The following is a 144,179-nucleotide window of genomic DNA, read 5'->3' as shown; positions in this document are numbered from 1 at the left end:
CTATTTCACTCTGCAATTCTTTAAAAAGGACCCATTCAAAATCCGTTGACTATTCTTCGTCAACCCCTAGGTTATCACTCCAATTTAAGTAAGTACTCAAAAGTGGACAGAAGAGTTCCACTGGGATCTTGTCCTATCCTAGCATTTGGGATCATGACATAACATGCACTTGACTTTTAGAAAGGATGCACAACCCGTAATGCATGTGACATGTACTTGGGGTAAAGTTATTTTGTTCTCATGTATGACCTGAATATGCATGCTATGGACAATGAGGTTTTCAAGTCACAAAGCACATAGTCATTAATCACATGTCAAAGTGCACAATCTTTACGGGTTGAAGATATTATAACATACGTTAATCTTATCACAAAGCAAGGAACAAGAGCTCAAACACCATATAACAACTCGGTTTATGACATGTTATATCTAAGGAAATAAATAATTTATAAATCCGGTTATCAACAAGCATGACTGAGCATTACAAGCAATGATTTCCAACCATTAAAGGCATTTATTCAATTGCAAGAATGTACTTAGCCGATTACAAAGCATGTGACAAACAACCAATTCATATTCAAATTTAATCAAGGACATGCAAAGTTCACTTGCTACATACAAACATTATCCAAAAGTAGGTTAAGAACTAACTTAAAAATATCCAAAGAAATGAAATATCAACGACAAGCAAGCTATAAATATACTGCACAAATGGTTAGATTAAGTGAAATAATGAAACTCTAATTCGACAGTGAGTGTGTGTCATGCTTAAGGTTCATCCAACTCACTTCTATGCATTCTTCTTCTCTCTATATGACCTTTCATGGATTTGGACCTAAAGGGAAAACCCTAGGCCGAATGGTGTTTGTGCCTCCTCATAGTGGTTCAGTCCTTGGAACCCTAATAGTAACTCGTGTGTGTGATGTACGTGTGAAATACACTTCATATGTGGCAATCTATGTTCATGGCTGAAAGCTTCATTAGAAGGAATACCCTTCTTCAAAACCCTAGTGATGTCCATGTGTCATCTATCCTTCAAGGTTCTTTTACTTCAAATCTTGCTAGTTGTGGTTCGGTTTGCTTGAGAGAAAACCTTCTACTCTCACACTTTATAAGATCTAACGTGGTTGAATGGACATTCATGAATCAAGACGAAGGGATGTTACACACCTTGCACTCACCCAAGGCAAAACCCCTTAGACCAGCAAAACCCATGTGAGTGCGTGTGTGATTTAAAGAAAAGAAGTGGAGTAGAAGCGTGAAGGTTTCTCACTGTGCAAATCCTTTGAGCATGGTCTTCTTGCTTCTCTTCTTACCCTTGTGGTTGGATGGCAGGGAATGCTATGGGTGTAGGAGGTGTGTCGCTGGTGAGAAAGTGAGCTTTTCCCTAGGGTGGTCATGCGAGAGAGAGAGAGAGAGAGAGAGAGAGAGAGAGAGAGGGAGTGAAGTTCTGATCCAAAAAAGCAAGATGGTCAAATGACTCTTGGGTATCCCCTTTGGGTTCTGGGCCCATAAAGCTCCCTTTATATACCTCTTCGTTTTCCCTCACAATTCCCTCATAGAGAATCCAAAAGTCTCCATGCATGGGCACCATACCTCTTATTTGGCTGAAACCATTCCCTTATCTTCTTCATCATTACCTTACGTTGGGAATTCCAAAAATCCCTCTGTATGTAGGATGATCCTTATGTGGTCTAGGTTCATCAAACCTCGAAGGGCGTGTAGGTCTTTTGTGACTGAAACAATAGTGTGACTCTTCAAAACTTAAGCCTTCTTGTCCCTAGGCATGTGCATGCTTGCCATTTGGCATTGGTGTGTGGGTGTTTCTTGTCCTAGTCGATCCTCTCTCTTCTGTTCTTGTCTTCATCTCCCACTAAGATTCTTCCAGAATCCTCAAAATACGTGTGCCATTTCTCAAAGGCATCTCTTCCTCTTTCTCATGATTGCATATCTTCTAAAAACTCTCATACCTCATGCATGCATGAAAAGTGGCAAAGTGGTGGTTGGCCTTCTTGGTTAGGCGTGTCGCTCCCTTGGCCGAAACTCTAGAGTGTCTTTGAGACTTGTTCTCCAGATTTTGAAGCCTCCCTAGGTGCCTATTCTCATTCCTCATCTTTCCATATCTTCTAGGAACTCACGAGATTTCTTGGGTGGGCATGTGCTCCTTTTCTCTCTCCTCTTTCTTCCTCTTTCATATCTAGATTCATAATATTTTGGAGGTAGGTTTGTATGTGAGCCATGTGATATGTGGGTAGGTGAGATGGGCGTGTGCCCTATGTGGGCCTAGACTCTTCCCTCATCCAATTTGGCTCATTCTACAAGCCTCCATGCATGCTTGCCAAGTGGCAACTATGTGCTAGCCAAAAGTGCTTCTTCCCTAGGGTTCAAATGATGGGATTTCTAGGGAAAGCCAAAGACCTTTCCCCTTCCAAGTGGGCACCTCTCATGCCTAGGGTTTTTCCTAATCGTTGGGCCCTTAGTGGCCAACTCTCACTAGCCCAAGATGGGCCTCCTAGTGTGCTTGGGTGCCTCTTCTCTAAGATGGACAAGGTCCTTCCTACAACTCCTTTCATGCGAAAATCTGGGCAATATCTAAGTAGGCTAAGATTAAGATATTGAAAATGACAAGTAAGGACTTGGCAAAAGTTTTAGTTGTCACAAACAAACAAAAAATTAAACTCAAAACACTTACCAAATGAAAAGTAGTATCTACTATGGAAATTTCACACCCAACAGCTATAACTCCATCAATGCTAGAAGACCAACAACGCAAGCACCCCAACGAGAGCATTGACTAGAACTTGCCTTTGTAAACCGATTGCGAATATCTTGTTATAGAACTTTCCATGTATAGTTTACTTTCTTTCCAACAGTAATATACATCTTGTATAATTGTAAGCCATGGTATAAATATGAATAGAGACTCTCAATATTCTCGTGGTCATTGAGAATCTTCATTAAACACTTTGTTTTTGCTGTCTTTATGTGATACGCCATATGATAAGGATAATAGTGAGTGATGTATAGGATCCCACATTGCTTGGAAAGAATAAGTTCTTGTTCTTTATAAGATTCCAATGATGCTCCAATTATATCATTGACTATTCCTTTTAGAGTATAGGCCATGTGGTTTGGATCTTCTACTGAGACGTTACACTTTATCTGTAAGAAATATGCATAGCAAGAGGCTAATTTTATTATTACGTGGTCATATGAATGCCAAATAAAAAGTTATTAAATAACTTTCATTATGAAGGGAATTCCATCATAGTGATTGAAAAAAAAAAAAACAGAAAAAAAAAAAAGAAGAACGTAAGAGAGGAGTGTGCATTTCAGAAACAGTGACAAATAGTTATATAGTTTTTTATTTTTATTTAGTCAACATATTAACAATATATGTATTGATTTGTTGTTATCCGCGTACATCACAAGCGCAAGAGGCTAATTTTATTATTCACTAGTTGTATGCAGGCCAAATAAATAACGGCAAATTAGTATACGTAAATCGTGACTATAAATGCATGGCTGCAAAGTGTTTTTCTTGACAATGTCCGCGCATTACTCCAAGCTGTCACCCAAATCTCGCCCAGAGCACTAGCATCAGCTTGGCTATCAAATTACCTAAAATTGGTCTCATATCACTCTTTTTGTCTATCTTACTCATCCATGTCTAATTCCACAATATTGGATTATTCATATAAACTATATAATAATAAAATATTATTTAACTAGTATTCCTAGTTTTCCAATAATACTATTTTTGAATCAAATAAATATATATTTCTACTGCCACTGAAATAAAGTCATACCAATAAAAGTCATACTTATCTTTATAACAATAAAACTTAAAACTTTAAGATTCTAAAAAATAGGTAGCCACCCACCAAATATTGCCTATGTTTTGTGCTCTGCATTTGTGTGTGTGTTTGGAAAGAAGAGCGAGTGAAAATAAAAGACGCTGGGAGAGAAAAGCAAATGAAAATAAAAAGACAAATAGTTTAGTCAAGGGCGATTGATCTAGATGTCACGAGTGACCGTAATCCAAAATGCCGGAATATATCTCTCTATTTTACTTCAAATGGATAGTACTCAATTAGTTTTAACACATTAAATGCTTTGGTGATAATGTCTTTAACCGAGAGTTTTGGTCATTATGTTCTTACTTGCATGTGAAATAATAAGAGATTTAAGGCTCAAAGTCAAGCCTGCCAGATTTCTATTTTCTTTTTAAAGAATAAAGGGAAGCACCAGACGGTTGTGACTTTGTGGGTTTAAGCACCAATCGCCGAAAAAGGCCACTTCCAATACAAATTGACGGAGAAACCCCTAATTCCAATTTCCCATCTACACCACGCCTTACTTTTCCCCATCTACCTCCATACTTCTCTCTTCTCTGTGAAATTTTGTTATGGGTCGAGCAGGGGCTAGTGGAAATTAAGGGGGGAAGGCGACTGTTAAGCCTGGATTATACGGTGTCGTTTTTAGTTAGTTGAATGGTGTCGACTAATTGGGTGTATGTAGTGTGTGTTGAATTGGCAATTAGTAGAGTGGCGTCGTTTAGAATCAGTGATTGGTTCGATAATAAATGAATTTAGTAACATCGTTTCAATATGTTGATTGTTGTAAATGAAATACGACGTGGTGTAGTTTTAAGAGGAAGAGAGAGAAAATTATGAAAAACATCTCCTAAAGTTGATTCAATATGATCTCTCTCTCTCTCTCTTCTTGAAGATTGGCTATCTTGAATTCAGTCTTTACAAGGGCTAATTACAATAGGTATCAATTGTCATGATGAAGGGTACTTGATCCTATGCTTAGATTGTGGACACCATAGCTATTTTGGTACAGCAGAAGGTAGGGATGAGATTCGTCCAAATCGGAAAAACCGACTAGACCGGACTGATCCGGAACTGGGTCTAGTCAGTCTCCGTCCAAATTTTATAGGACCGAATGTTTTCGGCTCGGTCCCAATTCAGGAGTTTTTCACCCCGGACCAGAACGAATGAAAATAAAATATATAGATATTTTATTATTTATATATATTATTTATATAATAATTGTATATAATTAATTATATAATTTTTATCTAACTTAATCGTATCACTAACTCACCATTAAGTAATTATTAACTAATACTAAAATTTATAATTTTATACTAATACTAATATTTTTACTAATACTAATAGTCTAATATAGATTATAGTTATAGTTATACTAATATAGTTATTTAAAAAAATAGTTATACTAAATCACTATAATTAATACTAATAGTCTACATTTAATACTATTATATAGTTATACTAATCACTATAATTAATATTAATTATATTAATATTAATTAATATTAATATTAATAAATTTTATTACTAATACTAATATTTTTACTAATACTAATAGTCTAATATAGATTATAGTTATAGTTATACTAATATAGTTATTTAAAAAAATAGTTATACTAAATCACTATAATTAATACTAATAGTCTACATTTAATACTATTATATAGTTATACTAATCACTATAATTAATATTAATATATAGCTATAAAGTATACTTATACAGTTGTACTAATACTATTAGTCTATTATATAGTCTAAATTCTAATATAGGTTATATAGATATAACTAATACTAATATTTATATTAATACTAATACTCTAGTCTCTAATATAATAATTTAGAATATAGTTATATTAAATCGCTAATTCACCATAACTAATATTATTAATATATAGCTATAATAATTGTCTAATACTAATACCATTATATAGTTATGCTAATCATAGTAACTTAATCACTATAAGTCTATAACTTTATATATTTAGTATCAATGTATTATTATATTCTTTAATGTATAACTATAATATATAGTACTAAGATATATTAATATATTAAGATATTATAAGAGTTATAGTATAAATTATAATATATGTATAAATTTATAAAAGTATTAGTATATTACTGATATATATATATCATAGTACTTTTTTTATTTTGAAATAGACCTCATTTCATTCAATGAAACCGAAGTTACATCTATGACTAATCAATACAAGAAAAAATCAGATTACCAGCCAAACTACTAATCTGTTAGGGGCTCCCCAGCCAACAAATTTCTTTGTGACGGATATTGTCTTAACTTCTATAAATTTTCTCATGACAAAAGTCAATAGAGAAAGCGCTCTGTTAAAACAGAGCTAAACGACCTCTCTTCCAAAAGAAGAAAGGTACAACCACGCTCTTTCCTCCTACGGAGGAAGAGTACAACCACACTCCCTCTTCCCAAGGAGGAGAAGTACAATCACCCACCTTCCTCCAAATGAAGAGTGGGACATTACTGCTATGGACATCAAGTCCAATTGCCTATTTCTTTTTATTTTTAAACTAACAAAATAACAGTCCTGCAAATACATAAAAATACAAACACAAAAAAATTGACAAAATGGCTGTTAAAATATATGGGCCCAGTCTAAACCAAAAAAAGCCTAGACTATATGCAAGTGGATCTCTCCCGTTAGGGCTTCATCGTAAACTTTTAGCCGCCGCGACCTTCTTCTTTCTTTTTTCTTCTTGCATCTTCCTCCGTGTCTCCTCCACCATCGTTGCCAGACGCCGCCCTTAATCGGATCACCACTGCATAGGAAAGGCCATCCATTCCAGTCGACGTGCATTCTCCTTGGTCCACTACACAGGCAGCTCGTCTTGTTTTGGTAGCCCCTCGGTTTGACTCCACCGATTTGCTCTGCATGCGGCTCGTAAACGTGAACTAGCCTCTCTGTTTTCTGAAACCCAGTCCACTGCAACCTAGTCTGCACCCCACATTGTCCTGCTCCTCCACGTCCGCTGCAACCCAGTCCTTTGCATCACCGAAGAGACAATCCTCCTCATCTCACGACGTGACTCCACTTCATGGCTTGACACCAAGCCCTACAATAAACCACGAGTCCCACCACCTTCCACGACTGCATCGTTCGCCAAGCTCATGGCTAGTGACGCCAACCGTTGTGGTTACCCCACTGTGAGTTAGCCTGAAGTGGCCTGTACCCCAGCTCGGTGATCTCTGTTTTCCTAGCTAAAAGCAGAGCTCTTCCATCTCAGCTCTGAAGTTTGGCTCCGAGGATGACTTTGCCGAGGGGCTAAGTCCGAGCTCTGGTGCTCTCCTCTACCAACCGACTACATCGCTTACCTTCGTGCACTTTATCCCCATGAGATCGCCCAAGGCTTGCGACAGCTTGTGATGCAGGAGCGATTGCTCAAGACAAACCCATCTCCATGAAAACCAGAGCTGGTTTCCGAAGCAGAGATGGTTGCTTGAGCCCTTAAGCCACCATGAAACAACCTCTGAAAGCCTTATTTTAAGCACCTAAACACACATAAACAACAAACGAAAAACAAAATGAAAATATACGAGGGAGGGAGGGAGGAGCCGAGGCTCCTACCTCCGAAGACCTACCTCCATCTTCTGAGGTTTTTGTTTTTGTTCTCTAGAGAGATTGGGGACTTTCTCTCACTAGGGAGGATATATCATAGTACTATACTATATGTATATTAATATAATTTAATATATCACAATATAATTACAAGTATTGAATAAAATGCATTTGGATAATATATATATATATATATATATATATATATATATATATATATATATGAAATAGGCCAAACAAATGCCCTTGGACAAAATGCTCATTATGCATTAACTATCATAATATATTGACATATTTTAAGTTAGTAACAAAGTAGCATTAACATTCTCAATATAATTTTAATTAATTATAAGACATTCTTGGGAAGCTTAACGGTTACTTGTGCGCTGTCGGTTATCATTCTTAAAAATGAAAAGTGAAAGAGCGGGAACAGTTATGGACACATGTCAAAACCTGGCGCTTGCAGGGATTTCACCACTTACATGAGGTGTCACTTTAGTTGGTATAAAGCTAGCAGGGTAAATCCTAGACTCACCACATGTCCAAATCCAATAGGGTAATTAAAAAGACATGAAGTGTTTAATTTCCCAAGTATGCCACGAAGAAAATTAACGGAATAACTGGAATGGATATTTGATATTCACAAGCCTGTCATAATAAAAGCCCAATACCAAAAAAAAAAATAAGATGATAAGTCTTATAGATAATGACTTGGTCTCGAATGTGCTTCCAAGTGTAGAAGTGTCAAGTTGTATCAATGATAAGTCTATGATCTTATTTCGTACGGACAAAGGGTTATCAAACCAGCCTTGAAAAATGCTATGTAAATTCTTTTTGGGGCTTTTTATGGTTGTATAAAATCTGAGTATATGTAAGGATTTGGGTATCAAATTACCAAAGCAAACTGTAAAGAGTCTTGAAAATAAGGTAAACAAATTAAGAAAATGAATGCGGCAAAAATGTAGTCAAAAAATACTTAGGATTTCAAAGAGGGAATTCTAAGAAATAATTTATCAAACACTTAAGCTTCAGGTTTCACCCATTCATGAATCAAAGTTGAGTATTTATCACATTCCTTTTTAGTCAATCGTTTACTCATTCAAAGAGATGATGATTGGAAGATAAAACAATTCAATTCCAGTTTATAGTTTATCCAAAATTTCCTACTGAGTTGCAAAACAAGTTTGGCCAATATAAGATGAAAAACCTATGGAGTCTTATATTATAATCAAGCATCAAGATCAACAAGAAGAACTCCAAGCTTTCACAAATATAACATATTTCACAAAGCAATAGATTTGAAAAAGAAATCAATGAATGAAATATGAGAAATCAACTCTAATCCAAATCTGGGTTACTCCCCAAAACTTAGGCTTAGAAATTTAGCCTAACATCATCTTTTCAGAAATGAAAATGAAATCAATAGAGAACATCCGAAATGAAAACCAACAAACGCTATGCAGAAAATGAAAACTGAAACTCACCTGCGTCCGCCCAGTACACGAAAAAGAAAAACTGAAAGAAAATAAAAGTCAAGGGAAGAAAGTGAAAACTGGAAAAAAATGAAGAAGAAGCCGCCGCCCAGCAAAACTAAAAAATTAAAACTAATAAAAACAAGAAGTCAACTAACGAAATGAAAAGCTCTACCTAGAAACGAAAAATGAAAGCAAGAAGAATAAAAAAGAGAAAATGAAGCCGCCTAAAAAGTAAAACTGCGGAAAAACAAATGAAGAACAAGCCCCCCAGTTGCGTATTTTTTTTTTCGTTTTATATACCCTCCAGCCCTCGGTTTTGCGCCAGCACTTGAAGCCATCGTGCCCCTTCATTTCAAGCGTCCATGTCCTGCACGTCCCAGTGCATTCCCCATCCAAGAGCAGCTCGCATCAGAGCCAGCGTCCAGTCCAAACTTGCTCTACCTCTCTTTCTTTTCATTCCCCTACACTTCCATCCAAGAACAAGCCACAATTCCTCACATGCCCTTGTTCTTCTCCCAGACGTGCTCCACTTCTTTTACTTAGCTCACTTTTGGGCCTCCTCCTGCAAGGGGCCATGGTATAAACTTTAAGTGAACTCAAATGCTAGCCTGCCTAATAGCAATATTAATCAGACCATGTAATTGTTAATTGCCTAACAACATAAAGTATATATATCCACTTAGAAGATAAAACGTCATTTCACAAGCTAGGAAGAACTAATACATATTGTTTGATTAATACTCTTATTTTAACAACTAACGTTCAATTGACTCACTATATTAAAAGTATTAAAAACAACATAATTATCCATTTATCAGATACACATTAAAGAGGTTAGATAACGCCTCCGACTTATCAGGAAGATGATCACTTTAATTAATATAGAGAGCCGTCAAGATATATCAAGAAAGTTGGTTATCTTCACTACTTCACGCTCCTATAAATAACACTTAAAGGTAATACATTTAACACATTCATTCATATACTTATATTGAGATCACTTCTCTAACTTAGGCATTAGAGTTCCACTAGGTATCCTGTACCACCATCTTATTTCATTGCAGGTATCCGTGCAGTTGGTGGTGTAAAAGACGGCCTTAATAGAATATTATTTATTAGAATAATGATAGGCTTACTATCATACTACCACTCTTTTACTACTCTTTTTATTTATTTATTTATTTTTTATTTTTTACTTAAAGGTTAAGGAAGTGACTATTAGTGAAGTTGTATATTTTTTTTCTTTTTTTTTAAATGATTAAGGATGTTATAAAAATACTTAAAAGAAAATAATAAAAAACAAAATTTTTAAATACACTATAAAGTAGTAAATGAGTAGTAAGAGAGCAGTAAGGGCATCATTACCCTAAAGCTAGCCAACCACCAACACGTATACTTTAAGCTAGCCAACCACCAAAACCCAAAGTCTGAAATCCAACTTGCCTATTACGAAATTCCACGTTAATACACCTGTGATATCCTATATTTTGGTGTAATTTAATTAAACAATTATTTTATTTATCATTATTATGGGTTTTCTTATTTTAAATTTTATATGATTTTCGTTGTACTATTTTATGATTTCTAACTGTGAAATTTAATTCAATGTGTTTTTTTAATTAATTATTATTCATTATTTAAATTGCTCTTTATTTTAAATTATTTTGTTGTTAGATTTTACTATTTTATTTTACTTAGTTATGGTGTTTAAATTATTTTATTTAAATTACCATTTTAAAATTATTTTCGTTGGATCAATTTTAAGACCTCAAGATGAAAGGTCTGGATCTATTTTCCCTTCCTTTTCATATTTCCTTTTTCCTTTCTATTTTTCCCTTTTCCCTTTTCTTTTTCTTTTTTTCTTCATCTTTTTTTTTCTTCCCTTCCTTGATCCCCCAGCCCGGAGCGAGCTCCCCTCCCTTTTCTCTCCCCATGCGTTCAGCCTTCTTCCCCACCCCCGCCGCGCACTACCACCATTTGTCACCACCCCGCCCATCGCCTTCCCCACCTATCGGCGACCCACCCTCTCCAATCCCAACCCCTACCTCTCTGCCACCTTCCCCCATGCCCACCTCCAAACCATGGCCCATTTTTGTTCCAACGCCGCCGTGGCACCACCTCTCGCCGCCAACTCTTCACCTCACTACCAGTGACCCTCTAGCTGCCTAACCCAACCACCCTCTGCCTGATCTGTACCCCTTGAAGCCTCACTCTCTCTCTCTTTTGGATTTCTCCTATTTGGCCTCCAACTGCCACCCACATTGCCACCCAGGGCCACTAGCCACCATTTTTAGCTCCTTCAGCCTCCCTTAGCTCTTCCATGACCAGCCTAAGCTCCCATTCAATTTTTACCCATTTTGAGACCCATGATTATAATTTGAAAAACATTGTTTCGTCGCTGTGCTGCCACCTCTAGCACCACCTATGATCTTTCAAAGTTGCCTTTCGTCGTTGTAAGTAATTTTTCAAAGAATTTCTTGAGATTTAAATATATTTTTACACTAACATATTTGCTGCAGTCTGTTTGGTTGTGCTGGGCCTTGTATCCGAGAAGCTTGGATTTTTGGATCGGATTGGAGGATAGGTATATTTGTGGAGTTGAGCTATGATTGTGTATTTTTATCTATTGTGCATTGTGTCATGACATTCATTACACTGTTACATGCATTTTCATGTGTTATGAATGAAAACTAGATTTTAGTGTTAAAAAATGATTTTGGGTACATGTGTATTGAATGGATTGAAAACAATAAAAGAAAGGAAAATAAACTGTAGGGATGGTGGTAAGTAGGGCTAGTGGTAGAGTCCTGCCTAATGATTCCCGCCTACGGTGCACACAGTAGGGATAGTAGTAACTCCCACCTGTGATTCTTGCCTACGATGCATGTAGTAAGGATGGTGGTAAGTCTCGCCTGTGATTCCCATCTATAGTACTAGCAATAGGGATGGTGGTAAGCAGTGATAATGGTAAGTCCTACTTGCGATTCCCGACTACAGTGATTGAATGATTGGATATATTGGGCTATTTTCTAGGAAAATAGCAGTTTATGTTTAGCCCATTTATGGAAAAATGGCAGATGGTATTTAATGGTGTGTTTGGGTCAAGTGGGATTTTTGACGTATATTGGAAAAATGGTCATTTTTGGGGAAAATGATGGTTTTGGTCTCATGCATATTTCAGCATATGCATGCATACGTGTTGGTTGTTTAAATGTGTATTTATCTCTTGGGTTGTTTGGTGGGTTACTTACTGAGACTCATAATCTGACATGGTATTCTTCCCTACGATTCTGTTTTATGGAATTATAGATTTTGATGCAAAGGATGATGTTGAGCCTAAGTGTGGAGGAGTGGCATGTGGTCGCTTTTTGGATCATGGGATTTGTTTCCCTTTTGGTCTATGTATTTGGCTTTTTACTTTATTTTCATGGATAACTGTATAACTTTTTGAAAAGCTTTTATTTTTGGTAATCTATATGTATTTAAAATTCTGGTACTTAGATGACTACTTTTATTTATCCGCTGCGATTATTATTGTACACTTTTTGCATGTACACACACATAGTACTAGCATTTGAGGTGTGTGGCCCGTGTTGTCATTATCTCGGTGTTATGATTCTCACATTTCCGTACGTGAGAGTCGGGGGTGGCATAACACTAGCTACTGCAAGAAAACTACTTATTTGAGATTAGTTATTTCCCACGAAATTTATTATTTCCTATTAAAATAACTTTGTTTTCGTTAGGGATGAAAATCTAAACTAGAAAACTAGAGAACCGGCCCAAACTGGACCCGTTGGTCCGGTTTTCAACTGGTTCGGTCTAGGACCGGTTCTTATATTTTAAAAACCGATTAATTCTAGTCCAGTTTTAGTTCTTGGCTTCCCATGATCGGACTGGACAGGACTAGTTTATAAAATATATATAAAAAATTAATTTTTAATATTATATATAATTTTTATATATACTATATATATATATATTTATATATCAAAATATTTTATATTATAATTTATAACATAAAATCTTAATCTTAAATATGAATATTTGTTTGATCATATGTTATTAATATAAAATATATATTAATTACATTTTATGGTCTAATAAATTTTCAATATATTTTTTTTGATAAATACATAATACATTAGTATAATTAATATATTAATTACATTTTACTTTAATTAATTAGTACATATTGGAAAATTATATTTTTTTTATGTTACTGGCACTTGATTAAAGTTGAAAAACCAGACCGAAACTGGTAAAATCGAAAGTACTAGATTAGAAGGGTAACTTGTATAGGACCGGTTCTTGAAAATGAAAAACCGGTGTATACCGGTTCGATTCCAAAATTCGTACAAAACCGGACCAGATTGAACCCGTTATACCCCTAATTTTCGTTACAAATGCTCATTTTTCTTATAGTACTTATCAAAATCTAAAATCTTCTGGATACGATTTGATAAGAACAAGAGAGAATCGATGGCATGAAGTTGTTCTCAATTTTGGTTGTTGATATTTTGACGTGGAATTTTTTACCCAAAATGGTTGTTCATGTTTGTTGGGATAACTTTGTTGTTTAATAGTTTATGCATCTACTAGTTGTCATATTGGAATTAAAACATTTATAAAGTGTCCAGTTGGTGACAAAACAGATTTTGTGACAATCTTATTTCTTCTAAACCAATTTTCATGGGAAAAAGTATACTGCCCACTAAATCAATACGTAGAAAAAGTTAAACCAAAAGAGCAAATGGACTACCACAAATATTTCAGACGAGTTTTAGGCTTGTCATGGCGAAAAGTATTTTCCACCAACACCACTGATGTGATCGAGAACTTGTTGCCACCATATTAATTCACAACAAATAATAGTTTCCCACCAAATCATATCAAGAGAGGGGCTTATTTCCACCACTTTTCAACGCAGCATAAAACCAATTGTCATAAAGAAACAGATTTCTTAAATCTTTTGTCACAAACATCCCAAATGGATAAACCTCTTTTGCCACGATTACGTGTCACAGGGATAGTAAAAAGTGAGAATAGTAAACCATATAATTTGTCACCAAAACTCCTCATCCCAAAACCAACTATAGCCAAGAAGTATTGGATGTAGAAAAGCTTTAAGCCACTAAAATTTCCACAAAATGATGCATGGCTAAAACCTTTTTTCCGACTACTAATTTCATGGGTAAATACATTTTTGTCACCAAAAGTTGTAATCCCAAATTTAACTATTGCCAAGAAGTATTGAATGGGGAAAACCTATATGGCACTAAAGTTTCCACATAATAATCCATGGATAAAAAATTTTACCGACTATTGCTTCCATGGATAAATACTCTATTTGCACCATAATAGTCTAGTTGGCAACATAGTTTGCCACGTTAGAAAATAGGTATTGCTACTATAAATTTTTGTGGAAAAAAGACCTCATTCGCCATAAAATGGTGTTCTAATAGGTAACATATCTTTGGTCACGAATTATATGCCACGAAGGAGCCACCAAAAGTGTTGGTGGAAAAACTTTTTATTCGATGAATACATTACTTATTCCGACTACTGACTTTCACGGTAAAAACTGCAATATGCTGTAATGAATTTGACTCTCCTATCACTTACACCCCCTCCCCCTCTTTTACTCTTAATCTTAAATCAAGAAAAATTTTAAAATTATTTTTTTTCCTTGTAAACTCAAAATATACAAACGACCCATATATATTTCAAATCCAAATTTAGTACTTCAACGCACAATATTCCAGTACTCGCAAAATACCCGGAATTCTACAACCCTAATATCCCAATATTATTCTACATCTACCGCTACGATTTAAATATAGTTCATGTTCCCATATGCATGCTTTGATGGAGAAATCGTGCATATCCTTTTCCGAATTGAATGATAATTAAACGTCATTGCATCCAACAACTCTGATCATGTCCGACAGATAACCATCTTCATCAAGATGCTACAAATAACCTGCACCTTCATAACTGCGTAGTAGTTGGGACAGCAGGAATCTTCTTGTTTTGGCCATAATGCATGCATGCATGTTAATTTACTGATCGATAGATAGAAGACTTTGACTTTACAAAGGTTGACGATCAATTTCATTCTGTGAAAATTTATTTATAAATGTTCACTTCGAGATGCTGATCATTTGAATAATCTTGACAAAAATTATTTCACGGTTCACCTACATATATAGGAATCATTTTATAAAACTTATTACATATTAATTATTTGATAAATAGATTTTTCATATTCAACATTGATTATGAGAATATAAAAAAATATTTTTAATATCTTAATTATAATTTGCCCTTTAAAGTCCTAAACAGTGCCTGCCCGAATGCAAATTTTAAAGATTCAGGCCTTAGGTGATCCACGCGTCACCCCACCAATATTCATTATGAGACCTGAGGGCCCGAATCTGTTTAATCGACCTCAATCTAGCAAAAGCCCACCAATTAAGAGCCTGGACCAATAGGAGGGCGTAGACTTTTCAGTCCCCTCACTCAACGAATAACTGAAAATTGCAAAGATGCAATTTGCTTACAGCTGGGTAGCCTGATGAACCCAAATAATCGATGCAAGATTCATTATTAACACTAATGATAAAATATGTAATATATATCACTTTATATAAAAAGAGTATTGATATTTGACTCCTTTTATGAATATTATAGATACTGTATAATTTTTATATGGGACATTCAAGTCGTATATAAATTCTTTTAATATTGGTCACCAACATATCTCACAAAAATAAATTTATAAACTAATATAACATCAATTTTTATTATAAAATAGATTTAACGTATTATATAAAATCATGTCAATTTGTGGACTCATCCATCCATGTTAGTTGATGAAGAGTGAGAAATAATTAAAATGAATCCATAATAACTACTTTAATTGTTTGATTGCAAAAGGGTTGTTTATTGATAGAATTATCAAGAGATCAAAATATATTTGAAAGTCCATGTTGAAAAGTATCAAGTGAAGATGATCTGTGAAATTTCATCTCAAAAAGGAAAATGTACAAATAAGGAAAAAAACAGAAAAATTTAAGGAAGTCATATTAATCTGATGTCAAAATATCATTTCATTAATCGTTATTATTCTCGTTTAACTTTCATTTTCTTTTCTTTTCTAAAAATATCTAAATAAGAAAGACTCAATTGATTTCCATTATACTTATTCCATTAACTTCTTAATTTCCAATTTCTCGTTTTCCATTTTTTCCTATTCAATCTATTAGAAAATATAAATGCAATGTGGATGTGATTGTTAGATTATCATTTATCTAAAAAGTTTAAATTGATAGCATAAGTCGTAAATTAATATGGTATCAAAATAGGGGTCTTAAGTTCTTATAATCCCAATTTACATGGCACTCCATTAATTAAATATTTCACGTCCAGTTGTTAAGTAAGAATCTGACCATACATAAAGGATGTTAAAGATAAAATATAAATAATTAAATCTATTTACCTTTTGAGGCACACTACAAAATCTTTTGAGGCACACTACAAAAAAAAGTAGTAGATTAGGCTATTTTTATTTCCGGCGACACTAATATAGCAGGAAATACACATATTTTTATTGCAGTCAGAATTTTGTGGCTATGCGGGAAACTAGCCGGAATTAAAGACTTTTTTCCCGCGACTTTTTTTTTTCGCCAGAAATAGTATGGTCAAATCTACCTCAATTTCCTATTTATCAATCGTCTTAATAACTTATTACAGCGACAAAAAATTTACCACAATTTCGTCACCTTAAAATTGACTTATTACCGCGACTTCTAGTCGCTGTAATAAGAAGTCATGGTAGTAATTCTTTTAAATTTCCTTCTTCTCCCCGCGCGCGCATCACTTTCCTCACTTCCCTCTCTCTCTCTCTCTCTCTCTCTCTCTCTCTCTCTCTCTCTCTCTCGCTCGCTCGGATTCAAGAGCAACATTTCTCTGTCACTATACGTCACAGAGTCCACCATTTCTTTCCCTTTTCTCTTTGATTTTCTTTCCGTTGGCTACCAAAAAAATCTGAGAGCAACATTTCGCATGAAAGCAAGCCACTCCAGTCATTACCCGTCGACGCAGTACCACTCAAGCCATCTGGTAAGTATGTGATTTGAGATTTTGTGATTGTACCATCTTTGTGACGATTTTGACAAGGGATTTTCAGAATATGGGACTGATTTGTTTTATTGTGATTGTATTAAAGGGGTTCTCTATTTTAGGGTTCGAATATAGATCAAGTCTAACAAACATTTTTTCATGTTGGTTTTGAAAGGATTTTATTAGCTTTTAGTTTAAATATATAGAGCTAAAATTTTCTTGAATTGAAGTAAAAATTCTGGCTACTAGTGTTATTTATTTGAAGTATTATGGCTGCTGTTGTTGTTATTTGAAGTATTGTAAACTTCAATGTAAATTAGGGGCCATTTGATTCTCGGAAGGGAATGGTGAAATGGAAACAAAACAGAGGTGCCTTCTTTTCATTTTTTTCTCTGTTTCTGAACCACTTGGTTTTAGGGTCGACAATTTATACGGACAGAGCACATAAGTCAATAGATAGCTTTCCTTAACAAGCTTAGGGAACAATACTCCAGTATTTGCAACAAGAGTGTCAATAGATTTTTGGTTTAGCAGTAAGCATCATTTAGGTATCCATTAATTCATTAGAATTCATTTTTGGTCATCTGTTGCCCATAAACTGGTCAGTTCAATTTCTCTTCGTTTATACTGAGAGATTGTAACTAGCATAATTAATATATACTTGCTGCATTTTGAAGGACAGTATGTAAAACAAAACAAGTAGTGGTCCCAAATAGAAGGCCTTATATTTTATAGACAACACTAGACCTTGACGTGACTTGCACTAGTATATGTTTTTCATCCTAATAAATTAATAATTATGACTAATTGCCCATTTGAAATCATGGGTAAACTAGGGAGGAAATTATCTATTACTTTGTCATACAACTTGTGTGTGCGTATAAATCACGAAGAAGAATCCAACCAGAAAGCCACAAACAACTTGTGGAGGGTACAATACAGCAGTTATTTGAAGGGCACCATATGAATTATATTGAGTGCATCAATGTGGACTATAAATCAACAAGAAAAGAATCATTTTATGGTACATATTTAAGGTTATTGTGGTTTACTTTACATCAGATATGGATTTATGGGCTTACGAAATTTATATATGTATAGATCTTCAGCTTGATGTAAAAGGCTGTCGTGATGTATATGCTTCTTTTGACAAATATGTGGAGGTGGAACGTCTTGAGGGTGACAATAAGTATCATGCCGAACAATATGGTTTACAGGTAAATTCCTCTTACACGAGTGGACCAAGATTGTTATAGATATTATCTTTCTTCTTTATGTCCCCTTGGATTTCTCTAAATGTACCCAGTATTTTTGCTTGAATGTCCACTTCTTTAGTATGGTTTTAAAGAAACTTTTCTACATTTGACCTTTCAGGATGTTAGGAAAGGTGTTTTGTTCATTGATTTTCCACCTGTCCTCCAACTACCGCTAAAAAGATTTGAGTATGACTTTATGCGAGATACCATGGTAAAGGTGAGTTGCAGAGTGGATCCATTATTTTTTTTGACCATCATTGCATATTTGAAGAATTTCTATGTATGCTTACTTTGCATCTTCAATTTTGGTAGATCGGCAGAGCTTTTGACTTTATTTGAAATATGCCTAGGATAATTGACACCTTATAATTTTGGATTCCATATATGGTTTTTCTTTCATCTGGTATTTTCCTTTAAGGGCCTGTTTTTATAATCATCTGTTACATTGATTTTTTTGACAAGTATCATCTGTTCCACTGATTGCCAACAGATAAATGACCGATATGAGTTCCTGTTGCAACTTGATCTCGATAGAGAGAATGGTAAATACCTATCGCCTGATGCAGACAGTAGTGTTCGCAACCTTTACACTCTTCACAGGTATTAATAATCTTATGTTGGATGCCATCAACTGGTAACATAGGTTGTATGTACTGCATTTTGTATCTAGGTAACTGTAAATAGTGAGGAGTGGGGCGCTGCTTAAGCTTGGAAATATTTGTATGGAGCGCAGACAGAAATGAGACATGGTGACAGGGCAAATTCTGAAAATATAGGAACACAGAAGGGACATGTGTATATGTCAATTCAGTTTCACTCTAATTTAAAATTTAAAATTTTGAAAGACTGGAGTGAAGGCATATTATTTAGTAAAAACCATTCCACAGGCCCTAATTTTTCATACAAAAATGGAAATGTAATTAATACTTTTACCAATTCTTAATATTTATCTAGAACACTAAAATGAAAACAAGAGTCAATGCATAAACAATGTGGAGGTGGTCAACCACTTTTTCAAAGCAAACGAAATAGAAATGACTAGAGCTTTGAAGATTGGGAGCAGTCTGCAGATGAGTTTAGAAATTTCTTTTTTCAGTTCAGAAAATAACTCACTGGTATATGGTTGACCGTTGTCAAATACTTTGTTTTAATCTTTAGGGTAACAACTTTCTTCCACTTGTCAAATACTTTGTTTTAATCTAATCATTCTGATTATTATCAGGTGGATGGCTATGTTAAGATATTCCCGAAAGTTGCACATGGTTGGATGGTTATATATGACGTAAAAGACAAGCCAGCTGTGAAGCCTGCTGAGGAGGCCCATCAGAACCTGTTGGAGTGGCTTGCTAAGAATGTTAAGTGAGAATTGGGGAGTCAGTTTCTCTTTTGTTCAGTCTTGGTTTCATATTATTATGAGACAAGAGTGTTGTCTTAGACAGAATCATGGCATTTCCAGATGGTTGGGACTACCTATTATTGAGTCTGTATTACTAGTAACGTCTAAATTCCAACAAAATGAATAATGGGTATTAGTTTATAATTCTTTATCCGAAAGCATGGCTGTTTGAAAGCAAAAGTCATTGGATGGATCTAGTTATTATGTGTCCCAGACACTCGCATTTCCAACCTATAATTTTCTAAAATTTGAGAGATTTTTTCATTAATGTTCAATAGTCATCATGTTATCTTTCACCCATGTATGTAGAATACAGTACTTTTTCAAACATAAGCTACTACTGCTCCTTATTTTTAGTTGTTCCCAAATTTCATTGAGATTTAAAACACTTTACATTTTTTTTCTCTCTTTTTCTAAGTAATGCTATGAAGAAGGAAAAGAATCTCATTTGATTTGAGTGGATAAAAATCGATATAATTTATAAAATAAAATAAAAATTAAAAAACAAACAAACAAACAAACAACAACAACAATAAAAAAAAAAAATTTGAGTAGCGGCAGCAGAGCTTCTGTGGCGAAATTTTGCACTTTTTGCGGCGACTATTAGTCTCCGGAAATAGTCGAATGTTTCTACTATTTCCCATAGCTGGGAAAAGTCAATCTTGGCTCAAAATTTGTGGCGGGTATGGGGCAGATAGTGAATAGCCGGGAATGTGTATTTGCGGCGAAAATAGACTATTTGCAGAGAGAATTCGTTGCCGGAAATAGCCTTATTTGTTGTCGTGTCTACATCCAATACTTCTTGGCTATAGTTGGTTTTGGGATGAGGAGTTTTGGTGACAAATTATATGGTTTACTATTCTCACTTTTTACTATCCCTGTGACACGTAATCGTGGCAAAAGAGGTTTATCCATTTGGGATGTTTGTGACAAAAGATTTAAGAAATCTGTTTCTTTATGACAATTGGTTTTATGCTGCGTTGAAAAGTGGTGGAAATAAGCCCCTCTCTTGATATGATTTGGTGGGAAACTATTATTTGTTGTGAATTAATATGGTGGCAACAAGTTCTCGATCACATCAGTGGTGTTGGTGGAAAATACTTTTCGCCATGACAAGCCTAAAACTCGTCTGAAATATTTGTGGTAGTCCATTTGCTCTTTTGGTTTAACTTTTTCTACGTATTGATTTAGTGGGCAGTATACTTTTTCCCATGAAAATTGGTTTAGAAGAAATAAGATTGTCACAAAATCTGTTTTGTCACCAACTGGACACTTTATAAATGTTTTAATTCCAATATGACAACTAGTAGATGCATAAACTATTAAACAACAAAGTTATCCCAACAAACATGAACAACCATTTTGGGTAAAAAATTCCACGTCAAAATATCAACAACCAAAATTGAGAACAATTTCATAATAACCTGTCAACTTACATATATAACCACCATTATCTATACAAATCTACCAACATCGTTGTTACACCATGATATATACAAATATGCCAACATTCATTGAAAAGATTTAGTACTTCAAGGCCATGAACTTAAGAAACACATTTGCAACTGAAATCTAAGTACATGAGGGAATTATAAATTCTTCCTTCAATAGCATCTATGATAAGTGCTTTTGATATATAGACAGAATACTAAGCATTAATTAATTTGAGGTTGCTTTGATGTCTTCTTCAGACATTCAGATTTACCAATCTTGCTCCACAAAGCATGGTGCAAAATGTTTCCTAAAAGTGTCAAAAAACATTGTGTCAAACTAAGATACTTAATTGGAGAATTACATGACTAAAGGGGTGGGAAGCTTCCATAGTATTTATTGTGTATCCATACCTTGTATATTAATTTTAATTAATCTACTCTTGCCCATATAGCATATACAGATTATTGTATTAAAAATCTTTACTCTAAAGATTAATTTTAAACAATGCCAACATCAATCAAATTGATATTCCCATGGAATTATCACTATATACCTACTACCAATTTAATGCTTTTATGCTATTGCACGTATTGCAATTGCATATTCTAAGCATTAAGTTTGCTATAGCCTCATCCATGCTATAGCAGAATATCAGTTCTATATATCCCAAAACTTGAAGTCCAATTTGAATTCATGCAACATTTTTTTTAGGGGAAAGCTTGTTGAAATTCTACAAACTCATCGCTTCTAAGCATAGCAAGGGAGGAGGCTATGCATGTAAAAACTGTGTAACATATACTTGCAACCAAATTAGATGTGATTCTATTTCAAATTTTTGACCATGTTAGAATTACATTCAGATTCTCACAATCTAACTATGAAATCTAACACCTTGATTGTTATACCCAGTGGGATTTCTTCTTTTTTTTTTTTTTTTTTTTTTTTTTTTTTTTTTTCTGGAAATTGAAGTTTAGTATACTTTAAATCCACTCATGCTCCAAACTGCAAAATATTTATTTCTATCATTCTATGAATAACCATAACTCTCTTTGGGATACTAAAATAGAGTTACAAAACTTTTATTTTTCATGTACATTTTTTCTCAACCAATCTCTCAAATGTACACATTAGTATGTTTACTTTTATCAAATTGGTACTAACCACGCACCAATTGTGATTTCTGATTTGCACATATCCAAAGTAGTATGCATGTTGTTTAACCTACTTGTGCTACTTAGTGTGTAGGTTATCTTAGCATATAAACTAACTAAAACAATTTAAAAGCATCATCATGTGGCTTAAGGGGTTCCAAAGATGATGTGTGTGATATTGAATAGAACATGGATTTTTGCTTGAATGACTTGACAATCGGGAAAGCTGCAAGTATAAAAATTCTTATTGCTATTGAAGAAATACAGCCCCAACGAATATAAATTTATCTCAAACAGCTCTTCATCTCCACCAACTCCTGCTCTACATTCCATGATCCATATGCTTGAGCTGAGATTTTCCCTAACTTGTAAATTTCCAAAACTTACATTTACTAGCCTACTTGCTTAGTTTTCAGCCTTATACAAATCACAAATTCATGCATTATTCACAAATATTTAAGCCTTATACAAATCACAAATTCATGCATTATTCACAAATATTTAAATAAGTGATAACTTACCCTTTCATCATATACCTAATCTGTCCCTGTTAGGCTAGTCAACCAAAAGTGATATATTTTCCCCTAACAATTCATGGCCATTGGATTGTTACATATCCAATAAATAATCCACAAAAAATCCCCACAAAAAACCCTCCACAAAAAAGTGAATCAAGTGAGATGCCTAAGCATCTTGCTGAGTCTCTCTATGAGACTCACTACCTCTCTCTAACTCAATCATCCGATAGCTCATTAACAGTTTCTCATGCTCATAAAAATTCTTCCTCAATGCTTCAATATCACCCATCATTTCATCTAGCTTGCTCCTATACATTTCCGCCTCACTCTTGTTGTGATAATCTGTCCCTTTTTCCTTCTTTAAGTATGAGTCTCGTTTTATGTACTAAGCCTCGTTCTACGTGCCGAGCCCTGATGACGTGTTCTAAAAGTTATCCAGTAGATTTCAAAGCAAGATAGATATTTTAAAACTTACGAGTATTTTAAATATTCTGGAAATATTTATATGTGATATTTCCAGTATTATTATATAAGCTTATTTTTAAGTAACACAATTATAATATTTTAATAAGTTCTAAAAATATTATAATTGTGGATAATTATTTAAATTAAATATTTTAAGTCATTTTAAAATATTAAAGGATTTAACTTTACATTGAAAACTCTAAATTAATTTCAATGATTTTATTCTCTTTGAGTAATTAACCATACTTCACCATTTTAAATAATGATGAAGAAATATTATTTTATAAATTGTAGTTTATAAAATAATATTTTATCTTAGTTCCTCTTAATGTTTTATTTTAAACTTTAGTTTAAATAAAACATTTACGTATTTTCAAATCAATATTTAAACTCATCATTAGATTGTTTTGAAAATTCTAAAACAAATGACCTAGATTAAATACCCAAGCCCTACCCTTTTCTCTTCACTTTTTCCTTTCTTCTTTCTCTCTCCTCTCTCTCTCTCCCCCATGCTCGACGTGCCCTTTCTTCCTCAACTTCACCATTTGGTTGCTTCCTCTAGTTGGTGCCACCACCCACCATGTCATCTCACCTCCACCACTGGCGTGTTCCTCACCAGCGAGCTCAACCCCACCGCTAGTGAGCTACATCGGCAGCTCTTCCTCTTCCTTTCTCCCTTAAACCGAATGGGTCTTAGAGCCTATTCTTGCTCCTAGCGCTGCCATACACGGCCAAAATGACCACTGAGCACCATCAATGGCTTCACCGCATCATGAGCTTCCTCCCCATGTTCTCCTTTCCCCCTACCTCTCTCTCTTTCTCTGATGGATCTCTACAACCACATGTTCAGTTGCACCACCGTGCATCGCAATGCACGGCTACCCACGGCATCTCACCACCACCATCTTGTTCCTCTCATCACCACGACCTTTCCCAAAAGTGATCATGTCCAAGCAAGCTATACATGACCCTGACTCTCCCCTACTCTCTCACAACTTTTTACCCACTTCAAGGCTTGATCTGCCGCCATGAGCCACTACCCAGCCATCACCTTAGCACCACAGCTCCACCACACCTCACCTTACCTCTCCCTAGCTTCCCACGAAGTTCCATAGCCTTCCTCCACCTCAAGCACCCTTCCTCTCTTTTGGATGCACTGTTCAAGGTGTGATGCTGCTGTGCTCCGCCACTTCAGACCACCATGAGGCCACCTTGAGCCTTTCCAAGATCATGCCTAGCTATTCTCAAGTCCAAACCACCACTTTACATGGTGGACAACCATCGTACACGATGTTAACCGCCACGTATGATTCCTTCGATGCCTTGATCGTGACGGACAATGAACAACATATAGGTTATCCCATCGATGGTATAACCATCTATCTCTCGTTATTTATGTTTATATTAGTTGGTTGGATGGACTATAGACTGTGTAGTTAGTAATTGTAGAGTTTAGTATGTAGTTGTGAAGTGAAGTGTAGTTGTGAAGTGTTGCACTTGATTGTGTAGTGTTGTACTTGATTATGTAGTGTTGTGGACTGTGCTGTGAGTATGGAAGTGAGATAAATGCCGTAGTTGTGATGTGATAAATGGTCAATTATGTGATATTAATACTCTTAAATATCTTGGGTTAAAAGAGTTTTATGTTTTAAAATAAGAGTATTAATTGGATAATGTGATTTAACTTTGTTTGGCAGGTGAAATGATTTTCTTGTCCTTAATTAAATTAAGATGGGTTCATGTAACTTATGATGTATTAGGATTTATCAAGCCTAGAAAGAAATTATCATGAGGAGGCTCACATATAAGAGCTGTAGTTAGGAGAGGTTATGGTCCCAAGATAGAAGCACGCCTCTTGGACGTGGGAGCAAGGCTAGTATGTGCAGTAGGGACGTAAGGCTTGATTGCCTAAAATGCTAGGACATGTGGACAAAAAAAAAAAAAGAGAAGCATGCGGACTTGCGGATTGGAGCAGGAGCTGCTGCATTGGTGCGAGGCTTGTCTCTTGGACGTATATGTTGTAGCTGGGATCGGCAAGCGTGACCCGGGGGGGGGGGGGGGGGGGGGGGGGAGATGGGATCGGCGGGCGTGACCTTGGGGGGGGGGGGGTGGAGATTTTTTCCTTCGGTTTTGGAAGTTCAAAATTTTTTTTTTTCTTTCATTTATTCCTTCAGTATTTGTTAGGCTGGATATCTCTCAGTTATAGTTTTTTTCTTAGTTTTCGTTTCAGGCGGCGTCTTCTTGATTTTCTTTTTTTTTTTTTGTTTTACTTTTCTGGACGACATTTTTTTAGGTAGAGTTTTATTTTTCTTTTAGTATTTTTCATTTGAATAGTGGAACTCTCTCTCACTTTTATTTTTTTAGTTTAAAACTCTTCTTCTCGGTTTTTGAACATCGGCTTATTTTCATTCAGTTTTTTTGTTTCTAATAGTGGCTACTTCAACCTTTACTTTTCTTCTTGTTTTTATGTTTTCTTTGGGTTAGACGGCATTCTCATTTCCATTGAGATTCATTTCTTTTTGCTGAGTTTTATTTTCCTAAGGCAGCGTCTTCTTCATTTTATTTTCTTGGGCACTGCGGCTGTTTCTAGTGAGTGAATGTTTGAGTTCTTTTTCTCTTCAATTCCTACATATTTCCAAAGACAATTTGTTCTGCACTTTAGGATTTATCTCATATTTAAATATGGCTTTGCTTAGATTAATTTTTGCTACTAGAAATATCATGTGTAGCTAATTTTTGAAGCTTGGGTTGTGAAATGAGACTTGATTTGTTTTGGGTTCTAGTTTAATGCAATATTTTGTTAATAAATGTTGATTTCACTATGTTACTGGTTGGATTTAAATTAAAAATAGATTGCGGCTCTTGCTCTTGATTTATTGTTGGCGTAAGGCACAACAAAAGTTTGAAAATTATCAAGACTTCTCTCAGTTGATTGTTAATGTGTGTTTGGCTAGTAAAGTAGAGAATCCCTTAGGAAAATATTGCAAAACTTGAGCATAAATTTTTAACTTCCATTATAACTGTCTTGATTGGATTGTTAATCGAAAAAATTATCTAGAAACTAAAACAAAGAGAGTCTCATACGCAACCCAAGTGTTTGTTAATTTGTCTTTTTATTAGAAACTTTAATTCCAGCTTTGACTAAATTTTTGCAGAATTTAAATTCATACTTTTTTTTCCTAACCCATCTTCAGTATTTTTCACATTGCATTTCATTTTTTTATTTATTTTCATCTCTCGTAGTTGACACATTGATTTTTTTCAACAAAAATCTCACAAATGCTTTGATAACCTTTTGTCCTTGTGGAATACGATCCTGGACTTATCCTTGATACAACTTGACACTTCTATACTTGAAAGCACATTCGAAACAGAGTCAAGTTTTTGGCACTATTGCCGGGGACAACTGGTGCTTATCAGAGCATTCCTCTACTGCTGAGAGGACATTTGTGGAGTTGTGAACCTCTTCACAGCGTGGGTGACATCTGATTTTTTTCCCTTTTCTCTCTCTTTATTTTTCATTGTTTTTTATTTTATGCTCTTGTTTGTATGACTGGTTGAACTAGAGACCATAAATCTTGACTGTTTAGGACCAAATTATTGACATCTTTTAACTCTGCATCACCTTCTCTTGACTCATCATCTGACACTGATAGCATCATGGCTTAAAATGAACATCATGATAGGGAAATGGTAAATCAAAACGGCACACTTAGAGAGAGAGTATCTTCAGCCTGTTAGGACCAGCAACCCTTCTTGCATCATTTTATCTCTTAATGCAAATGCTTTTAATTTCAAACCTATGATGATTCCATTGTTACCACACTTTCATGGTATGGAATCTGAAAATCCTTACTTACATATCAAAGAGTTTGAAGAAGTGTGTTCCACATTTATGGATAGAACATGCACTGAAGAGGTTATAAGATTGAAATTATTTCCATTTTCCTTAAAAGACAAGGCTAAGACATGGTTGAATCTCTTAAGACCAAAATCCATTGGGACTTGACAAGAAATGCAAACTGAATTTTTAAAGAAAAATTTTCCCATTCATAGAACCAATGTCTTGAAAAGACAAATCATGAATTTTTGCCAAAAGGATGTGGAAACATTTTACCATTATTGGAAACGATTCAAAGACATTTTAAATGCATGCCCTCGCCATGGATATGAGAATTGGAGGGTCATTAGCTTTTTCGATGAGAGTTTGCAACAAAAAATGAGGCAATTTGTAGAAACCATGTGCAATGATGAATTCTTCAACAAAAGGCCCGAGGAAGCATTTGAATATTTTGACTATTTGGCTGAAAGTGCCCAATCTTGAGATGTTTCTGACTTGTATGATAGATCTGAAAATAAAAAATGTGTTAGTGGCGATGGTAAATACCACTTGAAAGAATCTGATGATTTACAGGCTAAGCTTGCATTGATGTCTAAAAAGTTAGAGTCTTTAGAGCTTAAGAAAATCAATGAAATGCATGTTTTGCCATCAATTTCTAAAAAATGCAACATATGTGAAGATTCAGTGCATGTGACTAATGCATGCCCAACAATTCCTGCTTTTAAAGAAGCGTTGCTTGATCAATCCAACCTTGTGCATATGATTTCTAAGAATTTTTCTGGACCTTATTCTAATACTTACAATGCAGGTTGGAGAAGCCATGTAAATTTCAGCTGAAAAAATGAATAACCTGGGCCATCTACACAAGGACAAAGTCAGTATACCCTCTATGTAGCAACTGGCCAAGGCTCGGGACCCTCTTATTTTGCAAATCAGCCCTCTCCAATGCATAAAAAGGGAGTAAAAGATTCCATTTAGCAGCTAACTATTACCCTACAACAGTTTATGCAAAGTCAGACCACAATCAACAACCAGAATGCCCAAGCCATCAATGACATCAGAGGAACCTTTACTAGAGTGACCACTACTCTAAGTAACCAAGAGAAAGGCAAATTTCCCGCTCAAACCCAACTCAATCCACAAGTGCAAAGTCAATCATCTTAGAATAATGGTGAATGGGCCAATGTGAAATCAGTGAAAGCTATTACAACTTTAAGGAATGGTAAGGTTGTGGATATCCCTACCCATAGTGCAAGAAGCTATGGTGAGCCAAGCACTTCAGATTCAAATAATTATGCATGTCTCATACCTGCACCTTTTCCACATCGTTGGCTTTCTTTGCATAAAGAAAAACAGCATGCTGAAATTTTAGAAATTTGTAAGCAAGTTAGGATTAACATTCCACTTCTTGATGTTATTAAACGAATTCCTGCTTATGCTAAATTTCTAAAAGATTTATGCATTGTGAAATGAAAACTAAATGTGCAAAAAAAAGGATTTTCTCACTGAGCAAGTTAGTGCCATTATTCAAAACCACACACCACCTAAGTACAAGGATCCTGGTTCACCTACCATTTCATGTGTCATTGGAAATTCTAAGATTGGTCAGGCCTTGCTAGACTTAGATTCGGGGGTTAATTTCCTACCTTATAGTGTGTTTGAACAATTGGGGCTAGGGGAATTAAAAGCCACTTCAATTATTTGTCAACTTGCAAACAAATCTATAAAAATTCCTAAGGGTATTGTTGAGGACGTCTTGGTCCAAGTAGATAAATTTTATTACCTCGTGGATTTTATAGTATTGGATATGAAGTTGTCATCCCACTCAAACTCTTCACCACCTGTGATTTTAGGAAGACCCTTCGTAGAAACTTTTAATACTATAATTAATTATATGAGTGGTGTTTTAAAACTAAGTTTTGGAAATATGACTTTAGAACTGAATATCTTTAATTTGTGCAGGCAACCTCAAGAACTTGAAGACGTTGAAGAAGTCAATGCATTGAAATCCTTACTTGCTGAAAACTCTTTATTAAATTACAATTGTGATTAAATTTGGGAGGATTTAGAATACTCTATTGATTTAATTGAGTCCACTAATCAATTTTTTTCTCTTTGTGTTGCAGGAAATTCAAATGAGATGCAGTGGAAGTTCAAATTTGAGCCACTACCAGCACTACAAACCTCGGCACAACCCTCAAATGAGAAGATCCCAATGTTGGAATTAAAGCCATTGCCCTCGGAGCTAAAATACTCCTACCTCGGACCAGAAGAGTAATTTTCAGTGGTGATTTCTACACTTTTAACTCCTGACCAAGAGAGTAAGTTGCTGAAAATTTTGGCACAACAAAAATCAGCCATTGGCTGGTCTATTACCTAAAAAAATTTTGGCACAACAAAGGTATAAGTCCTTTTATCTGCACACATAGGATATATTTGGAAGATGACTCAAAGCCCTCTAGAGAGATGCAAATGAGACTAAACCCCACAATGAAAGAAGTGGTAAAAAAGGAAGTTTTGAAATTGTTAGACATAGGCATCATTTATTCCATTGTTGATAGCAAATGGGTTAGCTTAATCCAAATTGTTCCAAAAAAATCTAGTATAACTGTGGTAGAAAATGATAAGGGAGAAATGGTGCCTACTAGGGAGACGACAAGTTAGAGGATGTGTGTAGACTATAAAAAATTAAATACTGCCTCTAGAAATGATCATTTTTCCTACCTTTCCTTGACTAGATTTTAGAAAAAGTGACAAGGCATAAATATTATTGTTTTTTAGATGGCTTCTTTGGCTATGATCAAATAGAAATAGCCCCTGAGCATCAAGAGAAGACTACCTTCACTTGTCCTTTTGGGACTTTTGCCTTCAAGAGAATGTCATTTGAGGCTCATAATCTCACGTGGTATTCTTCCCTACGGCTCCACCGGAGGAGTGATATGTGGTCACTTTTGGATCATGGGATTTGTTTTCCTTTTTGGCTATGTAAATTTGGTTTTTACTTTATTTTCACTGGATAATTGTATAATTTTCTAAAGTGCTTTATTTTGGGAACTATGTATTTAAAATTCTAATACTTAGTTGACTATCATTTATTTATTCGCTGCGATTTTTGTTGAATACTTTTTGCATGTGCACACACTTCATACTTGTTGTTTGGGGTGTGACCTGTGTTGTCATCATCTCATTGTCTCGATTCTCGCATTTGCGTACGTGTGAGTCGAGATGTCATAGGCACGGAGCATGATATATCTTCTACTAATGCCGTTGTTGATAGACAGGTTGCAGGGGCCACTATCACGGAGACACGATCCCTCATCGATGAGTATCACACACTTTTGATCCAAGAGATGGGGAGGATCATTATGCCCACCATGGTTCGACTGCATGAGATTGTGGAACGCATTGCTGTCATCCAGGAGGACCTGGATAATCTTGCATAGTAATTTTATTTTTTATTTGACTTTTTGTTTTGTAATTAACATGTTGTCAATTTAATTAATATTTCTTTTTTATTTGTTATATATAGCTAGCTTGTTTCTTATCAATAATCATTTTTCTTATTTTATTTACGAGTTTATGATAATATAAAAAAATGACAGTCCGTAGAAGGTAATTTTTTTTAATTGCAAATTTTTATTTAGCATAATAAATGTTATTAGTTAAATTTTAAATTAATTATATAAAGTTCCTAGGAATATGATATATTTCTATTTAACATAAATAATAATAAATTTGTATAGGTAGATTTTTTATATTTTGAAAATGATAATTAATAAAGTTAAATAATATTTAATTTTAAAATATTTGAATGCACCATTCAAACATAAAAATACTGTTCGAATTATGTGGCAACCATCCTCGCCATATTTATTTATAGCTTCCCACCAAAACATTCATTCGAACGGTCATGTTAACATTCGAACGTGAATTAAAATACTGTTTGAACTTGTATAGGTTAATTCAAACAATATAACTTCCCCGCCAGAATTATTTATAACTTCCCACCAAAACTGTAGTTCGTATGGTTAAATTGCTCGTTCGAATGGTTTTTACCTTTCCCCGGCACAATTGTATATACATTTGCGTCACAACTATTATTTGAACGATTTTGTAACCATGTGATCTGTAAGTAAAATACTGTTAGAACGTTTTTTAAAGCGTTCGAACAATTGATCTTTTTAAAGACAACATATTTCATCCCAGAAAGTCTAATTCGAATATATATTTCTCTTTCTGAATGCATAAAAAATTACTTCCATATTTTGAGATAAAACTTAATTTTCATTCTAAATAAGTACTTTTATGGCAAAACCCTAACAAATTCCATCTTTAAAAATCTAATTTTTTATAGTGATATTATCTATTCATTTTAATCTTTTAAAATATTTGTAATGTTATAAAAAAAGTCTTAATCTAGTCATGACAGCTTGTCACCTATGATAAGATTGTTGAGCATGACATGCAAGTGGGGAGTTAAGACAGTGAGGAATAATTTAATAAAAAAGTCTTGGTCTACTCATGCCAGCTTGTCACATTGTCATGTGGTGTCACTAGAGTTAACTTGAGTTGGTTTATTATTGGGTTTTCTTTAATATATTCATAAATTATTTTTTTTAAAACAAATTTGAATTTATTGTTCATGAATTGTTTAGTTGATTTATTCATTTTTAGAAGAAATACATTTCATTATTGAAATTATATACATTTTCTCCAATTTTTATTATTAACGAGTTACATCATTTAATTAATGGGTTAGGTAAACTATATATAAAATTTCATTACTTGTGACAATTAAACCATTTATAACTTTTTATCAAAAGTTTTAACGAACTAGCTAGCTAGATTACATAAATTGTTACATATCTACATCAATGAATAAATTAAGATTTAAATCATGACATATATCACATTGGAACCTTATTTTTTCTTTATCTTTTTAAATATTTAAGATGTTATTATTTTTAAAGTTAAAGAAATTCTTTAAAACAGTGATAAACACGAAATTTTACAAATTTATAATTGTGTTCGTTTATTAAATGAACTGAATTTGAGTTTATCAAGTTTGAGTTAGAATTATTCGTAAATATGTTTATATATTCTCATAATCAATCATGTTCTGGAATATGAAAAATCTATTCATCAAATAATTAATATGTAATAACTTTTATAAAATAATTCCTATATATGTAGGCCAGGTGAACCATTTTTGTCAAGATTATTCAAATGATCAGCATCTCGAAGTAAACATTTATTGTGGGATTAAAACTCGAGACAATGACATGAAATATAAATAAATTTTCACAAAATGAAATTGATCGCCAACCTTTGTAAAGTCAAGGTCTTCTATGTATCGATCAGTAAACATGCATGCATGCATTTATAGCCGAAACAAGAATATTCCTGCCATCCCAATTACGCATTTATGAAGGTGGTTATTTGTACCATCATGATGAAGATGTTTATCTGTCGGACATGAGAATTGTTGGATGCAATGATGTTTACCAATTCAATTCGGAAAAGGATATGCACGATTTCTCCATCAAAGCATGCATATGGGAACATGAACTATATTTAAATCTTAGAGGTAGATGTAGAATAATATTGGGATATTAGGGTTCTAGAATTCCCGGTATTTTGCGAGTACTGGAATATTGTGCGTTGAAGTACTAAATTTGGATTTGAAATATATATGGGTCGTTTGTATATTTTGAGTTTACAAGGAAAAAAAATAATTTTAAATTTTTGCATGATTTAATATTAAGAGAAAAATAGACGAAGTACCACACCGATCATCTCCTCAACTACCTCTACCACATTGTCAAAAGACTAACGGTCTACTGGCATGTGATCCGGTTCTCCAAATAGAAAACTTATACTCGAAACCCCCCACCCCCTTTATCAAAACCTCTACCACATCCATTCAAGTACTAGCATATTTGAGGATTTTCTTTTACTTTTCTTATATAAAAGAAATAGGTCTAATAATTTTCTTAGTAAGTAAATCATTGATTTCTTTTTTACAAAATTCTAAAGTCTCACTATTCATTTGAATAGGGCGAGCTTTAGTTGGAATATTTTTTTCAGAAAAATCTTTAAGATAAAGTAAAGAAACAACATGTCTTTTCCTATACCAAAAAACATTTGAAAAATCAGAACAAACATCAGAAATCAATCGTTTGTTGAAATCATCAATTTTGGATTGAAGCAAAAGACTTTTCTTATATAAAAGAAAAGTATATATATAAAATATATATACGATGTAGCTATATTTTGAAATTACCTAATTAATATTCTCTTAGACTTGGAGGGGCCTACCTCAAATAAAAGAACTCCCAGAAGACATATTCAATCATTCTAAGGTGATATATATATATATATATGTTTGTTTGAGAAGATATATATAATGTAATATTTACCACGTCGAGGCACAACAAGAAGTGGGTAGAGGGAAAAATGGTTATACAAACTCACAGAGTACCAACAATGATCTTCATCACTTTTAAAACGCTCGTATTGCTTCTTTGCATGGGAGTGATCAATGTCAAGGCACAAAGCCGGCTTCCTGCTGATGAAGGTAACACTTCCTTCCTGGATTATAACTGATTATTTTTTTTTGAAAATTTTCGATTTTCTGAGCTGTTGGATAAAGTTATTAACAGCTTAATTTCGGGCTTTTATATATGGGAGATCAGAAGGGTCACCGGCCCTTATATTTTGAGACATTTTTATCGGCCTTCCATTGATCAGAAGGGCTAACCCATGACTTTTTTATTCCTATATATCCGATAATCATGGGCAGAAATTTGTTGAACATCCCCCCAACGTCGCCCCCTGAAACTTTCACATTACTAATTATAGGACTCTAATTAGTTATTATTAAAGTTCAAAAAATAGGAGAAGGCTTTCTCATGGAAAAATTACTAATGTCCCATGCACTATTTGATTGAAACTACAATTATACCGAAATTAAGAAACCGATGGGAACCGATGCATGGAGGTTAATATACTTAATTGTCAATAATGAAGTTCTGGAGGTCTTAGCGCTGCAGTTCAACAATACTGCAATGATGACTGGCCTAGAAATTTGTTTCATTCCGACCTTTTGTCTCTCTGGATTTGAAAGAGGTGGAATTAGATTGAAAATGGAGTAAAACTCAGCAAACCTAAATTCTTATTTTCACTATCTAGCAAGTCATTTCTAACCCCAAAACTTTTTTCGCTCTTCTCATCATTCTCTTCGTGATTTGATGATCTATTGCATGTGTTGTCAAAAAAAGTAATTTCAGCCGTTAAACACAAGAACAAATTCTATGGATTGAATTCAATGATGGGATGAAAATTTTTTTGAGAGATGAAAATTCTCTTTAAACTTTCAAGCAAGTTTAGATCAATTTTTTTACTGAAAAAGGTCAATCCCGCATCTCTGTGTTACTGAAAATGTTTAGATATTGCTATATATCTGTGTTGATGAAACAGTACTGCATCTCGAGAAATGAGAAACACCTGGGCATCTAGTCCAAACATGATCTTATAATATATCCTTTGATGCCAAAACGATAACCAAGAAACATGAACTCTGTCCATGCTCTCGGAAGCAAAACTTAAACACAACCAATTACTCGGAAGGTGGCTGCAAGAAGGTAATCTCATGCATGCATTTGGGACTTTATGATCATCATTGGGGAGGTCCTGGGTAAGCTTGCTAATGCCATGGTTAGTATATAAGGCTGGCCACATCTGCTAGCTAGCTCTACACATGAGATTTTCTGCTGGTGCGGGGCTTCTTGACATGCCTACGTCATGATTGATGAAGAGGTCGCTACAGGTACGGCCGACGGCCGAGTTCGTGCTAAGTCGGGTATACCCTTCGCGCAGTCACCAAGGGGAAGAGTCTGGTGCTATATATCTCCACATACATGCTTAAACCTAGCTTCTCTCATCCAAACGAATTCTTTCTCTCGGATCGATCTGCAGTGCGTCGCGACCACGACAGAGGTGTTTGTTAGAGACAGGAAACGTTCAACGAGAGAACCTTTTACAAGTTTAGAGCTCTACGAGTATTTACCAAGCACTGACTACAATAATAAAGCACGGAAAGAACTCTTCTTCAACAATAGCATAATATCGTGAAGGAATACAATAGAACCAAACCAATCGTGTTGGAGATATTTTACCAAATGATTCGATGAAATGTCGAATATAAGATGAAATTGTATGGAAATTTTTGAAAAATCCTTTCCTAATAAAAACATTCAAAATGAGAAGGAAAAATATTTTGACAGAAAATTTAGATAAAGTTACAAAAGAGATGTGTCTCTGTCATTCTTCCATAACGAATTTGGTGTATTTTTGCAGTTGAAGGCCTTAAACAAATAGCCGCAGAGCTGGGGAAGAGGGGCTGGAATTTCCATGTCGACCCATGCAGCAATGACGCAAATTGGACAACACCAAAACTGAAGCCAAGAACGTACAAAAATTCTATAAAATGCAATTGCGTCGACCCTGGTGGTGTATGTCACGTTGTTGGACTGTACGAAACCTATCTTTCACTGATGATCGATCCCTTGTATCTTGATAGTGAAATTTTTTGGATAAAATAAATTTTCTTAATACAAAAGTAGATAGTACTGCTTATATTATACTTAAAACGTCTCTAAATTTTGGAATGAAACAACTAATAATGATTTTCGAAACAAAGGGCATCACCTCCCTAGGCTTTATAATACAATTCGTAAAATGAAACAATAGATTATGATGTCTTAGGTCCATTAGGTCCATTACATCTATTCGGGATGACCTGTGCCGTCTGAATCTTTTCAAAGCTTGTGAGTTATTGAAAAATGACTTTCGAAGTCCGATAAAGAACCTGCACCCTGAAATATCTGACATCTCATAAAGTTTCTTAATTTGAGAACAGTTCCTTAATTGATCATTCATATTTCCTTTGTGGCACCTGGTATTCAATTCGTTATATATGATTCTATACAGTCTAGAGATCACGACCTGCATGCAAATGCTATTAGTTAGTTAGAGCTGTTTCTTCTTTCATCTGGCATCTTGCAATCGCCTAACTAGTTTGTTGAGTGCGTACGTTTATAAAAAAAACAATGTTGTTGAACAATGCAGCATGCCTCAAGGTTTTTCCTTATATTCTAGCAAAATATTATCCAAATATGAGTAAACAGATTACATTAATCCTTTCCCTTTAACTATCCTTGTCATACAGATTTCTTACCGGGCAGGATCTTTCTGGTGTGCTTCCAACATCCCTGCTAAAGCTGCCTAACATAACGATGATGTAAGTAAAGTAACCAACTAATTAATGATTAGTACGTAGTACTACTTGCTACTATAGATCAATCAATAAAAAGACTTATTTCGAAGGCTCCTGTTGTCGTTATCCATAAAAGTTATCGATAGCATAACCGATAGGGAAGTGCTACGCCCACAGAGGATTCTCACCGAATCCTCACCGAACAGCAACATTTTTTTTTCCTCTGTTGCATATTTTTTAAACATTTTTAAATATATATATATATATATTTTTAAAATATCAATCCACTAGTAAACACTTTCTTAACTATTATTATTATTTTTTTAAAACTAAACATTGGTTAGTTTGGGGGTCCAATTCATCTGTACCCCCACCCCAGCATTTTCCTTATGTTCAAATCTAATTGCACACTTTCCTGATCTTGGTTGCAGTGATTTGTCTCGAAACTATCTTACTGGCACAATTCCATCCGAATGGACTTCTCTCAAGTTGGAAGTTCTGTACGTGCCTGAGTTGCTCTTTGGAGAAATAATTATCTAGGACTACTATAAGTATTTAATTGGGATTTTAATATAACTCATTATATTACATTGATCACTCATAACTTTTCAATTGATATCTAAGGTTAGCCACTAAATTAATGCTCATTCTTGTTGAATTAAAACAATTGGCTACAGGTCCACTTCTGTAAACAAGTTATCGGGAAGAATTCCAAGCTACCTGGGAAAAATTACCACTCTTAAACAATTGTATGCTCTTTTATTTGGAAAAACGGCACGATAGATTGATTTTTGTTTTCCTGGTTTTCAATTTGACGAAGACTATTATATGCCTTTTCAGGAGCGTACAGAACAATCGGTTTTTTGGAACTGTTCCCCCTGAGCTTGGGAAGTTGGTGAACTTGGAGATGCTGTCAGTATTTTCACCTATCCTCTAGTTCGATGATTTATGTATTCAAATAAATAACTTGAACTGCATGGTCTGAACATCCCATTTGGTGGCTGCAGTATTCTCAGTGCTAACTTCCTCACTGGAGACTTGCCAATCGATCTCACCTATCTCACAAACTTAACTGAACTGTGAGTGGTTGTAAGCCATTTGTATTCTGATACTAATTTTACATGTTTTCTTGGGAAAACACATGTTTAGATGTTACCCAATCTTATTTCTGCCTTGACCAAATGCAGTAGGATTAGCAGTAACAACTTCACCGGAAGAATACCTGATTTTTTCAGTAGTTGGATAAATCTTCAGATATTGTATGTATTTTCTTTTTCCAAATAATATTATTTAAATTTCTTCTAGTAGGATTTTCTAATGAAATCTAACAAAAGAGAATTATGCTCTTAATTATAGGGAGATCCAAGCTAGTGGTCTCGCGGGGCCTATTCCTCCAAGCATTTCTTCCTTGAGTAATTTAACTGAGCTGTAAGTTATATAGTCTAAGAGTTCTTCAGTTCTAAAATCTATATGATATCTTCCTTTGTATTCAAATAAATAAGATTTATTGCTTAAGAAAATAACAGTCGGGGGTGATGCAATTTTGTGCAGAAGAATTAGTGACTTACTTGGTGAGGGTTCTATATTTCCGAACTTAACTAGCATGACAAAGATGAAAAGATTGTAAGTCATCTTATACCATAAAATTTTAAGAACTGCAGTAACACAAAGTTATAGCAATTTGCTTAGATGATGTTCTTCAACGTTGCAGGATGTTAAGGAGCTGCAATCTATCGGGACAAATTCCGGGCGACATATCAGGATCAATGCCACAACTCGAAACTTTGTAGTTCTTCCATCTCTGTCTTTTTCCTGTTTGCTTATATTGTCATATTGAAATATATGTGTTAATTAGATTTTCTATGGTTCTACATTGTCTCTTTTTTTTTTTTTAGCAGTCTGATCCTTTTAGAAAGCAGCTATGTAGGGTTGTATCTGTTTTTTGCTCGGCTCCTATCTGAAGTTATCAATTTCTTCCCATTGTTATTGTATGCACAGCAGCCATGAGATCTACGGTCCTCCTAAGGCCCATTGCCGCATCTGGACGTCAGGAGATATCTATGAACACTGGGCATTATTTTTAAGATGTCTTTTCAGCAATTAATATTGTTTTCATTCGAAAGAAAAGTCTATTAACTTATTTATAGAACATGCATTAACTTATTTATAGAACATGCATTAACTTATTTATAGAACATGATCTAGTCTTTCATTCTTTAGCGAAAACAATTGTACTCTATATATATATATATAGTCTTCGTAATTCTAGCTTTAAAAGTTTGACATTTATGTCTGCTTAATTATAAGGTTTACAAAATTAATCTCTATGCAATTTTATTGTTCTATCTTTAATTAGTACAATTACAACTTTATCGTTGTATCCCTGCAGAGATCTGAGCTTCAATAGATTGGAGGGAAATGTTCCAGAGTTTGATCTTGAAGCAGCATATTTGCAACGCATGTATGTGTTGATTCAAAATACTAAATCTTGCCATATTTAGAGAAATTTAAATAAATAATGATCAAGTACATGACAGGAATTCAAAGATATATCTAGCTATATCAGAGAAGTTCTGTTCTATATATGCCACGTCAGAAAAGATGCAAAAGATTTCACCATAACCAAACAGATCCTTATATATCTATAACTATAGCCTTCCATCTGTCTGTTCTGTACAATCATGTATATTAATTCATGGTATCGAGCATGAGGCATAGAGGACTTACCGATCCTGTAATTGTGATTCTGTAGAAACCGTAAATACGTACGCGCGTAGGAATATACGTATTACGGAATTATTTTGGTTCATGCTGCATGTACCATATTATAGAGGTCATTTTACGTTTATTTTCATAAAAAAATATTTTCCCTCTGAATTTCCTTCATTTGGTAACGATTATGAGTCTTGATATTGTTTGTTGGTCCAAGCCTGAATTTTCAAACGTAATATTGAATTATTGGTAACCAGAGTACGTAAGATTATCTTGCTATTTGAACAGGTTTCTGACAAGCAACTTGCTCGACGGGACAATTCCGGACTGGATCAAACAAAGTGATCATCACCAGTACACAAATTCATCTTAAATTCTACTTCCAATTTGCATGACTTTATTTCTTGAACTTTAATCATTTTTATCTCAAAAAGGTTATTAATGGAAACTGCGTACGCCCATTTGCAGTGAAATAGATCTTTCTTACAATAACTTCTTAGAGAGTTCTATACCAGGTTGTCGAGAAACGCTGTAAGAAAATTTTCGCCATTTTTAATCTTAATTATCTTTAGAGATATCTAGGTTTTCTAGACTGACTAGTTTCTTGTTTCATCAGAAATTTGTTTGAAAGCTTCTCTGGACAGAACTCGTAAGTTTCTAAACTTGTCAACTTAATTACAATAATAACCATCCTGATTTTCTTTTACTATGATTTCGCCAAGCTTTTCCCGTTTCCAATATTATAATTTTTCATGAGCTCACGCTACTAATTTCTTGTACTGTGTAACCCAAATATAGATCAATTGGCGAGTGCCCAAAGAACCTTCCTTGTTCAAAAGGTATCTATATTACCTTATTACAATCAGATTTTGATCAAACCTATACTTTAATCCAATCGCCAGGCTTTCTTGATCTTTAGAGTAATGCCAGTTATAAACGTGTGCAAGCCTCGTGCAAGTAAACCCCTTTATAAAAAGTTGGTGAGTCTTACAAAAAATAGTAGAATCTAATTAATTCTGCTTTTTATTAAAATACTTGTACAAGAGTTACATGTCTTGAACTTCACAGATTATTTTCTAATTCGGGATTGGGCATGACTTTTTAAAGTAAGAACAACAAGAAAAAGCGGGATTGGGTTTTTTTTTTTTTTTTTGCGAGCTGTCACACTCTTTATAAAAGGGTTTGCATGATGCTTTTACACCCTATAAGAACTTGTATCTAACAATGAATATATGATGTTTGGTTCTACATATCCGAAATTACTAAATTAAAAGGATGTTGTTCATGTGTAGACTGGAATTCAGTGCATATAAATTGTGGGGGAAAGGAAGTTAGTATTGGAAACATTAACTACGAAGCAGATGATCAGGACCAATCTGCAGGTGCTGCAAACTTTAATCCGGTCACCAGAGAGAAGTACTGGGGAATCAGTTCCACTGGAAATTTCTGGGATGTTAACATGATGAGCAGCTCGATTGCATACATAGCAAATAATGCGTCAATACTTAAAATGAATAGCCCTGAATTATACACAAGCGCACGCCTCTCTCCTCTTTCTCTCACGTATTATGCGCGTTGCTTGGCAAATGGAAATTATACCATCACACTACACTTTGCAGAGATAATAATAAGAGGAAACAGATCTTTTTGCAGTCTTGGAAGACGAATATTTGATATTTATATCCAGGTAATAAATTTAAATCAATATATTTGTTTTGCTGGCATGCGCACACACAGACACTTATACATACATACACATATATATAACATATATATATATATATAATCCAGATTTGAGTTTAATTAATTGTTACAGGATAAACTGGAATTGAAGGATTTTGATATCGAAAATACTGCACCAGGGGTCGACAAAGCTTTGGTTAAGAAAGTTAAAGCAGTTGTGAGTAACAAAGTCTTACATATCCGCTTTCATTGGGCTGGCAAAGGGACAACAGATGCCCCAACAAATGGAACATATGGTCCTCTCATATCGGCTATCTCTATAGAAAATGGTAATAATTTCCAACTTGCTCGATCCACGTACACTTCTAATTAGATTGATGACAAAGGAATAAATAAATGGAAAATTCACAGCTTGATAGAGTGGAGGTCGTGAACTCTTGATTATTTGCTCTTAAAACTAGGTACTCGAAACCAGGCTAATCTGCCAGTAAATGATTTAACTCTTGATCTTTAAATTTAGCGGCGTTACTCTGATACGTACTAATTTGTCTTTGAACCATTCATTTTTCCTTGGGTCGCTCCACCTAGCTATGAGGTTCTGTATGGTGCTGCATCATGTGTGTGTGTATGTTCATATTCCAGAATGCAACCTTATAATCTCTTTCCTCGACCATTTGTTCTATTCTGCAGATCATAATCCCGGCCTTGATGATGTCAAAACCACGATATTCATTCTAACTGGAGCTTTAGTAATATCGGTGCTGTTATTCATTTTAGGCATTCTTTGGGGGAAAGGCTGCATAGGAAGAAGGATATCGAGGGAAAAAGGTAATTACGTGCGTGTTTTATATAAATTAGATAGGCTTTTTATTATTTTGTTTTCTTCTTCAACTACTGTAAATTTGCATGAGTTGACTTGAGACGAACTTGTACAGCGATTTTGCAAGGGCTCATGTATTCATTCATGCAATTCCTACCTTTTGTTATGGAACATTTTTCCCCACTTGAAAAATCTGCCCATGAAACACCGGCTTATCCATATTATAACTATAATTCCCTAAATATATAAACATATTTTCGAAACCCTAATCTAATGCTGCCACTTTCTCTTTCCTCCTTTCCTCTCCTTTCTCTCTCTTCTTTTCTTCTTTTTGTTCTTTTTTCTCTATTCTTCTCTTCCTCTTCTTTTTTAATCTTTTACAGATACTGAATCTGTTCTAATTATTCTTATTCTTCTTCTTTCTTATATCTCGGTCGCCATTTTACAAAGCTCTAATCTTCTTTCTTCTGTAGGTTCGACATGTAAAGGGGATTTATCTATATGTTTTTGTTAAGAAACAGAATGTGGGAAATATTTCTCTTGTTTATTCATTGATTACATACACGTATATAAAGCTTGAGTGAAATAATGTATACATGGAAAGAAAAAAGATTTGCTGTACAAAGAATGTGTAACGGCTAATTAGCTAAAAACATGGGATTCGTGGAATTGTGGAATCTTGCAGGGATGAGGGAAGTTTGATTTGGTAATAGTTTTTTTCGAGCTGATCTATACATTCTGTTGGTTTTATTGATTATAATTTTTTTGCCTTGATTTGATTAGAACCAAGCTAATCTCGAATAGAAGAAAAAAGAAAGATTTTTCTTTCAAGCAAACATACACCTATGTTTCTGTTTGTTGATTTTCTTGTTTTAAAGGTAATTTTATAAAATAAATTATATGAAAATTAGTATTTAGCCCCCCTTAGATTATTTTTGTAACTTAGCCCCCCAAACTAGATTTTTTGATTCTGCCCCTGGTTGTGATATTAATTTTAGGCAGATATGTGGACGGTGACATATCCATTTGCCCTTTCAATGAGGACAAATGAAGTGTGCAAATGACGGGGATGAATGGCAGGGGGTTAAATAACCTCCCCGCCTTGGCGGGGGTAGGGTGTGGGGAGGGTAGCTACCTGTCCATATAGGACGAGAAGTAGCCCTAGTTATCACAATCATCCCATTTCAGTGCCGCACCACCACATGAAAATGTTACTAGGTTGGTTTAGATATAATTTTTAATGACTAAATGAAAGGACTAGTTATATATCTACGCTTATACTCCAAAAGCATTGATCAAGATTAGGGTTGAAATTTCTTGGATTTGTTCTAAAGCTTTGTTCCACTAGTACTTAATAAGAATTACTAATATAAAACCTTGCACTCATGCTCCTGATCTCTGTCATAGTTCATATCCATATAATGTGGGACTTAATCAATCCGGGACATTACAAATCAAATATATATATATATAGCAACTCATAGAGTGAGAGGAAAGATATTGCAAGTTTCAAATTTGAAATGACCTCAAAGTCACAAGAGAATTACTTTCTTGTATTACTATTCTTTTATGATGTAAAATGATCTAAGACCAAGAATCAAAAGGCACATAAGGAAATGCAACCATTAGATTATCTCTTTCACATAATTTAGGATCATCCCTTACAATTCTTTGCCTAAATTCTAGGGTATAACTCAGAGATATATATATATATATATACCCAAGATAGAGCCTGCAACCTTTAAGATAGCCTCACAAATTAACCCACTTGGGCAATAATGAATCTTGAACTCACATGTTGTACATTTTCTATACCTATTTGAGTTCAGGCTGAGAATTCAAAGAGTCTCAATTCCTTTTACGTCCTGGCTTTTGAATTTGTGCAATAATTGTGGTTGTTGAGCAGGATGTAATAAATATAATGAAACAACACAGAGTTTAAGAAGTTGATCATCTAGAGTACATACGGTGCCATGGCACTACCTGTGTTTGGTCTCATTCTCTCTTATGTCATCTAACTAGTCAGAAGGCACAAAATAAATAGAAATGAAATAGCATTCCGCTCATTTATAAGATACAATTTTATCACAAGCCTCACCATTTTCGTTCCTTTCACAGATTTGAGAGGATTAGATCTGCAAACAGGTTTTTTCACTTACAGGCAAATCAAAGCTGCCACTAACAACTTTGATGCTTCAAACAAGATTGGAGAAGGTGGTTTTGGATCCGTGTACAAGGTATTCAAAAACATAATACTTCATGCATTTAGGTTTTTAATAAAATTTTTCTTACCTATCCATGATACATAGCTAAAGACATATCTCATCAGTATTTATCAAGTACATACTTAAATATGCATTTTTTTTCCCTTTCAAATGCAGGGTATACTATTAGATGGTACCATAATTGCAGTTAAGAAACTTTCTTCAAAATCAAGTCAAGGAAATCGTGAATTTGTGAATGAAATAGGCATGATATCTTCTTTACAACACCCAAATGTTGTTAGATTGTATGGAGCTTGTGTTGAAGGAAGTCAAATGTTCTTGGTATATGAATACATGGAAAACAATAATCTGGCTCGTCCTTTGTTTGGTATGCTTAATGTTTTTATTAAGTATTTTATGTTGAATAAGGATAGGAACCTAACACTATATATTGCTTTATGCTAAGAACCAAGTTGGTCCTAAATTCCCCCATTCGACTTTCTACAAAAACAAAAAATGCAGGTCCAGAGAAATACCAATTAAAATTGGACTGGCCTACACGGCAAAAAATATGTGTTGGCATTGCAAGAGGCCTGGCTTTCTTGCATGAGGAATCAACACTGAGAATTGTTCACAGAGACATTAAAACTACAAATGTGCTATTGGATTCAAACCTTAACCCAAAGATTTCTGACTTTGGTCTGGCCAAGCTCAACGAAGAGGAAAACACCCATATCAGTACCCGAGTTGCTGGAACCATGTAAGCTATATCTTTTCTTCTATTCTTCAAATTTGAGCATATTTTTGTTCTATTTTTGTGTTTCTATTTTTCCTCCACAGGGATTAATTAGGAGATAATTAGGAATAACTATTGATCTCCATGCATTTAAAGGTTCTTCATATTAGAGATGTTCTTATTATATATGGAAAGTGCTATAGAAACTCTAGGACTCGGTATTTGGTAGAAACTTTAATGTGTTAGTTGTCTATATTTGCAACACAAGAATGGTTGCTGAGAAATTTATAGCTATAGGAATTATCAATCCGTATTCATGATTGATTGCGAGTAGTCTTGACGTAAAACATGTGCAAGCAGTCTTCTAAGGTTCTTTTTAGAGAGAGAGAGAGAGAGAGAGAGAGCTATCTATTCAACCATTAACATGAATTTTAACCCAAAACACTGACCTAGTATAGTTGAATGATAGAAAAATAAAAGCATGTGTTCAAATATTCTATTATAATACACAATTTGATTTCCTATGTTGTGGTTATTTCCATTTAAGGGGACAAGAAATTCTAGAAATCTAACAAAATCCACTGCACTGACAGCCCCCAACAAATGGAACTTGAGCTGGATGCCCGGACAACTTGTCTGATAGTTATTAACATTCCACCAACAACAAAACTCTCATATAATGAACATTACACTCTATTCTCATTGCCTTACTGTTTGCATAATTGCATTCTAAATAAAAAAGAAACAATGTGATTTTGTAACTACATTTTTGTAGATGTTGGGTTTTGTGAAGATCATAACTAATTCATATATACTATGAAATATTAATCATAATAATCCAATCTTTGTCATGCAGAGGATACATGGCACCAGAATATGCATTATGGGGTTATTTAACATATAAAGCAGATGTCTACAGTTTTGGGATTGTTTCGTTGGAAATTGTTGCAGGGAAGAGCAACATGAAATTTCGACCAAATGAAAGTTGTGTATGTCTTCTTGATTGGGTAAGATTTATCAGTAGTCATTCCATGCACCAAAACTAGTCATCTTGATGGTGATCTATTGGTTCAAAACAAACTAAACAAGACTGAAACAATGTGTTGTGTACAATTGCCTACTTCATAATTCTCATCTATTGATTTGCTAAGATATCATTTCCATCATTTCATGTGTGCATATTTCAGGCTCTTGTTCTGCAACAAAAGAGTAATCTAGTGGAGCTAGTGGATCCAAACTTAGGCTCTGAGTTCAACATGGAGGAGGCAATTAGAATGATAAAAGTAGCTTTACTATGTACAAATCCATCTCCAGCTCTTAGACCCACAATGTCCGTAGTAGTATGCATGCTTGAAGGTCAAACAGTTGTTGATGAAGTTATGATGGGTCCAAGCAAATATGCAGACGAATTCAAGTTTAAAGCTTCAGGAGAGCAATTCAATCAGATCCAACATGAATTGATGGACTCAATTAGAGCTAAGAGCCATATTCGTTCATTAGATTCAACATGGACGGGAACTTCTTCTACATTTTCCCAGGATCTTTATGATCCACATTATCTTGATACTCAGTAATTGTAGCAAAATATTTTCTCCCTCATGCAAAATGCTTTTTGAAATAAATTAATAACTATTTGCTTCAGCAATTAATAGAGCTAAGGAACATCTACTAATTTCATTATAACTGAAAATATAAAGATAAACATATATATAGCTAGCTTGCTATGTGGCATCAAAAAAATAATATATAACTTTGTTGTTAAGAGAAGCCCAGAAGTTATAACTTTACTGCCAATGGCCAATGATCACTACTTTTACTTTTCTAGAGAGTATAAGATGGCTAATATATTTATATATCTATCTGGAAAATTCTAGTTATCATCCTCTACATCACACACTAATATGTGATTTATCATTTTTAGCCTTCTATTTCGACACACACATATTGATGTGTAAATATATGTGTTTAAATATAAAGACAAAAATGACAAATCATATATTGGTATATGGTATGTGGATGATAAGTAACATTACTCTATCTATCAATATAGTTAATGAAGTAGTTGAAATATCATGAAGAATATTTAGAACAGAAGAGTGTTGGTATAATAACAAAGCTACAACTATAATACATGTTCCCTTAAGCTGTTTTATCATTAGGAAATGGACAAGCATGAAAGAGAAAGAGTTGCATGTAAAAACACTTGATACTCACCGATCACATAGCTTCCTTCTATGTCTCGTAATGACTTTAATTTAATCTTGTTGAGCATGGTTTACACATCTTTCATATTAACTCTTTATTCAGGTAATTCCACACAACAATCCAAAGCCAATCTCATAACTAAAGACATCAACTCCTCCACAGCAGCATAATCTAATCTTTTGTTTTCTAATAAGTTGGTATCAATGATATCCATTGTTGAAATGGGTAATGACTTTACTCCATGCTTTAAGCTCATTTCTCCAATACAAATGTCATTTGTAGGTTTATTTATTGTGAAAGTTTCCATCAGTAGAATGCCATAGCTATACACAACGCTTCTTGTAGAAATAATTACTTCCAATCCATACTCGAGATGTAATGCTACAACTTATTGCGAGCACTTGCTTTCCCATTTCCTAATAGTGAATGAGAAATTTGAAACAGAAAATGAAAAAAATGCAATATCAATTTACTTAGTTGTGTATAAGTAGTAGAATGATGAGTAGAATGATGAATACACGAAGTTAAGAGTAGTACATCTATAAACGTACCTAGTGCCATATCCTCAAAAGTAGAAAGAGTCATGGTTGTTATCATGGAATCCCCATCACTTAAGAGCTTTGTCATGCCAAAATCAGCAATATGTGCAACCATATCTTCCATCTGTAAAACTTTTATAGGCTTCAAGTCACAATGAACAATAGCACTTGAATAACCAAGTGTTTTGGGAATTAATCCTGAGAATGAGTTATTAGAAAAATCTATTATAATGAGATGTGAAGAATTGGAGATAGAGTTGAGAATTATTCCACTCAGTGCATTTATCCCAAGAACAAGCCCTTGAAGATTTGGAAGAAAAAGACCTATATTTGGTGGAAGATTGCTTAAAAGGTTATTTACTACCAATCTGATAACTTGTATTGTTGAGATATTGAAGATTTGGAATGGAATCGGACTAGCAAAATGGTTGTTTTGTGAAATAAAAAAACAATTAGGTTGCCCAAATTACCAGTTTGACTTGGTATTAGACCTCTCTGGATATGAATAATCAATAAAAAGTCATAAATGTTATTACATTTCTAAACTATACATAAGCAAGACTTCAAAGAGCTAACTATTCATGACCCCGAACTGTTTATTTACAAGTAAGAAAACAATCAAGACATGAAATACTATGGAGGTAGATCAAATGATCTAGGTGTTGAGTTGGCCACATTTATCGATTGAGCTAGCATTGAGTGGGTTGATTATGTAGGCCATGATACTTCACAAGTGGTTGTAATTGTTTGAAATGGCGCCATTTTGCCCATGGGAATTACGACTAATCCCCTCTCCTTCTTTGTAACGCCCGTCCTTGTGGTGGGACTTTTAGAAAATGATTTTAAGAAAGAGACGAGAATTGCCATTCATTTTAAAACTTTTTCATTTCCTACCCAGGATACAAAAGACACCAAGTTTAAAAATAAAACATGTTTATTAAATTAAAGAGATTTATAGCGGAAAACATTAAACTTTAAAATGAAAAGTCTTTCATACAAAACATCATGCCTAAGCTTCCGTGCTCTTCCCCTTTGGGCCATGTCTGTCCTAACGCCTTCTGCTCATTTTGTTCTTGGGAGGGGCATATATTAAAACTAAAATGAGTTGATGACTCATAAACATTACTTTATACAGTAAAACTATACTAACATAGGTTTTCATTCATGCATTCATCACTCCATACATACTATATATAAGACATATGTTCATTTAAAACATTACGAGGTGAGGTTTTTCTTAAAAAGGGCTTTCTTTAGTAAAACATTTTCCCATGTCTCATGCTTTCATTTCTTAAAGAGTCTGAGCACACATATATTTTCTTATCACTTTCTCTTGGTCGGTACACACTGTTACGCCCCATGTGTAAGGGTTAGCAAGCATTGCAATCTGCCCATTCATTCATTCATATGACCGTTACGTATTTTCATACATTAAAACATTCACTCATTCAGTCACTGTAGGTAGGATTTACCACTATCCCTGCTTACCACCATCCCTACAGCTCGTACTATAGGCAGGAATCACAGGTGGGACTTACCACCATCTCTTCTTACCACCATCCCTACAACTCCTTTTCTTTTCCTTCATTCTTTTCAGTCCATTCATTCATAAACATCATTTAAAGCATGGGCTTAAATATTATCTTTCAAGGCATTGTTTAAAACGTTAATTCATGACATCATTTAAAGCATCAGTTCATAGGGACGTTTAAAACACTTTCTTTGTGTCATTTAAAGCATTGCTTAAAGTATAAGACATAAGCCTCACATTTCATTTCATGAAAATACATCCAATACTTACTACGTATACCATCCATTCACATGCATACACGTAATACTTTGGGGTGCATAAAAAGGGGCTGCCAAGAAGGGCCATTACATACATATACCTTTAAACGTTATACTTAGCATACTTTCGTAAAACATCTTTCGTGTCATTTCCTAAAGCATCGTAAAGGAAAAACATTTCATTTTCATTTTGTATCATTTTAGAAAACTCTAGAAGAGTATGAATATAATACTTACCTGGACTCCATGCTATACTCATTTCATACAATCCATCACGTGCATCTCAGATGGCAACCTATATGCATACACAACCTCAATGTCATTCTCCATCTAGTGCATAAGCAACTAAACTAGAACACAGACTACATTTCAGTTAGACACACTCTCCTTCTATCCCATCTTTTATGTCTTCCTTATCATGTTTCCCTTTTCTGCGACCTACTTGGGTCACCTTTTCCAACTCCGCATTCTACTTCGAGGTCTTATCCTTTAAAGTGTACTTCCATGATTCACCTTAGGGTTAAGACATTAGTACCTTCATCTTACTCTTCCTATCAACCACATTCTGATGCATGAGTTAGACCGACTAAGTCACGCATCCCAATCCTAGACAATACACACGTCACTTTCTTCCTGCATCCTAGGCTTAAACATTGTGTACCCATGCTCAGATAGATTACCCATTACATATGGTAAATCCGCCTGGCACACGTGTCACACCAGATACACATGTACTCTACCTCCTTATCACCTAAGATCAACATAAAACATGTTGATCACCTGCTTGTATAAACAAGCCCCATACTCTGATACCAACTTCTACTTAAACCCGGCTAGCATGACTCTTCATGCTACCCGTCAAACAACATAGTTCATCTTAACACTTAACAAAACAAGACTCAATTCACACGTCACGTAGCTCGAGACTAATCCCAAGCTACATCGTTACTCACCACTTCACCTAGCATCACGCCACGTCACTTCTACACCGATTTCTAACTCATCACGAGCACGACTCCTCACGTGCTCATGCAACTACATGACGTCCTGTCAAGTTTCCTCTACGTCACACTTACACCACTCTGTAACTTAACACTTACTCCTGGCCATACCTAACTACACCGTGACACCCGTCACTACGACATGGTCACATCACAACTATTTCGGGACACTGTTCTACAGTTTCTAATACTACACAATAAGCTTTACGCTCCTCAACTACACAATCATCTGAACCTTCGTGACTGCCATCCAATGCATCATGACTTCACCACACGGAATACACTTCATGTGTACTCCCTCCAATCATACCCACACATTACCATAATAGCACATACTTCACACCCACACTTCATAGCACAGTCCACAACCTACACAACTACACCCAATACTTCACGTACGCAACCGCACTTCACATTACAACTACATAGCGAATTCCAAAACACATCACAATCCATAGCATCCAACTACACAACTAACTTAAATAACGAGGGAAAGAGAGTTATACCATCGAGGATAACCCGTGCGTTGCTCACTGCCCAGCACGGCCAATGGCATTAGAAGCCACTAGCTTGGATGGTAACCGCTCCGTCGTGGTCATTGCAGTGACCATGGAACGGGGCTATCTCAGGGACCAAATCTAGGGTTTCAGCTACTAGATCAACACTGAGCGAGGAAGGGCCATACATGGTTGCTAAAGCCATGTACGGTGGCTATCCACCGTGTATGGTGGCTGTCCACCATATAAAGTGGCGGTTCGGGCTTAGGGATGGGTTAAGGGTAGGGCTGAAAACCGAACATCACAGTTTGGTTTTATGCTTAAACCGAAACTGAAACCGATCGGTGGTTATGGAATGATGGACTAAACCACCTGAAACCGACCGTGGATGCAGGAGAAAACCGGCCAGTTCCTTTGCCGACCGGTCCTGGTCGGTTTCGGTTTGCTTGTTCGGTTTGGGCCGTGGGTTTTGGGCCTTTGTCCATTACATGTTTGGGCTTTTTTTTTTAATATGTTTTTTTTCTTGAATTCATCATCCAATATCTTTTTAAGTTTTTGTTCTTAACTAATCATTCAATTCATCATCCAAGATCTTGTAAATTCATCATTCATCATATTAAAAATAAATAAAAATAATAAATAACTAAAGCATTCATCATTCATCATATTAACTAACTAATTTCTATATTACTTACTACATAATTAAAAATAAATAAAATAACTTCACTAGATATTTAGTATTACATATTACAAATTTAAAAAACAAGCCAAGTTGTCTTAAGCATAGCAAAAATGCAAGTAAAAAAATAACATAAATAGATGAAAACAAATTGTCTTAAAGACTTAAACATAGCAACAATCCCAAAAATTAAGAATATCGATCTTCATGTTCGCTCATACTTACTTCAAGCCTTCAATCTTCAATCGTCAATACTTGTCACGTTCAATTGTGCGGTCAACTCTATAAGAATAAATAAGAATAAAATATCAAATGTTAGTGAATTCATATCATGAAAAATATGCAAAATTAAAATACAAAGAAAACATTACCCGATTCTACTGCAAAGCTCTCCACATTATCCATAGTCTCTCGTTCATCAATGAGTGTTGACTGATACCTTAACCAATTTTGAGTGCAAATAAGTGTCTCAACAGTTCTCAAAGCCAACGAACTCCGAAAATGATCAAGCACACGATCTCTCGTACTAAATACTGACTTGGACGCAACCGTGGAAACAGGCATGGCCAATAAGTCTCGTGCAATCCTCACAAGTATAGGATAGTTAGTCTCATTAATTTTCCACCAAGTCAACAAGTCAAACGATGTGCCTCACAATCATCTAATAAATATCGATCCACTTCAGTTTTGGTAATACTAGATCCCATGGCGGAAGATGCCATATACCACTCCTGGAACCATTTGGTCTCACATTTGCCATCACCTTCATTCATGGATCTAGATGTAGGAGGGGGTTGAGAAACTGAGGTACTCGTGGTGGAACCGAATGTAGCATTATACTCTGCATACAAATCCGCTAATACCTGTCTCACATTCGAAACCAACTCCTCAACACGAAACTCATCATGAATTTTCTTCAAATGGAAAGTAAGAAGTCCTAACTTGCTTCGTGGATCAAGCACAACGGCAATTAACATGAAAAAGTTCATCCTATCTTTGATGCCCAATACTTATCATATTTGGTTCTCATGTTTATGGCCATACTTCTCAAACAAATATTAGTACTCTCGCTCAGCATAATCAATTCAGTTTGGAGATCACAAATCTCTAAAAAACTGGTGTTGGCTGTCACATATAAAGATTCAGAAAATCTAGTAGTGGCTTCATAAAATATCTCCAAAAACTTGACAAACGCAGCTTTAGGAGGTCCCATGTGCCCATCATCAAAGTAAGAAAGGAAATTATAATTCTCACTCTCCATCCGCCTGAAAGCCTTCTCAAGCTTCTCAGCCGCCTCCAACATCAAATAGGTTGAGTTCCATCGTGTCTGTAAATCAAGACACAACATTTTCTTATAATCAATTTTTTTCTTTTTCTGCACATATCTTAAACTTGTCTAATCTTACGAGGGATGAATGCACATATCTAACTGCATTTCTAACGATTTTATTGGTATCATTGCACTCCTTCAAACCTTGATTCACAATAAGATTCAATATATGAGCACAACATCTCATGTGCATATACTTACCCCCAACACATTCCCTGTAAAAAACTGTTTCAAATAGGAAATTGCAGTATCATTCGAACTTGCATTATCAACAGTTACAGTAAATATTCTATCAATGCCCCAATCAAGCAAGCACGACTCAATATATCTTTCAATGGTATCCCCTCAATGATTAAGGATTAAATAAAAATTAATTATTTTTTTTTGCAATTTCCAATTCTTATCAATGAAATGTGCAGTTAGACACATATAATTCAAATTCTGTATCGATGTCCATATATCTATCGTCAACGAAGTCCTCATGCCACCACCTTTAAACACTTTTTTATGTTTTCCCTTTTTCTACTTCGTACAACTTCATACAATCTCCTGTAACTGTGACATGACTTGAAACTTTAAACCGGGTTTCAAGAGACCAAGCAATTTTTCTAAATCCCTATCCTTCAACAACCCTAAATGGCATCTTATCAATAATTACCATTTTTGCAATAGCCAACCTCGCAATCTCTTCACTAAATTTGTGGGTTACAAGAGTCCTTAATGTACTACCATCACTCTCTCCAACCCCCTCCTCAGGTGATGCCTCACCTGTCAATATTTTTTGAAACTTATCCAAAGGTCTATGTTTATGAGGATTTTTACGACATGAAGGCAAATGATTTTACATCGTTGAAGTTTCATTCCTCTTTGTGGCAAGCATACATTTTGCCACAATAATTACATTTAGCATTCGGATCATCTACAGGACAACCATCCACTTAAGTAAAATGATCCCATACAATCAACTTGTCCATCCCTTTCCGTTTCTTAGGTAATGGACAAGTACTGCTAGTAGGGGCACTATAGGGTTTTGATGTTTGGGCCTCTCTCACATCTTCTTCCAAATTAATTGTTGGTTGAGGTTCATTTGTATCAACATCAATCAGAGACGAAGAAGAATCCATCTAAATTATAAATGTTATATGTTTATAATTTTTAAGATCTCATGCAACATCACAAGTTTGAAACATGGCAAACATAAAACAAAATATCCCAGCAGCTAGTTTGCAACATGGCAAACATTACAAGTCTAAGACTCTAATCTAGGTTATTCACTCATCTTCTCTCAATTTACATAAATAATTAACAATAACTAAATAACAGATTATATATTAACAGAATATATATATATATATGTATATATAAGTTAATATTAAGTATATAAGTTAATACTAACAGATTATATATATATATATAAGTTAATACTATATAGTATATTAAGTATTAAAAATAACTGATATAGTATATATATATATATATGTACGTTAATATATGAAGGGGAAAAGGGGTCAAAATGCTCACAGAGGCCGGAGGAAAACACGGAGGCTTGAGGGAGTCACGGGTTTGTCTGCGGCGCCATTGAATGGAGAGAGTCACGGGTTTGCAAGCAAGCACGATGACGCCGGACAGAATAGCGATATTTATCCTACAGGCTAGTTCCAACAGATGATTCACAGGAGAAAAATCGCCCAAAACCAGAGAAGAAAGTCTCGAGGGTTTAACGGAATATTATAAAATCAAGCAATAATCAAAATCAGTCCACAAGCTGGACTGTTATAGCCAAAAATCCTTTTTATCCAAATTTTGCCAAAAATAGCAAAATCTCAGAAATCACTCTAAATTGAAATTCGAAATAAAATAACCAATTTGCAAAAAATTCGGCCCAAATGAGATTTAAAATGACTTCCTAACTGACAAGCGAAATATTACCATAAATAGTAAAAAATAACTAAAACTAGTGATTCGGAGGGGAAAGCAGCAGAATTTGAATTCATACTTTTTTTTTCTTAACCCATCTTCAATATTTTTCACATTGCATTTCATTTTTTTTATTTATTTTCATCTCTCGTAGTTGACGCATTGATTTTTTTCAACAAAAATCTCACAAATGCTTTGATAACTCTTTGTCCCTATGGAATACGATCCTGGACTTATCCTTGATACAACATGACACTTTTATACTTGGAAGCACATTCGAAACAGAGTCAAGTTTTTGGCACTGTTGCCGGGGACAACTGGTGCTTACCAGAGCATTCTTCTACTGCTGAGAGGACATTTGTGGAGCTGTGAACCTCTTCACAGCGTAGGTGACATATGATCTTTTTCCCTTTTCTCTCTTTATTTTTCATTATTTTTTATTTTATGCTCTTGTTTGTATAACTGGTTGAACTAGAGACCATAAATCTCGACTGTTTAGGATCGAATTATTGACATCTTTTAACTTTGCATCACCTTCTATTGAATCATCATCTGACACTGATAGCATCATGACTAAAAATGAACATCATGATAAGGAAATGGTAAATCAAAATAGGACACTTAGAGAGAGAGTATCTTCAGCCTGTTAGGACCAGCACCCCTTTTTGCATCATTTTACCTCTTAATGCAAATACTTTTAATTTCAAACCTGTGATGATTCCATTGTTACCACACTTTCATGGTATGGAATCTGAAAACCCTTACTTACATATCAAAGAGTTTGAAGAAGTGTGTTCCACATTTATGGATAGAACATGCACTGAAGAGGTCATAAGATTGAAATTATTTCCATTTTCCTTAAAAGACAAGGCTAAGACATAGTTAAATTTCTTAAGACCAAAATCCATTGGGACTTGGCAAGAAATGCAAACTGAATTTTTAAAGAAAATTTTCCCCATTCATAGAACCAATGTCTTGAAAAGACAAATCATGAATTTTTGCCAAAAGGATGTGGAAACATTTTACTATTGTTGGAAACGATTCAAAGACATTTTAAATGCATGCCCTCACCATGGATATGAGAATTGGAGGGTCATTAGTTTTTTCTATGAGGGTTTGCAACAAAAAATGAGGTAATTTGTAGAAACCATGTGCGATGATGAATTCTCCAACAAAGGGCCCGAGAAAGCATTTGAATATTTTGACTATTTGGCTGAAAATGCCCAATCTTGAGATGTTTCTGACTTGTATGATAGGTCTAAAAATAAAAAATGTGTTAGTGGTGGTGGTAAATACCACTTGAAAGAATCTGATGATTTACATGCTAAGCTTGCATTGATGTTTAAAAAGTTAGAGTCTTTAGAGCTTAAGAAAGTCAATGAAATGCATGTTTTGCCATCAATTTCTGAAAAAATGCAACATATGTGAAGATTCAGTGCATGTGACTAATGCATGCCCAATAATTTCTGCTTTTAAAGAAGTGTTACTTGATCAATCCAACCTTGTGCATATGATTTCTAAGAATTTTTCTGGACCTTATTCTAATACTTACAATGTAGGTTGGAGAAGCCATCTAAATTTCAGTTGGAAAAATGAATAACCTGGGCCATCTACACAAGGACAAAGTCAGTATACCCTCTATGTAGCAACTGGCCAAGGTTCGGGACCCTCTTATTTTGCAAATCAGCCCTCTCCAATGCATAAAAAGGGAGGGAAAGATTCCATTCAGCAACTAACTGTTACCCTACAACAGTTTATGCAAAGTCAGGCCACAATCAACAACCAGAACGCCCAAGCCATCAATGACATCAGAGGGACCTTTACTAGAGTAATCACTACTCTAAGTAACTAAGAGAAGGGCAAATTTCCCGCTCAAACCCAACTCAATCCACAAGTGCAAAATCAATCATCTTAGAATAATGGTGAAGGGGCCAATGTGAAATCAGTGAAAGCTATTACAACTTTAAGGAATGGTAAGGTTGTGGATATCCCTACCCATAGTGCAAGAAGCTATGGTGAACCAAGCACTTCAGATTCAAATAATGATGCATGTCTCATACCTATACCTTTTCCACATCGTTGGCTTTCTTTGCATAAAGAAAAACAGCATGCTAAAATCTTAGAAATTTGTAAGCAAGTTAGGATTAACATTCCACTTCTTGATGTTATTAAACAAATTCCTGCTTATGCTAAATTTCTAAAAGATTTATGCATTGTGAAATGCAAACTAAATGTGCAAAAAAAAGGCTTTTCCCACTGAGTAAGTTAGTGCCATTATTCAAAACCACACACCACCTAAGTACAAGGATCCTGGTTCACCTACCTTTTCATGTGTCATTGAAAATTCTAAGATTAGTCAGGCCTTGCTAGACTTAGGTTCGGAGGTTAATTTGCTACCTTATAGTGTGTTTGAATAATTGGGGCTAGGGGAATTAAAAGCCACTTCAATCATTTTGCAACTTGCAAACAGATCTATAAAAATTCCTAAGGGTATTGTTGAGGACATCTTGGTCCAAGTAGATAAATTTTATTATCTCGTGGATTTTGTAGTATTGGATATGAAGTTGTCATCCCACTCAAACTCTTCACCACCTGTGATTTTAGGAAGACCCTTCCTAGCAACTTCTAATGCTATAATTAATTATATGAGTGGTGTTTTAAAACTAAGTTTTGGAAATATGACTTTAGAACTGAATATCTTTAATTTGTGCAGGCAACCTCAAGAACTTGAAGACGTTGAAGAAGTCAATGCATTGGAATCCGTACTTGCTGAAAACTCTTTATTAAATTACAATTGTGATGAAATTTGGGAGGATTTAGAATACTCTATTGATTTAATTGAGTCCACTAATCAATTTTCTTCTCTTTGTGTTGCAGGAAATTCAAATGAGATGCAGTGGAAGTTCAAATTTGAGCCACTACCAGCACTACAAACCTCGGCACAACCCTCAAATGAGAAGACCTCAATGCTAGAATTAAAGCCATTGCCCTCGGAGCTGAAATACGCCTACCTCGAACCAGAAGAGTAATTTTCAGTGGTGATTTCTGCACTTTTAACTCCTGACTAAGAGAGTAAGTTGTTGAAAATTTTGGCAGAACAAAAATCAGCCATTGGCTAGTCTCTTGCTGACATCAAAGGTATAAACCCTTTTATCTGCACACATAGGATATATTTGGAAGAGGACTCAAAACCCTCTAGAGAGATGCAAAGGAGACTAAACCCCGTAATGAAAGAAGTGGTAAAAAAGGAAGTTTTGAAATTGTTAGACATAGGTATCATTTATCCCATTGTTGATAGCAAATGGGTTAGCTCAATCCAAGTTGTTCCAAAAAAATCTAGTATAACTGTGGTAGAAAATGACAAGGGAGAAATGGTGCCTACTAGGGAGACCACAAGTTGGAGGATGTGTGTAGACTATAAAAAATTAAATACTGCCTCTAGAAATGATCATTTTCCTAGTTTTGGAAAAAGTGGCAAGACATGAATATTATTGTTTTTTAGATGGCTTCTTTGGCTATGATCAAATAGAGATAGCCCCTGAAGATCAAGAGAAGATTACCTTCACTTGTCCTTTTGGGACTTTTACCTTCAAGAGAATGTCATTATTGAAATTATATACATTTTCTCCAATTTTTATTATTAACGAGTTACATCATTTAATTAATGGGTTAGGTAAACTATATATAAAATTTCATTACTTGTGACAATTAAACCATTTATAACTTTTTATCAAAAGTTTTAACGAACTAGCTAGCTAGATTACATAAATTGTTACATATCTACATCAATGAATAAATTAAGATTTAAATCATGACATATATCACATTGGAGCATTATTTTTTCTTTATCTTTTTAAATATTTAAGATGTTATTATTTTTAAAGTTAAAGAAATTCATTAAAACAGTGATAAACACGAAATTTTACAAATTGATAACTGTGTTCGTTTATTAAATGAACTGAATTTGAGTTTATCAAGTTTGAGTTAGAATTATTCGTAAATATTTTTATATATTCTCATAATCAATCATGTTCTGGAATATGAAAAATCTATTTATCAAATAATTAATATGTAATAACTTTTATAAAATTCCTATATATGTAGGCCAGGTGAACCATTTTTGTCAAGATTATTCAAATGATCAGCATCTCGAAGTAAACATTTATTGTGGGATTAAAACTCGAGACAATGACATGAAATATAAATAAATTTTCACAAAATGAAATTGATCGCCAACCTTTGTAAAGTCAAGGTCTTCTATGTATCGATCAGTAAACATGCATGCATGCATTTATAGCCGAAACAAGAATATTCCTGCCGTCCCAATTACGCATTTATGAAGGTGGTTACTTGTACCATCATGATGAAGATGGTTATCTGTCCGACATGAGAATTGTTGGATGCAATGACGTTTACCAATTCAATTCGGAAAAGGATATGCACGATTTCTCCATCAAAGCATGCATATGGGAACATGAACTATCTTTAAGTCTTAGAGGTAGATGTAGAATAATATTGGGATATTAGGGTTCTAGAATTCCCGGTATTTTGCGAGTACTGGAATATTGTGCGTTGAAGTACTAAATTTGGATTTGAAATATATATGGGTCGTTTGTATATTTTGAGTTTACAAGGAAAAAAAATAATTATAAATTTTTGCTTGATTTAAGATTAAGAGAAAAATAGACGAAGTACCACATCGATCATCTCCTCAACTACCTCTACCACATTGTCAAAAGAGTACTAACGGTCTAATAACATGTGATCCGGTTCTCTAAATAAAAAACTTATACTCGAAACCCCCCACCCCCTTTATCAAAACCTCTACCACATCCATCCAAGTGCTAGCAAATTTGAGGATTTTCGTTTACTTTTCTTATATAAAAGAAATGGGTCTAATAATTTTCTTAATAAGTAAATCATTGATTTCTTTTTTACAAAATTCTAAAGTCTCACTATTCATTTGAATAAGGCGAGCTTTAGTTGGAATATTTTTTTCAGAAAAATCTTTAACATAAAGTAAATAAATAACATGTCTTTTTCTATGCCAGAAAGCATTTGAAAAATCAGAACAAATATCAGAAATCAATCGTTTGTTGAAATCAGTAATTTTGGATTGAAGCAAAGGACTTTTCTTATATAAAAGAAAAGTAAATATATAAAATATATATACCATGTAGCTTTATTTTGAAATTACCTAATTAATATTCTCTTAGACTTGGAGGGGCCTACCTCAAATAAAAGAACTCCCAGAAGACATATTCAATCATTCTAAGGTGATATATATATATGTTTGTTTAAGAAGATATATATAATGTAATATTTACCACGTCGAGGCACAACAAGAAGTGGGTAGAGGTAGGGCTGTATACGAGCCGAGTTCGAGCGAGTTTGGGTTGTGCGAACTCGGCTCGTTCACAACTCGAGTCGAGCCCAAGCTCGGCTCGTTTATTGGACGAGCCGAAGTTGACGCTCGAGCTCGGCTCGTTTACATTTAACATAAACTCGAGCTCGGCTCGAACTCGGTTTGTTAACGAGCCGAGCCCAAGCTCGACTCGAGATCGGCTCGAGTACATATATGTTATTTGCAACTTGTAAAATATACAAAAAATATTATGCATCAGAATAATAACAAATTATTATTTTTTAATGGAGAATAATAACAATAGCAACTTAAATTTAAATTTACATCATGAAGCCTTCTAGAGACTATTTATTGACATTTACTTTCTAAATAGAACTAGTGAATGAAAACAGAGTTTATTTACAAATTACAACAGTAAGAAATGAAACTTAGTACATTAAACTCCAAAACAAAGAATGAGATCTAAAATTGAAATCAGTGAAGTCCTCAATCTTCACGAATGCAGCCCAGAAGTCAGAACCATATACATTATTGCGCTGCTGTCTGCATACACTAACTAATACACAAAAAAATTTGTTAACAGAATTTTAATCCCTTGCTCAAGTACTGTTAACTTAGTATACTGTCAAGGGATTTGTAACAGGAATGCAAAACTTAATTTGCACGAAATAAATGGCATATTTCAAACAGGTTGAAGCAGGTAGTAGCATTAGAAATTAGAATTAGCAAACTGCAATAAAATGGAATCAAATGGCAAACTCGCACAACAACTGACAAACCCAATAAAGTATACAATTATACAAAACATGAATTTCACGAGCAGTAGAAGAAAATGGCAAGCTCACTGATTTTACAAAGCACATCAGCATTTTAAATTACATATAGAGTGAAATGGCAAGCTAGATTGTCCAAATTACACAGCAATTATACAAAACAGAAATCAAACAAGCAATACAATCAACATGGCAAGGTAACTAACAGTGAAACAAAATACATAATTGTTGCACGTGAAATTCTTCATAGAAACAAGTTCTCAAGAAACAAAAGGCATACACTAATCAATTAATCAAAGTCCTCATGCAGTTACCAAAACAAAGTCAACATGACAGAACATATATAAAGCAGCAGGCTGCAGTAGCAATAGGCATACAAAAACTAAAGTTCATACTTTAAGTTAAAGCAAATATGCCAACTAGTTACCAACAAAATCACAATGACTAGAAGGGCCCAAACTTATACAATATTTGAGTTCACCATGACAGAAGTAAACAATTTCCCAAACTTGAACAGAATCACCACAGGACAACCTGCACACACTAATAAACCAAAAAAAAAACATTAATATAATATTTATTCCCTTGCAAAATTACTCAAGTACTTTTAACTTAGTAATATTGTCAAGGGATGTTTGCAATGCAAAATTTAATTTGCCATTTAAAGAAATTTAGAAAATCTAGATGGTGAAGAGTTAGAACTTAGAAATTACCTGAACTGTCATGTGATCATATTAGATAGAAAAGCCAAACTGTCCAAATATTACAAAGTAAACTGTCCAAATATCAGATAGTAAATCATATAGATTAACCAAAACAGACTAGATAAAACTAGAAAACTGCCCAGAAGCTCCATAGATTAAACATGCTTAATTTAAACAGAATCTGAGTCTGTATGGGCCTATGGCTATGGCAAGAGAATCTGAGTTTCTGATGGAACATCCTTCTAAAACACAAGAAAAAAAAGTAGTTAGTATTGTTGTAAATAAATTAATAATAGTAAGTATAAAATAATAAAATAGCAATAGACAGTGTAAATTAAATAGATTACACTTACAGAATTGCTTGATGATCTTTTAAGCCCATATAATGCTCTAACCCAATCAGACCCACATAACAACATCTGGACAGTTTCAGTTGACAATGACGCTCGATGAGGATCAATCACTCTGCCTCCTGCACTGAATGTTGATTCTGAGCTAACTGTGGTAATTGGGGTAGCTAATATATCTCGGGCCAATTTGGACAAAGTCCGAAATTTGAGACTATTTGTTTTCCACCAATCCAAGGCATTGAAACTTGCATCTGAACCCTCTTCACAGATATATATACTCTCCTCTAAATAATTGTCCAGTTCTGATTTACTAGGCTGCACGGTATCAACACTCCTAACAAAAGATTTAAATAATGACTGGCCACTCTGCATGCTTCTCCCAGTCCCGACACTTGAGGAAGAACCAGATACATTCATTCGAGCATTATCCTGCTCTCTTTGTGCCTCAAGAGTTGAATTGTATTCATGAACATACTCATCATATAACTCATGCAACACTTGAGAGACATGATCGATATTCTTAGCAGCATCCGGCATGTGATAAATTAAAGGAAAACAAAACTGGATCAGGACCATTTTGAATCTAGGGTCTAAGACTGCAGCAATTGACATCAATAGATTACACTCCCCCCAATATTTGTCAAACTTAGCACTCATTTTCCTTACCATTGATTTCATGTACTCATTCTCATCTCTACTCTTCTTACCTAAGATGTCCTTCATTCTCCAAACTTCAGAAAGAAATAAGTTTGTTGTTGGGTAATCACTTCCGGATACAATATTGGTGACTTCATTGAAAATAACTAGTAGTTGACAAACATTTTCAACTTGCCCCCACTCTTCAACAGTTGGAACCCATTCAAAACATCTATCTCTATCACCATATCTAGGGAAAACTTCTTTGAACTGAATTGCAGCATCCAACATTAAATAAGTGCTGTTCCATCTTGTAGGCACATCTAAAATCAGTTTCTTTGAAGGCAATTGCAACTGTTTTGCAATTTCACTAAATTGTTTTAGCCTATTCTCTGATGCTACCAAATATTTTATACCATCTCTTACACAATCAACAATATCCCTAATCTCCCCCAATCCATATTGTACAAGTAAATTTGTTATATGTGCACAACAACGTACATGAAATAGTTTCCCACCTACAGTCAATGTTCTCTTCAACCTAAAATCTTCTTTCAAGATCCGAATGACAACATCATTAGAACTAGCATTGTCAACAGTAATTGAACTAATTTTATTCTCAATCCCCCAAGTTTGGAAACACTTTTCTAAAGCATCAGCAATAAGAAGGCCAGTATGTGGAGGTGGCACATTACAAAAGTTCAACACACGCCGCTGAAGATGCCAATCAGCATCTATAAAATGAACTGTCACTACCATATATGAAAGTTTTTGACAGGAAGTCCACATGTCAGTTGTGATATGAACTTTATTCACATGTTTAAGTAAAGTCCTTAACTTAGCCTTTTCATTCTCATAAGTTCTCATACATTCTTTCTTTGCAAGAGTCCGTGACATTTTTTCCCAATATGGAGTGTTTGCACTCATGAATTTATTAAATACCACATGCTCCATCATAGAGAATGGATATTCATGGTAAAGTATCATATGAGCAGCAAGCTCTCGGACCCTACCACGATCATAGGTAAAGTTTGAGACAGTGAAGTTTCCATCTACCTCCTTAGACTCAACTGCTAAGACTTTTTGTTTTTTCTTAGACCCCATGTATGGCAAACAGGTTAGTAAGTGCCTACGTAGAGTAGTCGTAGAACTTGATCGAGAAGCTTTAAACAAGGTTTTACACCATTTACATTGAGGCTGTTTAACCCCATCCCTATCAACCTCGACAAAATCATTCCATACATCAGAAGTCCTCTTTCTTTTTTTTCTTTCATTGGCTACTGTTTGCAATTCTATGGAAGCATTCTCAGTAGACACAGTATTAGGAGCCTGAGTATTTGCAGTATCTCCATCATTATCAGATATGGCCTCTACTAAACTAATCCCAATCGAGTTTTCATTTTCATACTCTTCTACCGGATGAACTTCATTCACTGGATCACCCATTTGCTAGGGTCTATTCATGGTAAACACAAAACCAGGAACATACAATAAGCATAAAGACATTGGCCAAAAATCAATGTCTCCTTGTCTTGGTGGCTCAAGGTGCCTCCAGAAGCAAGGATACTAAAAGATGTTAAAGTCAAAATAATATGACTCCAACAGTTTTGTTATACAGCCTTGCCTTGATGGCTCAATGTGCCTCCAAAAGGAAAGGCTGATATAGTTGATTAATATCAACTATAACAGATGTTAAAGTCAAATTAATTTGACTCGAACAGTTTTAGTATACAATCTTGCCTTAGTGGCTCGATGTGCCTCCAGAAGCAAGGCACCTCAACAACATAAACATAGAACTAATTGGATAAAATTAATCAACCAAAACATATTAAACACTAGTACATTTCATAATTGAAGCAAGAACATAAACACAAGACAGATTGGATAAGATTAAGCAAGCAAGACATGATAAAGAAAGCATTGAAATATACTTGAAGCAAGATAATATATTCAGAAGCTGGCATTGAGATATAATTGAAGCAAGAACATAAACACAAGACAGATTGGATATGATTAAGCAAGCAAGACATGATAAAGATGACATAATTAAACAGTTGCAGAAAGGCCAATATATGATCATTTAAAATAAACAGAGGACAGATTCAAGCAAACATACTTTAAGTCTTGAAGCAAGAACATAAACAGAGGACAGGTTGAATATGATTAATCAATCATATCATATTAAAAAAGCATAATTAAATAGTTGAAGCAAGGACCATAAATAATAATTTAAAATAAACCAAAACATATTGAAGAAAGCATACTTTAAGTCTTGAAGCAAGAACATAAACAGAGAACATGTTGAATAAGATTAGACAAAAATATTGGATAAACACATAACAAAACAAAACAGATTCAAGAAAGCATTGAGATATACTTGAAGCAAGAACATAAACAGAGGACAGGTTGAATAAGATTAATCAACCAAGACAGAACATATTGGATAAACACATAACAAAACAAAACAGATAATATAAGCATTGAGATATACTTGAAGCAAGAAAATAAACAGAGGACAGGTTGAATAAGATTCATCAACTATGAAAAAACATATTGGATAAACACATAACAGTATACAAAAACACATCAACATAGGCCAATTTATAAACACAGAACAGAACAAATTATAAACACATAATTAGATAAACATATCCAAGAAAGCATGTTTACATATTTTCAGCAGACATAAACCAAGAACCAAATCAAGCAAGAATAAGTATTACTCACTGTGTTGTGGACTGCAAGTTTTGCTTGCACTTTCAGAAGCAAAGTTCTTTCTTCAAAAGGTTTTTCAAATCACACTTGAGAGAATTTCCAGTATAACAGGCTAACCGCTATAATTCTCAAAACAGATAGTATAGTGCAAGTGCAATAAGCAAACAACAGCAAGATCAAGATAGATGTAAGGCTTGAAGTCATAAACAGAGACAGAGTCACACTCACAAAGACAGTCAAGAATCAAGATGTCACATTAAGCAGGCGTACTAGGGTTTACAATCAACACTTTCAGTATACAAACATAAAAAAAGTGATTAGATCTAAGTCTATATACATAGATGATCAAATATTTAACTCATTAACAAAGACAGAGTCACAGAGACACACAATCAAGTCACGAGTCACACCAAGCAAGGCCCATCATTACAAAGTTACAAATATTTGTCAAACATGCAAAAACATGATTAGATCTACAATACTACAGTCAAATTAATTGTTACAAGAGAAACAGAGACACAAAATGGGTTAATAATTAGTTAAATGAACAGGAACATGAAATACAAAAAGCCCCAAACATAAACCAGGATTCAAGGAGTCAATGACCAAATATCCAAACAGATCCAACGAAATGGTTAGAAACAAAAAATAACCTAATTAATCGACTGATAGACAAACCAAATATCGAACCAGAGAAGCATGAACCACGAAATCAGAGATATAGTCGGTTGGGAGTCATAAATGCTAGCATTTAATGACCCATCCGTCGAGGCCTGACTGCCATCTCTGAGATTGAGATTGCAGTCAACAAAATCGGCCGATGCCTGCGATTGCGAGGATTTTGTGCAATCGCAGACTCCGATCTCCGAGTCCCAGACTCGATATGCCTCCAGAACCTTCAAGAATCAAGCCTTGATTCAAGGCTTCATTGAATCGTATCACACTACCACCGAATCGGGACTGAGAGGAGTGAGGAAATCGCAAATCGCGATGAGTCTGAGGGCTGAGAGGAAGTGAGATGTGAGTGAAACTGTGAAAGTGAAAGTGAAACTGTGAAAGTGAAACGGCAGAACAGTCAACAGATGCGTGAAGTCGTGAAGGACAAAGTGAAAGGGGGTGGCTAGGGTTAGTTTTTAGGAGACGGCTGTAAAAAGAGACTTATATAGTAAGCAAGTTAACGGCTACGATTCATTCAAAGAGATCCAACGGTTCCGAAAATATAAATAATTATACAAGTTACAAACTTACAACAAAACAGCTTAATTTTTTGTTGTATTATTATATTTTGTAATACTAACACTATATAATATAATAAGTTATTAATTTTTTATATTATATATTTATTAAATTATTAATACACGTTATACAACACCATATGTATTATGTATATAAGTATATTATGTAAATATATAATGTTATATATTATGTTAGTAATATTATTATATTAGTATATTAGTATATGTTAAGTAAATATATATCACCATACATTAGTAATGGTATATTTAATTATGAATGTAAATTAGTTATAAAATGACCATTTCAGTGATTTTATTTCTTTTTATATATTATATATAAAATATTTTGGTTAGTAATATTTTTGTATAAAGCTAATGTATTCATTATAACTTGTAAACTTATAGGGTTTTGTATTTTGGTTATATTTATTCTATATAACTTCTAGTTGGTATTATAAATTAAGGGCTAGTTCTATAAGACTAGTTAATATTATAAATTTATATATAGTATATGTAGTGGGCTATAACTATAAGTGAGACTAAGTCTATATACATAATTATGAAAATTCTAAATTATATTTATAGTATCTATATATATTATCTATATATATATATCTAACTTTTGGCTATTATATATTGTATTATATATATATAAATATATACGAGTCGAGCTCACGAGTCGAGTCGAGCTTCATACGAGTTTGTTCATGAACATTAATCGAGTCGGTCGAGTTTTATACGAGTTTGTATCGTTTAATAATCGAGCCTAATTCTATGTTTACGAACGATCCATTTAATATTCGAATCGAGTCGATTTTGAGTTTAATCGAGTCGATCTCGAGCTGCCTATCGAGTAGCCTGTTCATTTTACAGCCCTAGGTAGAGGGAAAAATGGTTATACAAACTCACAGAGTACCAACAATGATCTTCATCACTTTTAAAACGCTCGTATTGCTTCTTTGCATGGGAGTAATCAATGTCAAGGCACAAAGCCGGCTTCCTGATGATGAAGGTAAAGCTGTTGGATAAAGTTATTAACAGCTTAATTTCGGGCTTATACATATGGGAGATCAGAAGGGTCACCGGCCCTTATATTTTGAGACATTTTTATCGGCCTTCCATTGATCAGAAGGGCTAACTCATGACTTTTTTATTCCTATATATCCGATAATCATGGGCAGAAATTTGTTGAACATCCCCCCAACGCCGCCCCCTGAAACTTTCACATTACTAATTATAGGACTCTAATTAGTTATTATTAAAGTTCAAAAAAAAAGGAGAAGGCTTTCTCATGGAAAAATTACTAATGTCCCATGCACTATTTGATTGAAACTACAATTATACCGAAATTAAGAAACCGATGGGAACCGATGCATGGAGGTTAATATACTTAATTGTCAATAATGAAGTTCTGAAGGTCTTAGCGCTGCAGTTCAACAGTACTGCAATGATGACTGGCCTAGAAATTTGTTTCATTCTGACCTTTTGTCTCTCTGGATTTGGAGAAGAAAAATTATCTTTAAGGTTTCGAACACGTTTAATTAGATTGAAAATGGAGTAAAACTCAGCAAACCTAAATTCTAACTCCAAAACTTTTTTCGCTTTTCTCATCATTCTCTTCGTGATTTGATGATCTATTGCATGTGTTGTCAAAAAAAGTAATTTCAGCCGTTAAACACAAGAACAAATGTTGGAGTATAGCATCCAAGATTGAGCAAATGGAATTGAAGTCTAAAGCAGTAGCAGCAGCAGCACGTGTTAAATTAAAAGAGGAAGAAGAGTCAGTTAGTTAAGTTAGTTAGTTAGTCATTTTAGTCATTTTATTTTCTTTCTGCTCTTATATAAACAGAGTTTTATTTTGTAATCATTCAATTCAGTCAATACAAGTCTCAGTTTCAAGTTTTCTCTCTTGTCTCGAGTTCATGATCTTGAGTTCATCTGAAATTCAACATGGTATCAGATTGAAAATACTCTTGCTTCCGCAATCTTTGTATCAAATTTCACTTCCTAATACGATTACAAACATCTTCATCCTGAAATCTTTGTAATCTCTAAATCATAATTTTCTTGCATTTCTTGGAAATTTCCAAGAATGAATTCTGATGATGATGTATCTGTTCATTCTTCTCATCTTCGTCAAAATCCTTCGGATGATTCCTCTAGTCCATACTACTTGCATCCAAGTGATAATCCTGGTGCATTGCTGGTTTCAGAAATATTTGTTGGCAATAATTACATTGCCTGGAGTCGAGCTATCATCATTGCCTTAACTGTCAAGAACAAAGCTGCGTTTATTGATGGATCAATCCTTGCTCCTCCTGCTGATCAACGTGTTCCCCACACTGCTTGGCTTAGAGCCAATAATCTGGTACTTTCTTGGCTTATGAACTCCATATCGAAAGAAATTAGAAGTAGTCTTCTTTATGTTGCTTCTGCTGTCGATTTATGGAATGAATTGAAAACCAGATATTTGAGAAGTGATGGTCCTAGAGTTTTTCATCTTGAAAAACCTCTTAGTTCCATCACTCAAGGTTCTTTAACAATTACTGAATACTTCAGTTCATTTAAGACACTTTGGGATGAATATCTCAACTACAGACCCTTTCCTACTTGTAGCTGTGGAAAGATGGCTTCGTGCACCTGCAACCTATTTGATTTTCTTCTTATGAGACAACAGTCTGATTATGTTTTAAAATTTTTAGTTGGTCTCAATGACTCTTATGCCTCAATAAGGAGTCAATTACTTCTCTGTTCTCCATTGCCAAGCATGGCAAAGGTATTTTCTTTGCTGATTCAAGAAGAAAGTCAAAGACAGTTGAATAATTCTGTTGATCATGAAACTCATGCTCTGTTGGTCAAACAAGTTAATCACCAGCCTAAGTTCTTGAAAGACAAGTCAAAGAGGTCCTCTCTATACTGTACTCACTGTGGATACAATGGACACACTGTGGAGAAGTGTTTTCAGTTGCATGGATATCCCCCTGGTTGGACTGGACCCAAAGGCAAGCGATATTCACCTACTGTAAATGCAGCTATCTCAAATGAAGAGGTCTATATTACTAACAACAATGAGAACCAAAAGTTTTCTTTAACTCATGAGGAATTTACCAAGCTTTTAGCACTTGCTAATTCAAATCCTTCACTGCCTCAAACAAACCTCACACCAGCTGTGAATCTTGCCACTTCTCATTTCTCTGGTAACTTTCTAAACTCTTCTTGTTTTTCTGTTTCTTCAATCCAAGAACATGAAATTTCATGGATATTAGACACTGGTGCAACAGATCATATGATCTGTTCACCTCTTCTATATTCTTTTACACCTAAGCCTATTAATACTCTTATTAACCTACCTAATGGCCAATCTGTTTCTGCCAATTATATTGGCACCATTTGCCTCTCTGACACATTATCTTTAAATAATGTGTTATGTGTCCCTAGTTTTTCTTTCAACTTGCTTTCTATCTCAAAACTAACCAAAGATACTAATATCTCTGTTTCCTTCTTTAATTCTTATTGCCTTTTACAGGACCAATCAGCAAAGAGGATGATTGGGATTGCTCATGAAAAACATGGACTTTACCACTTCAAACAAGTTACTACCTGCACCAAGAATAAGTTTCATTCTCTACCATTTGCTTCAGCTATTACCCAACAACATTTAGATATCTGGCATAACAGATTAGGACATGTTTCTATTTCTAGATTACCTTTTCTTAGACAATTAGAACCTTCTATATCTCTTGATTCGAATAATGTTTGTGATACATGTCATTTTGCAAAGCAAAGAAAGCTCTCTTTCCCTGTTTCTCAGACACATTCAAATAAAATTTTTGATTTGATACATTGTGACATCTGGGGTCCCTTTGGTGTTGTATCTTATTCTGGCTTCAGATTTTTCCTTACAATAGTTGATGATCACACACGATGTGTTTGGGTATATATGCTCAAAGCTAAGTCTGAAGTTCCTTCCATCTTAAAAACATTCTGTACAATGGTAGAAACACAACTTAATGTTTTTGTCAAAGCTCTCAGATTAGACAATGGATCTGAATTTCTTATTCCTCAATTCTATCATGATAAAGGTATATTACATCAAAAGAGCTGTGTAGAAACTCCACAACAAAATGGTGTTGTGGAGAGGAAGCATCAACACCTACTAAACACTGCTCGAGCTCTAATGTTTCAAGCAAATCTCCCTCTAACTTTTTGGAGTGATTGTGTGTTGACAGCAGCACACATCATAAATAGAATCCCTACTCCTCTCCTTAGAAATAAAACACCTTTTGAAATGCTCTTCAATAAAGCTCCTAATCTTTCCCATTTAAAAGTATTCGGATGTCTTTGCTTTGCATCAACTCTTTCAAATCACAGGCAAAAATTTGATTCAAGGGCTTTAAAGTGTTTATTCTTAGGATATCCTTCTGATATCAAAGGATACAAATTGTTAGATTTAAACACAAACAGAACATTCATTTCAAGGAATGTCATATTCCATGAAAGTCATTTTCCTTTTAAAGTCTTACCATCTAATTCCGAGGCTCATTCTTTTCTATTTCCACCAAATACTTCTGTTTCAGATTTTTCTTCCCTTTTTCCTAATACTCCCTCAAATCCATTTTCAAATACATCAAATCCAACAATTCAACAAATGGAAAGCACAGAAACACTGACTGTACCAAATAGTCAGAATCCTATGCTGCATAATGAATCAACCCTCAATATTGAACCAACTCTCAATATTGAATCAACTCTCAATACTGAATCTTCCAGTGGTCAACATTCTCACAACATTGATCACTCTCAGCAGCTCAAAAAATCTTCAAGAATGAAACAAACACCTATCTACTTGCAGGATTATTTTTGTGGTTCTGTCCAAAATGTTGTACAAGCAAACTTCTCATCTCCTCATGCTGCTTGTTCTTCTAACAAAGGTATTCTCTATCCTATCTCTGAGTTTATATCCACAACTAGACTGTCTTCATCTCATAAAGCATTTCTAGCCTCAATTTCTGCTTCTCAAGAACCCAAAACCTTTAAACAAGCTGTCCAAATACCTGAATGGCAAGCTGCTATGCAAAAAGAAATAAATGCCTTAGAGTTAAATAAGACTTGGGAACTTGTTACTCTTCCTAAAAATAAATAGACCATAGGCTGCAAGTGGGTTTTTCGAATTAAATATAAAGCAGATGGCACTATAGAGAGACACAAGGCTAGATTGGTTGCTAAAGGCTACAATCAACAAGAGGGATTGGATTTTTTTGACACTTTTTCTCCAGTAGCAAAGATTACTTCCATTCGATTAATCCTAGCCATAGCTGCCATTAAAAATTGGCATCTTCACCAACTAGATGTAAATAATGCTTTTTTACATGGTGACTTATATGAGGAGGTTTATATGGAATTACCTCCTGGTATGGCTCAAAAGGAAGAAAACAAAGTTTGCAAACTTCTCAAAAGTCTTTATGGCTTAAAACAAGCTAGTAGACAATGGTTTGCAAAATTGTCCAAGGCTTTGCTTCAATATGGTTTTGTTCAAGGTACTTCAGATTCTTCTTTGTTCATCAAGAAATCTGAATCATCTTTCCTAGCTATATTGGTCTATGTGGATGATGTCTTACTGGCTAGTGATAGTTTGATTGAAATTCAACTACTCAAAGATTTCTTACATCACCAGTTCACAATTAAAGACTTGGGAGAACTCAAATATTTCCTTGGCTTGGAGGTGGCAAGGTCCAAGAATGGAATCTCAATTTGCCAAAGGAAATATGCTCTTGATATACTTCAAGATACTGGCATGCTTGCTGCCAAGCCTGCTACATTTCCAATGGAATCCAATCTAAAGCTCATTGCAACAGATTCTGTTTTGTATGATGATCCATCAGCTTACAGAAGAATGATTGGAAGATTGTTATATTTAACTCTCACCAGACCTGATCTTACCTATTCAGTTCAAGTCTTAAGTCAGTTCCTTTCCAAGCCAGCAATCAGTCATTATCAGGCAGCCACTAGAGTTCTTAGATATTTGAAAGCAACACCAGGACAAGGATTATTTTTTCCCTCATCATCAGACTTGCAACTGAAAGCCTTTTCAGACAGTGACTGGGCAGGGTGTATTGACACTCGAAAAAGTGTCACAGGGTTTGCTATCTTCTTAGGCAACTCACTGGTTTCATGGAAAAGCAAGAAACAGGCAACAATAAGCAGGTCATCTGCAGAGGCAGAGTATCGGGCCATTGCATCAACCACCTGTGAGATTCAATGGCTTATTTATGCCTTGCAAGATTTGGGAATTAATCATTCTCAATCAACAATGCTGTATACAGACAGCAAGGCAGCCTTATCCATAGCAACAAATCCTGTTTAGCATGAGATGACAAAGCACATAGAAATCGATTGTCACCTTATCAGAGAAAAATTACAGCAAAAAGTCATCAAGCTATTTCATATTCCTTCAAGATTGCAGCTGGCAGACATATTGACAAAACCCCTTGGTTCTCTACTTTTTCATCACACATTACGCAAGATGAACATCATTAATATCCATGTTCATCTTGAGGGGGGGTGTTGGAGTATAGCATCCAAGATTGAGCAAATGGAATTGAAGTCTAAAGCAGTAGCAGCAGCAGCACGTGTTAAATTAAAAGAGGAAGAAGAGTCAGTTAGTTAAGTTAGTTAGTTAGTCATTTTAGTCATTTTACTTTCTTTCTGCTCTTATATAAACAGAGTTTTATTTTGTAATCATTCAATTCAGTCAATACAAGTCTCAATTTCAAGTTTTCTCTCTTGTCTCGAGTTCATGATCTTGAGTTCATCTGAAATTCAACAACAAATTCTATGGATTGAATTTAATGATGGGATGAAAATGTTTTTGAGAGATGAAAATTCTCTTTAAACTTTCAAGCAAGTTTAGATCAATTTTTTTACTGAAAAAGGTCAATCCCGCATCTCTGTGTTACTGAAAATGTTTAGATATTGCTATATATCTGTGTTGATGAAACAGTACTGCATCTCGAGAAATGAGAAACACCAGGGCATCTAGTCCAAACATGATCTTATAATATATCCTTTGATGCCAAAACGATAACCAAGAAACATGAACTCTGTCCATGCTCTCGGAAGCAAAACTTAAACACAACCAATTACTCGGAAGGTGGCTGCAAGAAGGTAATCTCATGCATGCATTTGGGACTTTATGATCATCATTGGGGAGGTCCTGGGTAAGCTTGCTAATGCCATGGTTAGTATATAAAGCTGGCCACATCTGCTAGCTAGCTCTACACAGATTTTCTGCTGGTGCGGGGCTTCTTGACATGCCTACGTCATGATTGATGAAGAGGTCGCTACAGGTACGGCCGACGGCCGAGTTCGTGCTAAGTCGGGTATACCCTTCGCGCAGTCACCGAGGGGAAGAGTCTGGTGCTATATATCTCCACATACATGCTTAAACCTAGCTTCTCTCATCCAAACGAATTCTTTCTCTCGGATCGATCTGCAGTGCGTCACGACCACGACAGAGGTGTTTGTTAGAGACAGGAAACGTTCAACGAGAGAACCTTTTACAAGTTTAGAGCTCTACCAGTATTTACCATGCACTGACTACAATAATAAAGCACGGAAAGAACTCTTCTTCAACTATAGCATAATATCGTGAAGGAATACAATAGAACCAAACCAATCGTGTTGGAGATATTTTACCAAATGATTCGATGAAATGTAGAATATAAGATGAAATTGTATGGAAATTTTTGAAAAATCCTTTCCTAATAAAAACATTCAAAATGAAAAGGAAAAATATTTTGACAGAAAATTTAGATAAAGTTATAAAAGAGATGTGTCTCTGTCATTCTTCCATAACGAATTTGGTGTATTTTTGCAGTTGAAGCCCTTAAACAAATAGCAGCAGAGCTGGGGAAGAAGGGCTGGAATTTCCATGTAGACCCATGCAGCAATGACGCAAGTTGGGCAACACCAAAACTGGAGCCAAGAACGTACAAAAATTCTATAAAATGCAATTGCGTCGACCCTGGTGGTGTATGTCACGTTGTTGGACTGTACGAAACCTATCTTTCACTGATGATCGATCCCTTGTATCTTGATAGTGAAATTTTTTGGATAAAATAAATTTTCTTAATACAAAAGTAGATAGTACTGCTTATATTATACTTAAAACGTCTCTAAATTTTGGAATGAAACAACTAATAATGATTTTCGAAACAAAGGGCATCACATCCCTAGGCTTTATATACAATTCATAAAATGAAACAATAGATTATGATGTCTTAGGTCCATTAGGTCCATTACATCTATTCGGGATGACCTGTGCCGTCTGAATCTTTTCAAAGCTTGTTAGTTATTGAAAAATGACTTTCGAAGTCCGATAAAGAACCTGCACCCTGAAATATCTGACATCTCATAAAGTTTCTTAATTTGAGAACAGTTCCTTAATTGATCATTCATATTTCCTTTGTGGCACCTGGTATTCAATTCGTTATATATGATTCTATACAGTCTAGAGATCACGACCTGCATGCAAATGCTATTAGTTAGTTAGAGCTGTTTCTTCTTTCATCTGGCATCTTGCAATCGCCTAACTAGTTTGTTGAGTGCGTACGTTTATAAAAAAAACAATGTTGTTGAACAATGCAGCATGCCTCAAGGTTTTTCCTTATATTCTAGCAAAATATTATCCGAATATGAGTAAACAGATTACATTAATCCTTTCCCTTTAACTATCCTTGTCATACAGATTTCTTACCGGGCAGGATCTTTCTGGTGTGCTTCCAACATCCCTGGTAAAGCTGCCTTACATAACGATGATATAAGTAAAGTAACCAACTAATTAATGATTAGTACGTAGTACTACTTGCTACTATAGATAAATCAATAAAAAGACTTATTTCGAAGGCTCCTGTTGTCGTTATCCATAAAAGTTATCGATAGCATAACCGATAGGGAAGTGCTACGCCCACAGAGGATTCTCACCGAATCCTCACCGAACAGCAACATTTTTTTTTTTCCTCTGTTACATATTTTTTAAACATTTTTAAATATATATATTTTTTTAAAATATCAATCCACTAGTAAACACTTTCTTAACTATTATTATTATTTTTTTAAAACTAAACATTGGTTAGTTTGGGGGTCCAATTCATCTGTACCCCCACCCCAGCATTTTCCTTATGTTCAAATCTAATTGCACACTTTCCTGATCTTGGTTGCAGTGATTTGTCTCGAAACTATCTTACTGGCACAATTCCATCCCAATGGACTTCTCTCAAGTTGGAAGTTCTGTACGTGCCTGAGTTGCTCTTTGGAGAAATAATTATCTAGGACTACTATAAGTATTTAATTGGGATTTTAATATAACTCATTATATTACATTGATCACTCATAACTTTTCAATTGATATCTAAGGTTAGCCACTAAATTAATGCTCATTCTTGTTGAATTAAAACAATTGGCTACAGGTCCACTTCTGTAAACAAGTTATCGGGAAGAATTCCAAGCTACCTGGGAAAAATTACCACTCTTAAACAATTGTATGCTCTTTTATTTGGAAAAACGGCACGATAGATTGATTTTTGTTTTCCTGGTTTTCAATTTGACAAAGACTATTATATGCCTTTTCAGGAGCGTACAGTGTAAGAATAATGATTCAAGCTTGCTAACGAGAGAGAAACCAAAAAATATGCAAAAGGATTATGCGTTGTGTTTTTCATTTACACTGCTGCTACTTTATATACACAGAAACAGAGCAACCTTTCTAACACAAAACAAAAGAATATTCCAGCCTTTCTATCTGTACAGCTGTGAAATGTAACAACCTCTAAAATTACATAAGGATACATAACAGATCATCTATGATGAGGACATTGTGGTAAATGTACCATGATATTATTACAAGAACTAATTCTATTTGATGATCCATGTTGCTGCATATCAGAGACGTTGATGTGCATACCTTCTGCTGCATTTACTTGATCGAGATCCTTGCAAGAGCTGGTACCATGTTGCTCTAATACCCCCCCACAAGATGGAGAATAGATATTAACTATTCCCATCTTGGAAAGGTGTAAGTAAAGCAAGTAAGAAGGCAAGGACTTAGTGAACATATCGGCAAGCTGAGAAGAAGTATGAACATGTGCAGTTCGAATAGCCCCTTCTTGGATTTTATCTCGGATGAGGTGACAGTCCACCTCAATATGTTTTGTCCTCTCGTGGAAGACAGGGTTTGCTGCAATGTGTAAGGCAGCTTGGTTGTCACAGAAGAGCTCAGCAGGTTGAGGATGAGGAATGGAAAGGTCATGAAGTAGATGTCTCAGCCAAGTAAATTCAGTAGTAATCGATGTCATGCTGCGGTATTCTGCTTCAGCAGAAGATCTGGAGACAACTTGTTGTTTCTTTGATCGCCAGGAGATGAGAGAGTGGCCCAAGAAAATGCAGAAACTAGTTACTGACTTGCGAGTGTCCGGGCATGAGGCCCAATCTGAATCACAGTAACCTATGAGGTTGATGGGGGAGGTGGAAGAGAGAAGGATGCCTTGGCCAGGTGCATTTTTAAGGTATCTCAAAACTCGATGAGCAGCAGCAAGATGAGAGGAAGTGGGATGGTCCATGAATTGGCTGAGTACTTGAATGGGATAACTAATGTCTGGTCTAGTTAAGGTGAGGTAGAGTAATCTACCAATGAGCTGCCTATATGGAGTAGGATCGAGTAGTGGAGTGCCGGATGTTTTTGATAATTTATGATTTTGATCCATGGGAAGTGTCAATGGTTTGGAGGCTAAGTGAGCTGAATCAGCAAGAAGATCCAAAGTGTATTTACGTTGGCAAAGATGGATACCAACTTGAGAACGGGCAACCTCAATGCCAAGAAAGTACCTTAAAGTACCAAGGTCTTTGATTTTGAAATGAGTGTTCAAAAAATCCTTTAAAACTGAAATGGATTGAACAGAATTGGTGGCAACTACTATATCATCAACATAAACTAGTAGTGCTGTAAAACTTGTATCAGTAATGCAAGTGAAGAGGCTATAATCAGCCTTAGATTGAGTAAAACCGAACTGAATCAAGGCAGTGGAGAATTTGTCATACCATTGGCGAGAAGCTTGCTTTAAACCATATAGGCTTTTGAGCAACTTACAGACCTGGCTAGGTTGAGCTTTGTTGTAGCCAGGTGGTGTCTTCATATAGATGTCTTCATGTAATTCTCCATTTAGGAAAGCATTGTTGACATCGAACTGGTGCAAATGCCAGCCTTTAATGGCTGCTAAAGCAAGAATTGTTCTGATGGTAACCATCTTTACCGCGGGTCAAAAAGTTTCATGATAGTCCACTCCGGGTTGCTGTGTAAAACCTTTAGCAACCAATCTCGCTTTCTTCCTCTCAATTGTACCATTAGAATGGTACTTTGTTTTGTAGACAAATTTGCAATCAATGGGAGTTTTGTGAGGTGGTAAGTCTGTAAGGATCCAGGTTTGGTTAAGCTCTAAGGCTTCAAGTTCTGTTTCCATTGCCTTTCGCCAGTCACTGTCTTTAGCAGCTTGCTTGTAAGTGAGAGGATCAATGTGTGATGAGATGGTAGTGGAAAATAAAGCATAAGCAGGTGACAATTTGTGGTAAGAGAGGGAGGATGATAAGGGAAAGGGTATACCTGAAGGAGCTGATGCCATGTTGCCTGATTGGGAGGAGAAGATACAAGTTGCTTGTTGACAGTGGAAATCTTGTAGGTATTTGGGAGCCCGATGGATTCTAGTGGATTTGCGGAGAGGAAGGGATGAGGAAGAATCTGTTTGTGGTGTAGGAATGTTTATAGGAAGAGGGGCAATGTCTGAAATAGGTTGTAAGTCTAATGTTGTGTGTGTCTGTGAAGGGATATCAGGAGGTGATATGGCAGAAGGAGAAGAAAATTCTGGTAGTGTTAAGGGGTCAGGTAAGGAGGAAGAATGTATAGGTGAGGAAGATGGTGGGGAAGGAAGGAGGAAGAATGTATAGGTGAGGAAGATGGTGGGGAAGGAGAAGCAGGTGGTTGCATAAGATTGTTTGGGGAATGAGGGGAGTCGGAGTGGGAAGGATTGTTTAAAAAAGGAGCTGGAAGGGAAGGTTGAAGAGGTTGGCAGGGAAAAGAATTAAAAGTAGAAAAAGGAGGAGGTGAGATCTGATCTGAGTGATGAAAGGGGAACACATGTTCATGAAAGGTAACGTCTCTAGAGATGAAAATGCTTTTTGTATGAAGGTCTAAAAGCTTATATCCTTTAACCCCAAAGGGATAACCAAGAAATACGCAATATCGACCACGGGGTTCAAATTTCTGGCGGTTGTGGGATAGGGTGGAAGCAAAACAAAGGCAGCCGAAGATGCTCATGTGAGAATATGTGGGAGGTTGTTGAAAGAGGAGTTCAAAAGGTGTTTTATTGGAAAGAAGAGGAGTTGGGACACGGTTAAGAATGTAGACTGCTGTGAGTACACAGTCAGTCCAGTATGGTTTGGGAAGATTGGATTGAAGTTGGAGGGATCAAGCTATATTCAAGAGATGTTGGTGTTCTCGTTCGGCTATGCCGTTTTGTTGTGGGGTTTCCACACAAGTGCGTTGATGTATAATGCCTTTCTTGTTATAGAATTCTCTCATTTGAAACTCAAGTCCATTGTCACTTCGAATTGTTTGAATTTTAGTATGGATTTGGTTCTCAACCAGATTATAAAAGGCTTCCAGACAAGATTTGGTATCAGATTTAGCTTTAAGCAAATACAACCAGGTGGTACGTGAGTAGTCATCAATGATGGTTAAAAAATATTTGGTGCCATCATAAGCTACCACTGAATTGGGTCCCCATATGTCACAGTGGATAAGTTCAAATATTTTCTTGCTTTTATGAGAACTTAATGGAAAAGGCAATCTTCGATGTTTTGCAAGAGGGCAAATAAGACAAGGATTATCATCAGAAATGGTAGAAACATGATTGTGAATTAAAGGATCTTGAATTAGATGTAATTTGGAAAAGGGAGTGTGACCCATACGACAATGCCAAATATCAGAGACAAAGTTAACAGGTTTGACAGTAGCTAAAACCGAAGAATTGGTATGTAATGAAAGAGGCAAATGATCATGGAGGGCTGTAGGAGGCACTGGTGCAGCAAGTAAATGATAGAGTCCTCCTTGTATCTCACCCATGCCAATCGTTGTCCATGACATAAGGTCCTGAATGAAACAAAATTGTGAAAGAAATAAAAAACAGCAAGGAAATGAGAGGGTTAGCTGTTTGACAGAAAGTAAGTTAAACTGAAAAGAGGGGACGCATAACACATTGTGTAAAGTTAATGTGTTAGAAATGGAAACTGTGCCAATGTGTGTGACAGGTGCAGTGTGACCATTGGGAAGTTTAACAAGAAAATAAACCTTAGAAGTGATGGAGGAAAAATGGGAGGTGCTGCAGATCATGTGATCAGTAGCACCTGTGTCAATTATCCAAGGTGTGTGTGTGTGATTTCTAGAAATGCAAGAGCTAAGGCAAGAAAAACTACCATTCATCGTGGAAGAATGTGTGCAATCTACTTGAACTGTGTTCACTGAATGATTGGCAAGGGAAACATCCTTTGACTGCAAGAGAGATAACAGTTGGTTGTATTGATCCTTTGTGAAAGTCATTGGGGTATCTGAGGTTGGGTCTGGGTCGAGGGAAGTCAGATTTGCAGAGGGGGAAGAAAAGGTGGGATGTTTGGTTTTATTGTGGAGTTTGTGGCCAATGGGATAACCATGAAGTTTATAGCATTTTTCTGCTATATGTCCGGTCATGTGGCAATGGGAGCAAGTAGGGGGTTGAGCATTTCCAGCCTTGAAACAAATATCAAGAGTATGTCCTTGAATTTTGCAGTGGGTGCAAAATGGTCTATCACGTTTGGGTGATTGGATGAATCTTGAAAAAGGTCTGTAGGAATTGGTGGGATATTTGACAGCAAGAGCCATTGTATCTGGTGAGGGGAGGGCAGAAAGCATGAGGTGCTGCATTTCTTGTTGCTGGATCATAGAGAAAATTTTATTGAGAGGAGGCAGGGGATCAAGAAGCATGATTTGGTCTCGGGTAATTTGAAAAGAATCATTTAGACCCATAAGGAATTGAATAACACAATCCCTTTGGTATCTATCAATTAACACAGCTAATTTTCCACAAGTGCAATCGGGTACAGGGTCATAAATGGTAAGTTCATCCCATAGGGTTTTAAGTTTTCCAAAATAAACACTAACAGAATCTAAATCTTGTTGCAAACCTGTGAGTGCCTTCTTAAGTTGGAAAATCTGATGACCATTTTGTTGGGTAAAATGGTCTTTGAGCTCACCCCAAATCTGAGCAGCATTATCAACTAGAACAATGCTGGATTTCAAAGAAGAATTGATGGAATTATGTATCCATGAAACAACAAGGTCATTGCACCTTTCCCATGCATCGAGAAGTGGACTAGCAAGATCAATAGGTTTGGTCAAGGTTCCATTGATGAAACCTATTTTGTTCTTGGCTCGAAGAGCTCGGCACATAGCTCTTGACCAAGTAGTGTAGTTTTCACCAGTGAGAAGGTCTGGAACCAATGGCAAGGAAGGATTATCACCATGGTCAAGACGGTATGGGTTGGTAACGTTATTGAAATCAAGAAGTTGTTTATTGATAGGAGTCTCGTCGTCAGAAGACATAGTGGAAAGGTTTCTCAGTCGCAGGCTCTTGATACCATGTGAGAATAATGATTCAAGCTTGCTAACGAGAGAGAAACCAGAAAATATGCAAAAGGATTATGCGTTGTGTTTTTCATTTACACTGCTGCTACTTTATATACACAGAAACAGAGCAACCTTTCTAACACAAAACAAAAGAATATTCTAGCCTTTCTATCTTACAGCTGTGAAATGTAACAACCTCTAAAATTACATAAGGATACATAACAGATCATCTATGATGAGGACATTGTGGTAAATGTACCATGATATTATTACAAGAACTAATTCTATTTGATAATCCATGTTGCTGCATATCAGAGACGTTGATGTGCCTACCTTCTGCTGCATTTACTTGATCGTGATCCTTGCAAGAGCTGGTACCATGTTGCTCTAATATACAGAACAATCGGTTTTTTGGAACTGTTCCCCCTGAGCTTGGGAAGTTGGTGAACTTGGAGATGCTGTCAGTATTTTCACCTATCCTCTAGTTCGATGATTTATGTATTCAAATAAATAACTTGAACTGCATGGTCCGAACATCCCATTTGGTGGTTGCAGTATTCTCAGTGCTAACTTCCTCACTGGAGACTTGCCAATCGATCTCACTTATCTCACAAACTTAACTGAACTTGGTTGTAAGCCATTTGTATTCTGATACTAATTTTACATGTTTTCTTGGGAAAACACATGTTTAGATGTTACCCAATCTTATTTCTGCCTTGACCAAATGCATTAGGATTAGCAGTAACAACTTCACCGGAAGAATACCTGATTTTTTCTGTAGTTGGATAAATCTTCAGATATTGTATGTATTTTCTTTTTCCAAATAATATCATTTAAATTTCTTCTAGTAGGATTTTCTAATGAAATCTAACAAAAGAGAATTATGCTCTTAATTATAGGGAGATCCAAGCTAGTGGTCTCGCGGGGCCTATTCCTCCAAGCATTTCTTCCTTGAGTAATTTAACTAAGCTGTAAGTTATATAGTCTAAGAGTTCTTCAGTTCTAAAATCTATATGATATCTTCCTTTGTATTCAAATAAATAAGATTTATTGCTTAAGAAAATAACAGTCGGGGGTGATGCAATTTTGTGCAGAAGAATTAATGACTTACTTGGTGAGGGTTCTATATTTCCGAACTTAACTAGCATGACAAAGATGAAAAGATTGTAAGTCATCTTATACCATAAAATTTTAAGAACTGCAGTAACACAAAGTTATAGCAATTTGCTTAGATGATGTTCTTCAACGTTGCAGGATGTTAAGGAGCTGCAATCTATCGGGACAAATTCCGGGCGACATATCAGGATCAATGCCACAACTCGAAACTTTGTAGTTCTTCCATCTCTGTTTTTTTCCTGTTTGCTTATATTGTCATATTGAAATATATGTGTTAATTAGATTTTCTATGGTTCTACATTGTCTCTTTTTTTTTTTTAGCAGTCTGATCCTTTTAGAAAGCAGCTATGTAGGGTTGTATCTGTTTTTTGCTCGGCTCCTATCTGAAGTTATCAATTTCTTCCCATTGTTATTGTATGCACAGCAGCCATGAGATCTACGGTCCTCCTAAGGCCCATTGCCGCATCTGGACGTCAGGAGATATCTATGAACACTGGGCATTATTTTTAAGATGTCTTTTCAGCAATTAATATTGTTTTCATTCGAAAGAAAAGTCTATTAACTTATTTATAGAACATGCATTGTGGTCCGTATGATCTAGTCTTTCATTCTTTAGCGAAAACAATTGTACTCTATATATATATATAGTCTTCGTGATTCTAGCTTTAAAAGTTTGACATTTATGTCTGCTTAATTATAAGGTTTACAAAATTAATCTTTATGCAATTTTATTGTTCTATCTTTAATTAGTACAATTACAACTTTATCGTTGTATCCCTGCAGAGATCTGAGCTTCAATAGATTGGAGGGAAATGTTCCAGAGTTTGATCTTGAAGTAGCATATTTGCAACGCATGTATGTGTTGATTCAAAATACTAAATCTTGCCATATTTAGAGAAATTTAAATAAATAATGATCAAGTACATGACAGGAATTCAAAGATATATCTAGCTATATCAGAGAAGTTCTGTTCTATATATGCCACGTCAGAAAAGATGCAAGAGATTTCACCATAACCAAACAGATCCTTATATATCTATAACTATAGCCTTCCATCTGTCTGTTCTATACAATCATGTATATTAATACATGGTATCGAGCATGAGGCATAGAGGACTTACCGATCCTGTAATTGTGATTCTGTAGAAACCGTAAATACGTACGCGCGTAGGAATATACGTATTACGGAATTATTTTGGTTCATGCTTGTTAAGGACAACACAGTCACCGCACCACTACAGCACCAGACGTCCAGTGCAATTACGTAAATCAGCAAACACGTCTTCATGTGTCCTCTGTACTGCATCTTTGTATAACAAACTCTTGTAACAAATTGCACCCTTTTCACGTTAGAACATTCTAGACTTTGTATAGCATATGCCTATATATAGGCACTGTTTTATAATGCAAAATATACAGAAAAATACAAGGAAGATATTTATCTTCAACTTGGTATCAGAGCACCATAGGACCAACGTCCATGGCTGCTTCTTCTTCTTCCTCTCCTGTTCTTCCCTATCCGAATGTGTCTCATGTTATCTCAGTAAAGCTCACCCCAGAAAACTACCTCTTATGGAAAGCACAACTAGTCCCGTATCTTCGTGGGCAGCGTCTCTACAAATATGTAGATGGTTCCTGCCCTCCTCCAAAGCCCATACTCTCCGATTCTACCCCAAACCCAGCCTATGACTCATGGCTTGAATATGACCAAATGGTCATGTCTGTTCTCATTTCGTCCCTTTCAGAAACTCTTATTGCCCAAGTTGTTGGTTGCAACACTACTCGAGCCGTGTGGCTCTCGCTGGAATCCTCTTTTTCCTCTGTTTCTCAAGCTCGGGTCCTACAAACTCAGTATCAACTAGCCTCCCTCAAAAAGGGTTCTGATTCCATTTCCACCTATTTTCGCAGAGCCAAAACTCTAGCTGATACCTTGGCAGCTGCAGGCCGACCACTACAGCCCTCTGATTTCGTACCATACCTGCTTGTTGGTCTTGGAAGTGACTATGATTCCATGGTATCATCAATCACTACCCGCATTGACCCTATATCACCTGAAGAACTACTCGGCCATCTCTTAGCTCATGAAGCTCGCATGCTTCGCCACTCAGACACTCAAGTTTTTCAAGGAGAAACTTCAGCCAATTTCACTGCAAAATCCCAAAATGCTCCAAGAGGCCGAGGTTACCGTGGAAATCGAAGTAATTCTCGAGGAAGAGGGACTGGCCGTTTCTACTCTCAGCAAGGCCGAGGTAACACTGGAAGCACTTTTTCTGCATCGACTAATAATTCTGTGATCTGTCAGGCGTGCAACCGACATGGTCACTCTGCCCTCAGCTGTTTTCAACGCCTCATTCAAGCTTGCACAGCCTCACAACCAGCTGCAGCACATTTTTCTTCCAGCTATTCTCCTGATACAAGCTGGTATCCGGATACTGCAGCTACCAATCACATCACCAGTGATTTAGCAAACTTGAATTTACATGCTTCTGAGTATCATGGCGATGAACAGCTGCGTGTTGGCGATGGGTCTCCTATACCCATATCTCACACTGGTTCTGCATCCCTTTCTTCCTCTACTTCTCAATTCCTTCTCAACAAAATACTCTGTGTTCCTTCATTTCAGAAAAATTTAATTTCAGTTCGGCAACTCTGTCTAGATAATAATGTCTCACTTGAATTTTTCTCTGATTCTTTTCTCATTAAGGACTGCAACTCGGGGACAATCCTCCTTCAAGGAACAACAAGTAACGGTCTCTACTCCTTCCCGTTCTCGCCTCCATCAGCTCAGACCAGTTCACTTTCAGTTCCTCTATGGCATTCTCGACTTGGCCATCCATCCATCAAGCTCGTTAAATCAATACTCAGTCAACATCACCTCCCATATGATCCTTCTCTAGTACCTGCGTTCTGTGATGCATGTGCAATGGCGAAATCTCATCGAGTCCCAGCTCATACACGGAAACATCGCTCCACAGCACCTTTTCAACTTATTTTCTCTGATTTATGGGGACCTTCCCCACATGTATCCCATGATGGTTTTAAGTTTTACATTAGCTTTGTTGATGACTTTTCCCGATACACATGGTTGTTTCCTCTTAAAACTAAGTCTCAAGCTTTTGATACGTTTGTCAAATTTAAAGCTCATGTCGAACTTCAATTTCACACAAAAATAAAACAATTTCAGTCGGACTGGGGGGGCGAGTTTAGACCATTTTCTGAGTTCTTAGCTTCATGCGGCATTAAACATCGAGTTACATGCCCACATACACACACTCAAAACGGTGTCGTTGAGAGAAAACATCGTCACATCGTCGACACCGGATTAGCGCTTCTAGCTCATGCCTTCCTTCCACTCACATTTTGGAATTATGCCTTCACCCATGCCGTGTATCTAATTAATCTATTACCTTCATCCTCTCTCAATAATTCCTCTCCTCACTTTCTTTTATATAAAACTCAACCTGATTACACTGGTCTACGTGTCTTTGGTGCTGAATGTTGGCCTTTAACCTCGGCATACAATGCAAATAAATTTGCTTTTCGATCAGTCCCATGTGTTTTCCTTGGTCTTAGTTCCTGTCACAAAGGCTTTATATGCTATAATCTTAAGTTGGGCCGAGTCTACATCTCCAAGGATGTTAAGTTTAATGAGTCAAGATTTCCCTTTGCCCATAATCAAAAACCCAACTCTGCTCCTTTTACCACGCATGTTGCTCTACCAATGTTTCCAAAATCCATTTCCCCGCCACCACTGCCTATCTCTATTCTGGGCTCGCCACCATCTTCCTCGCCTATTTCTCATTCTCCATCTCCGTTGCCACCGTCGCCAACTCCTTCGTCTTCCTCTCCCTCTCCAGTGCAATCGTTACCGAGCTCCTCTTTGCCTGATACTCAGCAGCATGCACACTCAATGTTAACTAGATCACGTACCAATACATCTCGACCTCGACAGTTCACAGACGGCACTATCAAATGGCCTCCTCCCCGTGCACATGTCTCTGCCATGAACTCTGTTCCTGAAACTCCATCTTGCTTTACAGTTGCACAGAAACACCAAGAATGGCGTGAAGCAATGGTAAGTGAATTTAACGCACTTCTAGCAAACCAGACGTGGTCTCTCGTCCCTGCTTCTCATGCCACCAATACAGTAACCTGCAAATGGGTTTTTCGAACCAAACGGTTCGCTGACGGCTCCATTGAACGGCGAAAGGCTCGACTGGTCACAAAAGGATATCTTCAACAACCCGGCATCGATTTTGAAGAAACCTTCAGCCCAGTCGTTAAAGCCACGACAGTTCGTCTAGTACTTTCTTTGGCAATCTCAAAACTCTGGCCTATACGGCAATTCGACGTGCAGAATGCGTTTTTGCATGGCCCACTTCAAGAAACTGTTTTCATGTCTCAGCCCCCTGGATTCACTAATCCACAATTTCCATCTCATGTATGCAGGTTACACAAAGCCATTTATGGCCTTCGACAATCCCCACGGGCCTGGTACTCAAAATTAAGCAGTCGCCTGGTGGACCTCGGTTTTACAATTTCTGCAGCCGATCCTTCTTTATTTGTCCGAGAGGTTGCTTCTTCTACATTATTTGTCTTGGTCTATGTCGATGACCTCCTGATCACAGGGTCCTCTACCAAGTGTATCTCGGATCTTGTTGCGGCACTACGCATTGAGTTCCCAATCACAGACCTCGGCAACTTGAAATTTTTTCTGGGAATTGAAGCAACGTTCAACTCTAAAGGCCTACTTCTCACCCAGCAGAAGTATATCAATGACTTGCTTTACAAGACCAACATGCACTTAGCAAAACCTGTAAAAACGCCAATGGCCACCTCTGATAAATTGAGTGCATTTACAGGAAATTTATTTGAAGATCCCACTCTATACCGAAGCACCGTTGGCTCCTTGCAGTACTTATCTTTCACACGGCCCGATCTCGCTTTCGCTGTCAGCAAGGTCTGCCAATTCATGCATGCCCCTCGCCTACCTCACTGGGCAGCAGTTAAGCGTATCCTCCGATACCTTAAACACACGTCCACTCTTGGCCTTCAACTCTCCCCTTCCTCCTCGTTCAACATCACTGCCTTTTCCGATGCCGATTGGGCAGGTTGCCAGGACGATAGAAAATCTACCAGTGGGTTCTGCATTTTCCTCGGCAACAATTTCGTCAGTTGGTCTTCAAAGAAGCAGCCCACCATCGCCAGATCATCCACAGAGGCCAAGTTTAAAGCAGTTGCCAATGCTACTGCAGAAGTCATCTGGTTGCAGCACCTGTGCAGGGACATTGGCGTAAAACATACCAGCGTTCCTCTACTCTACTGTGACAATTTGGGTGCCACCTACCTTTCCTCTAACCCGGTCTTTCATGCACGGACAAAGCACGTCGAAATCGATTTTCACTTTGTCCAAAATCGAGTCCTCAACAAGTCACTGCAAGTGGCCTTCATTTCTGGCAAGGACCAACTTGCCGACGTACTTACCAAACCTCTCTCAGCAGCACGCTTCCAGCAGCTATCTTCAAGTCTACGTCTGCATAATGTGCAGCTTGACTTGAGGGGAGATGTTAAGGACAGCACAGTCACCGCACCACTACAGCACCAGACGTCCAGTGCAATTACGTAAATCAGCAAACACGTCTTCATGCGTCCTCTGTACTGCATTTGTGTATAACAAACACTTGTAACAAATTGCACCCTTTTCACGTTAGAACATTCTAGACTTTGTATAGCATACGCCTATATATAGGCACTGTTTTATAATGCAAAATATACAGAAAAATACAAGGAAGATATTTATCTTCAACTATGCTGCATGTACCATATTATAGAGGTCATTTTACGTTTATTTTCATAAAAAAATATGTTCCCTCTGAATTTCCTTCATTTGGTAACGATTATGAGTCTTGATATTGTTTGTTGGTCCAAGCCTGAATTTTCAAACGTAATATTGAATTAACCAGAGTACGTAAGATTATCTTGCTATTTGAACAGGTTTCTGACAAGCAACTTGCTCGACGGGACAATTCCGGACTGGATCAAACAAAGTGATCATCACCAGTACACAAATTCATCTTAAATTCCACTTCCAATTTGCATGACTTTATTTCTTGAACTTTAATCATTTTTATCTCAAAAAGGTTATTAATGGAAACTGCGTACGCCCATTTGCAGTGAAATAGATCTTTCTTACAATAACTTCTTAGAGAGTTCTATACCAGGTTGTCGAGAAATGCTGTAAGAAAATTTTCGCCATTTTTAATCTTAATTATCTTTAGAGATATCTAGGTTTTCTAGACTGACTAGTTTCTTGTTTCATCAGAAATTTGTTTGAAAGCTTCTCTGGACAGAACTCGTAAGTTTCTAAACTTGTCAACTTAATTACAATAATAACCATCCTGATTTTCTTTTACTATGATTTCGCCAAGCTTTTCCCATTTCCAATATTATAATTTTTCATGAGCTCATGCTACTAATTTCTTGTACTGTGTAACCCAAATATAGATCAATTGGCGGGTGCCCAAACAACCTTCCTTGTTCAAAAGGTATCTATATTACCTTATTACAATCAGATTTTGATCAGACCTATACTTTAATCCAATCGCCAGGCTTTCTTGATCTTTAGAGTAATGCCAGTTATAAACGTGTGCAAGCCTCGTGCAAGTAAACCCCTTTATAAAAAGTTGGTGAGTCTTATAAAAAATAGTAGAATCTAATTAATTCTGCTTTTTATTAAAATACTTGTACAAGACTTACATGTCTTGAACTTCACAGATTATTTTCTAATTCGGGATTGGGCATGACTTTTTAAAGTAAGAACAACAAGAAAAAGCGGGATTGGGTTTTTTTTTTTTTTTTGCAAGCTGTCACACTCTTTATAAAAGGGTTTGCATGATGCTTTTACACCCTATAAGAACTTGTATCTAACAATGAATATATGATGTTTTAAAAGGATGTTGTTCATGTGTAGACTGGAATTCAGTGCATATAAATTGTGGGGGAAAGGAAGTTAGTATTGGAAACATTAACTACGAAGCAGATGATCAGGACCAATCTGCAGGTGCTGCAAACTTTAATCCGGTCACCAGAGAGAAGTACTGGGGAATCAGTTCCACTGGAAATTTCTGGGATGTTAACATGATGAGCAGCTCGATTGCATACATAGCAACAAGGAAGTTGGGAATTCCTGGCTTTTCACAGGATTCTATGGCCATCCAGAAACCTCAAAAAGAGGTGGTAGCTGGGAATTCCTTAAAGAACTTAAACCCCTTGACTCAACACCTTGGCTTTGCAGTGGTGATTTCAATGAAATTACTTGCCAGGCAAAGAAGGTGGGAGGTTCCCCCAGGCCCTATAGACAAATGGAGGTGTTTAGAGAATCTCTTGAGTGGTGTTCCTTGAACAAGATTAGAACAAAAGGTCCTATATTCACGTGGTCAAACAATAGAACTGGACTGAGTCATACCAAAGAGATACTGGATCGTGCCTTGGGAAATCCAGCCTGGTTACATATGTTTAGAGATGCCACCTGTATGGTCATACCTGCAGTCAAGTCAGACCATTCACCCTTGAACATCTGTTTAGACTGCAAATGGAAGACTGGAAACAGCAAGACCCGAATGTTCAGATTTGAGGCTGCATGGAGCTTAAGGGAAGGGTGTGACCAGTCTATTAAGGAAGGGTGGAGAAAGGATGCCCCTGGTGTTAGTAAGACTGCAAGGATGTCTAGCAGACTCAGGAACTGTAGCTCAGCATTGAGAAGATGGAGTTCAAGAGAGAACAGGATAACACCTAATGAGATCAAGGACAAAATGGAAAGGCTTGGGGAATTACAAGATATGGGAAGTGGGGATCAACTGGAACACGTACTTAAGTTACAGAGTGAGATTGAATCAACATTAGCTGAGGAGGACTTAAAGTGGAAGCAAAGAGCAAAACAACACTGGATGAAAATGGGAGACAAAAATACAAAGTTTTACCACCTTCATGCCACCCAAAGAAGGAAGACAAACAGAATTCAGGAAATACTTGACTGCAGAGGTAACTTGGTCACTGGAAAGCAACAAATAGGGTCCATACTCTCCTCCTTCTACACTGAATTATTCACATCCTCGAGACCCTGTGGAATAGAGGAATGCCTAGTAGCTTTGCCTCAAAAAGTCACTTCGGAAATGAACACAGTGCTAACAAGGGTGCTTACTGCAGAGGAGGTTAGAGAAGCTATTTTTCAGATGAATGGTTTGGGTCACCAGGACCAGATGGGTTTCCTGCATTATTCTACCAGACTAAGTGGGAATTGGTTGGAAAGGAGGTATCTGAGTTTGCTCTCAGTATTCTAAATGAAGGGGGACAACTAGAGGAGGTCAATAATACTTTCATTACCCTTATCCCAAAAGTTAAAGATGCCAAATGAGTTGCTGATTTCAGACCTATAAGCTTGTGTAACGTTTCATACAAAGTAGTAGCTAAGGTTATTGCTAACAGACTCAAGAGCATTCTGCCTAACATCATCTCTCAAAACCAGAGTGCTTTTGTTCCAGGTAGAACCATCTCTGACAATATCTTGGTGGCCTATGAAGCTCTCCACTCAATGTCTACAAGGATGCATAGGAAGTCTGGATTTATGGCTTTCAAACTCGATATGAGCAAGGCCTACGACCGTGTGGAGTGGCTTTTCCTTTCTGCAGTAATGGCAAAACTGGGGTTTGATAGGAAGATTATCTCACTGGTGATGGAGTGCATCTCCTCAGTCTCATATTCAATCCTGCTGAATGGTGAACCACAACCTTTTTTCAAGCCAACCCGAGGGCTAAGGCAGGGGGATCCCCTCTCCCCCTACCTCTTCATTCTGTGTGCAGAAGCTTTATCAAACCTACTTCACAAGGCAGAAAGAGAAGGCAGCATCTCTAGTGTACCAGTGGGGAGAGGCCCTATCAAGGTCAGCCACCTCTTCTTTGCGGATGACAGTATGATTTTCTGCAAATCCAACTCCCTAGAATGGAGCAGACTTATGAGGATTCTGAATCTATATGAGAATGCTTCTGGTCAGTTGCTCAACAAGGAAAAGTCATCCATATTTTTTAGTAGGAATACTCTATCAGAAAATAGGCAAACCATCCTGAGAATTGCAGGAATCCCAGCTACTGGCTCTTTTGAGAAGTACCTAGATCTTCCAGCCATGGTGGGGAGAGCTAAAACAACTGCTTTCCATGGACTTATTGATAGGGTTTGGGCTCGGGTTACTAATTGGAAAACCAAATGGCTTTCCATAGCAGGGAAAGAGGTCCTACTCAAATCAGTCCTACAGTCAATTCCCACCTACACGATGGGAATTTTCCTTCTACCTGAATCTATAGTTTGTAGGATGGACCAACTCTTAAGGAAGTTCTGGTGGGGTTTTGATGAGAAGCATACCAAGATTCAGTGGATCAGGTGGGAAAGTTTAGCCAGGGCTAAGGACCAGGGAGGAATGGGATTCAGAAGCTTCAAGAGTTTTAATTTGGCCCTACTAGCAAAACAAGGTTGGAACATTCTAACTAGACCTGAAAACCTGCCTGCCTAAGTTCTGAAACAGAAGTACTATGGTCAAGGGTCTTTTTTAGAAGCTAAAATGGGGTATAGACCTTCACTGGTTTGGAGAAGCCTGATAGTAGGGATTGGGATTCTGAGGGAGGGTCTACTATGGAAGGTGGGCAATGGAGCTAAAATCAGGATATGGGAAGACAGGTGGCTGCCAAGACCTCACTTTCTCTCCTCAAATCCTGACAGAAATGAGAGGCCGACTGAAACTCTAGTGGAGGAGCTAATAGATCCAGTGCTAAGGAAGTGGGATGAAAACACCCTATGCAATCTATTCTCACAAGATACTGTGGATGTTATTAAAACCATTCCTGTCAGCTTAGGTGGTAGAGAGGACCGCTTGGGATGGGGTGGAACCTCAAATGGTATTTTTTCTGTGAGAAGTGCCTACCATCTACACAGGGAAATACATGCAAATCTGGAGGGTGGCACATCAAGGAACTTGAACCGAGAGGGTTTCTGGAAAGATGTGTGGAAAATGAAGCTGCCTAGTGAGGTGAGGATGTTCCTTTGGAGGGCCTGCAGTGAGGCTCTACCTACCTATGGTAATCTGCATGGAAGGAGGATCAGAGAGGACGGGACGTGCCCAGTATGCCATATGCAGGAGGAGACCTCAAGCCATGCACTTTGGGACTGTGAAGCTGCTCGTGATGTATGGGGACAAGCTAGTAGACATATCCAAAAGATGACTGCCAGTGAGCCATGCTTCAGGGAAGTGTGGTCCCAGATGAGAGAGAGATTATCCCAAGCTGATATGGAAGAAGCAGGCATGATAGCTAGACTTATCTGGACTAGAAGAAATGAATTTGTGCATGGGAAAGCTCTCAGACACCCAAACTCAATCATCCAACAAGCAGTAGTTGATCTGAGGTGTTTCAGGGAAGCTCAGAACAAACTATCAGCTGGGAACTCCAGGGGTGGCAGACATCAAGTGAAGTGGATTAAGCCTCCAGAAGGCAAATACAAGCTCAATTGGGATGCTGCCATGGATGTCACGAGGGGTCTAGTGGGAATGGGGGGCATAATCAGAGACTGTAATGGAGAGGTGTTAGCAACTCTAAGAGCCAGAAGGAATCTGTCACTCTCCCCTTTCGAGGCAGAGGCTTATGCTTTGATGTTGGTGGTGCTCTTCAGTAAAGAAGCAGGGTTTATTGATCTAATGCTAGAAGGTGATTCTTCACTGGTGGTAGAGAAGTTGCAAAGCCCAGTCGAAAACTGGAGCACAGGAGGCCTGATGATGGAAGACACTAGAAATGTCCTAAAATCATTCATGTCCTGATCTGTGTGTCATACTAAAAGAGAAGCTAATATGGTGGCACATAAGCTAGCAAAGGATGCCCTTTTAAGTGAGGGTGATCAGTACGATTTAGAGGAGATTCCAGTGTGTGTTAAGCAACTTGTTGCTGTTGAAGCCATGTAATTCTGTTTTCTAGTAATGAAAGAACCAGCCCCTTTTCAAAAAAAAAAAAAAAGATTGCATACATAGCAAATAATGCGTCAATACTTAAAATGAATAGCCCTGAATTATACACAAGCGCACGCCTCTCTCCTCTTTCTCTCACGTATTATGCGCGTTGCTTGGCAAATGGAAATTATACCATCACACTACACTTTGCAGAGATAATAATAAGAGGAAACAGATCTTTTTGCAGTCTTGGAAGACGAATATTTGATATTTATATCCAGGTAATAAATTTAAATCAATATATTTGTTTTGCTGGCATGCACACACACAGACACTTATACATACATACACATATATATAACATATATATATATAATCCAGATTTGAGTTTAATTAATTGTTACAGGATAAACTGGAATTGAAGGATTTTGATATCGAAAATACTGCACGAGGGGTCGACAAAGCTTTGGTTAAGAAAGTTAAAGCAGTCGTGAGTAACAAAGTCTTACATATCCGCTTTCATTGGGCTGGCAAAGGGACAACAGATGCCCCAACAAATGGAACATATGGTCCTCTCATATCGGCTATCTCTATAGAAAATGGTAATAATTTCCAACTTGCTCGATCCACGTACACTTCTAATTAGATTGATGACAAAGGAATAAATAAATGGAAAATTCACAGCTTGATAGAGTGGAGGTCGTGAACTCTTGATTATTTGCTCTTAAAACTAGGTACTCGAAACCAGGCTAATCTGCCAGTAAATGATTTAACTCTTGATCTTTAAATTTAGCGGCGTTACTCTGATACGTACTAATTTGTCTTTGAACCATTCATTTTTCCTTGGGTCGCTCCACCTAGCTATAAGGTTCTGTATGGTGCTGCATCATGTGTGTGTGTATGTTCATATTCCAGAATGCAACCTTATAATCTCTTTCCTCGACCATTTGTTCTATTCTGCAGATCATAATCCCGGCCTTGATGATGTCAAAACCACGATATTCATTCTAACTGGAGCTTTAGTAATATCGGTGCTGTTATTCATTTTAGGCATTCTTTGGGGAAAAGGCTGCATAGGAAGAAGGATATCGAGGGAAAAAGGTAATTACGTGCATGTTTTATATAAATTAGATAGGCTTTTTATTATTTTGTTTTCTTCTTCAACTATTGTAAATTTGCATGAGTTGACTTGAGACGAACTTGTACAGCGATTTTGCAAGGGCTCATGTATTCATTCATGCAATTCCTACCTTTTGTTATGGAACATTTTTCCCCACTTGAAAAATCTGCCCATGAAACACCGGCTTATCCATATTATAACTATAATTCCCTAAATATATAAACATCTTTTTGAAACCCTAATCTAATGCTGCCACTTTCTCTTTACTCCTTTCCTCTCCTTTCTCTCTCTTCTTTTCTTCTTTTTGTTCTTTTTTCTCTATTCTTCTCTTCCTCTTCTTTTTTAATCTTTTACAGATACTAAATCTGTTCTAATTATTCTTATTCTTCTTCTTTCTTATATCTCGGTCGCCATTTTACAAAGCTCTAATCTTCTTTCTTCTGTAGGTTCGACATGTAAAGGGGATTTATCTATATGTTTTGTTAAGAAACAGAATGTGGGAAATATTTCTCTTGTTTATTCATTGATTTCATACACGTATATAAAGCTTGAGTGAAATAATGTATACATTGAAAGAAAAAAGATTTGCTGTACAAAGAATGTGTAATGGCTAATTAGCTAAAAACATGGGATTCGTGGAATTGTGGAATCTTGCAGGGATGAGGGAAGTTTGATTTGGTAATAGTTTTTTCAGAGCTGATCTATACATTCTGTTGGTTTTATTGATTATAATTTTTTTTGCCTTGATTTGATTAGAACCAAGCTAATCTCGAATAGAAGAAAAAAGAAAGATTTTTCTTTCAAGCAAACATACACCTACGTTTCTGTGTGTTGATTTTCTTGTTTTAAAGGTAATTTTATAAAATAAATTATATGAAAATTAGTATTTAGCCCCCCTTAGATTATTTTTGTAACTTAGCCCCCCAAACTAGATTTTCTGATTCCGCCCCTGGTTGTGATATTGATTTTAGGCATATATGTGGACGGTGACAAATCCATTTGCCCTTTCAATGAGGATAGATGAAGTGCGCAAATGACGGGGATGAATGGCAGGGGGTTAAATAACCTCCCCGCCTTGGCGGGGTTAGGGTGTGGGGAGGGTAGCTACCTGTCCATATAAGACAAGAAGTAGCCCTAGTTATCACAATCATCCCATTTCAGTGCTGCACCACCACATGACAATGTTACTAGGTTGGTTTAGATATAATTTTTAATGACTAAATGAAAGGACTAGTTATATATCTACGCTTATACTCCAAAAGCATTGATCAAGATTAGGGTTGAAATTTCTTGGATTTGTTCTAAAGCTTAGCCCCTCAAACTAATATAAAACCTTGCACTCATGCTTCTGATCTCTGTCATAGTTCATATCCATATAATGTGGGACTTAATCAATCCGGGACATTACAAATCAAATATATATATATATAGCAACTCATAGAGTGAGAGGAAAGATATTGCAAGTTTCAAATTTGAAATGACCTCAAAGTCACAAGAGAATTACTTTTCTTGTATTACTATTCTTTTATGATGTAAAATGATCTAAGACCAAGAATCAAAAGGCACATAAGGAAATGCAACCATTAGATTATCTCTTTCACATAATTTAGGATCATCCCTTACAATTCTTTGCCTAAATTCTAGGGTATAACTCAAAGATATATATATATATATGTATATATATACCCAAGATAGAGCCTACAACCTTTAAGATAGCCTCACAAATTAACCCACTTGGGCAATAATGAATGTTGAACTCACATGTTGTACATTTTCTATACCTATTTGAGTTCAGGCTGAGAATTCAAAGAATCTCAATTCCTTTTACGTCCTGGCTTTGAATTTGTGCAATAATTGTGGTTGTTGAGCAGGATGTAATAAATATAATGAAACAACATAGAGTTTAAGAAGTTGATCATCTAGACTACATACGGTGCCATGGCACTACATGCATTTGGTCTCATTCTCTCTTATGTCATCTAACTAGTCAGAAGGCACAAAATAAATAGAAATGAAATATCATTCCGGCTCATTTATAAGATACAATCTTATCACTAGCCTCACCATTTTCGTTCCTTTCACAGATTTGAGAGGATTAGATCTGCAAATAGGTTTTTTCACTTACAGGCAAATCAAAGCTGCCACTAACAACTTTGATGCTTCAAACAAGATTGGAGAAGGTGGTTTTGGATCCGTGTACAAGGTATTCAAAAACATAATACTTCATGCATTTAGGTTTTTAATAAAATTTTTCTTATCTATCCATGATACATAGCTAAAGACATATCTCATCAGTATATATCAAGTACATACTTAAATATGCATTTTTTTCCCTTTAAAATGCAAGGTATACTATTAGATGGTACCATAATTGCAGTTAAGAAACTTTCTTCAAAATCAAGTCAAGGAAATCGTGAATTTGTGAATGAAATAGGCATGATATCTTCTTTACAACACCCAAATGTTGTTAGATTGTATGGAGCTTGTGTTGAAGGAAGTCAAATGTTCTTGGTATATGAATACATGGAAAACAATAATCTGGCTCGTCCTTTGTTTGGTATGCTTAATGTTTTTATTAAGTATTTTATGTTGAATAAGGATAGGAACCTAACACTATAGATTGCTTTATGCTAAGAACCAAGTTGGTCCTGAATTCCCCCATTCGACTTTTTACAAAAACAAAAAATGCAGGTCCAGAGAAATACCAATTAAAATTGGATTGGCCTACACGGCAAAAAATATGTGTTGGCATTGCAAGAGGCCTGGCTTTCTTGCATGAGGAATCAACATTGAGAATTGTTCACAGAGACATTAAAACTACAAATGTGCTATTGGATTCAAACCTTAACCCAAAGATTTCTGACTTTGGTCTGGCCAAGCTCAATGAAGAGGAAAGCACCCATATCAGTACCCGAGTTGCTGGAACCATGTAAGCTATATCTTTTCTTCTATTCTTCAAATTTGAGCATATTTTTGTTCTATTTTTGTGTTTCTATTTTTCCTCCACAGGGATTAATTAGGAGATAATTAGGAATAACTATTGATCTCCATCATTTAAAGGTTCTTCATATTAGAGATGTTCTTATTATATATGGAAAGTGCTATAGAAACTCTAGGACTCGGTATTTGGTAGAAACTTTAATGTGTTAGTTGTCTATATTTGCAACACAAGAATGGTTGCTGAGAAATTTATAGCTATAGGAGTTATCAATCCGTATTCATGATTGATTGCGAGTAGTCTTAACGTAAAACATGTTTAAGCAGTCTTCTAAGGTTCTTTTTAGAGAGAGAGAGATGGAGAGAGAGCTATCTATTCAACCATTAACATGACTTTTAACCCAAAACGTTGACCTAGTATAGTTGAATGACAGAAAAATAAAAGCATGTGTTCAAATATTCTATTATAATACACAATCTGATTTCCTATGTTGTGGTTATTACCATTTAAGGGGACAAGAAATTCTAGAAATCTAACAAAATCCACTGCACTGACAACCCCCAACAAATGGAACTTGAGCTGGATGCCTGGACAACTTGTCTAATAGTTATTAACATTCCACCAACAACAAAACTCTCATATAATGAAGATTACACTCTATTCTCATTGCCTTACTGTTTGCATAATTGCATTCTAAATAAAAAAGAAACAATGTGATTTTGTAACTAAATTTTTGTAGATGTTGGGTTTTGTGAAGATCATAACTAATTCATATATACTATGAAATATTAATCATAATAATGCAATCTTTGTCATGCAGAGGATAGATGGCACCAGAATATGCATTACGGGGTTATTTAACATATCAAGCAGATGTCTACAGTTTTGGGATTGTTTCGTTGGAAATTGTTGCAGGGAAGAGCAACATGAAATTTCGACCAAATGAAAGTTGTGTATGTCTTCTTGATTGGGTAAGATTTATCAGTAGTCATTCCATGCACCAAAACTAGTCATCTTGATGGTGATCTATTGGTTCAAAACAAACTAAACAAGACTGAAACAATGTGTTGTGTACGATTGCCTACTTCATAATTCTCATCTATTGATTTGCTAAGATATCATTTCCATCATTTCATGTGTGCATATTTCAGGCTCTTGTTCTGCAACAAAAGAGTAATCTAGTGGAGCTAGTGGATCCAAACTTAGGCTCTGAGTTCAACATGGAGGAGGCAATTAGAATGATCAAACTAGCTTTACTATGTACAAATCCATCTCCAACTCTTAGACCCACAATGTCCGTAGTAGTATGCATGCTTGAAGGTCAAACAGTTGTTGATGAAGTTATGATGGGTCCAAGCAAATATGGAGACGAATTCAAGTTTAAAGCTTTAGGAGAGCAATTCAATCAGATCCAACATGAATCGATGGACTCAATTAGAGCTAAGAGCCATATTCGTTCAATAGATTCAACATGGACGGGAACTTCTTCTACATTTTCCCAGGATCTTTATGATCCACATTATCTTGATACTCAGTAATTGTAGCAAAATATTTTCTCCCTCATGCAAAATGCTTTTTGAAATAAATTAATAACTATTTGCTTCAGCAATTAATAGAGCTAAGGAACATCTACTAATTTCATTATAACTGAAAATATAAAGATAAACATATATATAGCTAGCTTGCTGTGTGGCATCAAAAAAATAATATATAACTTTGTTGTTAAGAGAAGCCCAGAAGTTATAACTTTACTGCCAATGGCCAATGATAACTACTTTTACTTTTCTAGAGAGTATAAGATGGGTAATATATTTATATATCTATCTGAAAAATTCTAGTTATCATCCTCTACATCACACACTAATATGTGATTTATCATTTTTACCCTTCTATTTAGACACACACATATTGATGTGTAAATATATGTGTTTAAATATAAAGACAAAAATAAAAAATCACATATTGGTATATGGTATGTGGATGATAAGTAACATTACTCTATCTATCTATATAGTTAATGAAGTAGTTGAAATATCATGAAGAATATTTAGAACAGAAGAGTGTTGGTATAATAACAAAGCTACAACTATAATACATGTCCCCTTCAACTGTTTTATCATTAGGAAATGGACAAGCATGAAGGAGTTGCATCTAAAAACACTTGATACTCACCGATCACATAGCTTCCTTCTATGTCTCGTAATGACTTTAATTTAATCTTGTTGAGCATGGTTTACACATCTTTCATATTAACTCTTTATTCAGGTAATTCCACACAACAATCCAAAGCCAATCTCATAACTAAAGACATCAACTCCTCCACAGCAGCATAATCTAATCTTTTGTTTTCTAATAAGTTGGTATCAATGATATCCATTGTTGAAATGGGTAATGACTTTACTCCATGCTTTAAGCTCATTTCTCCAATACAAATGTCATTTGTAGGTTTATTTATTGTGAAAGTTTCCATCAGTAGAATGCCATAGCTATACACAACGCTTCTTGTAGAAATAATTACTTCCAATCCATACTCGAGATGTAATGTTACAACTTATTGCGAGCACTTGCTTTCCCATTTCCTAATAGTGAATGAGAAATTTGAAACAGAAAATGAAAAAAATGCAATATCAATTTACTTAGTTGTGTATAAGTAGTAGAATGATGAGTAGAATGATGAATATACGAGGTTAAGAGTAGTACATCTATAAACGTACCTAGTGCCATATCCTCAAAAGTAGAAAGAGTCATGGTTGTTATCATGGAATCCCCATCACTTAAGAGCTTTGTCATGCCAAAATCAGCAACATGTGCAACCATATCTTCCATCTGTAAAACTTTTATAGGCTTCAAGTCACAATGAACAATAGCACTTGAATAACCAAGTGTTTTGGGAATTAATCCTGAGAATGAGTTATTAGAAAAATCTATTATAATGAGATGTGAAGAATTGGAGATAGAGTTGAGAATCATTCCACTCAGTGCATTTATCCCAAGAACAATCCCTTGAAGATTTGGAAGAAAAAGACCTATATTTGGTGGAAGATTGTTTGAAAGGTTATTTACTACCAATCTGATAACTTGTATTGTTGAGATATTGAAGATTTGGAATGGAATCGGACCAACAAAATGGTTGTTTTGTGAAATAAAAAAACAATTAGGTTGCCCAAATTACTAGTTTGACTTGGTATTAGACCTCTCTGGATATGAATAATCAATAAAAAGTCATAAACGTTATTACATTTCTAAACTATACATAAGCAAGACTTCAAAGAGCTAACTATTCATGACCCCGAATGGTCTATTTACAAGTAAGAAAACAATCAAGACATGAAATACTATGGAGGTAGATCAAATGATCTAGGTGTTGAGTTGGCCACATTTATTGATTGAGCTAGCATTGAGTGGGTTGATTATGTAGGCCATAATACTTCACAAGTGGTTGTAATTGTTTGAAATGGCGCCATTTTGCCCATGGGAATTACGACTAATCCCCTCTCCTTCTTTGTAACGCCCGTCCTTGTGGTGGGACTTTTAGAAAATGATTTTAAGAAAGAGACGAGAATTGCCATTCATTTTAAAACTTTTTCATTTCCTACCCAAGATACAAAAGACACCAAGTTTAAAAATAAAACATGTTTATTAAATTAAAGAGATTTATAGCGGAAAACATTAAACTTTAAAATGAAAAGTCTTTCATACAAAAGATCATGCCTAAGCTTCCGTGCTCTTCCCCTTTGAGCCATGTCTGTCCTAACGCCTTCTGCTCATTTTGTTCCTGGGAGGGGCATATATTAAAACTAAAATGAGTCGATGACTCATAAACATTACTTTATACAGTAAAACTATACTAACATAGGTTTTCATTCATGCATTCATCACTCCATACATACTATACATAAGACATATGTTAATTTAAAACATTACGAAGTGAGGTTTTTCTTAAAAAGGGCTTTCTTTAGTAAAACATTTTCCCTTGTCTCGTGCCTTCATTTCTTAAAGAGTCTGAGCACACATATATTTTCTTATCACTTTCTTTTGATCAGTACAGACTGTTACGCCCCGTGTGTAAGGGTTAGCAAGCATTGTAATCTGCCCATTCATTAATTCATATGACCGTTACGTATTTTCATACATTAAAACATTCACTCATTCAGTCACTGTAGGTGAGAGTTACCACTATCCCTGCTTACCACCATCCCTACAGCTCGCACTATAGGCAGGAATCACAGGTGGGACTTACCACCATCCCTAGAACTCCTTTTTTTTCCTTCATTCTTTTCAGTCCATTCATTCATAAACATCATTTAAAGCATGGGCTTAAATATTATCTTTCAAGGCATTGTTTAAAACGTTAATTCATGACATCATTTAAAGCATCAGTTCATAGGGACGTTTAAAACACTTTCTTTTGTCATTTAAAGCATTGCTTAAAGTATAAGACATAAGCCTCACATTTCATTTCATGAAAATACATCCAATACTTACTACATATACCATCCATTCACATGCATACACGTAATACTTTGGGGTGCATAAAAAGGGGCTGCCAAGAAGGGCCATTACATACATATACCTTTAAACGTTATACTTAGCATACTTTCGTAAAACATCTTTCATGTCATTTCCTAAAGCATCGTAAAGGAAAAGCATTTCATTTTCATTTTGTATCATTTTAGAAAACTCTAGAAGAGTATGAATATAATACTTGGACTCCATGCTATACTCATTTCATACAATCCATCACGTGCATCTCAGATGGCAACCTACATGCATACACAACCTCAATGTCATTCTCCATCTAGTGCATAAGCAACTAAACTAGAACACAGACTACATTTCACTTAGACACACTCTCCTTCTATCCCATCTTTTATGTCTTCCTTATCATGTTTCCCCTTTCTGCGACCTACTTGGGTCACCTTTTCTAACTCTGCATTCTACTTCGAGGTCTTATCCTTTAAAGTGTACTTCCATGATTCACCTTAGGGTTAAGACATTAGTACCTTCATCTTACTCTTCCTATCAACCACATTCTGATGCATGAGTTAGATCGACTAAGTCACGCATCCCAATCCTAGACAATACACACGTCACTTTCTTCCTGCATCCTAGGCTTAAACATCATGTACCCATGCTCAGATAGATTACCCATTACATATGGTAAATCTGCCTGGCACACGTGTCTCACCAGATACACATGTACTCTACCTCCTTATCACCTAAGATCAACATAGAACATGTTGATCATCTGCTTGTATAAACAAGCCCCATACTCTGATACCAACTTCTACTTAAACCCGGCTAGCATGACTCTTCATGCTACCCGTCAAACAACATAGTTCATCTTAACACTTAACAAAACAAGACTCCATTCACACGTTACGTAGCTCGAGACTAATCCCAAGCTACATCGTTACTCACCACTTCACCTAGCATCACGCCACGTCACTTCTACACCAATTTCTAACTCATCACGAGCACGACTCCTCACGTGCTCATGCAACTACATGACAACCTGTCAAGTTTCCTCTACGTCACACTTACACCACTCTGTAACTTAACACTTACTCCTGGCCATACCTAACTACACCGTGACACCCGTCACTACGACATGGTCACATCACAACTATTTCGGGACACTGTTTTACAGTTTTTGATACTACACAATAAGCTTTACGCTCATCAACTACACTATCATCTGAACCTTCGTGACTACCATCCAGTGCATCACGACTTCACCACATGGAGTACACTTCATGTGTGCTCCCTCCAATCCATACCCACACATTACCACAATAGCACATATTTCACACCCACACTTCATAGCACAGTCCACAACCTACACAACTACACCCAATACTTCACGTACACAACCGCACTTCACATTACAACTACACAGCAAATTCCAAAACATAGCACAATCCATAGCATCCAACTACACAACTAACTTAAATAACGAGGGAAAGAGAGTTATACCATCGAGGATAACCCGTGCGTTGCTCATTGCCCAGCACGGCCAATGGCATTAGAAGCCACTAGCTTGGATGGTAACCACTCCGTCGTGGTCACTGCAGTGACCATGGAACGGGGCTATCTCAGGGACCAAATCTAGGGTTTCAGCTACTAGATCAACACTGAGTGAGGAAGGGCCATATATGGTTGCTAAAGCCGTGTACGGTGGCTGTCCACCGTGTATGGTGGTTGTCCACCGTGTAAAGTGGCGGTTCGGGCTTAGGGATGGGTTAGGGGTAGGGCTGAAAACCGAACATCATGGTTCGGTTTTATGCCTAAACCGAAATCGAAACCGAAACTGACCGGCGGTTATGGAATGATGGACTAAACCACCTGAAACCGACTGTGGATGGGGGAGAAAACCGGCCAGTTCCTTTGCCGACCGATCCCGATCAGTTTCAGTTTGCTTGTTCGGTTTGGGCCGTGGGTTTTGGGCCTTTGTCCATTACATGTTTGGGCTTTTTTTTTAATATATTTTTTTTCCTGAATTCATCATCCAATATCTTTTTAAGTTTTTGTTCTTAACTAATCATTCAATTCATCATCCAAGATCTTCTAAATTTATCATTCATCATATTAAAAATAAATAAAAATAATAAATAACTAAAGCATTCATCATTCATCATATGAACTAACTAATTACTATATTACTTACTACATAATTAAAAATAAATAAAATAACTTCACTAGATATTTAGTATTACATATTACAAATTTAAAAAACAAGCCAAGTTGTCTTAAGCATAGCAAAAATGCAAGTAAAAAAATAACATAAATAAATGAAAACAAATTGTCTTAAAGACTTAAACATAGCAACAATCCCAAAACTTAAGAATATCGATCTTCATGTTCGCATATTACTGCTTCAAGCCTTCAATCTTCAATCGTCAATACTTGTCACGTTCAATTGTGCGGTCAACTCTATAAGAATAAATAAGAATAAAATATCAAATGTTAGTGAATTCATATTATGAAAAATATGCAAAATTAAATTACAAAGAAAACATTACCCGATTCTACTGCAAAGCTCTCCACATTATCCATAGCCTCTCGTTTATCAATGAGTGTTGATGGATGCCTTAACCAATTTTGAGTGTAAATAAGTGTCTCAACAGTTCTCAAAGCCAACGAACTCTGAAAATGATCAAGCACACGATCTCCCGTACTAAATACTGACTCGGATGCAACCCAGAAACAGGCATGGCCAATAAGTCTCGTGCAATCCTCACAAGTATAGGATAGTTAGCCTCATTAATTTTCCACCAAGTCAACAAGTCAAACGATGTGCCTCACAACCATCTAATAAATATCGATCCACTTCAGTTTTGGTAATACTAGATCCCATGGCGGAAGATGCCCTATACCACTCCTGGAACCATTTGGTCTCACATTTGCCATCACCTTCATTCATGGATCTAGATGTTGGAGGGGGTTGAGAAACTGGGATACTCGTGGTGGAACCGAATGTAGCATTATACTCTGCATACAAATCCGCTAATACATGTCTCACATTCGAAACCAACTCCTCAGCACGAAACTCATCATGAATTTTCTTCAAATGGAAAGTAAGAAGTCCTAACTTGCTTCGTGGATCAAGCACAATGGCAATTAACATGAAAAAGTTCATCCTATCTTTGATGCCCAATACTTATCATATTTGGTTCTCATGTTTATGGCCATACTCCTCAAATAAGTATTAGTACTCTCGCTCAGCATAATCAATTCAGTTTGGAAATCACAAATCTCTAAAAAACTGGTGTTGGCTGTCACATATAAAGATTCAGAAAATCTAGTAGTGGCTTCATAAAACATTTTCAAAAACTTGACAAACGCCCACACTGTCTCCCACTCTGTAGCTTTAGGAGGTCCCATGTGCCCATCATCAAAGTAAGAAAGGAAATTATAATTCTCACTCTCCATCCGCCTGAAAGCCTTCTCAAGCTTCTCAGCCGCCTCCAACATCAAATAGGTTGAGTTCCATTGTGTCTGTACATCAAGACACAACATTTTCTTACAATCAATTTTTTCTTTTTCTGCACATATCTTAAATTTGTCTAATCTTACGAGGGATGAACGCACATATCTAACTGCATTTCTAACGATTGTATTGGCATCATTACACTCCTTCAAACCCTCATTCACAATAAGATTCAATATATGAGCACAACATCTCATGTGCATATACTTACCCCCAACACATTCCCTATAAAAACCTGTTTCAAATAGGAAATTGCAGTATCATTCGAACTTGCATTATCAACAGTTACAGTAAATATTCTATCAATGCCCCAATCAAGCAAGCATGACTCAACATATCTTTCAATGGTATCCCCTCAATGATTAAGGATTAAATAAAAATTAATTATTTTTTTCTGCAATTTCCAATTCTTATCAATGAAATGTGCAGTTAGACACATATAATTCAAATTCGGTATCGATGTCCATATATCTATCGTCAACGAAGTCCTCATGCCACCACCTTTAAACACTTTTTTATGTTTCCCCTTTTCTACTTCATACAACTTCATACAATCTCTTGTAACTGTGACATGACGTGAAACTTTAAACCGGGTTTCAAGAGACCAATCAACTTTTCTAAATCCCTGTCCTTCAACAACCCTAAATGGCATCTTATCAATAATTACCATTTTTGCAATAGCCAACCTCACAATCTCTTCACTAAATTTGTGGGTTACAAGAGTCCTTAATGTACTACCATCACTCTCTCCAACCCCTTCCTCAGGTGATGCCTCACCTGTCAATATTTTTTGAAACCTATCCAAAGGTCTACGTTTATGAGGATTTTTACGATATGAAGGCAAATGATTTTGCATCGTTGAAGTTCCATTCCTCTTTGTGGCAAGCATACATTTTTTCACAATAATTACATTTAGCTTTCGGATCATCTACAGGACAACCATCCACTTAAGTAAAATGATCCCATACAATCAACTTGTCCATCCCTTTCCATTTCTTAGGTAATGGACAAGTACTACTAGTAGGGGCACTATGGGATTTTGATGTTTGGGCCTCTCTCACATCTTCTTCCAAATTAATTGTTGGCTGAGGTTCATTTGTATCAACATCAATCAGAGATGAAGAAGAATCCATCTAAATTATAAATGTTATATGTTTATAATTTTTAAGATCTCATGCAACATCACAAATTTGAAACATGGCAAACATAAAACAAAATATCCCAGCAGCTAGTTTGCAACATGGCAAACATCACAAGTCTAAGACTCTAATCTAGGTTGTTCACTCATCTTCTCTCAATTTACATAAATAATTAACAATAACTAAATAACAGATTATATATTAACAGATTATATATATATATATGTATATAAAAGTTAATATTAAGTATATAACTTAATACTAACAGATTATATATATATACGTTAATATATGAAGGGGAAAAGGGGTCAAAATGCTCACAGAGGCCGGAGGAAAACACGGAGTCTTGAGGGAGTCATGGGTTTGTCTGCGGCGCCATTGAATGGAGAGAGTCACGGGTTTACAAGCAAGCACGACTGCGACACACAAGAGAGTGAGACTGTGAGAGACTCAGAGAGAGAAAATGCTCCCGGGGGGGTGGCAGAAGAGAGAAAAGGGGAAGGGGGGAAGAGGAAGGTAACCCTAACCCGTTCCCAACAAAACGACGCCTTTTGGTCTCAACCAAACGGCGGGTTGTTGGCTAGCCATGAAAGGTTGAAGGAGGTGCGATGGAGGCAGGTGGTGGTGTCACTTTGAGTGCGGTGGGGGCACAGTGGTGGATCTGGCTGTGTGAGAGAGGGAGAGAACCTATGATAGAAGGGGTGTGCGTGAGGGGTAGATCTAGGCTATGGGTGGTTGGGGTCCCCGGAGGCTACTGGGAGGTGGTGCGGTGGCATGGGGTTGCGCCACGACGATGTTGGGTGGAGAAACCCCTATGAGACCCATTTGGGAGTAGGAGAACTGTGGGGAAGGCAGAGGAGTCGTTGTGGCTTGGGTCTAGTTGGGGTGGTCATCGGTGAAGGGAGGAGCTGCTAGTGGCTGGGGACGCCACAAGATGGCATACGACGGGGCTAGGCTGAGGAAAGGAGTTGGCTAGGGGGAGGGGGTTGCGTACTCGTGAGCTTAGGGAGGGAGGAGAGAGAGGGAAAGTAGGGAAAGAGGGACGGGGCTTGGGTATTTAATCATAACCCTTCATCTTAGGGTCTTCAATCTGATTTGATGGTGAGGATTAAAACACTGATTTAACTTAAAAACACTGAGAGGAATTAAGATAGAATATAATTTAAACTAAACTTTAGCTTATAAAATATAATCTTTCATCATTAATTAAATGATGACATTTTGTTAATTACTTTTAAGAGAATAAAACCATCTAATTAATTAGAGTTTTCAATATAATTTAAATTTCGTAATATTTTTAAAAAACTAAAATCATTTAGATAAAATGATTTTCCACAATTATAATATTTCTGGAACACTATAAATTATTATAATTGTCTTACTTAAAATCAGGCTTGGTCCAATAGCACTGAAAATACCCCATTTAAAATATTCGGGGTCTTTAAAACACAGAGCTTGCTTTAGAAATCACTTGATATCTTTAAAAACACACCATCAAGGTTCGGCATGTAGAACGGGAGTCGTGACCAGTAGAGAGAGAAAGGAGCGGGTTGTTACATTCTTTCTCTCTTCTCTTCTCTTTCTCTTTCCCTATTGTCCTCTTGCCCCCACGTGAGTGCCTACGCACCAACTATACACACCACACCTAGCCGAGCCCCAACCCCTCCACTACGACACCTGCCTGCCACCCACTTCCACCAATCGAAGCCAAGTACTATACACTCTGTGAGGGGGCCCCTCGGCCTATTAATTTGCCAAAAACCTTCCACTCTGACCACCTTTCCCCTCCCTCGCACGGCCTCATGCTCTCTCCATCACCCTCTCCGATTGCTCCTCGCTCCCTTCTTCCTCATATTTCTCTTCACTCTTTCTCTCTATTTGTCTATCTATCTCTCTCATTCTCTTCTCCATTCTATCCCAATTCAGGTTTCTCCGCTCTTGTTCTCCACACCCCATCACCACTCATCATCAGTAACCTTCTCCATCTCCCTCTTCGATTCTCTCACTCTCTCTAACCAAAAGCCCAAAAGTCCAATTGGGTTAGAAAAATCTAGCTGCCGCTACCTTCCGCGTCGTGCCATGCCTGTCCAACACTAGCCAAGGCGGGCTACTCTTTCTCACAATCTCTCTCTCTTCCTCCCTCTCTATCTCTCTCTAAGAAAGTTTTCAATCACCGCCCACACCCACCACCTCTCATTGGCCAGTTTTCCTTCCCCCTCTGTCACTACCACCTTCTTACCTTACCCCTCCATCCCTATCACTTTTTGTCCTATGGCTCACACTCTCGATCCTGTCACACTCTCTCTCCCTCCTCTCACTTTGGCCGTTGGCGACCCATCTCCATCGTCCCTTTCTTGTGCCTTTTGTCTCTCCCTCGTGCTCTCTGTCTCTCTTTCCTTACAACACACACATCCACACACTATCCCTTCCTGTAGCCAGGACAGAACAAGAATTATTCTGACGGTTAGCTAAGCAATGAAAGCTAGGGATTGAGATTGAGAAAGATGCAAATAGAGAAACCTCAAAGATTAGAACTTCTTGATAAAGATTGAATACGTCTTTTGAAGCCCACAAGCTAGGCTTATGGGCTTAAATAGCTAAGTAAAAAAGGGCAAGATTATAATTATGGCCAAATAATAAAATATGGAATAAAATAATTATCATGCTAAAATCTATCCAAAATACAGAACAAAATCGGTCCTAAAAATAAACATTACCATAAAAGAAAAATAACCTAAAATAGAAAATGTAACTTATAATGATGATTCGGAGGGAAAATGGATGATTTTGGATTCAGAATTGGGATCACTAGGTGTATTGTGGGATCACTGGGGTCATATGTGCGATTTTAATACCGGTAACCAAAACTATGGCCAAAACACTCTGAGCAATATCGCCCCCATTCCTTTGCCTATCTGAGGAATGCTGACCTTTCTTGGTCATATGTGTGATTTCACCTTTCGCTGCCTAATTTGCACTAATTTGCCTTCTCGAGGTAGTCAAGTACTATTAATGTCAAATATGCTAGCTCAGCATCACCAGACTTGGTTCCCCATACATCAATATTTTCAGGTTCACATTGGCATCGATAAAGTATGAGCTGAGGTGTTTGAGGTTGAACACGTAAGAGGTTGTCATATGACTGGTAAGACGTAACCTGAATGCATTGTATTTGATGTTCTAGAGAACTTCACATGGTCCAATTTTCTTGTCATTCAACTTATTACAATTACCAACAGGAAAATGATCACAAGTTAGCACAGCCCAAACAAGATCCCCAACATAAAAATGTACCTGGGGGTGGCGATTGTCAACCTGAACCTTGTACTTTGCATTGCTCGCCTAAATTGCTTGCTTGACTTGGTTGTGTAATCCTTGGGGGTGACCCATTCCTTCTCCACCATTTCTATTTGGTTCTTCCTCCCTCTATCGGACACTCTCTTGTCTCCCCTCCCATTATTTTGGCTTTATTGCCACCGTCTACCATTCGACCTATGGTGTTGGTGCCTCTGATACTTTCCCATCTCTTGGTCCCGAGGTTGATGATAAGGCTCCTAGTTTTGTAGAAAAATTAGTCTACCTCATGTTTTGACAAATTGTATGGTTAAAAGGAAGATATGAGTATGCTTAATGGAAGAAGCATCAATTTTGGTTGTCTCTAGTATAGATCAACATTTATCCACAAACTTAACAAGATTGAAAAAATATGTTGTGTATGATTGGCTACTTCATAATTATCGTCTATTGATTTGATTTCGTGTGTGCATATTTCAGGCTCTTGTTCTACAACAAAAGGGTAATCTCGTGGATCCAAAGTTAGGCTTTGATTTCAAAATGGAGAAAGCAATTAGAATGATCGAAGTAGCTTTACTATATACAAATTCATCTCCAGCTCTTAGACCCACAATGTCTGTAGTAGTAAGCATACTTAAAGGCCAAACAACTATTGATGACGTTATTATGGATCCAAGATTATATGGAGATGAATTTTAAAGCTTTAAAAGAGTAGCTCAATTAGAGCTAGCAAGCATTGATGGGTTCAATTGGAGCTGAGAGTTGTATTCATTCATCAAATGCAACATGGACGAGAACTTTTTCTACATCAGCCCAGAATCTTTATGATCCATGTAATCGTGATAGTAATGGTAGCAAAATATTTTCTCTCCCATGCAAAATGCTTTCTGTAACAAATTAGAAACTAATGTAGGGGTATCCAAGTATGATGATGTTGAGTTGGCAGACTCTTTACAGATAATATTAGACTACCTCTAGAAAAGAAATTAGTGCAAATATGGCAGGCAAATGTAAATTTCCTTGGATTTGGGTAATATTGGGCACGCATTAGTATTTTGGCCATAACTTTAGTTACGAGTATTAAAATCATGCATATGACCCAAATATGGAAAGCTCCTTTCGGCGTGCACATCATGGTTACAAACTATGCTTGGTGGTTCCCAATTGGACCATTAATAAGTCATTTTCCCCTCTGAATCTTTGATTTAATTTATTTTTTCCTTTTATGCTAATATTTACTCACTTTTGGAGATGATTCATACTCTGGTTTGGACCAAATCTTTTATACTTATTTTATTATGTATTTTAATTTTATGCATTAATTGGGATTTTTCCTTTTCAAGAAAAATCCTAAAAATCTCAAATTGCCTTAGCTATATTTAAGCCTAGCTTGTGGGCTTCAGATGCAAAATTTGACTTTTATGAATAAATCCTAACTCATAATTTTTCTCTCTATTTTGCATCATTTCTCAATCTTAATCCCAAGTTTTTGTGGATTAACTAGTCTTTGAATAATTCTTATTTTTCCCAACATCAGTGGCATCAAAGCTTTAGAGTTTTTCTTGGGTGATTAATCATCAGTTTTCATGGATGGGGGTACAGATTGTAGTCGGCGTGGGTAGATTCTGAGTGAAGTAGTCCTTCACCACAATCATAATGTACAGAATGTGTTGATTCTAACACCAATTTTGAGAACTCATCACAATCGTGCTCTGTTTCAGATGTACCATAGCATGGACGAGCATTATGGAGACCTAGGCTTTAAAGTTAATCTACCATAATTTTCTTGTACAATGCAGGCTAAGGGCTTCATTGATTGGTTGCACAAGGTGGAGCTTTTTATTATTATTATTATTATAAAGATGTCTCAGATCATATCAATGTGAAACTGATCGCCATGAAGGTGAAAAGCCAATCATCTTCTTGGTGGGAGTAATTGAAATGGTATCGAGAGAGACAGGGCAAGACCAAGATTGGCGATTGGGAGAAGATAAATAAGAAGATAAAGGTTCACTTTTTTCCCTTCAAATATACTCAAACATTGTTTCAATGACTTCACATGTTGAGGCAAGGAGTGAGATCCATTGATCATTATACTGAGGTGTTCTATCAATTGGTGGCCAAAAATGACGTTTCTAAGATTGAAGAGTAGATGGTGGCATGGTATTTGGGTGGCTTGTGGCAGTCTTTGCAAGACTTCCTCAGCCTCCACTCTTTGTGAATTGTTTCTGAGGCCAATTAGCATGTTCTGGTCGTAAAGAAGTAGTAGAGTAGGGGACCTATGTCTTGGAGTGATCAAAACACATGGGTGTCCATTTGCAAGAGACTCACCCTACTCCGCAGCTAACTAAAGTACGAGTTCGAACCATATGAATATTTGGCTTTTCAGATGCGGGGAGCCCGGTCATCATGCAATTGTTTGTAAAAAGTTTGCCAATTAGAAAGGGAAAAACCTTCTAATTAAAGAGGATGATATGGTGGTCGTTGAGGTCATCAGATAACCCGTCTATGACAAGGAAGATGATGATGGAGATGTTTTGTACAAAGATGGTAGTGAGACACTTGTTGTCTGGAAAAATTTGATTTGGGAGAAAACAAGTTGAGAGCCAATATTTTTCACACTAACTATTTCTAAGAACTGATCATCAATAGTGGTAGTTGTGGTGTATTAAGAAGTAGTTCAAAAGCTCTAATTGAAAACAAACCATCACCCTAAGCCATACAAGCTATCATGGTTGAAGGAGGGCAATGAGATCACAATCAGCTTGTTGTGTTTGGTCCCTATCTCAATTGGCCAAAAGTATTTTGACAATGTATGGCTCAACGTGGTGACCATAGATGCTTGCCACTTGTCCCTAGGTATTCCTTGACAATGTATGGTTCAAAGCGATATTCTATTTATCACAAGATTCTGTGACCGAGGAGGAAAACGACATACCACCCCTATCATCATCTGAAGATTACATGGCAGTTAGTGGAAGAGGTAAAGTTTGAGTTTGCCAATTACTATTTTTAGTTGATGACTACGGTGCTTATTTCGAGGATGAAATCTATTTAAGGGGGAAGGATGTGACATCCCAGACTTTAATAAGAAACCTTGTTCATATCTCAAATGGATGTTATTTTGCTTGTGGATTTATGGCTAGGTGTTGGGAGAGTTCTTTAGGCCACTTTCTATTTTATGTTGGATTTGGATCTTACAGTGGGAAGCTAGAGAGCCCACAAGAGGGAAATAGAAGAAAAAGGCCCATGGAATTCAGCCCATAAAGTTATTGGATAAGAAGGAGGTGCCACTTGGCATAGGGAAGGAGTTTTTGGTCTTTTTGGAAAAAGGACTAAAGTGACACTTGTCAACCATGTATAGGAACCTTGGAAGAAAAAGTGGAAGAGGCAAAAAGGACATAGGGTTTCAGATTGGAAGGTGTTAGGCCCCACTTTTGCAAGGCACAAGCTTTTAAATGGACACATGTCAAGCTCAAGACAAAAGTGACTTTTTAGAGTTCTAAGATGCGTCATACTTGGGAAGACAAAAAGCATGTTTCTAGAAGAATTTTTGCAAGAGGCATGGAGCCTATAGCCGTCGGCAACAACAACAACAAAGGAAAATGAAAAGATGCATGGGAAAAGGAAAAAACATGTAGAACATGCACCCACCTCCTAAATGCCACTTGACAAGTATGAACAAGTCTACAAGGCTCAAGCCTAGGGTTAGGATTTATCAAATGACAAATTTGCTCTAGAAATACATTGAATCTGGACCATATGAAGGACCATGCCCAAGGAGCCTTTTAGGATTTCGGATTTTGACAAGAAAACCATGCCACTTGTCACTCATGTAGATGATCTTTTGAACTTTCCAAGGAGAGGCAATGATGAAAAAGAAAGAGGAGCTCTGACATATGGCGGCCATGCAAGGATATTCTTAGATTTCCTAGAAAAGCAATGTTGTGAAATATTTCGAATTTCCAAGGACCCATGCCACTTAGCAAGATTATTCTTTCCAATATTTCTTTTCAGATCTGTGCTCTCTATAGCATAGCAAAGGTGCCACTTGTTCCACATGTATTAGCAAGTGCCACTTGTCCCACATGCACCAACTACGCCACTTGTCCAACATGCATACCTGCCATATGCCACTTGTACAATATGCAATAGTCACAATCTAAGGCCATCCGCTTGGCAATAAAGCTGAAGCAAGAAGAAAGAGAGTTTGGGCTATTTTTAGTATAAAAACACCCATTTATCTTTTGATTCGAGGGTTTTACACTAAAATCACTCACTCTTCTCTTATGTTCCTCTCTATTTACATACACACCCAAAGCTCTAGCTACACCACATTCGAATCAAGAGCTTAACACACTACAATGGTGAAAACCAAGAGTTGTTGGTTAGAACAGTGCAAACTGAGCCTCCTCTTCAAGATTTTTAACTTGGTGTGTAATCTTCCTGCATATATTTTCTTAATACATGTTGGAAGATTGTGTTAGTGTTGTATTAGAAGCATTCTCTAAAAACAAAGAAGTCGATTTATGGTATCTTTGATGGCCATGGGTTTCGGATGATAAAAAGGCATTTGGTGTTGTTAGATGAGTTTAAGCTTGACAAAAGGTTGGATTTTTTTATCATTTCCATGGTGTATATAGATCTTGTATAAGCTTGAAATAATGTTGTTGGTTGGATGAAGTTCTTGTACGAAATTTGAGATATGAGGGTTTACAATGCCATTTAGAGTAAATAATATATGTCATGGTTAATATCTTAATGATTAATATGGACTTAAGATCGACCTCCTAATGATCAGATTTTTATAGATAACGTGATACTTGAGGACTTAGATTAAGCTTGGAAATGATTTGATTGGTTTTGATCTATGATCTCTATGTATATTGTCGTTGTTGGATTTTCTCAATAGGGATAATAATTTACGTATTTTAAAAGTGGTGAATGATTTTTTAAAGGTTTACATTTGGTTTAATTTTAGTCTATAAATCTATACATTCTGATTGGAAATTTCAGGAATTGAGTTATTCAGGGAATTAAGAATAATTAAAATAGCGGATTTGTCTAAGGGATTTCCAACGCTCTACTGTTTGTCAAATTTGAGTGCTTCTTCCATTAGTAACTTTGTTTCACTTCAATTTGCATTTAAAATTAATATTTATTCTCCATTAATCATTTAATATTTTTCTTTAGTTTCTTTGTTCCTTCCGCTATTCTTTTAATTTGTCTCCTTGTGGAATCGACACCCTAAAACTGTGCTACAACTATCGAGTTATTCTTTAGGCATAATCAATGCCCCATCTTTGTGGATTTTGAGGTCTCTCACGATCTCTTAAAATCTGGAACCAAGGCCTCGCATCAACTCACACCCAAAGCCTAAACCATAGAACTCCCATTCATGGCCTTTTTAAGCCTATCAAGGCCCAAAGCCTTGTCTTGCATTTTCACACTTCTATTTGAAGTCCACATACACTATACCATAGGTTTCCATCAAACCCAAATGATACCCTAATCCCCTTAGGACTCCCAGTTGTCCATAATCAAGCTTCTAACTTGAGTTAAGGACATTAATCAACTTACCCATGATTAGTGATCTTTAAACCATGTTTTGAGCTCAATTTTCCTTAATCTGTTTTGCCATTTTAGTCTGAATTTTTCTTTTCGTATTATTCAGTTGCATCATTGTTAGATCATTATAACCCTAGATAAATCTCCACACATTTCATTAAGGGTAATGGCATGTCAAAACCCTAAAACCACACCAATCGGCACACATGTGTGCTCTTGTGTACAATGGACTGAACAACCCCTAGCCTAAAGTTTTTACCCCTTCTTCCTAAGGGCATTATTGTCTTTTATCACCAACGAATGTCTGGAGTATTGTGTGCAATGGACTGAACAACCCATTCGTTGGTGATAAGGATGGAGTCTAGTATTTGTTTAGAAAATCAGAGGCAAGTTGGCAGGTTGGAAGAGGATTTATTTATCCAAGGGCGAGGGGATTACACTTATTAAGAGTACGTTATCTAATCTCCCAACGTACATCCTTCCTTTATTTCTTGTGCTTACAGGGGTGGTGAATAGAATAGAGTATGTAAAAAAATTCCATTTGATTAAATGGAATAAAGTATGCACCCCTTTATCTTGTGGTGGGTTGGGCGTAAGAAAATTGAGAACCTTCAACAAGGCACTTCTTTGCAAATGGTTGTGGCGTTATCATCAGGAAGGAGATGCTCTTTGGAGGAATGTTTTAGATGTCAAATATGGGAGCGTTTGGGGAAGTTGGTGCTCTAAGAAAGTAAGAGGGGCTTACGGCATGGGAATTTGGAAACTTATCGAAAATGGTTGGGATGATTTTCTCGGCAATTGTAAGCACGAGGTGGGAAGGGGCATGCAAATAAGGTTTTGGCATGATATGTGGTGTGGGGATATTGCTTTGAAAAATGCTTTCCCCTCTCTTTTTAGGATTGCATTAGATCATGGTTCCTCAGTGACGGATAATATGTGTAGTACTGCTGATTCCATTCATTGGTCTGTGAGATTTACTAGAGCTGTTCAAGATTGGGAGGTGGAAGACATCGCTAATTTCTACAGTGTGTTATATGCGTTGAAACCAAGGGCAGGAAGGGAGGACAAATTACTCTAGACACACAGAGGGAACAAGAAATTTTCAGTTCAATCCTACTACAAGGCCTTGGTGATTCACACCTTCAATGCCTTCCCTTGGAAGAGCATTTGGAGGAGCTACGTCCCCTCAAAGTTGCTTTCTTTGACTGGTTGGCATCCCATGGCAATATACTAACTATAGACAAGCTAAGAAAGCATGGACTTTAGATAATGGATTGGTGATTCATGTGCAGACACAACAGTGAATCAACAGATCACCTTATTCTTCATTGCGAAGTAGTTAAGGTATTATGCAATGAAATCTTCACTAGGCTTGACATCCCATGGGCTATGCCTAGGAGGGTGATAGATTTATTTTCCTGTTAGTGAGGGATTCAAGGCAATCGTCAGATCGTAGCTGTATGAAAGATGGTGCCTTTCGTTTAATGTGGTGCACATGGAATGAAAGAAATAGCCATTCTTTTGACAATAGAGAACACTCTCCGGATGGTTTTAGGGCAATTTTTTTTTCCACACATTGTTGCTTTGGGCCTCTTCTATTGTATGGTATGGAGCAAGTCTTAATGACTTGTATGGGCCTCTTCCATAGAGCATAGTTTGTAATTAGGCTCTTTCTTGTATACTTCCTGTGTACTTGGGTTTTTCCTATTTACGTGGATTAATAAAATCATTTTTACCTATCAAAATTTTTTTTGAAGAGATCAAAATGCTAGAAGATGAGACTTGTAATGATTTTTATGCAAAACTTAATAATATTGTGAATTTCATGTCTAATATTGGTGAGAAGGTAGAAGATTCAAGGGTCGTGAGAAAGATTTTAAGGTCCTTACTTGAAAGGTTTTGCCCCAATGTTATAGCGAATGAGGAAAGCAAGGATTTGGATGTAATCAAAGTTGAAGAACTGGTTGGCTCCTTGCAAACTTATGAATTCTCACTCCCTCGTACAAAGAATGGGAAGCCCATTGCTCTAAAAATTGTAAAAGGAGATCAAGAGGATTCTTCCAGTGAAAAAATAATGAATGATGAGGACCTAGACCTTGTTGCTAGGAAGTTCAAAAAATTTTGTTTACCAAGAAAGCTAGTGGAAAAAACAAAAGCGAGTTAAGGGGTTTCAAATAAAGATAGGCTATAATCAAAAAAGGAATAAGGAAACATATGAGAAAAACGACAAAGTAAAGTGTCATGAGTGCTTCAGGTATGGTCATATAAGGGTGGAGTGCACAAACTTTAAGAAAAATAAGGGGAAATCAATGAATGTCATACTTAGTGATAGTTCAGAATTTGAAAATTCTGATTCATCATTTGATGATGAAAGTTCTTTTACGGCCTTCACAACTACTATTGAAGATTTTCCTGAAGTTATGGTGGCTGAATCTAAAAGTGAACTTGATGATGATGACTCAGAGGTAGCTATTGTTGACACTGATCATCAGCTAAGCATACAAGATACCTATAATGACATGTGAAGAAGTTGTCAAGCTGAAAAAGATCAACAATAAGTTGTACAACAAGCTCACAGTAGTAAAAAATGAAAAGAATAGCCTTTTTGATGCACTAAATGTTTCAATTGAGATCTCAATGCCAAAGACTCAAAAGGATGCACTAGATAAGGAGTTGAAGAGCTCTCAAGAGAATCAACAAAAATCAGCATCACAAAAAGTAGAATAAATGCTCAGCATTCAAAAACCCAATACTGATTGTACTAGTTTGGGGTATACAACCTCTCAAACATTTCACATACTTTAATATTTTTCCAAAACTGAAAATACCACAAACATGATTGCCAAGAAACCAAAACTAGCAAAAACCCAAAGAGCAACAAGCTAGAACCTAAAAGAACTAAACATCCTGTCTATCATGACAAGCTTTCACAATCCATGAGGATTATTATTTTGGAAGTGGTGGCAAATTCATACAGCGTTAATTTCATCAAAGCTACCAAATTTCCTTGCCATTACGTTTTCCTTTACTGAATTAAACTTCGAGGTGGATAGGGTACTGGGATCAGGGAAGTGCCTCTTCTCATGATGTTAACGTAATGCATTTTGCATCATCTTTATGCATTCTATGCCAAGCAAGTCACGCTGTAGTATGTTACTCATCAGTGTGATCAAGTGTTGAAGGATCTGGTGGGTCTAGAAACTTTTCCCAACATTATTAACCATTTTAGCATTCCTATAACTTGCGACTTTGAACTCCAATCTATATCAGAAAACTTTATAATATTTGACACCAGGTTCAGGATTATATCCTAGGTATATCAATATTTCCCTGGTAATGAGATGCCTGAATACCAATAAGTTAGGTCAAGATTCAAAGTGGAGAGAGATATGAGAGAAATTGAGGGATAGAGATAGCAGGTGGTAGATGTCAGGTGTGACGTCCCCAACTCTCATGTACGGACACGTGGAAATCGAGGCATCGGAATTATGACAACACGTGTCACACACTCCAACGACAAGTGCTTAGTGTGTGCACATGCAACACGTTTAAGACAAAAGTCACAGTGGATAAGTTAAAGTGAATTAACTAAGTACCAGAATTGTTAAATAAAAATTCCAAAATAAAAAGCCCTTAAAATTTGTACAGTTATCCAATATAAATATAATACAGACCAAATACAATATCCAAAAGTGGGAAACCATTCCCATATCCAAAAGAGAAAGAGATCCCCGATCACTTTCCGGCGGAGCCGCTTCCTTAGGCTCTGCAACCTCATCTGCATCAAAATCTCAATGGGCATGCTGGAAATTCAAGGAGTTGGGCTCGGTTGGATCGTTCCTTGGTTGATCAACATTTTCTTGGTGCTTTTCCGGATTCAATTATGAGATATTTACCTCGTACTTCATCGGATCATGCTCCTATGGTCATTTCGTTCGTGAAGAGTTTTGAAGGCTATGGGCCGGCGCCTTTTTGTTTTCAGCAAATGTGGGTGGATCATGTTGATTTTGTTAGATGTGTTCATGAGGCTTGGGACCAAAATGATGCTGGTGGTGCTCTCATGAAAATGGTGGCAAAATTAAAAAGGGTGAGAGTTGCTCTAAAAGCATGGAATAAGGTAGTTTTTGGGTGGACGAGTGGGCACATTCAGGAGTTGGAGGCTCGTATAGAGAGGTTGGATGAACAGTTATGAAGAAGATGTGGAGCTGGACCTGTTGGCTTCAAAGATGGAATTGGACACCTGGACTAATCGTGAAGAGATCCGGTTGGCTCAGTGTGCCAAAGTTAGATGGTGGAAACATGGCGATAAAAATTCTAGGTATTTTCATGCTCTTCTTAATAAAAGGAAGCAAACTAGGATTATGGAGATGAGTCTGTCTAATGGTACTGCATTAAAAACACCGCAAGATACTCATGATGGTGCTGTGAAATATTTCATGGATTTTTTGGGTCAATCTAATCGTGTAGTACTTCCAGATTTGGGGGATTTAGTGTCTAATGTGATATCGGACGAGGGTAATTTGAGGCTTTGTTCTTTGCCTCCCGAAGAAGAGGTGAAACAAGCTGTTTTTAGTATTCCTATAGAGAGTAGTCCTGGCCCGGATGGGTTTGGTTCAGGTTTCTATCGTGCTTGTTGGGATATTGTGCGCGTGAAGGTGGCGGAGGCTGTAAGGGATTTTTTTAAAGAGTTCCTTTCCCTAGATTTTATACGACTTCTTTTGTTGTGCTTATTCCAAAAATGGCTCAGCCGACGGGATTTGATAAGTTCCGTCCTATCAGTTTATGTTCTGTTTTCTACAAAATCTGCACTAAGGTTTTGGTGGCAAGGCTTGCCCCTTTATTGCCTGCTATGATCTCCTCTGAACAGTGTGCCTTTATTCAAGGTAGAAGCATTTTTGATAATATCAGTCTCACACAAGAGATGGTGCATTCTCTTAACAAAAAGGCTTTGGGTGGTAATGTTATTTTGAAGCTTGATATGGCCAAAGCTTATGATAGAGTGGAGTGGGAGTTTTTGTTACATGTGTTGGCAGGATTTGGTTTTTCTCCTTCTGTTACGGCTCTGATTAAAAATTGTATTGATTCGCCTTGGTATTCAGTCATGATGAATGGGACGTCTCGTGGTTTTTCTCAAGGAGGGCACGGGTTGAGACAGGGGGATCCTTTACCTCCATATCTTTTTATCATTATGGAGGAAGTTTTTTCCCGTTTACTTAAGAAGAATTTTTTATGTGGTAATATTATGAGTTATTCGCATCCGAGACGTGCGCCTCTTGTTTCTCACCTTCTTTATGCAAATGATGTAGTTATATTCACAAATGGAAGGAAAAAGTCGATGCGAGAATTGATGAAGGTTATTGAGACTTATGAGTCTTGGTCCGGGCAGCGAGTGAGTAAAGAGAAGACAACAATATATTTTGCGAAGCAATTCTCTACAAGGCGGAAGAGGGATCTAATGAATATCACTGGTTTTATAGAAGGTAATTTTCCTTTTACCTATCTTGGTGCACCGATTGTTACTGGAAGGCTTACAAATTTACATTTAGATCCTATTCTTAATCGTGTGAGGAATAAGCTTGGGGGGTGGAAAGTGAAGTGTCTATCGGTTGGGGGCAAATTGATTTTGTTGAAGCATGTTTTGTTGAGTATGCCAATTCATATTATGTCTATCCTTCAAGTGCCAAAAGGGATTTTGAAAATTCTAAACAGGTTGCTTAGTTCTTTTTTTTTGGGTGAAAAAGATGGTAAGGGGAAAAAGAAATGGGTGGGATGGAAGTTGATGTGTAAGCCGACTGAAGAGGGGGGAATTGGGCTACGTGATTTTGATGAAGTACATCATTCTTTACACATGAAATTTACATGGAAAATTATGACTGGGAGTGATCTTTGGTCACAATTTTTTCGTACTAAATATGTTGGGGATAACCATATCTCCTTAATGGATCCTAAGAAGGGGTCAAGATTTTGGAAAATGGTGGTTAAATGTATTCCAGCAGTGTTAGAAAATTCAAAATGGAAAGTTCGGGAGGGGAATATTTCTTTTTGGTGGGATAACTGGTTAAATGAAGGTCCTCTTGCTAATTCTTATCCAGTGATTGATGAATCTAGTATGAGGTTGGCTGATGTTAGAATTGAAAATGGTTGGGATATTGATGTGTTGGAAAGATTAGTGGGAGCACAAAAAACAGAGGAGATTTGTAGCTTTTTGGGTGCTCACAAAGATGGTCAGGATTTACTTGTTTGGATTCATAATAAGGATGGTTGTTTTACTACTAAAAGTGCATGGCAATATGTTCAGGTTAGTGCACCAAGGGTGACTTGGGCAAAGTGGGTTTGGCATGAAGCTCTACCAAAAAAAATCTCTGTTTTAATGTGGAAGGCTTTCCATGACAGTTTAAGTGTTGATGATAGATTGAGGAGGGTGGGTATACCCATTACTTCCAAGTGTAACTGCTGTGATCGAGGAGGCTATGAAGATTTAAACCATGTTCTTGTTGCAGGTGATGTGGCTTCTGAGATTTGGAAGAGGTTTTCTCTTATCTTAGGACTTCCTTAAGATCCAAATAGACGATGGTCTGAATTGGTGTTAATGTGGTTTAGACGGGCGACTACCAAGTCCCAGGTGGGTAATCTTATGGGCCTTATTCCTTCTATTATTATTTGGAAATTGTGGCAATGCAGGTGCAAGGCACGAATGGAAGGTAAAACCATATTGATAGAAGAGATTTGGAGGTTTATTTGTGTGTGGCTAAGAAAAGTGCAAAATTCCTTAACAACTATTACTAAGATTGGTGTTGTTGATGAGGAGAGGTTGAGGGACTTGAACATAGCAGTTTTACCTATTCAACAGGTGCAGGCTAAATTGGTTTGTTGGGAAAAGCCAAAAAATGGTAGATTGAAATTGAATATAGATGGATGCAGTCTTGGTAATCCAGGAAGTTCAGGTGTGGGGGGTATTATTCGGGATATACATGGCAATATGGTGCTGTCCTTTTCATGCTCTCTTGGGGTGGGTTCTAATAACCATGCGGAATTGAAAGCATTGTTAATAGGGTTGAAACATTGTCGAGCTTTGGGGCTACATCAGGTGGACATTGAGTCTGATTCTGTGATTTGTGTATCTTGGATTCAGAAGAAGCATTGTGGAGTTTGGTATTTGGAAGATTTCTAGGAGGAGGCTATGAGATTGTATGCAGGTGGGGATTTTACTATTCATCATGTTTATAGAGAAGGAAATGCACCGGCTGATTTCTTAGCTAAAATGGGAGCTCAAGGCTCTACCTTAGTTTGGCGGTCTTTATTACATGTTCCAAAATTTCTTAAAGGTTTGATTCGTTTCGATAAATTATCTTTACCTTATGTTAGAGGGAGTTATGTTGTTTAGAAGTCTTGAAGTTGGTTTTTTGTTTATAGGTATGTCGTTGTGGGTTGGGAGATTTATTATAGGCATGTATTGTTATGGATTTCTCGTTTGGTCTTTATGTATTTTTGGTATTCCTCCACCGGAAGTGAGGGCTTTTGTTAATAAATTTGGAAATGGGTCACTCTTGGACATGTGGCCCTAACTCTTCTTTAAAAAAAAAAAAAAAAGGGTCCATGTAGGAAAGGTTTAAAGCTTTGACTCGGAGATGTTTAGAACCACAGGTAACACCGACCCAAGTGCAAATGTAAGTGTTGGAGGACCAGTTGCTTATCAAAACATGATGAGAGTCCTTAGAAGAAATGTGAGCTTTCAATTCAAAAAGAGCAAATTTATCGGTGGTAACGTTTAGAATTTCTACATTAGCAAAGCTAAATGGGTAAGATTGTTGCAAAAGCAGCGTCATATAAAGGAGGAAGAGGAAAGAAGTTGGGCCCGCCATGAGTAGCGTATATATTGGTTGAGGTATTTGAAGTTATAGTGGTGTTGTTGCAGTGAGACTGTGAGAGGAAGAAGAAGCGAGACGTCACTTATATTTAAAGGGATTCCATCGTCCCGAAATTACGATTAGGAGAGAAAAGCCCCACGAGTAGGGGTGTAAAAAAAAACCGATAAACCGGTAAACCGGACCGGACCGGACCAAACCGGTGGCATCGGTCTGGTTCCGAGGTTGGTTCGGTCCGGTATCGGTTTTAGTTTTTTTAAAACCGGTCAAAATCGGTCTGGTTCCAATTTGTTTTTTATTAAAACCGGACCGGACCGATTTATATATATATATATATTTTAATTTTTTATATTGTATATAATATTTATATATAATATATAACTATATATAAAATAGTTTTGTACTATATGATAAATTACTAATTAATATAATATTAAATTTTAAAATCTTATATCATTTTGCTTATTGTATTAATAGTTATACTAATATTATATAGTGTATATTAATAGTTATACTTATACTATATCACTATATATTATATTATAATATAATATATCATTATAGTCTATAATATAATTATAATATATATTATAATATACTACAATATATTATCACTATAGTATTATATACTATATTATATATATTATATAATATCTAATATAGTACATTAAAATCGGTAAAACTGGACCGAACCGGACCGAAAACCGGTAAAACCGGAGTACCGTTTTAAGAGGGTAATCGGTGCGTAATCGGTTTTGAAAAATGCAAAACCGGTATATACCGGTTCAGTCCTAAATTTTGTTTAAAACCGGACCAAACCGGACCGGTTACACCCCTACCCACAAGTCACGACCATGAAGTTAATTAATTACTTCTTCTTCAACATCTTGTACGTGTTTGTTGAATGGAAAAGTATAGTTGTAAGCACAATTATGCACTAATCTGTGCACCAATGTGATGTGATTGGTCAAAAAGTAGATTTTATTGAAAACAGTGTTAATTTAAATTTTAAGTATGAATAAATCAGTGTTAGTACGCAGATTAGTGCGCGACTATGCTTGTATATAGCAAAACTCTTGTTGAATAAATGAATCATATTTATCGTCTCTAGCTATACCGTATATCATGATTGATCATTTTTATGATTCTATTTAAATATATATTTATATACAATATATATTTATATACCAATATATATTTAAATAAAATAAGAAAAAAAATAAATTAATATTAATGTGTGATATTGTAGAAAATAATAAGCAGAATGTTTTTTTAATTGATAAAACTTCGTATTCATCAATATTTAAAAATCAAAAGAAAAAATAATATTATATATATAGCAATTTATGTAGAAAGACGGGACTAATTCCGTAGTTTGTTCTCAGAATTTTATAAAAAGTTATAAATGGTTTAATTGTTAAAAGAATCACATTTTATATAGAGTTATTCTATATATTCTCAAGCTGGTAGACCACATCATCCGTATATATTACTTCAATAGTAAAATTTTATTTATAATATTTTAATTTTAAAATTTATTATATATGTTCTATCTATCTACCGACTTGATATTAGATTTTTTCTTTTATATATAGTTGACGTAGCCAAATAATTAAATAATGTAGCTCGTTAATGATACAAATTATAAAAATACACTAACACTGCTTTCAGCAAGAGTTTTGTTACTTACAAGTAAATTTATGTATTAATCTGCATATTAATACTGATTTTTTTATATTTAAAATTTAAATTAACACTATTTTCAATAAAATTTATTTTTTAATTAATTATATTATATTAATACACATTAATATATAAATATTCTTATAATTAAATTTTTCCTTTCAGCAATACCAGTGTTTCAACTACTAAGATTGCCGTGCACTAGGGGCCGACAAAATAAAAGCTATTTGACCTAAAACCTGCGTTAGCAATGTCTGAAAATGACAACGCAGCACTACCATCCAAACAAATAAATATGGGTATATCCCTTTGAGTATGATGCTCCAAGCCAAAAATGACAAATCACTCGAAGACAAGAAAAAAGAAGCAACTGGGTGTCGCACCAAAAGCAGCCCTAATCTGTAGACAGCTCCTTGGAAAGAGAATTTCATGACCAAATCACTCTGATATTATGGCAATGTATGACTATTGAGGCCGATAGTATAAAAAGAAAAAAGAAAAAAAAAATGTATATATTAATGTTAAATCGGATAAGGTCAGTATTGTTATAAACTATCTGACCACATTTATTTAGTCATCAAAAGCATAATACTAACATAGTAAGTTAGCCGACATATATATAATACATAGTGCTAGCATAGTGCTAACATAGTACTAACATAGTTAGCAAGTATAGTCCCCTTTGTACGCCTATATATATCGTTGAATTTTTTAAGAAATTTATAAGTTTGATAACAGATCAATAAGAGAATCTCCTCACTCATTTTCTCTCAACCTCTCTGAGCTTTCTCTGTATCTTTGAATTTCTTTCTCTATTTTCATAATTTTATAACACGTTATCAGCACGATGCGTGAAAAATCTTCCTTCTATCGAATGGTTCTCGATTTTTTCTATCCATCTTTCATAGGATGATTGGGTTGCTAAAACTCAGTTGAAGAATCTGAGGTAAAACTCAAAGCCAAGCTTTTTGGTTCTATGATCAAATCTATATCGATCCATTAAGCTTGCCGATGAGATTTTTCTACAACGGCTAGATCAGACCCATCTACCTGAACCTCTCTAAATCGACCCGTTCTGAACGGTCTGAGGCTTTCAAGGCCCGGTCCCAGTTCTTCATATGTACGGCCAAGACCGAGTGGCTTGACGGCAAGCATGTCGTGGTTTTTGTATCCCAATTCTTCAAATCGGCCGGACTATTGTGGTTACCAGGTTTTGAATTGGACTGAAGCGGTGATGCTCCGCATATCAACATAACGTTCATCAAATACCGAGTCCTTCAAATCGATAAGGAGTCGATGACTTTCAAGGTTGCTAGATCGGCGATTCTCAACCGATCAACCCCAACAATTTCTTCCAACCGTCGGATTCACTCTCCAGCGACACCGAACCAAATCTCGGATCCTCCTCTACCGTGACCGGTACAGCGGGTTGTCCTGGGCGAGAGGCTCAACGCAGATCTTCTCCATGACATCCAAATCACTGTCCCTGCTTGCCCAGAAGCCCCTCCCTCTGCGTCACGAACCCAGGGACAAAAACGTCCAGTGGGTTTTCTTCGGCTGCCCCGGCCTATGCTGATGAAAACGCCGGCACCGACTATGCCGCCGACCTGGAGATCTGACGAGGCTCAGCTCAAATCCATCGTCGCCGAGGAGAAGCTTACCGCACTTTCGAGAACTTCCAGTTTGGCAGGTTCGCCGGGGAGGAGGCTCGGGCATGAAAAGCTCCGAGCCCATGGCTCGTGGTGCGGATAGAGCAGCTAAGAAAGACTGCTATAGAGGGTGATGCTAGGCTGGAGAATATTCGGAGATGGTAGAGGCGGTGGTGATGAGCAAAAGTCCAGAGATCAAAAGGCCAGATAAAAGGAAGAAGAAGAACTGGAGAGCTGGTTTCCAGGAACCGGTGCTTTCATTATTAGCTCAAGCCTCCAGCTAGCAAAGACAGGAAAATTTTTTTTAATGATTTAGCATGCCATAATTGACTAACAAATTCCATTAGCTTTCGAGAGTGGTTGGCATATTATATTTAACTAATAATTTCTATTAGTTTTTCCTACAGGAGAAGAAAAGTCAAAAGGCATGGGGCTTGTCGGCAACAAATGAACAAAGAAAAAATAAAATAATGAAAGAGAAGGAGACCTACATGGCCACCTCTGGAGCTTGTGCCAAAACGAGCAGGACCCATGCCTCGTAAGCTATATTCTTATTTTCAATTCCGTGCTAAACATTTGAGTTTCATGGGCTGCTATTTTTCTTGACTTTCTGACATGTTTATTTGATAGATTATGATTATTGAGGCGCTGGATAAGTTAGACTTTTCTTAAAAGCTTTTGAGTAAAAAGTGGAGTTAATAACACACGCAAAAAGCTTTCGCACTGAAAGATCGTCCTAAATCAATAATTTTATTGAGTATCTTATATGAGTGATACTTGTACCAAAAGCTCATTATGATTTGTGTACCTGAAGTTGCATAATTGAAATTGTAGAAAGAATATATATTTGAATGAATGTCTCGAATGTGCTCCTAAAGTACCAATATCGAGTATGCTCCTGAAGTAGCAATATGAAATGTAAACGTTCACAATATATTCTAAATTTATATCTGGTCTTTCAGTGACTGAGCAAAATAATGAGTTTTTTATAAGAATCATCATTCACATCTTAATAGATCTACATCATTCCCTGAAGTGAATGATAATGAATTTATATCATTTTATTCCCTGAAGTGAAAAGAATGATGCGTTTCATTCAAAGAAACTAAGAGATTGGACGTGATAATGAATATCTTTTCGGGCCAGAAGCTCGTATTGGAAAAGCTGTAAACTTTCTCTTTGAGATGATATTATACAAATTATTGAATCAAATATTATGATGCATCAAAAGGTGATATGATTCAAAATATTTGTATCTTTTAATGGTTATCTTGATCATCCAAAATCAATTACGATAAGTCGAATGATTTTCATATGGACGTCCATAAAAGAACCAGAAGATTCTTTTACTATAAAGTCTTACCACCAGAAGTGGAAAGAAAAATTTGCCAGAAGTAAATAAGATGAAATAATTCGACGTTATCTTAATTATCATATGTGAACCAGAAGTTCAGATGATAATTAAATTTTGGATGCAATAAGATAAAAATGTCTCATATTCTAGCTGCTAAAATCCCAGCGAGGATTGAAGTCCCTGTAGGACAATTAAGAAATTCAGCAGTCTAAAGACATGTTTAAAGGCATGTGAGACGTATTGATACAAAAGATAGAGCATCTCAAAAGAGAAAAGCACAAATAATTTGGTGCTCCTGAAGAGACCATACCCACAGAACAAGCAATAAAGTCCATCTAAATTTTCTGTATAAAATTCTCCTATATAAACTCTTGAAGAGTATAAATCTCCTGAAAAGTGCCTCCTGAAGAGGTTTTTCATGAAAATGTCTTCCCTTGAAGAGGGACAGGTACCTGAAAATAACGAGATCTCGTTACATTTCATGAATAATGGAGAAATTATGGATAGAAATAAAATCGTTGTCGACAACGTATTTCCATATGAGATGGCAATTGACATTATCAGAAGTAATGATGAAAGTGAATCAAGAATCGTCGAAGAATACCGACGTAAAATATTGGCCAATATTTGAAAGAAACAATTCCTGCAGAATTGATTCACTACTAAAATATGATACATCGGGACTTATAGTCCAAACACCTAAAGAGGTGATGCTTGTTGAATGTCAGTGGGTATTTATAGAAAGGAAATAAAAATGTGATATATAAATCACGAGTCAGTTTCTCAATTCCTGCAGAATTGATATCACTAAGTAAAATGTGATAAATATGGACTTGAAGTCCAAACACCTAAAGAGGTGATTTTTGTTAAATATCAGTGGATATTTATATACATGATATAAAAAGCCTGAAACTTTTAATATGAAAATTTGATATAGAAATCACAAGTTAGTTTCTCGAAGAAACAATATTGATATGATTTTAAAGTGGTTGAAATTATATTGAGATTTTTATTAGCTTGAAAGTTACCGAGAGTTTGGATATGTATGATTAACTGCATATTTATATGGATCATTGGATCATGATATATATATGAAAATCCCTGAAGGATAGAAAATGTCTGAAGCTTCTAATATGAATACATCTGGAAATATGTATTCTATCAAGTTTCAAAGATCCTTATATGATCTAAAGCAATCCAAACGCAAATGGAAACAAGCTATCATTGCAGTTTATATATATGATTTAAATGTCATTGAGGCTCCAGAAGAGCTCATAAAAACTGCATATATTTGAAATATAAATCTGAAACCCTTACGGCTTCAAGGGGAAGATGGATGATGTTATTAGTCATGAAATACCATCTTTTAATACAATTAGTATTTCAGATTCATATTATGGGTTTGATATGAAGTGTGCATTATTAAAGAAGAAATAAAAAAGAGCACACAGATATCTACCAAATGATAGATACACAAATATGAATATTTGTGAAATATTATTTTATTATCTTAAAGCAAGAATTATAGAAATTTGAGGCACTTTGCCTCATTCTTCAAACGCTCTTGTTCTTCAAGAATCTGCATGGCATCCCTATCTAAAGGGGTGGGCAATCGAAAAGAAGATTTAAGCAAGGATTTTAAATTCCTATTCTCTTGCTTTATTGATTCTATCTTCATGTTGGACTCCAAAAGAAGTCGCTGAAGTATAGCAATATTCTCGTGGAGTTTGTCAACTCCACAAGTTCTGGATTGCAGTCGCTGAGAAAATGCGACAATGGATGACGAGTATCGGGTGCCGAGACTCACAAGCTCATAGATAGTTTCATTATCTGACCTATGAGTCAAATCATTATATTGCATGACAGCACCTGTGGTAAAAGCAGGAATAGTTGATGAACGAGGTGCAGAATACCTCATATATTGACCTTGAGAAGATTGCTGAGCCATTGCAGAGAGAGATTGCAGGATAAGAATGCAGAAAGAGTAAAAATGCAGTATGATTACAGAAAAGTGAAGAAGATGAGATGCGAATGAAGATGAGCCGAATATCTCTTTTATAGAGAAAATTATGATACAGCATCTCTCGTGAAGCAAGAGAAAAGAGACGAAATATAGCTTCATAGCTCTGCGGCGCCTGACAGCACGCCTGACACCTACAGAGGAGTTGAAAATCCGCGATGCTTGTCTGATCTTAAAAGGCTGGCCACCGTTTTTATTAAAAAATGACGTTAGCGGTTTAATGTTGATGAATACTCTACTAACTGTGTTATTTACAAGAACTCCAGAAGAGTACAACTCCAGAAGAGTAGTGATGAGCAGAAAGATCCAGTTGTGATTATTTTATCAACATGGTTCAAGTCCACAATTAGTTGGATATGCAGATACATGTTATCTTTCAGATCCACACAGAGGTAGATCTCAAACTAGATATGTATTTACTTATGGAAATTCTGCTATATCATGGAGATCTGTCAAACAAACACTATCTACTACCTCTTCAAATCACTCAGAGATCATTGCAATTCATAAGGCAGGTCGAGAATGCATTTGGCTAATATCAATGATCCAACATATTCAAGAAAAGTGTGGTCTTCCAGTGATTAATGATAGTCCAACAACTACAACTGCAACATTTAAGAAAATTGTGCAGAACATTGGAATGCGGAGGTTTGAAGACCTGTTAACATGCACTTTTCAGGGGAAGTAATGTTTTGAAGACTTGTGCTGATTGTACTCTTTTTCCTTCGCTACGGTTTTATCCCACTGGGTTTTCCTTTGCAAGGTTTTAATGATGCAATCCTAAAGCACTCGGCGATACACATGAATACTGTACTCTTTTTCCTTCGCCATTGGTTTTTTCCCACAGGGTTTTTCCTTGGCAAGGTTTTAACGAGGCATATTCTTAAAATATGGTCATCCAAAGGGGAAGTGTTATAAACTATCTTGAATTGTATGACCACATTTAGCTAGTCGTCAAAAGCATAGTACTAGCATAGTAAGTTGGCCGACATATGTATAGTGCATAGTGCTAGCATAGTGAGCAAGCATAGTCCCCTTTGTACGCCTATATATATCGTTGAATTCTTTAAGGAATTCATAAGTTTGATAACAGATCAATAAGAGAATCTCCTCTCTCATTCTCTCTCAACCTCTCTGAGCTTTCTCTGTATCTTTGAATTTCTTTCTCTATTTTCATAATTTTATAACAAGTATTGATTTATTCAAATGTGTCACATACGAGTTTTACATCTAGAATATTGAAACTTTTAAAATGTTGGAAAAAAAGGGAGGAAATTACCAAGCCAAATGGGATCCAATGTGAAGGAGTGGCGGTGGCCGTGTGCAATTGGGGTTACGTGGAAGTGGGGGTGACAAAGGCTTGCACTAGTACACAGGGGTCTGAAGTCGGGAGTATACTATTGGAATCAGTATCAATGAAAGTGATAAAATGGATATGACAAAGTTAATGTATTATATATAATTACTTTTTAGTAAAAATATATGTATAATCTTTTTTCTAATATTTTATATATACAATCATAAATGTTTTAAATTGAAGGTATTTTTATAAAACGATGTTACTAATTGTATATATTATTTTATCAAAATTTTCTTCATTTAAAATATAATTGTAGAACAGATTGTAAAATAAATTGTTCATATATCATTTGTCATTACAGCACTTAGCTGTGACATAAGCCCTGCTGCTTCATAACGTACAACCGTAGACGACATACGGGTTGAGATTTTCAAAACTTTTTTTTATTGAAACAGTTTCAATCGTTCAAAAAGAGGTAGATTAATAGATTCTATGTTGATAGTATCATACTATCTTGAGTAGTTAAATTGTTGCAAATTGAGGTTATTTTAATTCAGGTTTTTATTCTTGTTTAGTTATTTTTGTATGCAATGATTAGGCTTTTGCATTTTCAGATAAAATTCTCAAGTTTTGAGATTTCTATCGCATTACTCCATAATAGATGATATGTAGCTCAGGGCACTGAATATTAATATTCATAAGTAATATTAATTTCAACATTAAATACAATGTGGGCCACATACTATATATATCTCAATCAAATTGTAGAAAATATTTTAGTAACAATCTCTGTTGGCAATAACTTTATTCCAAAATGTCAATTTCTTTACAACAAATTTGCCAAATGAACCCATTTCAAAAATAGTAGGGCATTTCGATAGTAAATCTCTATTGCCACATTTTCTTTTCTTGAATACATTTTTTTAAATCACTCTAGTCCTTCTAGATTTCTCTTATAATGTATTCGGAAATCTAAATAATTCTACAAGATATGATATATATAACACTCTCATCTCATTTTTATCTGGTTGTATTGATGTGGTATTGTCTATCTACCATTAAATCAACTCTTTCTTTTAAGAATAATAAATTTAGTTATTGATTGATAACGCCACATCTTCATTATTATCCTCTCACTTACGTATGCTTAGTAGCTAAAAGAAAAACCAAATAAAAAAAATCAATCTCAGTCGGTCGAAGATAATAACTATATAAGTTAAACTTGACTTGAATGCATCTTTCTAGAGTGACAATTTTAGAGCCCGATATATGAAATGATAACTTTGAAGGTGTTCTAGTTTTTTTTAAGAAGGGTTTCGTTTTGGACATAAGTGACAGACCCAAATAAATCCATTAGAGCCCAACATCTAGCAACGCCCAGCCCAAGTCCAAGATTAAGATAAGTGGACTTCTAGCCTATAAAAAAGTCCTTGAACTTCTAGGAATAAAGTCCTTAAACTTCCACAAGTAGGAAACTCAAAATCTTGCAGTCACCGTCGCCCTATCTAATTAAGTCATGTATGCCAAGCCCCGCTGCTCTCAATGTCTCGTTAGGGAAAAAAAAAAAAGGATAATAGAAATGAAATTCTATTTTTTTTCTCTGCTTCTTTTCCTCTATTCTTTGAGCCCTGTTCTTTATCTTCTCTTTCAGTTCTTAAGATAAGCTTCATTGGGTGCTCATGTTTTATCATGATATTAGAACAATACTTTCCACAATGGATCAAGATGTTAAATTTCTTGTAAAATTCTCTATCGCTTCTCTTCTCTTTTTTTACCGGTTCTTAATCTTTGTGATGGTCCTTCAAACCCTTTTTTATTAGTCATGGATAAAATTCAGGAGCTGTGGTGGTATTTCATTCAAGGAGACAGTCAATCTCAATGGGAATTTATACTAAAAAAAGTCTGCTTACGCTGAGCAAACCAATATAGGAGGACTATCCTCTACTACATGCTTGGATCATCATGTAACGACGTGGTATTACTGCTGAAATTTGGAAAGATTTGTCCGAAATATTTGTATAAAGTTATAATTCTGTCAATCAGTTTAAGAGCTTTTTAGTTGAGCTATTTAGATTACTTTACCTTAACTCAACTAAAAAGCTTGACCTAAACAAGTTTCTAAAGGTCAAAAGATCTATTTTTTTTTTCCCCTAAAAGGAACAATGTATTTGTTTATATCTATTATATCCTAGTGTATTCAACCGTTTTCTTTTTCTTAATTGAAATCTTAATTTTGGATGGAAATATTAATTTCTCTGTTGAAGAGAGACAATCATGCTTTATTGTTCATGATCTGTTATTAACCATGATTTGGGTGAAAACTTGAAACAACTTGAATGCTTGAAGTATCCTTTTTGTATTGTTATACAAACGAATATCCATTATATTCAAAAACTTATTATTGGAATAGAAGAGAGATCATTTCTGGATCTGTCACTTCTATATACACAACTCTAAAATGGGGCAATGCCACATCCCTCAAGGTACTCTAGATTCACGAAGAGAGTACAAAATCCAGTAAGGAGACTTGCCGAAGCTGCCGAAACTAGGATTACCGAGATTCCTGACTTCAACCCCTTGCTTCTGAAATGTTGGGAGCATCTCTACACACAATGATAAATATGTTATCCGATCAACAGTAAAAAGGAGAAGAACTCCTGTCATTGTTCTTTGAGAAGAGAAAAAGGGTTTGTTTGCCTTCATTGCTCTAATATTTGTGGACTTCTATTTGTGCGTATTGTAACAAGGTAATGGATCAAACGAGTCTCTTGAGAGCAATCCCAAGACTTTTATATTATTTGGGCAACTTCAAATATCCAAGATTTGTAGATAGGGAAATGCTTTCGGGACCCAAAGTGTGTCCCAAATGTTGTTGTTGTTGTTGTTGTTGTTTTTTTTTTTTTTTTTTTTTTTTTTTTTTTTTTTTTTTAATTTTATTTTATTTTACTTGGTGATTAAGTATTTTTTAGTGATATTGTGAATTGTTTAATTTTTTAAAAAATATTTAAGAATATAAAAAAATGAATGGAAAAAAAAAACTTTGCATTATTTAGTAGGTATTCTTGGGGGATTTAGCAGTACCCTTGTAAATGATGTTGTAAATGAATCAAGTTGTTCGTGCATGCTCAACTTATGAACTTGTCTCGATTTCTGTTGTTTTAAGAAAAACATAAATTCAAACAAAAATTTAGGCTAGACTTATTATATAAGTCAAACTTGTATCTAAAGTAGTTATGACTTGTATGAACTCGTATAACTTCAAATTTATTTATTTTGTAGATATTATATTAAACTTTATGCTAAGCATTCGCAAGTATTTAAAAATATAAAAGAGAATCATGTTCTTAGCATGATGATACTTTAATTTGATCTTGTTGAGTCTAGCTAAAACATTTTTTATATCGATCCTCTATTCAGGCAAATCTGCACAACAATGCAAAGCCAAGCCCATAGTTGCTGATAAGCAGGTCTTCATAGCAGCATAGTCATTTTCATTGCTCAACAAATTGGCATCGATAACTTCAAGTATTGAAAGCGAAAATGATTCCTCTACTAAACGCTTTCAACTCATTTCACCGATAATCATATCATCAGTGGGCTTCTTTCTTGTAAAAGTTTCCATCAATAATATTCCATAGCTATACACATCACCGCTTGTAGAAATAATTCCTTCAGATCCATACTCTACACATATTAAAACATATCATGAGAAAGATATTTCACATATGATAATCCAAATAAATTAAGTTTGAAGGTTGATCCATATGTTACCAAAATAGAACATTTATGTATCTATGCGAGAATAGAATGAAAAAAATAGTAGCTGGCCTCACCTGGTGCCATATACCCAATTGTAGCCATGGTCATTGTTTGCGTGAGAGAGATTCCATCACTTAGGAGTTTGGCAATACCAAAATCAGCAAAATGTCCAACCATATCTTCATCTAATAAGACATTACTTGGCTTCAAATCACAATGAACGATAGGTGTTGAATAACCAAGATGAAGGTATTCCAGTGCTGCTGCCACGTCAATCATTATATTAAGTCTTTGTAGCATATTCAAGCAATGGGTGCTAGAATACAACCACATCTCTAGGTTCCCTTTAGACATGTATTCCAAAACAAGTGCTTTGAAGTCAATGTTACTACAAACGCTAATGATTTTGACAAGATTTCGATGACGAACTTGTCGTAATATCTCGCATTCTATATCAAAACTTTTGAATGCACCTTCTAGTTCCAAATTTAGAACTTTTATTGCAATGTATGTACCATCTAAGAGTGTCCCTTTATAAACTGAGCCGAAACTCCCTTCTCCAAGTAAGTTGTTTGCACTAAACCCTTCTACTGCTTGTAAAAGTTGTTTGTGCGATATTATTCTCCATGTTGATAAAGGTATTGAGTCTTTGTTGTTGGAAAGTTTTGCATTCTTCTTTCCCTGGAGTTTTCTTGAGACTAGTACAACAGATACTACAAGTATCGTTAACCCCAATGTGGGCAGTATATATTTTAGTATACGCACCCCCATTACCTTTTTTGGTCCAAGAGAAGCTTCTTTGCATGGAGGAACATTCAGTCTAATCACACCACAAAGTGCATCATTTGACATAAATGATTCAGCTGAGAAGTTAACAAATGGTCCCCGTGTTGGAATTTCTCCTCGTAGTTTATTGTAGGAGACATTTAGATATTTGAGGTACCTTAGCACTTCTAAGGACTTAGGTATCTCTCCAGATAAGTTGTTACCAACAAGATCTAATAACTCCAAGCTTACTAATCCGCCAAAAGATATAGGAATAGAGCCCTCTAATCGATTGACTGCCAAAGAGAGATTGACTAGAGATATGAGCCCACCCATTGTTTCTGGAATATGACCGGATAGTTGATTTCTTGATAAATTCAATATTGTCAGGACCTTCATATTTCCAATATCTAATGAAAGCGAGCCACTTAGGGAATTGGATGACAAGTCGACTGCTAAGAGATCTGTCTACCTCCACAAGCTCGAAGGAATCCTTGAAGTTAATTGGTTGAAGGCTAGGTTGAGAAATCTTAATGAAGTCATATTAATTATGCTTTCAGGAATCTGCCCAGATAGCTTGTTTCCAGCTAAATCTAAATCTCCCAATCTCCCTAAGCAACTGATATCTGATGGGATTGGACCTATTAGCCTATTATCAAAAAGGCCCAAGCGTTCGAGCATGCTTAATCTTCCTATTGTAGTTGGAATAGGTCCAGAAATATCATTGTCGCCCAGGGACATATATGTCAATCTACTTAAATTGCCAATATCTATGGGAATGTTGCCCTTAATATTGCAACCAGTGAGATCAAGTTGTTCAAGAAAGATCAAGTGGTTTCCAATGGAATTAGGAAGGACTCCATTTAGTGGATTCATAGACAGATACAATTTTTTGAGATATGGGTTGTTCGCAAAATATGAAAAGATACTCAATTCTGAAGATTCAATGGTCAGATTATTGAATCCGAGGTTGAGCACCTGGAGGAACCTTAATTAAATTATCAAGTGTTTTTGGAATCAAACCCGAGAATGAGTTACTTTCCAATTTGACTGAAATGAGTTGTGAAACATTGGCAATAGTGGCTGGAATCGTTCCACTAAGTTCATTCCCCTCAAGAAAAATTCCCCTAAGATATGGAAGCAAGAGGCCCATATTTGATGGAAGAGTGACTGAGAGGTGATTTCCTAGTAAGATGAACAGTTGTATTGTTGAGATATTGAATATCTCCAGTGGAATTGTGCCAACAAAATTGTTAAGTCCTAGATCGAAATACTCTAGGTTTTGCAAATTACCAATTTCACTTCGTATTGCACCTGTCACAATAAATTAATTAAAAAAAGTTTTTATAACAAATAAAACGAACAAATAATTAATTGGTTAAGCCACCCTTGAGTTGATTGCAGTAGTGGATCAGAGTCACATGTACTCTAGTGGGTGCAGTTTTTACATAATCACATTTATTTTTTACTTGTCGCACTTACTAAAAGAATATATGTGGCAACCATTACGAGAATCCTTGTTAATGTTCCAACCATTAGAATATTTTGATCTTTTCATGAAAAAAGCATTTAGTTTTATTTACTTAAAATTAAATCCAATATCTCAAAAAAAAAATCATAAAAATCCATACACCTAATCATTTAGATTTATTTAATCGAGATTGAATGTATACTAATCATGAATGGTGATATATATCAAGACTGTACGTTAAAAGAATTTAGTTGTAGCCAAGGTATAATACTATAGGCCAGCATTATTAACTTATGGCTTATCCTTGTACATGAATTAAACAATTTTTAATGACATTTGGGGTGTCACTAACCAATTATTTTTTTGCTTACATTTGGAAGTACCTAATTAAAGAAGATTATATATAGAACATGCATATATACTAAATCAATGGTGGCACAGTGGCATCTTTATTTATATCAACTAATACAAGACGTGCATCACGTACCTTCGAAGTTGTTGTAGGCAAGATCTAAAAATATGAGCTTGGTTAAGTTCCCTATTTCGGGTGATAGTTTTCCTTTCAAATTATTAGACTCCAAGTTTAAATATTGCAGCTGTTTGCACTTGAACAAAGAGGATGGGAGCTGACTACCTGTGAAACATGCAATTACACTTTAGAAACAAATATTGGAATTTACTTACTGATAATTAATGCATAACCTACCAATCAAGATTAAATATATATACCTTTGAAGTTGTTATTGGCAAGATTTAAATATGTAAGCATGGTTAAGTTCCCTACTTCTGGTGGTAGAGCACCAGATAGCGTATTATTGCTGAAATCAATATATTGCAGTGAAGACATGTTGAAGAAAATGGAGGGCATTGGACTTGAAAACTTGTTTTCTGCTAGAGAAATTACTTTCAAGGTAGACATGATCTCGAAGATAGAGGATGGAATAGAGCCCCAAAGTTGATTATCTTCAAGTACAATTTGTTGCAATGAAGATGTACTGTTAAATAGAGATGATGGGATAGTACCTTCGAAATTGTTGGTTACAAGAATTAAAACTTGAAGTTTGGTTAGCAACCCTATCCATGACGGGATTTCTCCACTGAATTCATTGTATCCAAAATGCAAGAATTTCAAGTGATAAAGATGAGACAATTCGTTTGGCATTGAGCCATGAAAACTATTGTTCCTGATGTTTAGGTTGACAAGAAATGAAAGGTTTCCTATATGAGGAGGAATGGTTCCTACAAGACCATTATTAGAAAGGTTCAAGACTGTAACCCGATGATGTCTAGAACCACAGGTGACACCGACCCAATTGCAAACTGAAGTACTGGAGGACCAATTTGTTGTCAAAATATGGTGAGGGTCATAAGAAATATGAGCTTTCAAGGTAAGAAGAGCAGATTGATCTGTGGTAATATTGAAAATTTTTGCATCAGTACTTAAACTAGACACGAGAAGCAGTGCCAGAAAAAGAAGGATGAGGAAACAAGTAGTTTGGTTGGCCATGAGTAGTCTATGTGGAATGAGGTACTGGGATTTGTGTTGTAGTCCAAGGAAGAACGATATCAGCGATATTTAAAGAAATTGCAGGTAGCATTCGGAAAAATAAGGTGCCATATTCTTAGTTGTCATATTCTTTCCACTTTGTACGCATCCACTGAGAGAATTTTACAAGAATACAATGCACGGAAAGATTATTTGTTTATTAACTTTTATCTTTTTCTTCGAGTACACAGTGGACACAAATAAGGCATTAGTGTAAAATATTTGTCTCCGATGCATTAGATCATTGGAACCAATTAAGATTGTCTCATATGCAATAGACACATCAACTGAGACATGAATAATATACTATTTAATATTACGTCATTCTTTTTCCCACTTGAGACTTTTAAATTCAAATAAGAACTTGAAATAAGGATATTGCTGTTACGTTGTCCGAAGCATGTGACCGAACAATACATTTAGCTATTTTTTTCTTAAAAGTAGTAAAATAAATGCTTCGATCACCACTTTCAGGCATCCAAGCATTTTCCTAGAAAGAATCTTTTTCCAACAGATTTCACATTGTTTTATATATACTTTGCCAGAAAAATATTGATTTATTTTTCCCCTTTACGTGATTATTGTTTTATTAATGTGCTCCACCGGTACCTAACGGCCCCCCACAAGGAGAGAAAAATGCCGCATTGGCCCCAACTAGCTAGAAAATATATCCCCTGAATATATACTATTTTAATGAAATGGACATGACTAGAAAGATCAAAGTCTTTAAAGCTGTATCCACACCGAATTTCCAGAGTCTGTCCTCTTCCACACGTCTACTGATGAAATTTTAAAGGATTTCATATTTTCTTTTTACTTTGACAACACAACGCAAGAGATAAAAGGAAATCGTGTTTAACGCTAAAAGGAAGAAAACAATATTCGAGCATGCACAATATCATGCAAATTAAAAAACTTACGATACCCCCACAAGATGTTGAACTGTGATTTCCATTGGAGGTCATGTCTCGATATTCAATTTCAGAGTACCAAGAGGAATGTGCAGGAGCTTTGATAAATGATATTTCCAATCATAGAGTGTAAGAATTTTGCAAATTTTTGAAAAAAAAAAAATAAATATAGAACACACGTGAAAAAGTTAAATTTTTAATAGTGAATCACACTCTTTTTCCAAAGAAATACAAGACTTGTACAATTCATAATTGTACTGAAAAATTGTTTCAACAAAATCAAAAGATAAACAGGCAAATTTAGAAGCAAGAGATAAGTACTGCCACACTGTTGAATTCTATCGTCTATAGGGATACCCATATTATTGTCAACAACTTCAAGATAAATATAGAAATTTTAGTACGAAGAGCATGGTTCCAAAGAAAAGAGTGAAAGGATAGGGAATGAAACGAGTATAATGCATGAATGAAAAGGAGATGAAGATGAATGAAATGAAATGATGAGTAGAAACTATCTTGTTTGGATATTTTAGAGAAATGAATGGAAAGTATATAATCTTGTCAAGGATTATTATAATAAAAATGAATGGAAATGAGTATTTCGTGACATTATTATTAATATGCTAAGCAAAAAAAAAAAAATCATCATTAATAAATTAATAAATTTTACTTTATTGAGATCAAATTTCACTTATCATCTTCAATTGATAATCACTATTGCAACTAAACAATATTAATTACTTTATTATATATATATATATATATAAGTTACAAGGGATTCATTTCGATTATCTTTCTCGCTCTTCACTCCCAAATGAAATTTTAATGAAAAGAATGGTTTAAGAGAGTAAATAACAGTTGCCTTATGTGTAGGCCTTTTATTGATTTAAATATTATAAATGTCAAATGTTTACAGCTAGTCTATGAAAAGGTTCCAGCTACGTGTCTACTGTACATGGAATTTATTTCATCTACAAAATAATAATCAACTAAACAATTTTTTAACAATAAATTCAAATTTGTTTAAAATAAATCATTTATGAATAAGAAATAATATTTGGAGTTGTGATTATGCAAGTACTATGCAGTCTCTTTAAAAAAATAAATTAATACGAGATTTATATAAAAAAATTAATTTTTTTAATTTTAGACCCTACTCTTTTTCAAAATAATTACATGATATTTACACACTCTATAACTATATATAACATTACTTTAAGTGAATATATGAAATAAAACTCAATTGCAATAATCCTACTCTCGATTGCAGCTTAAGCTGTCTTTTCTCGTCATTAAATGATAAAGGAAAAATCTAAATGTATTATAAGAAATTTAATTTTCATGCTAAAAGTTATAAAATTTGAAATTTAAAATTTGAATTTAAAAAAAAATTAATAAAATAAATATTATAAATAAAAATATAAATAAAATTATAAATACATATAATATTACTCAGTGACTAATCCAAACAGTTGAGGCCTTTGGAATTTTCCCATAAAGATGAGTTTAATGCGACAGGTCAAAGAATTGCGAGCTGATGACTAATTTGTGAGATGATGAGAGAAAAAATCTAAGTTTTGATCCGTCTAATGTAATATTATACATCGTATTTATTATTATTAAATGATAAAAACGTATATAATAAATAATTATTTAATAATAATAAATATATTATATTTTATTTAGTATAATAAAAATAAGATGGGAACTCTTAAATTGCCATGCACCAATTAAAATCCCAAATTCCAAATGAAAATCAACTATGACTTTTAATTAAAGGACATGTCCTCTGCATTTACCAGGTCACCAGAGGGTCTAAAAATAAGGACATTGAGCTAAAATATATACTATTTTAATGAAATGGACATGACTTGAAAGATCAGAAAAAAAGTCTGTCCTCTTCCAAACGTCCACTGATGAAATTTTAAAGGATTTCATATTTTCTTTTTACTTTGTTTACTTTGACAGCACAACGCAAGAGATAAAAGGAAATGTTTAACGCTAAATGTTGAGCATGCAAATTAAAAAACTTAAGAAACCCCCACAAGATGTTGAACTGTGATTACCTTTGGAGGTCATGTCTCAATATTTAATTTCAGAGTACCAAGAGGAATGTGGAGGGGCTTCAAGAATGATAAATGATATCACACAATCCGATCAATAACCTTATTATTATCTAATTAAGAACTTGTAACAACCTAATTTTTGTCTTTGGATTCCAGTCCAAATGAAAAACGTATTCAATCCAACTGCCCATTTCTTTTTAATATTTTTTACGCACCATTATTCTTTTCCTTTTCCGAATTTTCCGGTTCTTTTTCAAAAGGCTTTGATTGCTGGCCGACACCATCTTCACCTAACATTGACTCTCACCGATCTACGTACTCCTAAGTTCCTAACAACTACATTTGAATTTGAATTAGTTATGAGAAGTTTTGAATTACAAGAAAAATATGAGGTCTTTCAAATTAGAAGAGTTACCATTCATCCATCAAATATGTATTTTATTTAAGTTTAATCGACAACGATATCTTCAATAGCTTTCTGGAGCATTTCTTCTAAAGTTCTTTTCTGCATACGCAACTCATTGACTTCTTTCAATGCTCTCATGGCATGTTTCTCTTGCTCATCAAACTTAGATGCCATTTCCACATAAATACTTCTCAACTCCTCGTGGAGACGCTCAACCATAATATACAAATTAAATAATGTTCTTTTATGATTAAGTATCAAATTAAATTATTAATATACATATAGTTAGTGTAATTGTAAAATATGAAAAAAAAATTAAAAATATTATTATTAAAAAAAATAATATATATTTAGTTATATAAAAGAGAAGTTTAAAATTGATTACTAGGCATTCAACCCAACCCGCACTATTCGGATTAACTGCAGGTTCAAGCATTGGTTTGTAAAGTTGTGAATCATTTATTTGCAAAGAGTGAAGGGTTGCAGCTTTTGGTGCCCGCACTATTCGGATTAACTGCAGGGTCAAGCGGTGATTTGCAAAGTTGCGAATCGTTTATTTGCAAAGAGTGAAGCGTTGTAGGTTTTTGGTGCCCGCACTATTCGAATTAACTGCAGGTTCTAGTGTTGGTTTGCAAAGTTGTGAACCGTTTATTTGCAAAGAGTGAAGGGTTGCAGGTTTTGGTGCCCACACTATTCGAATTAACTGCAGGTTCAAGTGTTGGTTTGCAAAGTTGCAAACCGTTTATTTGCAAAGAGTGCAGAGTTGCAGGTTTTGGTGAAACCCAACACGGCATTGTCAAGGAGTTGTACAAGAATGGTAGTGGGGATTGTTTGGACTCCACAAAACGTCGTTTTATCGAGTCTGAACTATGCACTATGCTCTGTTGAAAATGGAACTTCTGGGTGAAGAACTTTCAGAGAGGAAGACAGGCAACTGAGAAAAAAGAACGCAAATATTCAGATTAACCGCAAGGTCAAGCGGTGTTTTGCAAAGTTGCAAGCCATTTATTTGCAAAGAGTGAAGAGTTGCAATTATTCAGCATATTTACAAAGTTTCAAGTGGTGCAATTAATGGTGCAACTCATACGAAAAAGAAAAAGTATAATTTTAAGCATTGATCCCACTACAAAAGAAAAGAAAAGAAAAAAAAAAAAAAAAAAAGAAGCTCTCAGTTGTTAGTCGGATTTAAAGCGGTGCAATTGGTCAAGAAAAAGGGGAAAAAAAAAAAGAATCGTCGTTTGTTTTTTACAGGCACATATATTGTGACTAAATAACAGTCAGGACTCATAAAATATGTTGTGTTTCAAATGATGGTGGAAGTGTAAGCTCTGGAAAAGGTTCCGACGGGACTAAGCAAATAATAACAATTGTTAGCATTACGGTCGGTATAGTCAATCTACTATTAGCATTGTCTATTTGCTTTGTTTGGAAGCGGAGCCAATTCCAAATGACAGAGCCTGCAATTTAAAGTAGGGAAGGTAGAGGCAGTGCATGGAAGGCTAATTTGCTCTTGGAGTATATCATCCTCCTGAAACTCACATAACCTTATATTTATTAGAAACAGAGAAACTCTATTTCGGTGGGTAAAAAATAGAGCCTTCCACTTGCAGTGAGGGTCCACTTCATGGGTGATAAAGGCCGAGTTACAACTGTTAAAGCCAACATTCTATTTTTTGCCAGTAAAAATAATACATGTGCAAACAATGCAAGGTCGAATGACGAGAAACAAATTATTTAGCCAAAAATGGCTCCAGCTTGCAGAAAACTCCAATTGATGCCTTCAAAAACAGTGCCTTATATTTTTGTTGTCACCCCGAATTCATAATCAAGTCCTAAACTTTCATTCGCCTCTATTTGACATATTTTGGCCTCAACATCTCCAGAAATGACCTTGATGCTTCTGTTCTTGCATTCGCCTGCAAATTAGATCACAAGATTGATTGGTTCGTGCGGCTTCATTGTGTTGGTTAGTAGACAAATTGGTTACTTCATCTTTTCATCATCACAGTTTGTGCGTTTATGATCAAGAGCAACATATTTCTCAACCATCCATCCTCGGCTACACCATTCAACTGAGGCACAAAATAACTGAAAGGAAGTTTGACGGGCCTGCAAAAGCTCTCTGCTCCAGTTAATGATGATGAACTGAAGGCCAGCCATGTTATGGTTGCCAATAATGTAGTAAATCTTGTAGGCACTTTTAGGGGCCTGGTCCTCCAAATTGTAATTCGTAGTTGCTAAAAAATTGTTCAATTCATTCATAACAAAAAGCA

At 35.9% G+C, this 144,179-nt stretch overlaps 4 protein-coding genes, 1 long non-coding RNA gene, 1 other non-coding gene and 1 pseudogene across 8 annotated transcripts; 4 read left to right on the top strand and 3 right to left on the bottom strand.

Annotated features, from left to right (window-relative positions):
- The first annotated feature begins 16,815 nt into the window (after positions 1-16,815).
- Positions 16,816-20,142, top strand: LOC122278990 (ubiquitin C-terminal hydrolase 12-like). 2 transcript variants are annotated; one of them, XR_006229413.1, is made up of 4 exons: positions 16,816-17,028; positions 18,130-18,245; positions 18,403-18,501; positions 19,507-20,138. XR_006229413.1 is itself a non-coding variant. In XM_043089227.1 (4 exons), the coding sequence occupies exons 1-4, from the start codon at positions 17,992-17,994 to the stop codon at positions 19,645-19,647; spliced, it is 417 nt and encodes a 138-aa protein (XP_042945161.1). In that variant the 5' UTR covers positions 17,898-17,991; the 3' UTR covers positions 19,648-20,142. The 2 variants fall into 2 exon arrangements, 1 of the variants encoding a protein (XP_042945161.1); XM_043089227.1 differs by lacking the exon at positions 16,816-17,028 and adding an exon at positions 17,898-18,052 and having other exon boundaries at positions 19,507-20,142.
- A 13,342-nt stretch (positions 20,143-33,484) lies between these two features.
- LOC122278988 (probable leucine-rich repeat receptor-like serine/threonine-protein kinase At3g14840) lies at positions 33,485-46,166 on the top strand. 2 transcript variants are annotated; one of them, XM_043089223.1, is made up of 24 exons: positions 33,485-33,666; positions 35,448-35,622; positions 36,319-36,390; positions 36,798-36,866; positions 37,044-37,115; positions 37,207-37,278; positions 37,374-37,445; positions 37,554-37,625; positions 37,723-37,794; positions 37,918-37,989; positions 38,078-38,152; positions 38,756-38,827; positions 39,367-39,432; positions 39,547-39,609; positions 39,695-39,727; positions 39,877-39,917; positions 40,371-40,765; positions 40,895-41,090; positions 41,452-41,589; positions 43,700-43,818; positions 43,963-44,173; positions 44,308-44,545; positions 45,378-45,528; positions 45,709-46,166. In XM_043089223.1, the coding sequence occupies exons 1-24, from the start codon at positions 33,546-33,548 to the stop codon at positions 46,093-46,095; spliced, it is 3,054 nt and encodes a 1,017-aa protein (XP_042945157.1). In that variant the 5' UTR covers positions 33,485-33,545; the 3' UTR covers positions 46,096-46,166. The 2 variants fall into 2 exon arrangements, with proteins under 2 accessions (XP_042945157.1, XP_042945158.1); XM_043089224.1 differs by having other exon boundaries at positions 33,486-33,666; positions 35,448-35,602.
- Positions 46,167-52,215: 6,049 nt separating this feature from the next.
- LOC122278461 (zinc finger BED domain-containing protein RICESLEEPER 2-like) lies at positions 52,216-63,751 on the bottom strand. Its single transcript, XM_043088651.1, has 4 exons — positions 61,673-63,751; positions 53,443-53,479; positions 53,219-53,328; positions 52,216-52,557 (listed from the first exon to the last, which is right to left on the bottom strand). The coding sequence occupies exons 1-4, from the start codon at positions 63,749-63,751 to the stop codon at positions 52,216-52,218; spliced, it is 2,568 nt and encodes an 855-aa protein (XP_042944585.1).
- On the bottom strand, positions 55,449-55,556 carry LOC122280239. Its single transcript, XR_006229824.1, has one exon. It is a non-coding gene; the product is annotated as a small nucleolar RNA R71 (small nucleolar RNA).
- A 5,517-nt stretch (positions 63,752-69,268) lies between the features above and the next one.
- LOC122278102 lies at positions 69,269-70,116 on the top strand. The gene is made up of 2 exons (XR_006229291.1): positions 69,269-69,452; positions 69,782-70,116. It is a non-coding gene; the product is annotated as an uncharacterized LOC122278102 (long non-coding RNA).
- An 11,538-nt stretch (positions 70,117-81,654) lies between these two features.
- Positions 81,655-98,729, top strand: LOC122278460 (annotated as a pseudogene).
- A 35,569-nt stretch (positions 98,730-134,298) lies between these two features.
- Positions 134,299-138,505, bottom strand: LOC122279343 (putative receptor-like protein kinase At3g47110). Its single transcript, XM_043089942.1, has 4 exons — positions 137,707-138,505; positions 137,465-137,611; positions 134,816-135,001; positions 134,299-134,666 (listed from the first exon to the last, which is right to left on the bottom strand). Exons 1-4 carry the CDS (start codon positions 138,482-138,484, stop codon positions 134,545-134,547), a joined length of 1,233 nt encoding a protein of 410 aa, XP_042945876.1. The 5' UTR covers positions 138,485-138,505; the 3' UTR covers positions 134,299-134,544.
- Positions 138,506-144,179: the final 5,674 nt, after the last annotated feature.

Source organism: Carya illinoinensis, chromosome 10 (genome assembly GCF_018687715.1).
Source record: "Carya illinoinensis cultivar Pawnee chromosome 10, C.illinoinensisPawnee_v1, whole genome shotgun sequence".
Classification (NCBI taxonomy): domain Eukaryota; kingdom Viridiplantae; phylum Streptophyta; class Magnoliopsida; order Fagales; family Juglandaceae; genus Carya; species Carya illinoinensis.
Note: the sequence above shows the minus strand (reverse complement) of the source record. Positions and strands in the feature narration are given on the sequence as shown.

Coding starts and splice junctions, on each gene's coding strand:
- LOC122278461 (XM_043088651.1), bottom strand. CDS start 63,751: ATGGGTGATCCAGTGAATGAAGTTCATCCGGTAGAAGAGTATGAAAAT. Junction 53,329..53,442: donor TGTAATTATTGTGGCAAAAT/GTATGCTTGCCA, acceptor AAATATTGACAG/GTGAGGCATCACCTGAGGAG. Junction 52,558..53,218: donor GGTTGGCTATTGCAAAAATG/GTAATTATTGAT, acceptor CTTGATTTACAG/ACACGATGGAACTCAACCTA.
- LOC122279343 (XM_043089942.1), bottom strand. CDS start 138,484: ATGGCCAACCAAACTACTTGTTTCCTCATCCTTCTTTTTCTGGCACTG. Junction 137,612..137,706: donor TGCCAATAACAACTTCAAAG/GTATATATATTT, acceptor CATGTTTCACAG/GTAGTCAGCTCCCATCCTCT. Junction 135,002..137,464: donor TGCCTACAACAACTTCGAAG/GTACGTGATGCA, acceptor ACGTGGCAGCAG/CACTGGAATACCTTCATCTT.
- LOC122278990 (XM_043089227.1), top strand. CDS start 17,992: ATGAATTATATTGAGTGCATCAATGTGGACTATAAATCAACAAGAAAA. Junction 18,246..18,402: donor CCGAACAATATGGTTTACAG/GTAAATTCCTCT, acceptor TTGACCTTTCAG/GATGTTAGGAAAGGTGTTTT. Junction 18,502..19,506: donor TGCGAGATACCATGGTAAAG/GTGAGTTGCAGA, acceptor GATTATTATCAG/GTGGATGGCTATGTTAAGAT.
- LOC122278988 (XM_043089223.1), top strand. CDS start 33,546: ATGGTTATACAAACTCACAGAGTACCAACAATGATCTTCATCACTTTT. Junction 36,391..36,797: donor CTGCCTAACATAACGATGAT/GTAAGTAAAGTA, acceptor TCTTGGTTGCAG/TGATTTGTCTCGAAACTATC. Junction 44,174..44,307: donor TCTGGCTCGTCCTTTGTTTG/GTATGCTTAATG, acceptor CAAAAAATGCAG/GTCCAGAGAAATACCAATTA.